Source organism: Polypterus senegalus, chromosome 1 (genome assembly GCF_016835505.1).
Source record: "Polypterus senegalus isolate Bchr_013 chromosome 1, ASM1683550v1, whole genome shotgun sequence".
Classification (NCBI taxonomy): Eukaryota; Metazoa; Chordata; class Cladistia; order Polypteriformes; family Polypteridae; genus Polypterus; species Polypterus senegalus.
In genome coordinates this window covers 40,017,474-40,161,652 of record NC_053154.1, presented here as the reverse complement: position 1 = coordinate 40,161,652, position 144,179 = coordinate 40,017,474, and the positions used below count along the sequence as shown (strand labels likewise).

Below are 144,179 nucleotides of genomic sequence, written 5' to 3'. Positions count from 1 at the left end.
GATAAAGACATACCTGCTCCACGCAATAATATCCACTTGCAGAGCCACAGCACCATACGTCACCGTTTGTTACAGACCCGGAAGTGACGTCACCGCCGTTTCAGGACTCACATCATAAAATTACTGTTGGAAGGTTTCAGTAGGTCTCAGCAAAGCCCAGAAAGTAACGTCGGGTCAAAAACCCGTTCAGAAATTAAGCGATAAAAATGAGATGGAAAAATAGTACATCAAACCAAATAATACGCATCATTGTGAAGTTCGGAGGGTTTCTGCCATCATGTCGTGTTGGCAACAGTGAGCTCATCACAGCCATCCTGCTGCACCTTTACTGCTCCCTGTGTCTTACAGGACTGAATATCAAATTCTGTTCTTGACCTGCCCACTAAGGTCCTCTCATTCTGCACCCCACACTAACCTGCACTCTGTTGGTGGCAGCGGGGCCCTCAGCAGTATATGGCGCCCAGACTGTGGAACGACCTCCCAAAATTACCAACATCAGCTGACTCACTTCATTTGTTTAGGAGGACATTAAACAGACCTGACATTCTGCCCCTTCTTTCAATTTACCCCCTTCACCTGTCCAGGTACTCAGGGTTTGCATTTTTATCGCAATTTATGCTATTTGTTTAAGATTTTTTTATGGTATTATATGTTGTATTTTAGTCTGGATTATTGTCTTTTATTCTATTTGAATGTTTTATATATCCTGTATTTATCTTTATTTAGTGAAGATATTATTTGTAGCCAATGTTATATTGGTCCTGTTGTTCTTTCTGAATTTTGGGCATAGGAAGGGTGCTATATAAATAAATTGTGTTCTTATTAGTATTGGTTCTTTTTTTTTCTTTTGATGGACCATCGTTTATAATAATAACTGACAAAAACTAGAGAAGTTCTATATAAGGCAATTAATATATAGCATAATTCAGTGTAGAATATGTATTACCATTTTCTTCATATACATGTTTAAAAATATTAGATTGGCTTAAATGTTTATTCTAAATTGGTTTAGTACATGCATAGTACATTTTAAAAAACGTAATCACTTTTATTATTAACGTTTTACTAAAATCTAACGTAGTGCTAACATTGTAATTATATTGTACTAGCCAACCCGCGGCGTACCATACGCCGCATAATCAGGCCGGTTTTTTAATGATTTTTAAGCACAGGGAGAAAATTAACATTTGAAAAATCAGTAATAAATCAGCAAGAAAAGCAACATTGTAACAATGCACGGAACGAACCAACACACAATGGTCCGTGACTGAAAACTGGCGCACCGTCCTCGCGCCTTCACCTGCCAGACGGAGGGTTGGGGATGCTCGGCGCGGAGTGTGGAACGGGAGGAGAGGAGAAGGACGTCCATTCAGCTCCGTCCGTCATGCTAGTCTGCTGATTTCTCGTTCAGTATGCACTGCCCGCACATGTGCCCACCTCCAACTCGTCAAGTCGCTGTCTTTACACGGTCCAGATGTACCTGTGAGTGACGTAGACTTTTCATTGCTCTGTGCGGATCTGGCTGCTTTTCTATATATAATCCACCAAGACACCCGACCACGATATTAGCAAGGTGAGAGGGGGGTGTGTACAAAGGGTTGGGACGCAACCAGTAGGAGCGTATGAGTCGCACTTAGTGGGACTTAGTTTGCAGCCTGAATGGGGTTCAACGGCTTACCCACACCGGGTCAACACACGCTCAATGTCATGCATAATTATTTATTGAATGCTAAACACTTCTGGAAAGACACGGATGTCTAAAACGGGTTGGTGTGAGAATACAACAGTAAGTGAATGAAAAGATGGAACTCTGGAGAGAGCAAAATACAACACAATAGTGAACCTGCGGCATAACAAACACCGCGTGGCTCAGACGTGCAAGTGGACTCTTACCGCAGACGAAAGGGACTAACTGGGTGGTCGGTGAGTTTTTGCGTCCGGGCAAATGGGCAGGCAGTGTGAATGCCTAGAGAGCGCGGGTAGACGGTGGCCGGTGAAAAAGGAGCGTTGGTGGGCAGGAAAACGTCTTCCGTGTTCCTGCAGGAGCATCTAAGAAGACGCATGTTTGTCGCGGAAGCGAATAGCTGTATAGCGTGTAAAACAGTTTGCCATGGTGCACGCGGTCATGCATTTTAACCGAAAAGTTGGTTTTTAAAGACTGCTTACTTCATTGTGCTTCAACCTCAGTTGTAAAGGATTGTTTTAAGGATCCCATGGGATACCCCTCGCAAACCGTTTCACACGCTGCATATGGCGATTCACCTCCGCGAGAAACATGCCTCTATGAACAGTCAATGCACATGACATTAACCTGACCTGCACTGCATGTGGCCTCTACGACAGACGAATATAAATGACGCCATTTTTTCTGTGCCGTCGCGTCCGAGTTGGTGGGCGTGGCCCTGCGAGTTGTCGTCGTATCCAATGGTCTTGGAGTTGGTGGGCGTGGCTCTTTTCCTGCGTGCGCCATAGGTGTCTCACTTGTCGGCAGCTTAGTGAATCCACGCCTCTTCCGGCGTGCTTTCCATGGTTGTCTTACCTTAGTGAATTATATATATATAGATAGTTTTTCGTTTAAACGAAAAACTATTTTCAATTAACACAAATCTTGATGATTTTAATTTTGTCGACATGTTAAATGGTACTCACAGACCCGAACACAACGTAAAAGTTAATATTTCACAGAAACGATCCGTATTGTTTAGTTTGATGTATGACATGATGGCAGAAACCCTCTGAACTTCACAATGATGCGTATTATTTAGTTTGATGTACTTTTTTTCCTTCTCATTATTATCACTTAATTTCTGAATGTGTCATTGACCGACGTTACTTTCTGGGCTTTGCCGAGACCTGCCGAAACCTTCCAAAAGTAATTTTATGAAGTCAGTCCTGAAACCACAGAGATGTCACTTCCGGGTCTGTAACTGCGGTGACATATGGTGCTGTGGCTCTGCAAGTAGATGCTACTTGCTCCATGGAACAAAAGCCAAAGAAATACCAGAGACCAAACTCTCGCATTCTTTTCCTGATCATCTTTTCAGAAACTGATGAGGCATGCTATTTCTTTGGAAAACTCGCTTCACTCGCCAACCCTCCAGCCTGCACTACACGCCAGCCACTTTGCTTCTCTGCCGCTCGTGTATGTGGATTTCACTTTCACCAAACAACAAATCTTTTAATTCTCACAGATACGTCTCTTCATTGGGAGGCAACACTACTTTTCCCTGATGGCAACACGAATTAGACGATCTACCAGTTTCTGGCTTAAAGTTTTAATCTGAACAATATATTCAATCTCTTTTCGCTGTTCCGCTGTTTCACTGAGTAATCTTGTTTGTGCTAATGCGATCTTTACTATCATTTTTTTGAGACTTTCTAATTTTAGTACTTTCATTATCTTTAACCTGCTCTGCATGTTTATCATGCCAACGTTTTTGAAATCTTTACGACATTCTACTTTGTCATCTACTCTTTGTCTTTTACTTCCGGCCCCGGGCGTGGATAATCTCTTGGTGCAAAGTCTCATCTCGCAGGACGTGAAAGTATCTCTCTGAAAAAGTCTCATCACGACCAAGAATTTTTTTATATAACAGAGATGTGGAAAATGAAAATTCAACGAGGAGCAGGTGTGGCCATTGCTTATTTATATTTTACTTTTCATTTCTGCAGCTTCATTGCAGTTCAGGTTAAAAATCGCAAATGGGGTTACTTAATTTTATTACTTTAATTTCAATTTTTGCAGCATTCTTGCGTGTAGACTTGGAAAATGAAACTGCAAAAGAGAGATTGCATTTTCATTTTATAATTAAAATTTTCATTTCCTTTTTTTGTAGAAAATACATCCCATTGCTTAGAGGGGGTTGTTGTGTTAAATGGAGAATTACAGTCTATAAACAGTGTTCACTCATAATCCCCTCTCTTGCTATCCAGCTGTGCCAATGCGGTGTGAACGTGATGGCATCCCCTGTGGACCTATTAGAGTGATACACAAACACTAATGGACCCAGTTCTTTTAGCGGAGAACAGCATATGTAATTCTTGATTAGCCTCTCAAAACACATCATTGTTACAGGTTGGATGTGAGTTCTTAGGTACAGGGAACAATGGTGGACCTTTAAAGCATGTTAGTACAACAGACTGGGTTAAGAAAAGGAAAAATGTTAGTATGAACGCAAGCTAATCAGCACAGATCTTAAAAACATATCCTGGCATGGAATACAACTGACTTACTCCATGATTGCACCTACAGTGTGAAGTCACTCCTTCCTCTACTTGCTGAAACTAATTTTACATTGCCAGCTCACACTGTTGCAAATTCTAATTCAACAGCACAAAGCAGGCAGTAAACTTGCATACAACGTAAGTTACATCTGCACGCACAAAGCCACTAGCACACGCACAGGGCCATTTTGGAGTTTTAATCTGCCTAACGCGCATGTCTTTAGGCTGTGGAAGGGAACTGAAATATTTGTAGAACCCTCCTGCAGAAGTGCATTTAAATGGACAACTCCACACTGACACTGACACTGACCCAACTAGGTGGAGATTTAAAAGAAGATGCATCTAATCTGCCTGCATCATTATCAAAATCTTCCCCTTGGCTTACTGGACCAATTTCATATCTGAAATTTGCACTTTAGGCCCATAGAGAATAATCCATGCAAGACCATTTGATTTCGGCCTCCATGGTGATGCCACTGCAGTGGGGCTACAATACTTGTGTAGCTCCCACTTGAGGAACAACCTGCCCACTATAATTAGAACAGATAATTCCACCTCCAGACTGAACACCATCTCCTGAGACTTTTTAACATCTAAATGTCTTCTGTATGCTCATAATCCACTTGTGCACTCACATACATGCTGAGTTTTACTGCTCAGTGGTTATGTCTGTATAGCTTTTACTGGTGTCTACCTGAATACAATTTAACTTTCCTTCCTCACAGTAAGTGGTTATCTCCATCATTACACCCCCCACCCCACCTCAGTACAGTGTCACCTCTAAGTACAATAACAGCTCTAACAGCAAATTAGCAAAATGAATGGGGACAAAAATACCATTTTCACACACATGGTGCTGGGACTTTGGGAAATAGCACAAATACAACTAGAAATTAAAGGTCACTGTACAATTTTTCAAAATAAAACTACTGAGAATTTTCAAGATTCATAAGGCACATTAATGAGTGTGGAAGGTGCCTAACAAAAAGTCAACATGAATTCCAAGTTGTCATAAGTTAAAAAATAATAACTTTGGATATTAATGAACAGCTGAATTCTTAAAAATGCAGTCTGCATCTTTTAGACCATTCCTGCAAAATTCTAAGCTTTAGCATGTACTTTATATGTTTCTAGTGCCACAAGACATTAATCATCTGTTGTGAAGTTTCCTAGCATGGCATTTGTGAACACAGGCATTGTTCCTCTTGTCAGCGGTACTCTTTGTTCTCAGTCCCAGAAATTAAATTCTGTTCCACCTGAGGAGCCCACCAAGCTGCCAACTTGAATGATCCTGGATTTAAATTACATTCCAAAAATAAACAGATTGTGTAAACTGGAGCAGTAAAGTCTCTAAAGTGAAACAAACAGACTGCTTCCAACAGGCTGAACCCCTCCATGGCCATGTTTGTTTTAAAATAAAGTAAATATGCATTTAAACTAACCAACAAACTTCTTCACATATCTCCTTTATTTAAATTGTTACTTGCATGTGTACAATTAATCCTCTGACAATTCTTTTTTGAAAAGCATTACAATAAATACATCAACTATATACTGCATATAAAATATTATATGAATAAATATCACCATTAACTTTTGCAGAAAGTAAAGTAGGTGGGACTGCCCTGTTTCTCAACCCACACTCCATCAGAACACCACTTGAATGGCTGAGGTTCAGTTTCATATATACCTGAGTTACATGCACAATCAAAATGTCTCCCCGTCACAGCAGAATACATTGAAAAGAGTGCAGAAATGAACATCCGCTTCAGTGACTTGCTATACACAAGGACAGTCGCAGGAAATGCCTTCAGCACTTACTTGTGGTATGTTGTTTCTATTGTGGAAAGATGGCCTTTCATTGCACTCCGTTCTGTGAATATATTTTAAGTGACCCTTAATACACACACATATAAATATATACAATGGCTACAGAAATGGTCATACTTTATATTGTTAGAATATCAAATCTTTTGGTGTAGGATTTTGCTTCTCTTACCATCAAATATTGAGTCTTTGGTCTTGATGTCCACAGCTCAAGTGTAACATTTCTGCCATGACGTGTACAGGTGTCAGTGTCCCGCTTCTCTGCACAGACACAAGTCCAGGGGGAAAAGGAGTTGGCAGCAGACCAAATCAAATACAACGTAAGCCACACAAGAGTGGCTTTAAAAATGTAACAGTCCTCAACCCAATCAAGAAAGTGAGACTCAGCCTGGCACCATCTAATCTGAAGGACAGAGAAAGTGGGCAACAACAAATAGGTTGAAAATTTTAAGAGTGCAGTGATACAAAGTTGGAGGAGACCAGTCCTAAAAGGCCGAACACATAAATTAGTGCTAAGAAATCCTGAATCAGAGCAGGGTGGTAGGATATTTAGAGAGTCGGTCATTTCTGCTTGAGAATTAAAATTTAGCATTCACCTTGACTTGTCAGGATTCCATATTGTAATGTGTAACCTAACACCACTGATCCGTAAATGAACAGCAGCAGTGTCATTTGTCACATAGGCCGACTCCCCATTTTTTAAAGCCCCTGATTTACTTCTAAAATCTGAATTCTACAAGTTTACCACAGCAATGTATCAAGAACTTACTAGTTTAGACTATAGGACCTGGATTTTTAGCTTTGAATAAAAAAAAAAAAAATCACGTCATGTATATGACATAAGATTATTATTTTTATGATGGGCATTTTTAACACACAATTTACTCTTGGTTCCCCCTTCATTGATTTAAATTCAATTTTAAACATGTTTATCATGTTTACCGTTTCATGTGGAGCACAAACTGTTAACATCAGAACATGTTAATTTTGACCATCTTTAGTCTATCTGTAGTTTATTTCATTTTTCTGCCATTCTAAAGCTCAGTAGGTAGTAAATGTCTATCGTCTAAGATGAACTACTGACTAAAGAACAGAACTTCAAGCTTAGACTTCATCCCACAGGACTATTTTCAATGGGGTTTTCTTTTAAACAGCGACTTTGATGGATCAAATAACAGGCTTCTATAAAAACACTAATCTGGAACAGAGGCAATTAGGCATTAATTTATACAGCAATAAAAGACACCAAAATCACAAAAACATGGTAGTAAACAAATTTTTTTGTAAGAAACTGTTAAAAGTAATGCACAAAATGTCTATAATATAAATAAGACACACAAACAATGCTCCAGACGAAATAGTGACCGGGCTTACATTTTGACATTGTCCTTAAAAGAATACTCCACCCAAACATGTATATGTTGCTTACCCCATATACTTTGAAGTGGTGGCTGGGAAAATTTTAAATCTCAGTTTTTCCTGGGGAAAGTACATAAGGGATTCTCATAGATGGGATGGATAGGTGACCAATGCTGGACAGTGGCTAACATTTTGAAAAACATTCACGAAGACCACTTGAAGACCGAAAGTCTTTGATTTTCCTTTTTACATAGATGAATTGAAAACCTAACAGGTCCAAGCAGGGGCGGAAATAAAAGACAAACAGTAGAAGACAAAGTAGAACGTCATAAAGTGGTTCAAAAACGTTGGCGCAATACACATGCAGAGCAGGTTAAAGATTATGAAAGTAATAAAATTCAAAAGTCTCAAAAAACTGATAGTAAAGATCATATTACCACTAACAAATGGAAATTATTACTCGATGAAATAACGGAATAGTGAAAAGAAATCGAATTTATGGATATAGGCGATATGACAGAAAGATTTGTTATTTGGTGAAAGTGAAATCCACAAACACTGCAGGAAAAATATCCAAATCTACAATAATCTGTTCACGTTCAGATCAATCAATGCTCAAAGCGTAGATTTACACGATTCAGGACCATGCGCTATGTGAATCTGTCGTCCCGCAGCAATTAAAGCTACTACAAGTTTAATTTCGATGAAACCACAATTCGTCAGGTTTATATTTATGGTCATGGAGAAGTGATGCAACATAGAATCGAAAGAGTTAAACAATCGGACATATCAGAAATTCTATAGCCAATAATGGATACAAATTCATAAATCCAAAAGTGTCTTACTTTACACAAAATTTATCTGAAAAACACGGACAAAGAAGTTTTCTTAAGATGTCTATATGAATCCAAAAGATCACGCTTGCATATATAATAAACCAACATGTGACGAATTGTCAGCGATAATAGTTTCAAAAGATGGAGATATTAAAGACAGAGTTGATATTCATGTTTATCCAAAAGCACAGCACGATTCGTCGCAAGCGGCAGATCTGGGAAATGACTAGCGCGCAGGGCCCGCACAGGGGTTGGCGAGCAAAGCAAGCAGGGGACAGAGTATTAAGTATTAAAAAATGTCATTTGCAGGTGGAGTATTCCTTTAGGGCCTAAACTGATGCTATATTAGAACATGTTAACCTCAAACTGTTCTTCTAGTTTCCTTATTCTAGCTTGCAGGAGAATATGCTGAAGAATACACTTCTGTGTTTTGCTCAATGGCTTCATCTGTACCAGAGCCTTCTGATTTGCAAACAAAGGCACCGTTTTATATATGAAGGCAGTGGTACCTGCCACTTGGGGGAAAAAAAACACCAATTTTATTTTACTATGAAGCTGCAAAAATGGCTATTCTTTATCAGCCTTTTCAAACAGACCCACTCCTGGCCTACCCGGGGAGTACCAGCTTACACCAGTTTTATACCACCAGTGATACGTGAGCCTCCAACATAAGGTTGCAAGAGCGCCCCCTAAAAGCTTGTGAGTGTAGCGCTGAAAATAAACAAGAACGCAGAGCAGTAAGAAGTTCCATAGGATCAACAAGGCAGCACACATAAGAAAGACAATCCTTAAAGCTGAGCTAGCAGGCAGATGACAAGCAAGGTAGGGTTTAAAGACAGCCATCTCTTCTGCCATTACTAGAGAAGCAAAAGTCAGCAGGAAAGTATCTTCAGAAATGTCATACCCACGCCATACAAAACCAGATGTGAGACAGACGGCTTTGTTCTGTGCCTCATGCAGCAGGAGTGCCACTCCTCCTTCTAACCCTTCATAGTTTCGTATTGGCTCAAAGCAGCTCCCCGTGGCGTTCTCCACCAAAGCAAACCCCAACAACGCTGCCTTCCAGAAGATGGTAGCAATCACAAGCCGAAACATATGACGCAGGCAGGTGCCTAAGCTGCGAGAGGAAGAATAGGAAACAAGGAGAAGGTAGCCACCTGTTAACAGGCAGGTCCATCCCCATCCTGAACGGAGAAAATACCTAAATTGGCAGATAAGGGAAAGGAAAGATAACAATAATTAATGAAAACACACGTTAAGCAGCAAACACACTATGATGACAAACAAACAGCAGGCAGTTAAAATACACTTAAGCAATAACACAGTGCTGGGACTTACAAATATAAGAAGTTCCTCTTGTTTGCAAAGACTGTACTGTGGCTAACATAGTAAGTCAGGCCAGGGCCCATCAGAACAAGTAAAGCCATCCACAGGTGATAGTGGCGTCGAAAGTACGTGTTACCAAGACAACATGCTGCCAGTTCGCTCAGCAGGGCCACGGGCTGCTCCACACCCATCCTGGCTAATTTTACAATAGGCAACAGCGGCTTATCTGCAAAGAGTGAAGAACCATGAAAGTTCTGGCTGTGTGTCAAGGTTGGAATGTCCCGTTTCTTTGACATTGGAAATTATTGCTCCATTAACAAATGGACACTAGCACCACTCCTACACAGCAGCTGAAAGAACACTCAATTATTTCATGATCTTGATCCAGAGTTCTTCTAGTAACTCCAAGCACCAGTGGTCAGGAATGCAAGGACTCTCCAAGGGTGATAAATCCACAGGATCTTCTGTCTTAAGAAAAATATTTGGCATGGGAGAGAAAGAATACGTATTTATGAAATGCAGTAATTGGCAACAGCAGTAAAATACTGTCAGACACAGCCTTATGTGAAAATCAGGTTCTCTTTTGCCCTTCACACACTCGGCTCTGCACTGTGAATCCAGGGGAAAAATAGTTACGAAAACACCCCCCACTTTGCAGCTGTCACACAATCCAAGCTGTCCATCCTTTACGAGTCCGGGCAGTCCGCCTCCACAAGGAAATACGATCCTGTCAGTATAATAGCAGCTACTTTCTTGCATGATGTCTAATTTTGTCAGAGTAACAAAAGCTACTATCTGGCAGACTGTTCAATTCTCTGAAAGTAAAAACATGTCACTTTCTTGTTACTCTACACCTCAAACAAGAGCAAACAACCTGTGACAGGTAACCTCCTGCTAGGTTATTTGACCCAATAGAGAGAAGAAAAACACTGCAGTCCTCACAGATCAGCTTTCAGTTTTATGTCTGAAAAACTAGATTTAAAAGAAAAAGACTTCAGCTCTCACCAGCTGCTTCAATGAAACAGCTGCTAGGCCACAGTGGTTGTGTCAGCTGTTGGGGACAGCTGACAGAATGTGACTCTCGCAGCCGACTAAAACAAAAAAGAATGAATATTTTTTTAAAAGACAAAAGGTAGCCACTGTTTACTACAATGATTATATAATAAGAGTCAAAGGATAAAGATTGTAATGTGAATTGAAGCATGGTAGCTGGTTCATCTTTGCGGTTCCATAAATGATATGTTTTCAACAATAAGGAGTACTCAATGCAAGAAACAGAAAATAAATATTTAAACACTGTACCTAGGTACAGCCCTCCCGAGTCTTTATACACAAGAGTCATTCAGTTTTCCTTAGTGACACATTTAATTCTCATTTAGTGATGACATTCTCACACCAGATGATGAATTCAATCATTAAGATACCTCTACCTATCATTATAAACTAAGTTTTCAGGGTGATACACGTAGATCTCTAGACAAAGTAAAGAAAAGAGGTTGTAGAGTAATTAATTTGTTGTCTATTTTGTCTCGACAACAACAGAGCAGTCTATTACATATCTGCATTTCATTAGACCCGTTTATTTTAAATCTGCAATGTCCATATATGCTTGACGCAGACCGGTATAGCAAACTTTCTTGAGATGTACAGGCTGACGAGATCAAAGCATATTCCAATCACCACATTCTTCTGTATGCTGATTTGGCAGAGTTCTGTTCTGCCCAGGCCAGTTGTTAATCCACCGTGGCATTGAAAAACTCTTCAAATTGAAATACAAGTTTAAAAAAATGTCCTAGCAATAAAATATAGCTTACGTGGCAATTAAGTGCCTGAACAGCTTCAAAATTCAGATCTGCAAAAATAAAAAAAAAAAATCTGAATTATGCAGTAAAATTAATCCGGTAACTTCTGATGTTATCTTAAGAGTAACCAAAGTGCTGAGAAGGGGTCCTGTGCTTTAGAAAAGGCAGCAAACTTTCTGTTTTCTTCTGCCTTTTCATCCTGTTTCATCATTTTTAAAGTGTGTCCCCTTCATTTTCAGTTTCAGGAATCTGTGCCTTAACACTGACAAAATCATCATCAAAGAACTGAGTCTGTCTGTATTCCCAGAGACGAATTGCTCCATCCCACTAGAAACAAAACACATAAAAAGTGATGAGATTTCAGGTTAAAGCAGTAAACTCTACCAATTAGACAAAATACACAATAAAACTTGTACAAACCGAGCTGCTGACTAGGTTCTCCTGAAATGGGTGCCAGCTCACATCTCGCACACAGGCATCGTGGTTTGACAGCTTTGTGACTATTTGTCCCGTCAATACGTCATACACTAGAAAGAGAAAAAAAAAATGACTTAAATACCTTGCAGAAATTAGACATTACCTGCGACAACAGGACAAGCACTCACCTACAACCTTTCCAGTAGAGCACCCTGTATAGATATACTTCTGTCCTGTAGTGAATGCTGGAGAGAATCGACACCGAATAAGTGTGTGCAGTACACCATGACCACGATACGTCATTATCGAGGTGTCTCCTTGGAGCTTGTGTTTTTTCAAGGCTGTAGAGAAAAAATACTAAATATTAATCCCATATATATACACACAAATATCTTTTTATATAATACGCTACCATGGCTGTCCGTTTGTCTGTCCAGGATTTTAAATCACCTGTAGCTGGCAAATCATTTGACATATTGGCCTGAAATGTGGTACACTTATACTACGTGACCTCTACTGTCCGCTTTTGGGGTGATAATTTTTATTACTCTTTTTATTTTTATTTTAGTGTAGAATCAACTCTCGGCAGCGGCCGGCAGTGCAGCTCATGAGCATGGGCGCTGTTCTCATCCCTACCACCTTCAACATCACTTCCTCTACCTCTTTATATCTTAACTCATTGTTGAGGCAGATTGAAGACTTAAGTGTCAGCCTAAGTGAAAAATAACGAAAACTTACTAAGTAATTGCAACACAAACGCTGCCTTAATCAGTTTTAACGTGAGAAGAAGCGGGCCGCTAGGGTGGAGAAAACAAGAGCTGCTCAGGAATCAGCAAGTAGATCAACCTCTGAGCAAATGAATGCTAAACGTACAGAGAAATAGTAAGAAAACTAGGAATGCTCAAGTCAAGTGTATTCACTGCACATTATATAATGTATATACTAGTAACAACATAGTGCACTATAAATATATATATTACACATACATACATACATATACATATATACATACACATACACACACACACTCTATATATGGGCTAAACTCAAACTAACTTTAAATGGGAAATAAGTATTCCCATTCAACTCTATCCAACATATTTTCTTTGTTGTTGGATACTGACACTCAGGGGATTCAGATGTAGATGAAATGTATATTACATTAAACATAATTTGCAAGGTTGAGAATAATGAAACTTTTCTAAATTCTTGAGGATTTGATATATCTCTATCTATCTATATCTCTATATCTCTCTCTATATATATATATATATATATATATATATATATATATATATATATATATATATATATACACACACACACAAACATACCCACTGTATATACTCGCGGATAAGTCGGGACTTGCTTTTACAGTATAATTTCATACAAGTCGAAGGCGGAAAACTCACGCTATTGGTACACGAGATTATGATATGCTAACGCCCACCAGAGAGTAACCATTGAGCACACTGCCTTTTTTTTTCTATGTGGGTGCAGCAATGCGCTGTATCAGCGTGTGCTCCTAACCTCTCTCTCTGTTTTGTGCCTACGTGACCACACTGTAATACCCAAACTATTCCGAAGCAATGTTTGCACTGCTTTGTGTTTTTTGTATCTCACACCCTCATACACCTTTATCGTAAGAGCATCCCTTATCTATGATGGAGCATTCGAGCAGAAGAAAATATAAAGCTGGTTTTAAATTAAATGTTGTTGAAGTAGTGAAAGAAATCGGTAACTACGCTGCTGCAACAAATTTTGATGTGTCTGAGAAAAGGATGCAAGATTGGAGGAGGCAAGGAGAATTAAGTGTCGCATTTTTGAACGGGTGTATAAGTCAAGGTCTGATTTTATGATTGATTTTTCGGGTTTCAAGACCTGACTTATATGTAAGTGTATACACTATATATTTTTAGAGATTTTCAGGAATTCTCATAATTTAACTGATTGTAAGGGCCAAAGTTAATCTGAGATTTGGGCCGAAGTTAGGCCTTATATCAGCCCAAGTATTCAAATACTTGAGTCAGTATATCTCTTCAACTGACTTGTGTTCACAGTGGGCCAATAATTTTTATCCCCAGCTAAAGACAGAACACCAAATAAAACAATATTAAGCTTCAGAATCTCTACTATGAGTAGCTCATAATATTACTTAAACTTAAACATGTAATAATCATAAATAGTTTGGAAGGTAATTTTTCAAAATGTTGAGATTGGGAATTCATTAAATGCAAAATGTTCTATGGAAATTAATTTTCTATTTCGGCTGAATGTAAAATAAACTAAAATATCAGTTTTGTTTTTATTATACAGTGCATGAAGTATTTTCTTTTACATAAGAAGACTGTTGTAGTTTATGTTACAGTAACCTGATATCATATCCATCAATCAGTCAGTATTGATCGTATTTATAGCCTACCATTAAAATTAACTTTACAGAACAAGGAAGGTTACACTACAGTATCAAATATAATAAATACACAGTATAATAAAAACACAACACATAATGAAACATCCAACGGTGATAGATACCAGGATGTTCTTGAAAGTATAGCTGATTGTCTATGAGCTACTAAAACTAAAAAAAAAAAAAACTACTGAACAAATCAAACACATCCACAGCATATACAAAAGAAGAGTATTAATTAAGAGCCGTGCTAATGAGAAGAAGAATTGGTACTTAACTTTAGATGGTGCTAAAATTAGTTAGGTTGAAGTAAAAAGCCTGGAAACTACTCCAGTTAAAGTAAAAGCATAGTCTGAGAAACTCCTCAAATACATTATACCTTTTTTGGAATGTACAAGGCAGGAACCCGACATGACAGGACACCTGTTAGTTGCAGGACATGAGTGAATAGTAAATAGGAGTATATATATCCACTATTCTCAAAATGGCTGCTGACACCTGATAGATGGCGTTATATGCATGAACTGCATGCAGATATCTTTGTGCTAACTGTGGCTGACCCAAGTAAGACAGATAGACTGACTCATGGGAAAAAAGTCTTGCACGCCTTACTATGATTATTTTATACTGTACCAATGGCACATGCATACAGTGGATCTGCAACGTTAAAGTTAAAATCCAAATAGCCCTTATTTTACAATAATATGCAATGCCCTTCAATAGCAAATGCAATCTAAATGCACTTTACAAGCACAGAAACCCTTTACAATTGTACATGTACTTTCACTTTTGATTTTAATTTATTCCCCCCATCCCACACACTTTTGACCACATGACTTTCTTGGGATCAAGCTGTAGGTCAGAGTTAGCAACTGACCCAACATCCCTGTAGATTAGAACAGAAAAAGAAAGTTTGGCTGAAAAACGACATGTTTAGTTAATCAGAGTAAGACTGAGATAAAGATCAGATCATATTTTAGGAACATTTTAAGCAGGAATCAAAAACTACCAAAGAGGCCTTTCATCTTTTTCTCAGACCTGCCATACAGTATATAGACCTAATAATAATAATCATAAATAATACTCTTGGAGCAAAGAAATAAATCTAATTGCATCCTTTTACATATACATAATAATGTTTATGTATTCAGGTTTAACCTGGATTTAATCAGCATATTCATAATATTTAATCCTCATAGCAAGCCAGCTGTAGATGGGGGGGTGGGGGGAACCAAATCCTTACAGTTTAAAAATGTACCCCCTTTAGGCACACAGTCGTACTAGACCTTACTTTAACCTGCATACTGCCTTGCTTGCTTTTCTAATCTGGTCAGATGTTAAAAGTTTATTAAGTGGTCCAATGAAAAATGTTCAAGTATCTCCTCTGTGGTGATCAGGAAAAGTGATTATGGTTATGTTGTATACTGGTAGGTTCAACAAATTATTTAATAATAAACTACAAGTTGGGACAATCGTTGGCAGTTTGAATCAAATTAAGGGAAAAAAATAATCAACATATGCAGGAAACACAAAAAATATCCGAAGTGTTACAAGCAAGTCTTCATTATCTGGACCTTTTTTATTTTGACTACTTCATTATACACATTTTTCTTATGCTGATTAAAAAGACCGGCTGGCTACAACTGCTATCTTTAAACCTAGGTCCACGCCATAAAAGGGAAACTTATGTGAAGCACTATACTGCATTTCAGAACCCACATTACTATATCACATGAGGTAATTCATAGCAGGAGTGGACAATAAAAGTTTTACTTATCTAAACAACAGCAGGAGACTTTTCCTTAGCACATTATTTATGGAAAAAAGTTAATAGACAAGCAGATTGAAAAAAAGTTCACCAACCTCTTTTAGGCACCTGCTGCCATCGGTAGTCCCAGTTTTGCTGAGTAACTGCCTTCCGTGATGCTGCTAATCCTTCTTTTGGTGAAAACTTTCGGATATCCCATAATTTAATTGTCTGGTCTTTGGAATTTGAAATTAAAAACCGAGCATCACCCTAAATGCAGAAAGCAAAGTCAACATTTTTTGATAAGATAAAAATTTATGTCAATACAGAACCTGGATAATTAAGAACAACTGAAACCATAAAATATCTTACTAAAACATCATTGGGATATGGAGTAAAATTCTGGAAATAAGTTGTACTAATTACCTTACTATCAATAAATGTGATTCCATCTCTGTGGCCTGCCAAATGACCTACAGGCTGTGGATTATCTTCACGTAAAGTCCGTCTGTCCCAGACTTTGCAGAGGGCATCGTCACCACCTGAGAAGAGGATCTGTGAGGAAACGTCTGCAAAGGCCACAGCATTCACATCATCCTCGTGTGAATCAATCTACAAGAAAATAAACTTGCATCTTTAGGAATATTGAAAATATAACAACTGTAGAAAAAGGAATAAAGTACAGTGAAAGTTTATATTTCTAGTAAAATATTAGCCTTTGACTAAAAAGAATTTCTAATAAACATTGGTGAATATTGAACAGGGCAGCTTTCATTAAACATTTTGAGAGGCATGCTCATCACTTAAGAATGGCAACCAACACATTACAGGCAAGATATTATATGGCAATTTCTGTGTTGAAAATATAATGAAAAATTAAGTTTCAATGGGTGGAAAGGAAGTGGTGGTAGACTGTGTTTACACAGACAGATTTTTATAAAGAAAAAGGTGACATTTAGTTTACAGAACAACCTGCAAGGCGATATAATAAAGTCATGGTCTTATGCTAGCAGAGTCACTTTTTTGTTTTGCTCACTGTGGACTTTAACTAATCTGTGCTAAGCTTGAATCACCTGAATAAATGTTGAAAGATAAAATAAACAGATGGGTAATCTGTTATAAATTCTGACATCTATTCTATAAATCTATTATATTATCTCATGATACCTAAAGATCATCTTATGTCTAAAATAACCAGAGATTATTAGTACTAGGGTGTTGTACCATGTTAGTCATTATGAATGTAGAGAAAAGCCAGGCAAAATGACTCCTTTTGATTTTAGGAGGCTCAGGCCCCTAATGGACCCCGTGATCATCAGAGGTGACTGTGTGCAGAGGGTGCAGACCTATAAATACCTGGGAGTGCAGCTGGATGACAAATTGGACTGGACTGCCAATACTGATGCTCTGTGTAAGAAAGGTCAGAGCCGACTATACTTCCTTAGAAGGTTGGCGTCCTTCAACCTTTGCAATAAGATGCTGCAGATGTTCTACCAGACGGTTGTGGCGAGTGACCTCTTCTACGCGGTGGTGTGCTGGGGAGGCAGCATAAAGAAGAGGGGGGCCTCACACCTGGACAAACTTGTTAGGAAGGCAGGCTCTATTGTAGGAGTAAAGTTGGACAGTTTAACATCTGTGGCAGAGCGACGGGCATTAAGCAAACTCCTGTCAATCATGGAGAACCCACTGCATCCACTGAACTGTGTCATCTCCAGGCAGAGGAGGAGCTTCAGTGACAGACTTTGGTCACTGTCCTGCTCCACTGACAGACTGAGGAGATCGTTCCTTCCCCACACTATGCGACTCTTCAATTCCACCCGGGGGGTAAAGGCTAACATTACTCAAAGTTATTGTCTGCTTTTACATGCATTTTTATTACTCTTTAATTTAATATTGTTTTTTGTATCAGTATGCTGCTGCTGGTTTATGTGAATTTCCCCTTGGGAATAATAAAGTATCTATCTATCTTTTATTGGCTAACTAAAAAGATTACAATATGCAAGCTTTCGTGGCAACTCAGGCCCATTTTTTAGGCAAGATGTAAAATGTAATGTGTGCCTGAAGAAGGGACCTAAGTTGCCTCGAAAGCTTGCATATTGTAATCTTTTTAGTTTGCCAATAAAAGGTGTCATTTTGCTTGGCTTTTCTCTACAGAGATTATTAGAAAGAGAAGTACAATTGAAAAACAACTGAATACTTTCAAAAATATATTACTCAGTATCATAAAAACTGAACCCCGCTAAATGTAAAATCCTTAATGTTTTCCAGATTTTACTTAAACGTTGTGAGCAAATGATGTAATGTATTGTGGCTTCCATGTCAACCGCTGACAGTAATATACCACAAAGGGTCTGGAATGAATTAGGCTCCAGGATTGAAGTGCTCTGTGTGACATGAGGGGCACAAATTGAGCATCTGTAATACAGACTTTAAAAATTCCTTTACAAATTGGTTTAAACTACATGTTTAATTGATACTTAGATGCTAAAATACATGTCTGAAAGTGTTCCAATTCTTTTTGAATCTGTATTAATTACTTAAAGTTAATGCACGGTGTTCATGAAAGAATTATAGACCCACTGGGGATTGTTTATCTGTAGGATTTAGAAAGGACTTTTTTCAGCATTACTGCTGTGTTTGGATCTTTATAAGTTTCAGTTTTCATAATAATAATGAACTGATTTGCATTTGGTCATATGACCAACACAAAGTCATGTAATAAAAGAAAATAAAAATTGTCACAGAGGTTGATAGCCTATAGATTTTGCTCCTTCAGCAATACTGTAACAAAACTGCTTTAATTCTAAAACACACTTAAGTTTCTTTTGGATGACCAAACACAACATACATGTGCCAAAATTGCCAAAAATGAAGAATGAAAGATCAAATATTCATAGTGTAAAAAAGCAATAAAATGTGCTTTTTGTAAAGTGTACAAAGAATGACACTAATCATACACCACTTTTAGAATAAGCAGGTAGGTAATTTATTACAAATGCTTAAAGAAAACTGCATGATTGTCTAGATAATTGCCATGGTGATCCTTTTGAACTTTTCAAAATTTTGTTTTTAATGAACTTGCAGATATTAAACTAAGCAAAAACAGATTTTACCATATTTAGCCATAGAAAGTAAGAACAAGACATTTGACAAATGACAGGCCACCATTCAGTTCATTAAACTTAAAGCTAGCTAATATTTATGTTGTCCCAATATCTCATTTAGATACTTTTAAAAAGATGTAGACGTTTCTGCTAAAACTATATCACTTAGTAATTTGTTCCATACTCAATTCAAAAGAATTATGTAACACAAAATAAAATTAGAATCATGCATAACAAATATCATTTAATAAGTCTTAAGTATTCTAACCTTAAGTGTCCTCTTGTTTTGTTCTCTATCAAAAACATACAAGCAGCCATCATTGGCCCTAAACAGGGGAGAAAGGTGAATGTAGATAGGAAAAATAGAATACATTTTTGTAAACAACATATCTTAATTTTGAAAACTTACCCTCCAAGTATTTCACGACCATCTGAAGATGCAGTTAGAGAGAAAACACAGAATCTGCGTTCTTCTGGACTGTAAAGAGGAGTAAAAATAAATAAAAAAATAATTGGACTGTTGATATACTGCACAGTATGGGCATCGCCAAGAAACATGTTAAGCATGTTTGAAAAATCCCACACTTGTTATAATTAAGGTGAGGGGGTAAAATTCACAGAATTGAGCCTTTCTGAACATGAACACTTGAGTGATACTCTTTTATTTTATTTATTTGTGAATTCAAGACATCAAAAGTTATACAATTATGTTCTTTATGTTTCATTCAGAACAGTATTATGGTGCCTTATGTTCTTTTTCCCAGTGTTTTTAATGTTTACTTGGACACTTGGTAAACATAACTGAGTATAGCTTTTTACAGAGTGTGTTTTTATATATTTATATATATTATGATATAAGCTGCCCCACTAGCAGGAGTGGGAAATGACGGGGACCCATAATAAGGCAACATCTAAACACAGTACCTGGTTCACAATATATTTCTTTTTATGATGTGTTATGATTCAATTTTTAATATACTTTCAATGGCTCCCTTTATAATTTTACTCAAGTTTTTTTTTTTTAATTGGTGAAATGAATTTAAATATCTCAGCAGTCTATACAGTAAGACTGGGGACACTCAGTACATAACACTCACATTGTAACACTGTCTAAATTTAGTTCTGGTAGAGTCACAGAGACAGATGACCTTATATTTGCAGTGGGACTGTCAAACAGTAACTTCTGAACACTGTAGCCAAATGCAATTAACAACTTTCTTTGAAATAGATTGCTTTCTGATTCTTTTGGTCAAATCAGTTTGCAGATTCTATATTGAGCATAAACCAGTCTCCATATGCTACTGTACGTTGTACAGGACAGACAATCTTAGTTTGTAGTATGCCAGGACTCTTGACAGCACAGTGATTTATACCTATGTATTACATATGACCAAAAATGTTGATATCGGTCCTCATTTATCTGATTTCTAGTGACTACTACCAGTGACAAGCCAGAAACCAGATCAACTCTAATTTTAATCAAGACCAACAAGTACAGAATGAAAAGAGAGAATACCAAGTGTCTGTAAAAAAGCTGCAGCTTCCACCAAAAGTGCTGAGAAAATGTCTGTATCTGAAATTTGTCATTTTAAACATTCTGGGAGTGGCTCTGAGGGCTAAGATCACTGGTAAAGAATCAGATATCAACAATATTACCATATTTGTGATTAGCAGCCCTAAAATAACATAACATTCTATACGCCTCTATTACTAATCCCCATTTTTTGAAAGCTTTGTGAAAAAGGTGTAAATTTGTCCCCTTGCATCTCATTAGGGGGTGAACCCCTGGAGTCAGATAATGTGTCATGCACAACTTCGAGGGCATTTCCTGCACAAAACAGATCCAAAAATGTCCTAAAAATGAATATTTGGATCTATAGCACTAAAAATTGGTGGGAAAACTCCTAAAAGCTCAATGATCTGCATAACTAGACACCAAGATGAGCTCAATGGTATGTCGAGGTTTTCTCAGATGAGTTGAGTTTGGAGGCCAAAAAAAAAAAAAGTGATTTCAAAGCATTCATAAATAATTCATATGAGCACAATAATTCACCCTGGAAACACTGGGGTGTTATGTGGTGGTAAACCCTATATGTGTGCTAGGTGACAAAGGACAACAGGCAGGAGCACCAAGTAGCGGCAACCTGGGAGGAAATGTGACATTTTTTTCAGGACACGAGAAAGCAGGCTACACACAAGACATCATGAGCAGCTGATGCTTTCCCTTGGGAACACGATGCTATGGGAAGTTGACAGGAGGTAGGGTATGGCACATGGTTGATGGGAAATAGCAAAAGTTCTGAAGCAGTAAGAAACTGGGGCATGTTTATTTTCTAAAGACAAAAACCTAAAGATATCCACTTGGGAATTTCTTGCTCTATAAGTAACAGCACACAGTCCAAGAGTAGATACGCTCAGACAGCGTTGTCTCTTTAAAGCAAGGTACTAAGGAGGCTGCCTAACTGCCCTTTAAAGGTAGCAAAAGACTCAGGGGTAGAAGGACACCTGGAAGATCTAGGGGGAGTTCAAAACTGACATGTCAGTTTAACTAAAGCAGGTTGCCGCTAACCATTAATGTTATTCCATTTTCACAATCAATAAAAAAGTGTTTTTCCTTAGTATGTGTGTAATAGATTGACACATTTCTACTCATAGTTATGTTGAAATAAAAAAAATGCAATATACTGCGCCATCATACTACAAATCTTAATATATTACAAATTGAAAAGATAAAAACACTTAAAAAACGAATTATCACATGATGTCCCAAATATTTTAATATTACTTTGCAGTGTCCCTGTGAATTCCCATAATCAGTGTAGGAGATGTCCATCAAGTGTCATGTTACTTTGTACATTGTTATGCAACATCTTGCATTTGCACGTTAAATCATGGAATAGTCTACTTTTATTTTTGATTGGATAACGTCCACTGCCACCAGCAAGAATTTTCTTCAGTGAAAGTCATGTTTTCTTGTTCAAAAAGCAGAACATATTAGAGTGAAGGTTCATTGAGGTATGGTGTTACCATCTCTGTCAACAGGAGAACCAGCCACCAGAAAGGGTCACATAATCACTCTTCTGTATCCAACACACTACAGAAGAACTTATGCTTCAGGCATAGGCAAACATTTTCCTCAAGCACGCACATGAACACTACAAGTCCAGACAAAGAATCACACATGGTCCCACTAGTGCATACAAACCACTTATAATTACAATATGATGACTGAGGACATTCCACACCCAAACACAGCTCAAAAATATGAAATACAGCGGTACCTTGGTTAACAAACCATCTATGAATGAACCTTCTTATAATGATGTCAACGTAAAACACACTATAGCGCAAGTACAAATTCTAGTACCAGTCTGCTTGAGTGCTGTGGTACACATTATGCAAATTCCTTACACAAAAAAGTCATTTTTGGTCACAGATATTGAGTGTGCTGCAGAGTACAAAGTTATTATATGTGACTGCTTAGTTATTTCATAGGTGTTGTAGCTATAGTAATATTTTATTGAAGTAATAAAAATACAATTTGCCCAGTATATCATGAAAACATATAGCAACTAAAATGTAGATTATAGCGTGGGTAGAAACTGAAAAAAAGAAATGCCATGTTAGCGGTGCACTGAATGAGTCATAAAATATTAGAACCTCAGCAGCGGCATTTGAAGGGTGGCCAAGGAAGTAAAAGGCAAGAGCCCCACAACACCCACCCAAAACTCACCACCCTACTCCCATCCAAAAGGGTATTACAACATACAGTATATCCATATGATAGTTCTTTTGACAAATTAAAATGCTTAAAAACATTGTTAAGTGAGGTATCGCTGTATAATGTAGCTGTATTCACAATGTTTGGTGAAGAAAAAAAAATAGAATGAGGAGCACCCAAGTTTTTTTTTTTGGATGTTTAAGTAAAAATATTGAGAAATAATATTTTGTAGATATTTTGCTTGCTCACTATAAGTATCACAACCTAGTGAAAGTATAAAAAAACATTAAAAAAAAAAACAGCATCACTATGGTCTCTTTTTTCATCAAATATATCAGATTGAAATGTATGTATAGCCACTGCAGTTTTAATCCATATATTCTTGCACACTTCTGTTATTCACCTTTTATAAAAAAAACTCCACACGCACTTCAATGTGTAGCCTTATAAAGCTAAAAGTAAAAAAAAAAACAAACAGAACACAAATAATTATATGTCAGAAGTGAAACACTATTGAACATGGAAACGGATTCTATTAACATTCTATGAAAAAGAATATTTACTTTAAATCCAGAGCAGTGTGACTCTCACTGTCTCCATCTATGCTGCAGATGTGGACTGTTGGGAAGAAAAGCACAACATTACTATTCTCTCCTTCTTCTTAAATTCAAAAACTGAAAGCCTCTTTATACAAAACTAATCCTTACTATAGTCAGACCAGCTGGAATAGAGCAGGTGTGCCCCATCAGGTGTGAAGGCCACATCAAGCACACTCCATCCAACATCTCTTGCCTTTATTGTCTTCAGCAAACGAAAACGACCATGGCGTGTATCATAAAGCCTCACATTCTGATCTAAGGAAAAAAGTAAACTATAAACTCGAGATCAGCTCATACTCCAAATAGAAGAATAAATCTTTCTTTACAATACTTACCCTGACAAGCAGACATGAACATGGACCCATTCTCTGAATACACACCACAGAATGCCTTCTGTTGTAAATTCTCACGGTGTGCCATGTAATTGGGGAGAAAACTAACAAAAAATTACAAAATTAATTAAATATTCTACACCTGTCTACTTATGTGAAGTTTTAGAAACAAGTAACTGTACCATCTTGAAATGTGCTTCATTGTTAACAAGAACTTATTTTTCAGACGCCTAAATACAAACCATTTTGGAGTTGTCCAGCATTGTTGGTATGGCAAATTGCTATACTGTAACCTGATTCTAACCGCAATCGCAGTAGGAACAGCTTAAAGGATGAACTGATTAAACAGAAAACTCACTGTGATCGGATGTGACAACGCTCCCCATGAGAGAAACTGGTGCTGTGACATCGACCCTGCTCCCTCTGCACAGACAGATATACAGGGGGTTAGAAAGTCACACTATGCAGATAAAAACTTAGGTAAAGGAATAATAAATTTCGATGTGGTCTAACAGGATGCAGACACTTATTGAGTCATTAAAAAAATCTGAAATCATTTCAGCTTCTTTGGCCCGTTTATAGATTTGTTATACCCAACTCTGGGACCCACCATTCACATGAAAGTTCACAAGAGGAAATCATACCTGCAACTTGTTCATTGAGACTGCTTTTTTGATATTGTACCATTAGTAACCATGTTGTGGATTCTAAAAAGTGTATTCTTGCACTTATAAGTAAATGAACTGTATTCTCTTGATTTCTTCTTTACCACATGTGCCCCAGAGGTACATTTGTAATATATTTCTCAAAAACCTTAAAAGAAAATTATTTAGCACAACTTTAAAATTAAACTGAATTACTTCAACCCAAAATATTTAACTGTTTCTGATTTCCTTTGTTAAATTATATTGAATATACCTATTATGAAATAAAATACAAGTGCAATCAAAATTATTTTATTAAACACTAATAAACCAGCATTTGCACGTAGCTTTGTTTATTACTTAACCGCTTCTTTGTTAGTTAAATTTAGTGAACCTCAGAAGTGCCCCTAAATGCTGATCTTTGGGTGCTTGTTGTAAACACGACTTAGCATATGACTGCTTTGACAGTCTACGATTTCTAACCATATGCTCTTGCTATGGTCTTTAATTGTTTACTCCCCTGCCATCTACTCCTTGTTCTACGTGGAGTACTACACTTTTTACCCCAAAAAAATGATTGTGAGTGGACCAAAAGGTTTCTCTGAAGAAAAGTAATACAAGTAATATAACTAACAAATAATGAAATCAATAATCCTTACACATAAGTCATTCATGTTAATTGCTTTGAAACTTGTAACAGCCAACTCTAAATCATGCACATAGTTTTGTTGTTCATGAATATGTCACTGTGAGGGTTAATCATAAGACTACAGTAGATTATAAAGAATACTTGCAAACAATCTGAACAATACAAAAGGCACATTGCACATTCTCAACGTTTAAGGAAAAGGGGACCGCTGGTTAGAATTAAAATATAAGAATCTACTTTTAGAGTTAACCTTAATTAGCTAGTTATTCAAATTTAGTATCATGCAAACAAAATTGCGATGATACTTTCCACTTCATAATGAATAAACCTACATATGCTATCATTATACGAATAAGCCGACACTTACTGTTTGGAGCAGCCTGGTAAAACTTTTCTCTTTCAAACCCTGAGCACCAGTTGCTAGTAGAATCTGTGTCTTAATTTCACTGCAGTCTACTTCTCGTGTATCAGGGTTCAAGTCCACTAAATGAATGAAACAGATTTAGTGTTAGCAACTGCAAAGAAAATCTGGGAAAAAAGAAAAAAAAAACTTTCACTTAAAAGTGCTGAATACACTTCAATTCTGACACATTTATGGTTTTGCAAGGGAAACAAATAAAATATACAGCATTCTGCACTTGCCCAAAATGCGCACAATACAATGGAGGTTTTAACGGTTACAATGTTTCAGCCAAGAATCATTTTCAAACTGTTAAAAATGGATGAATTGCATTTCTCATTATAGAGCTGTAAGGTCCAAAATACACATGAGTAATAAGGATTAAAACGGTACACCCAAAACACACATGAGGGTTGTTTAATCCTGCATGGGCGATATGTGAATGGTGTGAGGACTCCAAATAGCTTGGTTTGGGGGTTTAGGGTTTGGATAGGTAGCAGGAGTTAAATGGTTAGATTTATAAATACAGGCCTGTCAAATGATATTTGAACATTTAGCTTCTTCAAACTTTTTTCACAACTAAACTAGTTAAAATAATTCTCCTGAATATGTAAACTGAAGGTAACTGAGGTTACAAGGTGATAAGACCCATGAGCCAATTGACATAAAAACCTTGCACTTCATAAAAAACTTGAGACATTGTTAGGAAGGCACCATGAAGTCAGGAATAAATAAGAAAGGTTCAGAAAGATAAATACTGAGCCAAAACAGTCAGAGAAGGAAACACAAGTGAGAATTAAAAGTAAAATGACCAAATCTTTACAACACATTAAGTAAAATCTGAGATAGACAATCTGCTTATGGAAAATGTACTGACACCTTAGTTTAAATATGCAAGGAGGAACCAAAATGGAACTGTTATAGTGATGGATGAGGTTCAGTAAAATACTCCCCCAGACAAGCTGAAAATTGCAAAAAATATAAAGAATTAGGTTTTATCATTAACAAATATCTCTAAATAATTACCACAAAAAGTTTGTCGTTTTTTTTTTTTTAAATACAGGACCCTGAACAATGTTTGGGACAAAGACACATTTTTCCTTGACTTACTCCTCTGCTCCTCAGATTAAAACTGCAAATCAAACAATTCAGATTCAGATCAAAAACACCAGGTGGAAATGACAACACTTTTACCACGTGGTCCCCCCATTTTAGGGCATCATAATGTTTGTAACATAGCAATGGCAGGTCTATTAAAGCTGTCATATTTAGTACTTTGTTGTATATCCCTTGCATGTAATGACTGCCTGAAGTCTGCGAATCACAGACATCACCAGATGCAGAGTATCCTCTCTGGTGATGCTCTGCCAAGCCCCCAATGCAGCCGTCTTCAGCTCCTGCTTCTTTTGAGGGATTGCCCATTTAAGTTTTTTCTTCAGCATACAGATTACAATATGCCATCTCCGGGCCTGAGTTGCCTCGAAAGCTTGCATATTGTAATCTTTTTAGTTAGCCAATAAAAGGTGTCATTTTGCTTGGCTTTTCTCTACATTCATAATGGCTAACACGGTACAACACCCTAGTTCTTTGGCATATGAATTCGTAATTGGTTTCTGTGTCTAACTAGTGGTCTACCTCTGTATCTCTACTCAAGAGGTCTTCTGCAGATAGCAGACTTACAGAGCAGAACACAACACCAGACTCTGCCCTCATGACTAGCACAGCTCCCAAGCACTGCTTTGTTCTATACGCACAGCAATATTATAAAAAATAAATGAAAATGGTAAAACATTAACATTAAATCAGTTAATATAGATAACTTACATACAAACAAATATCTCCTGTATCTTAAATGGCAGCCGTGGCCATGGAGACAGTGCTGGTAAAAAAGTCATTTTTTGGCACTCAGTGACCTGGCCAAACTATTTACAAGTTTGCTATTGTAGTTTTCTGTACTATTGTTTAATTGCAGCAAATCTGTATTGAAATACAAAGATATAGCTACAAGTTAACTGAAGAAAGATGTAGGCAAAACCTTCTGCTGACACCACCACACCAGATAAAATGGCTTGGGAGACTCAGGGTCCACCTAATGTCAGTTCCCTAAAATGTCTTACTTGCATTTAGATTGCTGAAAAAGTCAGTGACCTAAAATTAAAGGCCTTTGACTGGCTGATGGCGACATCAACATACAAAGACTTCCTCAAGCATGAGTGCCATGTGCCATTGTTGTAGAGGGGCTGGGCTGCTGAGTGCTGTATACAGTAGACGCATAAAATTCGCAATCCTTCACTTTCTGCACACTTTATTGTGTAGTAGATATTATATTAAATGAATATATTTGCCATTTTTGCCCATCAATGCTAGTGCACTGATTCAAATCCTGTATTATTTGCATACCACTGGTAGTGGCAAGAACACTATTATATGATTGTTTGCAATGTATCCAAAACAAAAACTCAAGTTCTTGCTTTATTTTTTTAGAGCTTGTCACTAATTTAATTAAATTGGTGTAAAAGGCTTTGAATATTTTAAAAATGGCCATAACACATAAATACAATATTTTGCCGTAAATCTTCAAGTCCTACGGGTGTGTCGGCACTGCCACACTTGGTCTGATACGGTTAACTGTCATACAAAGAATTACACTTTTGTGAAAAAGTCATTTAGGATCAGAATCACTTTTATTTGTTATTTCTTTATTTACAGGAATTTAACTTGGCAACTTTGTAGCTGCTTACAACATAACACAGCATCACATACAAAAATAAAAAAACATACATAAATCACATACGCACACCTTCATACAGTATATGAGAGAACACGTTAGTAGTGGGAAGAAACTGTTTAGTTGTCTATTATTGTTAATTTTAACTGACCTAAAGCATTTACCAGAGGGAAGTTTATGCAACAGTTCATGCTGATCCTATTGACATGGTTTGTGACACGATGCATACAGGTCTGCACCAGGTGGAAAAGCACACCTGATTATTTTATCAGCAAACCTCTCAACAAGCTGCAATTTATTTTTAGAAAGACGACAAAATAGGCTACAATGAATAGTTAGGTCTGCTAAAAAGATCATTGGCACCAGTCTCCCCCTTACAGGACCTAAACTATTCCAGAGTCACGAAGCCAGCTAGGAAAATCAACCCCTCATTTCCAGGCCACAACATTTTTGAACTTCTCGCTTCTGCCAGGCATTATAGACTAAACTATGCCAAAACAAGCAGAATGGTTTCTTTCCACAGACCATAAAGCTCACAAATAGATAATCTGGCTGTCCCTGCTCTGTATGGGCACGAACCCAATATCTTGCAATATTCTTACATGTAGTTAATGTGCATATATTTCAGTATTTCCTGCATTGTATGAATTTCCTATGCATATGCTTACATTGTGTGTCTTGTTTTTATCTCAGGTGTGCACTTATCAATTGTGTGTATATCTGTCATGTAACTATACTTGGCGAGACATCCAGAAACCGGAGTCAAATTCCTTGTATTTGTGAACACTTAGCCAATAAACGTGATTCTGATTATTTAGCCAGTTCCTGACTTGTTTGTATGCTTCCTTTTCACCAGCTTTATAGACAGCTTCTTTTTCCTAATGAAGAATCCTTAGTTCTGAATTGAGCCTCAGCTTTCTATTGTTATAAATCACAATAGTTTTGCTGAGAATGCAAGCATCTTCTCAGAAGTTAATATAAGATGTCACAGTATCAGTCAGCTCATGAATGTTTTTACATCCATCATCCAACCCACTATATCCTAACTACAGGGTCACGGGGGTCTGCTGGAGCCAATCCCAGCCAACACAGGGTGCAAGGCAACAAAACAAACCCCGGCAGGGACAATTACACTAGGGACAATTTAGAATTGCCAATGCATTTAACCTGCATGTCTTTGCATTGTGGGAGGAAATCCATGCAGACACGGGGACAACATGCATACTCCACGCAGGTAAGTATTTTTAAAAAAATCCTAATCAGACCAATCCAAGCAATCCTGTAATATTTCAACGGACTCAGCAGTCCATGAACATATAGTTTTTCTTGCTGGTTTAGCTGATTTTAGCCTTTGTTTATAAGTAGTGTGGTCCGGCCGGGACGCCCAGGAGGACCAGATCGCGAGGGGGCGTCTATCCTGGTAATGTTGGGGGCCTCGGTACAGGGCTTGGAAGCCCAGCCCTGTAGGGACCCGTGGCCACTGCCAGGCGGCTCCCCGATGCTGGAATATCCCGTGTGGTCCCGAGGACCAGAGGAGGGCTTGTGCCTCCTCCAGACCGCGAGGGGGCATCTGTCCTGGTTATGTTGGGGGTAGAGGGCTTGGAAGCCCAACCCTGTAGGGGCCCGTGGCCACCGCCAGGCGGCGCCCAGGTGCCTGAGGAACCCTGGAGCCCAGCACTTCCACCACACCAGGAAGTGCTGGGGGGAAGACGACAGGGGACACCCGGACGGCTTCGGGCGCAGCGGCACTTCCGCCACACTGGGGTGTGGCTAGGACTGATTGCCGGAAGCAGCTGGAGCCCATCCGGTTCCTATAAAGGGCCTCCCTCCAGTCATTGGCAGAAGTCGGGTGGAAGAGGACGGAGCTGGAGTGAGGACTGGAGGCGGCCAGGAGAAAGAGAGGCACAGGACTGTGTGGCCTGGACATTGGGGAATCAGTGCTGGAGGCACTGGGGTTGTGAGTGCACGAACATAATTTGTATATAGTTGTAAATAAACAGTGTGTTGGGTGGAACTATGTTGTCTGTCTGTCTGTGTCCGGGCCAGCGTCCACAGTAGGTAGCAACTGTAGGATAACATGGTCAGAATTACCATGAGGAGTGTGAGGTATAGCTTGGTATGCATCACATATAGCACAGGAGCGGTGATTCAAAGTCTTCCCTTACCTGGTTGGGCATTTAACAAGCTGTTTACATCTAGGAAGCACAATCATTAGGGTTGCATGACTGAAGTCGACCATCACTATAACCTGGGGAGTATGCATGACTATTCTCCAAACTAGTGACAATTGCCTCTGCACTTCATTCATATTTGCCTCAGGCAGGATGTAAACTGTGATGTGAATTGTTGAAGAAAATTCTCTCGGTGAACAGAATGATTTACAGTTAATAGCGAATAATTCCAGATTGTGATTGCAGTGCCTGGACAACATGGAAACGTTGTTGCACCAATTTTTTTTTCAATTTAGAAAGAGACCCCCTTTCCTTTTCCTTTGTGATGAAGATCTGCATCTCTGTCTGTTTAGTAAAGTAAAGACAGTTAAAAAATCCTCTAGTACTGTTATTCCATGGAAGACCCAAAGAGTGTCTGATTTAAAAAGAACATGTCGTGGAGCTGAGCGTAAATGGAGGAAAACTAAACTAACTATCCACTATGAAATATTAAAAGTTAAAATAACAGAATACAATAACACAGTCCGTCTTGAGAGGCGCTGCTATTTCTCTAATATTATAAATAACAATGCTAGTAATCCCAGAGTCTTATTTTCAACAATTGACCGTCTGTTAAACCCAGGTAACACAAAGGAATGCCCCCAGAATACTTCCAGTGAAACCTGTGAGAACATTGCTGTATTTTTCACTCAAAAAATTAATGATATTAGAGATAACATAGTATATCTCCCCAACACTGCAGAACCTCCAAAGCCCCGGTACTCCGTTATAAACAAATTAAATGCTTTCACCAGGATAGATTTACCTGAATTACATAGTATAATCTCTCAACTGAAACCCTCCACCTGCGTCCTTGATCCAATACCAACCAGGTTTTTCAAAGAAATATCAGGCGTTCTAATTGACAATATTCTGGACATAGTAAATTCATCATTAGATACGGGGGTCTTTCCAGACTGTCTTAAGACTGCTGTAGTTAAACCCCTTCTTAAGAAACATAATCTTGACCCCTCTGCCTTTGAAAATTTTAGACCCATTTCTAACCTACCCTTCTTAAGTAAAATTCTAGAGAAGGCAGTCATTATGCAGTTAAATGACCACCTCAATAAACATGCTATTCTTGATACTTTTCAGTCAGGCTTCAGAACAAATCACAGTACAGAAACTGCACTTGTTAAAGTAGTAAATGACTTGGGTAAATGCAGACAGAGGCCATTTATCTGTTCTCATCCTCTTAGATCTGAGTGCTGCATTTGACACCATTGATCATAATATTCTTAGAAATCGCCTTAGTCAATGGGTGGGCCTCTCTGGCAGTGTCTTAAATTGGTTTGAATCCTACCTGGCAGGGAGAAAATTCTTTGTGAGTTGTGGTAATCAAATCTCAAAGACACATGATATCCATATGGTGTTCCACAAGGCTCTATCCTGGGTCCACTGCTCTTCTCAATCTACATGCTTCCGTTAGGTCAGATTATCTCAGGTTACAACGTGAGCTACCACAGCTATGCTGATGACACACAGCTGTACTTATCTATAGCACCTGATGACTCCGACTCTTTCGATACACTAACACAATGTCTTACTGGTATTTCTGAATGGATGAATAGTAATTTTCTCAAACTAAATAAAAGAAAACTGAAATTTTGGTAATTGGCAATAATGGATTCAGCGAGGTTATCAGAAATAAACTTAATGCACTAGGATTAAAAGTTAAGACGGAAGTAAAAAATTTAGGGGTAACCGTTGACTGTAATCTGAATTTTAAATCGCATATTCATCAGACCACTAGGACAGCATTTTTCACTTAAGAAACATAGCTAAAGTTAGACCTCTTATATCATTGAAAGATGCTGAGAAATTAATTCACGCTTTTGTTTTCAGTAGACTAGATTACTGTAACGCACTCCTCTCAGGACTACCCAAAAAAGACATAAATCATTTGCAACAAGTGCAGAATGCAGCTGCTAGAATCCTAACTGGGAAAAGAAAATCCGAACACATTTCTCCAGTTTTGATGTCACTACACTGGTTGCCTGTGTCATTCAGGATTGACTTTAAAATACTGCTTATGGTTTATAAAGCCTTAAATAATCTCGCTCCATCTTATATATCGGAATGCCTGACACGTTATATTCCAAATCGTAACCTTAGATCTTCAAATGAGTGTCTCCTTAGAATTCCAAAAGCTAAACTTAAAAGAAGTGGTGAGGCGGCCTTCTGCTGTTATGCACCTAAAATCTGGAATAGCCTGCCAATAGGAATTCGCCAGGCAAATACAGTGGAGCACTTTAAAACACTGCTGAAAACACATTACTTTAACATGGCCTTTTTATAACTTCACTTTAACTTAATACTGATACTCTGTATGTTCAATTCTTCATAATAACTATTCATGGTGGCTCTAAAATCCATACTGACCCCTACTCTCTCTTCTGTTTCTTTTTCCGGTTTCTTTGTGGTGGCGGCCTGCGCCACCACCACCTACTCAAAGCATCATGATGCACCAACATTGATGGACTGAAAGCCAGAAGTCTACGTGACCATCATCATCAGGTCCTTCCATGAAAACCCTAAATACAAAGAGGACTGTTTGACTTATGTTAGGTAGAATGCCCAGAGGGACTGGGCGGTCTCTGGTCTGGAACCCCTACAGATTTTATTTTTTCTCCAGCCTTTGGAGTTTTTTTGTTTTTCTGTCCACCCTGGCCATCGGACCTTACTCTTATTCTATGTTAATTAATGTTGACTTATGTTTATCTTTTATTGTGTCTTCTATTTCTCTATTCATTTTGTAAAGCACTTTGAGCTACATTTTTTTTGTATGAATATGTGCTATATAAATAAATGTTGACTGATTGATTGATTGATAAAGCAGCAACCCCAGCAACCTGGGAGCAATGCATTAAGCAATATTTCAACAAAGCCGTTTTCTAGAAAATGAAGTTTGATTTTGTTCCTCCATGATCTGACTTTAAATAACACCAGACCTGGAACAGGCAAGTCCCTTACTGTCTACCACACTACTTGGTAGCTTATTCCAAGTGTCTATCCTTCTTTGTGTAAAGAAAAACTTCCTAATGTGTGTGTGAAATTTACCCTTAACAAGTTTCCAACTGTGTCCCCGTGTTCTTGATGAACTCATTTTAAAATAACAGTCTCAATCCACTATACTAATTCCCTTCATAATTTTAAACACTTCAATCATGTCACCTCTTAATCTTCTTTTGCTTAAACTGTTGTGGTATATGGCCGGCTTGTCATCCCGGCCAATACCCCCAGGCTGCCAGATGGAGCCCTCTCTGCAGTATGGAGGTGCCCCGAAGACCAGCAGGGAATCATGGACTATGTAGTTTTTATACACGACCCTGCTGGATACCACAGGGGCCGCAAGAGGGAGCTGCACGGAGGACCGAAGAATCATTTGTGCCCTATAACCCGGAAGTGCGTCATAGGAAGAGCGACAACAGAAGTGACGTGCTTCTGGGGTGAAGAAAAGGACTTGTACCTTACCCGGAAGTGATAAAGAATCACATGGACTGGGGATTGGGAACACTTCCGGGTCAGGGAATATAAAAGGACTGTGGCAGCTCCCAAACGGCGAGCTGAGCTGGGTGGAAGGGTGGCAACACGTCTGGGAGTGGTGGAGAGTATTATTGTTATTGTATTGATTTGTTATATGAGTATAGTGGAGGAAAGGGTGCTTTGTGCACTGTTGCATAAAAATAAAGTCAACCTTTGGACTTTTCTTGGTGTCTGGAGTCTTGGACAGGGGTTCAAGGGAGCGATAGCGCCCCTTATCTGTCACACTGTATAGGCTCAACTCTTTTAATTTTTCCTCATAATTCAACCCCTGTATCGCTGGAATTAGCCTAGTCGCTCTTCTCTGGACCTTTTCTAGCGCTGCTATGTCCTTTTTGTAGCCTGGAGACGAAAAATGCACACAGTACTCAAGATGAGGCCTCACCAGTGCATTATAAAGGTTGAGCAGAACCTCCTTGGACTCGTACTCCACACATCAAGGCGCTATATAACCTAACATTCTGTTAGCCTTCTTAATGGCTTCTGAACACTGTCTGGAAGTCGATAGCTTAGAGTCCACTATGACTCCTATATCCTTCTCATAAGGTATACTCTCGATTTTCTGACCGCCCATTTTGTATTCGAACCTAACATTTTTACTTCCTATGTGTAATACTTTACATTTATTGACATTAAATTTCATCTGCCACAAATCTGCCCAAGCCTGTAGGATTCCAAATTATCTGCCAATCCATCTATCTTGGTATCATCTGCAAATTTAACCAGCTTGTTACTTATATTCCTATCTAAATCATTTATATGTATATATATACATACACTGTGTGCACAATTATTAGGCAAGTTGTATTTTTGAGGATTAATTTTAATATGGAACAAACACAGTGCTATCAGTCAATCCAAAATGTTAATAAACCTGAAACCTGAATGTTTCACAACGGAAATGTGAGTGTGAACATCATCAGGGGAATACATATGTGCGCACAATTATTAGGCAACTATTAGTGTGCAGATTTATTATGCAACTAAAGGAAAAATGAAAATTTTCCCATCTCACTTGTTTATTTTCATCTGTTATAGTGATAATAATAAACAAACACCTCAAATTTTACAAATAAACATCTCTGACATTTCAAAAAAAATAAATCAATCAATCAATGACCAATATAGCCACCCTTCTTTCCAATAACAGTCATAAGCCTTTCCATTCATGTAGTCTGTCAGTTTCTTGATCTGTTGACGATCAGCTTTTTGTGGAGCAGTGACTACAGCCTCCCAGACACTCTCCAGAGAGGTGTATTGTTTTTCTCCCCCGTAAATCTAGCGTTTAAGAAGTGCCCACAAGTTCTCGATAGGGTTTAGGTCAGATGAGGAAGGGGGGCCATGTCATTATTCCTTCATCTTTAAGGCCTTTACTGGCTGGCCACGCAGTGGAGAACTTCGATGCAAGTGATGGAGCATTGGCCTGCATAAAAATTATGGTCTTTTTCCTGTATCACTGTTTGAAGAAAGTGTCTTTGAAAAACTGGCAGTAGGTTTGGGAGTTGATTTTGAGTTCATCTTCAATGCAAAAAGGTCCAACTAGCTCATCTTTAAAAATACCAGCTCATACCAGTACCCCACCTCCTACCCTAGTCTCCTTAAGAACACGAGGATAAATATTATCTGGTCCTGGTGATTTGTTTGATTTCATCTTATTTAATCTGAGCAGTACTTCTCCCTCTACAATTTCCAAATCCCTCAGTACCTCCTTAGTAGTCACGTTTACCTCTGGGAGGTTATCCACTTGCTCACTTGTAAACACCTCAGAAAAATGTAAGTTTAGGGCATCCTGTATTTCTCTGTCTGTATCTTTTAATTCCCCTGTACTATTCCTTATGCACTTGACCTTTTCCTTCCTTGACTGTTCTTTTACTACTAAAATACTGAAAGAATTTCTTAGGGTCTTCTTTCGCCTTATCTGCTACTAGCAAAATATCCGCACTTCGTAGCGGCGAAGTACTGCCTTATAATTTTTATTAAGAAGAAAACTAAACCTTTTTAAACAGAGGGAAAATATACCAATAATTATTTGTTAAGGATCTCTTTGTATACCACATTGTCAGTACGGCCCCTCCGGTTGTAATATGACCAAGCTGTGCGCTGAGCTTACTCTTAAGAATGCAACGTACAGTTGGCCATGTGAACAGTAATCTTGTTTCAGATCTCACTGCTTGGATTGCTGCTGTCATAATCGGTTTGAGTTTCATGGTTTGTTTCAATTACGACAGTATTTGCAGGACTTGTTGTGTTGAAGTGACATTCGGCATCTGTCAAGCATTTTAAGCATACAACCGGTTTCATTGATATCTTCACATCCAGCTTTTGAGAGTTTAAACATTCATAAACATCAAAGTGTCCACTACTCAAATCGTCACCTGTGAATCTAAGATGTTTAAGAGGCATTGACGGTTGTCCAAAGGTGTAAAATATTTGGCCATTTCGGTACACTTGAAAACGACAACCGAACAATTCAGCGGCAGCCATCAACTCACATGCAGAACCATAGGTGAAGGGCTTAAGCATTTCATTCTTATAGTGCTCCTGTGTAGTATAATTATCTCCTGTACCGTAATCAGTCCACACCTTGAACCTGTCCCAGTCATTCAATACATAAGACACAATGTTCCTCCGGATATCAAGAGTGAGCCTGATATGGCCGTGCAATATGTAACAAAGAGAATGGAAAAGGCAGGTGCCATCTCCAGGCATGGAAACAACTTGGTAAGTGACAGTTCTTTGATCGATGGTGATCACCTCGATAGACATGGTAATGGGGGTTGGAATGATAAAGGAAATGGGTACCTGAACAATGTAAAGTAAGCCTAAAATACCTACACAATAACTATAATCGTAATAAATGAACAATAAAACAGCAGAGAAGCCGTGGATTAAATAAGGCTGCAGTTATCAGCAGGGAGATGTGAATCCTTTGGCGAAGCAAGGAAGGGAATGGAGAGACAGGAGCGACGGACTGCCTTATATAGGCAGGCAGCCAACAATGTGGGAGGCGTGAGGATGGGGGACCCAACGCCGCCTCACACGGTGACCGAGCTGCAGGCTATAGACGTATATATGTATGTAAGTAGGATTTAGTTAGCGTTGGGAACCTGCGTACCAAATTTCTTTAAGATGGGCCCATAAGTAACAAAGACCGTTGAAAAGTTCAATATGGCGGCCAACAGTGGCCTCATACCACCGAAATAAGTACGTACATTGGTTTCGGTTAGCGCAGGGAAGCCGCCTACCAAATTTCGTGAAGATGGGGCCATAAATAAGAAAGTTCACCATGGCGGACGTTGTCGACCATTACGCGTTGAATTTCGAAATGAAACCTGCTTAACTTTTGTAAGTAAGCTGTAAGGAATGAGCCTGCCAAATTTCAGCCTTCAACCTACACGGGAAGTTGGAAAATTAGTGACATTGGAAAGTTCAATATGGCGGCCGACAGTGGCATCATACCACTAAAATAAGTACGTACATCGGTTTTGGTTAGGGCAGGGAAACCACCTACAAAATTTCGTGAAGATGGGGCCATAAATAAGAAAGTTCAACATGGCGAACTTTGTCAACTGTTATGACCGTTAAGCGTAGAATTTCAAAATGAAACCTGCTTAACATTTGTAAGTAAGCTGTAACGAATGAGCCTGCCAAATTTCAGCCTTCTACCTTGTACACAGGAAGTTGGAGAATTAGTGTCGTTGGAAAGGTCAATATGGCGGCTGACAGTGGCATCATACCACCAAAATAAGTACGTACATTGGTTTTGGTTAGCGCAGGGAAGCGGGTGTGTGTGTGTGTGTGCGCACGTGCGTGCTGTGAAGTGCGAGTCCCCATCTTGCGCCCCAAAACATGAAGCTGTCTGATCTTTTTGGATGTGCTTATACGGCGAACTGCTACAGCGCTGGAAGACTGCGATTGCTCTGGGACACTCTTCCGCGTGTCGTCCCGTTGGGTGGAATCCCACATGAGTTTAGAAACTCACTCACACCAGCCATGATTCTTTTTAAAGGTAAAGTGCAGGTTAATTTGTTTTATGTATTTTTACTTTATATTTTGTATTAATCATTTTTATATGAATAGTTTTGGGTTGTTGAACGAATCATCTGAGTTTCCATTATTTCTTATGGGGAAATTTGCTTTGATATACGAGTGCTTTGGATTGCGAGCACATTTCCGGAACGAATTATGCTCGCAAACTGAGGTTCCACTGTATTCCTCTCCGACTGTCTTTTAGCCTCCCTGATATCCTTCTTAATGGTTGCCCTCATGTTCTCATATGCTCTACGATTCACTTTGCAGTCATTAGTCTTATATGCCTTATACAGCAGTTCTTTCCTTTGCAACTTCTTTTTTAAATCTTTATTAATCCACCATGGAGTTTTTTTAGTTTCCTACTAATTCCAAATTTAGGTATGTATCTGTCCTGCATTACATGTAAAACATTTTTAAACCTGTTCCACTGCTCCTCGACTGTCTCCACACTTAGAAGCTTATCCCAGTGTATCCTACTTAGACATTGTCGCATCTGCTCAAAATTAGCTCTACCAAAGTTCAACTTAACAATTTTAGTCTTTGCATCTGCACTCTTACAAAATACTGAGAATTGTATCACATTATAGTCACTTGACCCTAGTGGTTCAATCACCTCTACACCCTCAATTCTATCCTGATTATTACAAAATACTAAATCCAGACAGGCTTCATCCCGTGTTGGTGCTTTAACATGCTGTGTTAAAAAACAGTCACTGACTACTTCTAAAAACTCATGCTCCTCCATTTGCAAGGTTATCCCAGTTAATATTTGGATAATTAAAGTCCCCCATGACTATAATATCTCCCTGTAAACTTGCATTTTGATATTTGAGTCCCCAACTAATCGCTGCCTCTCTCTTTTTGGGAACTGGTTTTGAGGTGGCCCGTTGGGGCTCCTCATCCCTGCCTATCCGGCAACCAAAACCCAAGTTTTTATGAGCAAAATGTATTTTTTTTAATTTAAATGTTACACCACAGAACAGACCAAAAACTCTCAACAGTCTTTAACATTTGCAAAGCACACGTCAGATAGGGAGTATCAAATGGAGTTGTGGTGGGTTGGGGGAGAGAAGAAAGTTAATGTTTATTTCCAGTACTAAAAATTATGAAATGCTGGCACTGTACTGTTTTAAAATTTGGGTTTTTCAAGACTTTTCCAGTATATCGCAGAACCCTATTACAGGTTGCCTGTTAAGTCTAAGCACTACTGTACACTTACCTTTCAAACTAAAGGGAGAGAGCTGTATCTTTTGCAAAAGAAAATGTTCAAGAGAAAGACTGAATTGTTGTTTGCAAAGAGTTATAAAGGAAGATGTTGACCCTTTCAGTTTGATTCTAGTTCTTATACTGGGCTTGCATATATTAACTCCATAGTTACTCCACTCCAATGTGTGCAAACATTCTTTAAATCCAAGTTTGGAAAAGCAAGTTTTCAGCTAAAAAATATTTTGTTGTAATGAAAATTTCATAGTAATGATATTCTGTATTTGTCACTATAATACTTTCTTTAACTTGCGTCCAGGTGTTTGCAATCGTTTCAATAGCTTCTTTCACGTTAATTTTAATCTCCTCCTGATGCTTATGCTGATGAGAATTTTTCTCAGCATTTCCCAGCGATAATACACTTTCGGGGTGCGAATGATGCCCAAATCCAATGGCTGAAGCAGTGCCGTGCAATTGGGTGGGAGGAATTCAACGTAATCATTATCTAAATGCGGAAGAATGTTGTGGGCAGCACAGTTATCAATCAGAAGAATCAAATGTTGATGAGCAATAAGCAAAAGGTATCACTGAAAACCACAGAAAACAAAAACAGTAAAAAAAAAAAAAAATACAGTACGAGGAAAGTTCGAAGAAGGAGAAAAAATACAATGTTTTTGTTTAGGGGATTTGTTGTGCACAACTGAGCTGTGACCACAGAACTAACTGCTCTGTGGATGATTCATTCAGGCATTTCAAGGTCTTTTGGGCACTTTGATGTAATGAAAGTATCTGCTGAATGTACTTCGTAGTAACAAGATTTCTATAGAATCATGTCACATGGGGAAACTGTTGTTGTAATGAAAATTTTGTTGTAAAGATATTCGTTGTAACGGAATTTTACCTGTATTCATTTTGGTAAATAGTTTAATTACTAATTCCTGAGATTCAGGAAATCAGTACAGACAGAATATTCTGCAAGACATTTTAAAACTGAAATCGGTGAAGGGTATTGTCATGATACAAGCACCAATACACTGAACAGTGGTGGAGTGCTCATTTTAAAAATAAAATAAAAAAGCAGCTCTGGACACTATCTGTTTAAAATAATGCTAATTTAGATCATCTTGAAGTATGTAAATGATATGGACTTGCTAGATACACTTTGACCCTTCAAACACTACCTGGAAACTACACATTATTGCAGATTTTGTCTTAATAATTCAAGGACAAGTAACATACATAAAAGTATTCCTGTTTTATATATTTGGGTGACATATATGTCTTGCAAGTTACATTTTAAGGTGGGTTACAAGCTTAGGATACAATATAACTGTTTACACACACTTTATATATATTTTTTATAGGTGGAGTGAAAAGACAGAGATGGGAAGTAACCCAGAAATCTTAGGTTTCAAAGTTCAAAGCCTAAGCCTCTAAATTATACTTCCTGCCAACTACTTTGCAATCTTGGCTCTCCATTTTAACTTTATCTCATGTTTGAGAGTGCATTTCTTCCTCCACATTTTTTTTAAATCAGCAAGTACAATGACTGGCCCCTTTATTTTGTTTTAAAAACACACTTAGCAACATTTCCACTTCAACTGTACTCAGTAGGATTTCAAGAGAACATAAAATAATGTTACTGTATAAAGTAGCTGATCACTATGGCATTCTATTTATACCCATTAAACATTTCACATTTCCAAGAAGTCCTTTGTATAAAATATAGGACAGATCTATACACAAAAATGGAGACCGGGCTACTAATCTGAAGGTAGACATTAACATAAACTGCAAGAATAAAACTTGGGCCTCAGACAAGGAAACTGCCCTTCTTCCTGTTGTACCAGAGATTCTTGTTTGTTGACGCTGATGTTATACCTTAGCAGCTCTGTAGCAGCTCTGTCTGTTTCAAGAAGTTAAAACAGCTTTAAAAGTCTAAGCTAAGTGCTATTTACCTCTTATAGTATGCTGTTTTGTCCTGATGTTGCCTGTTTTGAGGTGTGTACAGGTGGGTGACTTCTGGGCTAACATTAGGCTTGAGTTAAAATAACCAATTTCAAAGGGACCATTTGTCCCTTGCAAGATATACTATTTTTTCTTCAACTGGACCTAGCACCATAGTTTTGTCTTTTTCAACCAAGTCTACAATCTTCCAAAACACAGAACAATACATAAATATCTAATCATCATCTTTTCCCAATATTTTAGTCTAGTCACTATTGCATTGCAATATCACAATACCACAACCCATTATTGTCACTATTTGATTAAGAGTCTCTTAATCTTTTCATCTAATCACTTTTCTATTTATTTATTTTCAAATGTATTTATTTTCCACTAGAGAGCTTTGCCCCTGCTCGCTTCGCTCGTCAACCCTCAGGCTACGCGCTAGCCACTTTGCGGTTCTGCTAATCTCGTATGGGGATGCAGATGTACAATTTAAACAGATTGTTATTTTCATGGGAATTGTTACATATGCATAATAGAACTAATTATTTTACATTACAGCAAGTAATTTACCATATTAAAAAATAGTAAAACGTAATCATTTGAAAGTAAATTATGTTTCACGTTGTGTTAGAGGTATTCGCTGCATTATATGATTTCATTCCGTTTGGATTTCAAATTAACACGCAAATACTTTCTGAACTTACACTTTTACTGTTAAACTTCAGTAAAAACAATTTTGTGAATTACATTTTCATGAATATCGCATTGAATTTTGATTCTGTGTTTGCACTTACATCGTGACAACGCAACGTATAAGTGCCCCTGAGTGAATTTAGTTTCTTTCTCTCTAATAAATAAACCATCCATCCATCTATCTATCCATCCTCTTCCGCTTATCCGACAGCGGGTCGCGGGGGCAGCAGCTTGAGCAGAGATGCCCAGACTTCCTTCTCCCTGGCCACTTCTTCTAGCCCTTCCGGGGGAATCCTGAGGCGTTCCCAGGCCAGCTGGGAGACATAGTCCCTTCAGCGTGTCCCCGAGGATCGGACCACCAAGGTCCCCGCCTTTGGCCACCACCCAACTAGCACTGCACCCGACCTCCTTGGCCCCTCCCATAGGTGTGATTTGTGAATTTGTCTTTGCAAAAGCTATTCTAATGGGAAACTGTTAAAAGTTTTAATACAAATGACATATCCAGATCTCCTTTGGTGTCTAATGTTATCCGCGGGAGATGTACTACATTACCTTTCTTGAATACATCCTTCTTTCTACAGTAATTCAGGCGGTGGAAGACTGTACGGTGTTAACGGTTGTAGATATTCTTCAGGATATTGTAAGTTGATGTTTTCATCTGCATGATCACCGCCAACTGTTTTAGCATAGTCTATTGATACGCATTTAACCAATTTGTCGTGTAACCAATCATCATTTTTGGCGTTAATTCGTTTGACTTCATTGTTTCTCTGTGCTAGGATTGCCCGTGTACAGATTTTTGGTGTTGATAACCCTTCATGATGAAGTTCTTCAATAAGATTTGGACATAATACGTCTTCTTTAACTGGGAGCTTAAAGTGAGGAAAATTTTAAAATTTATAAGAGCTAAGAGTGCAGGAACTGTGTCTGTCAAAAGTATTCACACAAATGAGGTGAGAGTACCGTGTGCGTGCTTGAATATGGCTGAGAGGAGGGCGTGACTTGAAAAAATCTCATCGCCAAAGTCCTGTCTCGTGTGACTTGAAAAAATCTCTTGAAAAAAGTCTTGTCTCGTCCCAGGATTTTTTTTAGTTTCAAATGATTATTTCTAGTTATTCCTGCCCTTCATCTGTCAGAAATGACAAGTACAAGACTATTACTAAGTGATATAAGAAATGCTGTGCCTATATTATTGAAAACACAAAATATATAAATACTTGTAAACTTTCATGCATTTCATTCTTATTAAAATGACAGATTATAAAACACTGCACAAAAATAATGCTAAATCAAAGTCCAATTTTAATTAAGTTTAGTAATATACCCATAAAAATAGTAAAATTCCAATGCTTAATTTTTATAGCAATGTGAATTTCTTAGCACGTATGTCTTTTGCACAGTTACCTGGTGGGTTGTAACGGTCACCCAGTCTACCATCCCAGGCACTATCACTGTCATCCTCAGAGTCAGAATATGACTGAACAAGCTGGAGTCCTGTTTCTCCACCTCCATGTACCAGCCTGACTTGGCCCCTCCAATAAAAAGAAAGAGAAACATTAAATGTATATGCATGTATTCATAATACAATCTGCCTAGACTAGGACTGTTGGGTTAAGGTCAAATTATATTTAAATAGAATCTTCTTTCTGTGAAGTATTTTACAGATCACTTTTTGGACATTTCCCCCATGCCCTATTCTGCCCATACCTATTCTTATCTTTGAATCATTTTTGTATATTATCATTAGTAAACCAGGTATTTTTTTCTTCTTAGAAACATCTTGTCATAAGGCATTTTTGCACACATTCATTGCTCTTGGAACAAAAGTGCGAAGAACAAAAATAGTTCACTGGTGCCCTAAAAGTATTGTTCACGTCTATTTCAATTTCCATTCCACTTCACTCTTAAATCTGAGATTCCTAACTTGGTGCTGCTTTATGCTACAGATATTAAGCTTCCATCAAAGTAAGCAAAAGTTGGAGTTTTTTCTCATTAAAGACAGTGTAAAGTAACTACCATATTTTTATTGTCCTTTCGTTATTATAAAAGCTTTAAAATTAAAAATATAAGAAACAGATTCAGTGTCAGATATGCTCAGTTTAGTTCTCAGCAAAAGCATAGTTTTACACATAGTCATCTGTTGTTGATTGCTGACACACAATGCCTATAATAATAATGCATAATGAAAAATATTTCATTTTTGCTGTAATTATAAAAGGGGATTTTTTTTAAGTAATACCCATTTTATGCTTTGCACATACACTGCAAAAATGTATGATATTATGTAGAGCAGCACCAACTATTTAAACAAAATAAAACACCCTTACGTAAGCAATGGGAAACTCCCCGAGTATTCTTCGTTAGTCAAGTCACTGAAATGGCTACTCATATACCCAGGAAACAGACATTCAGATTTATAGAACTTTATTTGTTCCCAGGGGGAAATTTGGCTTTTTACAGATGATCTTTAAATTTGGAGCTTCTGTAAAAAGGCTGCTGATTGCACAACACTCAGAAGTGTAGTAGGATCCCCCGTTGTTAATATGAAAAACTCCTACATTAAAATGCTTGGTAAATGTAAGCTATAAGCTTATTACAATATGAAAAGCTGAAAAAGGAAATGGACAGTAAAAGTCTGAACATCCTCTGAACTAATGAAGTTAGAAAGAAAGGAAATGAAGATAATTACAAAATTATCTACTCATAATGACAAGAATTACAGGGAGGAGTGGCTTTGATACTAGACAATACTACTGGAGAGTGTGTCATGAAGATGTAATATAGTATGTCTGTGTTAATTATTTCACTATATGCAAACCCTGTAGACATTATGGTAACATCAGTCTATATACTGTCAGCAGACACAAGGACTTAGGCTGTTTATGAAAAGTTAAGATGTAATGAAGAAGAAAAAAAAAAATGACTGCAATGGGTGACTTCAACATACTACTTGGAAAATGGAAGAGGCTCTGATGAAGATGAGAAGTATAGCCTATAGGAAAGATAGGGCAGAACAGAGATATTGGCAGATTTTTCAATGAGAAAATTCTTCCTGAACCATGTTTTTTTTTTTTAACAAGAAAACAGGAGGCTGTACACGTGGAGGGCTGGGTGTGGTTTAAAAAGATTTCAAATAATTAGGTCATTGTGTGATAAAGGTAGTGAAACACTGGGAAGTTTAGATGTCAAAACAAACCATGAAGAAAATACAAAGAAGAAACCAATTACTAATGTGCAATTCTCTAAGTTGAAAGGTAAAGAGTGCAGAATGTGTACAGAAGGAATATGAGAAAAGCTATTAACAAAGCTGTAGGAGTATAGATCATTTAAACAAGATGTGGTTGAAGGACATATGAAGGACAAAAAGAGTGAAAGGCAAGGTCCACAGGACAATAGTGAGACCAGCTATGTTATATGGGTTGGAGACGGTGGCACTGATCGGAAAGCAGGAGACAGAGCTGGAGGTAGCAGAGTTAAAGATGCTAAGATTTGCACTGGGTGTGACGAGGATGGACAGGATTAGAAATGAGTACATTAGAGGGTTGGCTCCAGTTTGGAGACAAAGTCAGAGAGGCAAGACTGCCTTGGTTTGGACATGTGCAGAGGAGAGATACTGAGTATATTGGGAGTAGGATGTTAAGGATAGAGCTGCCAGGCAAGAGGAAAAGAGGAAGGCCTAAGAGGATGTTCATGGATGTGGTGAGAGAGGACATGCAGGTTTATAATAATAATTATAATAAAATTATTTATACAGCACCTTTCTCATGTTTGTACCAACAAATTCACAGATGGCAAAAGACAAAGGGAACAAAGAAAAATCGCAAAGGGGTATTAATATGGCGACAGAATATATTAAAATGCAATAGAGGAAATAAATTGAAGAACCGTAAGGAAAGAATTAAAGATGCTCCACTCGATCAGCTGCAGATCTGAATCAGCCGATTTTTACTAAAAAAGACTCAAACAGTGATCAGTACATTGGCCGATCACAAAAAACGATCTGTTCAGCCTTTGCATTTCAAGGCTTTACTGTAATTTAGTTACACTGCTCCTTTATGAGAGGTATTACAGTAATTGAGCCAGTGGTGTCTTTTTGTTTTTTGGCAGTGAACTTGCTGTTGTGTAAACAAAGCAAGTCAAGGCTCGTTTTACAAGAGAGCAGCGACATGACTGGAGTATTAGCCTTAACGCTAAAGAAAGTGGAGTAAAAGATTGAGAAAAAGGAGTTAGCGAAGTCTTCCTGTGCAATTTAACAAACAGCAACAAAAGCTACTTTAATGAATTCAGATATTTTTACTTTGTCACATAAATGAAAACGGACATTGCCTGAGTTTGGACAATGAGCTTGTTTTAAGTGCAGCAACTTTTTAATTGGGGGAAAAAAATACAAATTTGAAAATGCTGCTTAGTAAAAATAAACTTGTTAGCTTAATAGAAAAATGTGTCTTTTACTTATAAAATTGTTAAACATGTAAATTTCGTGTCTTCTTGATAAATATAAAGAAGCCTGGAAAGACATAACCAATGAAGAAACAAGAAATATGGTGGAGTGTAAGGGTCATTGTCTTGATGCAGTTATTGCTCGCAAGGGATATGCAACTAAATACAGTATTAACTATTTGACTTTAGTTAATTGAAAACATTCTGTTCCAATACTTTTGTTCACTTGAAAAACTGAGGGCTTGACATTACATGTGCTATATTCTATCTTCTTCTTCTTCTTTCAGCAGCTCCTGTTAAGGGTTACCACAACAGATCATCTTTTTCCATCCAACACATCAGGTAATTGAAAAGAACTACACTGGGTATCTCTCTCTCAGGAGGATTTGTTTTGCTGACGTGCTCGCATCGCTTGTGCATTAGTGGCATGAGGTAAAAGTAAAAGGGATAGTTTTACTGATGCTAGCGGCTAAGCGACTTTGTCTTTCTTCGGAGGGTTAGTTTTGCTGACGTGCTTGCCTCGCTTGTGTATTAACGACAGGAGGAAAAGTAAAAGGGAAACCGTTTTGCCAATGTTAGCGGCTAAGCAACTTTGTCTTTCTTCTGAGGTTTCATTTTGCTGGCTGGCCCTGCTTGTGTTATTAGTGGCTAAGTGAATTTTCTGTTTCCTCAGAGGTGGAGCCCTGACTCTTACTTCCGGGCCAGACAGACACACACACTTCCACGATGTAGACATTATACATAAGATATACACACACACACACACGCAGTATTATGTAATTATGAGAAGTGTTTTATTTTCTTTTAAGTCATATGTATTATGGATAAATATTTACATATTTTATTAGTATTTTAAGGAAATTTTACTTATTTTAGTATTTTTGATTACTGTACAAGAATCCTATAGGATTTAATTTTGTTATTACAAATTGATAAGTTAAATCCTGTGGTTTATAATTTAATTATAAAAACATACTTTAATATAGGACATGAGGCTCCTATACATCGGGTTACACAGAAGCTTAGTGTAAAAAGTTTTTTAAAGGGATAAAGGGAAAAAAATGTAATTGGCTGATCAAGTAAAATTGAAATCAGTGATCAGTATCACCCTTAAAAAAAACTGATCAGAGCATCCCCAGAAAGAATGGAAAAATTCAAGAAAAGTTTGAAAAATTAAATGGAGCTTGACAGAGACCAACTAGAACCAGAGTTGTTGCAAGAAGGCTGTATTATCTCACCATGACTATTCAATGTTATGATGAAGCAACTAGGAGAGGCACTACACAATATGAATATAAGAATAAAGGTTGAGGAAAAACAATGATAAAAACTACTTCATTTGCAGTAAATACAAGAAATGGGCTAGAAATTGTGGGACAACTTGTATGTAAATAAAATTACTGGGCTGACAACAAATACTAAAAGACAAAACCATTTACCGTGGCTCTACATTAAATGTTAACTCTGAAGAGAGAAAGCACTGGCTAAGGTTAATTTACGAAAGTAGATTTCAAGACTATCAGTTCGCTATACACAGAGTATAGACAGAAGGAAAATGTTTCAAATGAGATGAGGTTATCAATGGAATCTCTCAAGGTTTTGTGTTTGACCTTTACTTTGATAACAATGACTCAGAAAAAGTTAACAAGCACATGAAATGTGTGGATAACAACAAAATGGGAGGAACAACAGAAAGTGAGAGGGTTGGGAGCATGTGCGGATGGTAGCCAAAATGCAGAAAAGGGTCCATGAATGAGATGTCTAATGTAGAATTACAAATGTAAAACCTGGCTCTATGACTATACTTTACATAGCGAAATATCATACACAGTATATATTTGTCCATCCCTCTTGCTAAAACTCCAGATCCTTTGGTCAAATACCAGATGAAATGTAATTATGGGTAAATATTGCTAATTAACAGTGGTCAGCTGCCTATTAGGTATCTGACATTTTACAGATATACATTATAGGAGGAAGTCCACTGCAATTATTTTTCTGATGATTCCTGCAAAATATCTTTCAAATGTAAGGCTGGGCCAATGTCATATGGAATACCTTTAATCTGCCACAGTGAAAGCTCAAGCAGGTAACTTCACTGAAACTGACACAGCATTTACATAGATGAAGGAGACTCAATGGCTGGTCAATGACCTCTCTCCAGAAGGTCAATATTTGCTCTGACTTCCCTGTTCCAATTCACATGCACACAGCCCACTGAAAATGCTTAATTAATCTGGAATGTGGGAGCTTTTTATGGATTTTAACCATGGTTACATTTCAACAGGAATGCAATCTCTTTCTCTCTCTCTCTCTCCCCTGTATTTACCAAGGTTGTTGGTAAAATGTTTATTAGTTCTGAAGGAAAAATATATCTGTTCTTGTAGTGCTAAAGAAAAACAACTATGAACATTAATGGGGCAAGGAAATGCATTACAGGGGATTCATAAACTCCAGAAATCAGTCAACAGCAGAGGAGCTGGGTGCAGTAATCAAATATCCTGCAATCAGTGTGATAATCAGAGTGCCAACTGGGATCAGGTTCAGTTCTTCAAGCGTGTATTTCTGGCTTTTGTTCAATTGTGCAGGTGACTTTTGCGTCTTTTTCCTGTAATCCACCAGGGCAGATTTTTAAGAGACAAAAACGATCTTGCTTTTCTACACTGATGTGACTTGTTGATGAAGAGTTTGTTTCCTGTGGACAGACTTTTAGTCAACAACATTGCACTGAATTCCCTAGGTAATAAAGGGTCCAGAGAAATAGCACTCATAAAACTGCATTTTGCAAGATTACATCACACCTGCACACACAGTGTTATCATTCAAAGTGTTTTTGATCAAAAGCAATGTTTGCTGTTTGACTCACCCCATATTTGCCAGATCCCACTCCCTGTAACTTATTTCTGTTCCCAAAATTAAAACTGAGACTTGAAGAAAAAGAATTTGCTACAGTGGAAGACATGCAGAATAAAATGTCAGATGCACTAGCAGTAACAAAAATTGAGTACAGAAAATATTAACAGCATTGGGAGAAGTGCATGGAAAAATGGATTGCATGTCAAATAAATTACTATGAAGGTAACTAACAAAGAATTGCTGATTTATAATATTTTTAACAGTTACAGGAATTTTTGGGTTCTCTCTCATACTTTGGTTACACTAAACACAAATCACTCTTAATTTTGGGGTCATGGCATGCTCCTCTTCTGGCTCCTAGTTTCATCAACTGGGCTGGATGCAGTGTTGTGTTCATTTTTCAACACACTCATATTTCTCTTTCAATTGATAATGATAAATGATTTGCTATCTCTTGGTCTTCTTTGGGATGTGTTGCATAAAATTATTTAACAGTAGGAGAAGCAGAGGTCCAAAAGATTGCAGTGGGATTTTCTTTCACACTGGACAAATAATTATATGTCTTCACAAATCACAAAATGTTAATGTTTAACCCTCAAGATTACCTAGAACCATTCTTTCCCTTACATAAACCTGTCAAAAAACTGCAGTACCATCCTCTTTATTTTAGAGTTTGCAACTCATGCAGGATGTTACTCTTTGTGGCTTCATGTTCTCTACAACTTTCCTGCAAGGTGTTTTTAAGGATGTTCTGACAGTATCTGCATAACCTACTGATTCCAATACTATAGTGTAGCTACTCACACTGCCATTCAATTCCCATGATGCATTAGCTCAATTTTACTAAACAGGCAACTGCATAAATGGGTGTTGAGCTATGTATGTTTTAAAAATTAACCATAACAGACAGCTTGTCGTTCATTTTTCTCTGGATGCAAAATCGTATCATGTAAATGTATATGCTAAAATAGCTACCTCCGGAGAAGGTAGGCTAACACTTGAGCCAAATCCACGTCCTCTTCACTTCTGCCCTGGCTGTTGCTCCCAGAGCTTCCCGATGTACTTGAAGAGGCAGATCGACTGGCCGTGGTCCGACTTCTGCTTGAATCCTCTCCAGCGGGGGTAGGGCGAGCGCTGCGGGCGGTCCGCCCATTTGGCTGGTCTGCCTCGCCGTGGCTCTGCTCGTCCTCCTGTTCGTTGTGACGCTGCCTTGACATGTCAGCACTGGAGCTGCTGCGAGAGCCCATCAACCGCACAAGCACCGCCTGCCCAGAAAAAGAATCAACAAGACAGGTTGATCACAGCAGTAACGGAGAGCAGGAAAGAAAAAAATGGAGCAGAAAAAGTGTCACCGCGATGACACCTGGGACTTCACGGCGACTGGCATGAAAACTTGCAAAGGAATATTTATGACTATCATATATCCGATTATGTAGTATTATTCTGAAAATAAATATATACAATAGCATTGCAAAGACACTATTCCTCTGCTCCAATAACTGAAAAGAATATGATGCAAGGAGCGAACATCAACCGTTAAGGGCTTCAAAACAACGAATCCAACAAATAAATTTGTTTTTTTCTACTCTTTTCAATCCGAGCATTCAAATTACAATCAGGTATACCTGGTGTCACAACGCTGAAAATGAATCGAATACTGTCTTCTGCTGCCGTCTTTGTTTTCGGTCCACGAAATTACGTAAATATAAAGTAATTTCTTCGTTCTGCCTCGCCTCTACAAGCTCTCTAGGGCGCCATGTTGTTTACATTGCCGCTGCGTTTCCCCAGAGTCACATGACCTCTAGTATCCAATAACCATTGGAAAGGAGAGATCACCATTGCGGCTCTGATCTGTGATAACTGCGCCGTAATGGCGCCGAACGTCAGATTTCCGCGCAGCTCTGAACACGTGGCTTGGTAATACAAGCAACACTGTTGACGTCACAAAACGCTACCCTCGTATGAACGCGCATGTTCGCATTTGGCATTTGCACACGTGTACCTATTATAACGCTTTACCGTTTCGTGCACCTGCTTATTTTCGTAACCCGTCAAACGTTTTTGACGCACGCGCCTTTCTTTATTCATGAAAAAGTAATGCTTTCTAGAAACGGTTAGTATGACTTTAATTTTAAATGATGTTATTTACAGGACATGCCACTGTTAATGCATTTAAGGTTTTCCTGGGCTAGAGGTTTAGCTGTAAGAATTTTTTTACCATTACACAAATACAAATTTGTCTGGTGAGGTTGAGTGCATCACCCTTCTGTGGCTGCAGCACATTGCTGTTACTCCTATTTTTAAAAATGGACACAACCCCAGTTTACCAACAATGAAGAACTGTTCCTGTCCACTTTGCCTGTTGTTAGTTGTCATAGAGTACTTTCCGACTCATAGTGATCCTGTGTACAGCAGAGCAAAACACTGTCTGATCGTGGACAATCCACGTTTGAACCCTTTGTTCCAGCCACTGTGCCTATCCACCTTGTGCAGGGCCTTCCTCTCTTCCACTTTCCTTCTACTTTGCAGAACATGATGTCCATTTCCAGAGATTGCTCCCTTCTGACAACGTATCCAAAGAATGTGAGTTGTAGTTTCGCCATCCTTGCCTCTAACGCGCATTCTGGTTGAACTTCCTTCAACACAGATCTGTTTGTTCTTTCTGCAGTCCATGGTATGTTCAATATTCTTTGCAGACACCATAACTTTAAAATGTCAGTTCTTCATTAATCTTCCTTATCATCCAGCTTTCACATCCATATGAGACGACTGAAAATACCATTGCTTGGATCAGACACACTTTAGTCCTTAAAGACACATCTTTGCTTTTTAACACTTTGGAGAGGTCATGCATAGCAAATGCAGTGCAATACGTCGTCTGATTACCTGACTGCTGCTTCCATGGACATTGATTATGGATGCAAGTAGAATGAAATTGTTCACAACTTCAATCTGTTCTCCTTCTGTCATGATGTTGCATGCTAATTCAGTTGTGAGGATTTTTGTCTTATTTATATTCAGATGTAATCCATATTGCAGACTGTGATCTTTGATCTTCATCAGTAGAGCTTCAAGTCCTCTTCATTTTTAACAAGCAAGGTTGTATCATCTGCATATCTCAGATTGTTGATCAGTCTTCCTTCAATCCTGACACTATGCTCTTCTTTGTATAGTCCAACTTCTCAGATGATTTGCTCAGCATTCAAATTGAATAGGTATGGCAAAATTTTACTTAGGCGTTCCTAAAAGTGCACCTTTTACCTCATGGTGGCATCCCCAGTTGAGCTCAGTGTCAGTGCCATGTCGGCTCACCACCCTCAAAGTGGAAGCTGATGGCCAGGTGAACTGCCAGCCAGGCAAGAATGGGACAGTGCCAGGCATACTTGGCCGTGACAGTTTTGGGGGCTGTGGCTGTGAATTGTTTGAACATTGTCAAAGACTGCGCAAAAGCAATTTAAATCGATGTTGATTCTGATAAGCCTAGTTTTTGACTTGGAATTTGGAATTCAGACCTTAGCTTTTGTTTCACTTTATTTTTTGTATTAAGTAATCCATTCACAGTTGATCATTCGTCTCTGAGACTATTTTTATTCTGGAATTGAACCCTTTGTCTCTGCCACTTGAAAATAACAAAAGATACTTTTGGAGATAATAAGCAATAGTTGATCCATGGAGCATCACACCAGAGCAGGAGAGTATGGATGCAGATATTACAGATGAGTTACACAATAGCTAATCACAGACAGTGGCCGAGGCACCACCCATGCAGTGAAAGCAATCTTTTGGGAGGACACTGTTCCCTGTTGTACAACACTTTATAATCAATAGAAAGGCAATATTGTTTGGCTGAGAGCTTTTTTAAAGCTGGTAATACCACCTGGAAATCTGCAGTTCAGCAGAAAGGCAACATCATGTATGTGGGCTGCAAAGTTGGCAGATTTAGGGCTAAAACAGTAACAATAATCCAGGTTCTGTCCTGGAATTGTTACTTTTTTATTTATATTAATGACATAGGTTCCGGTATAGTTAGTAAACTTGTGAAATTAGAAGATGATGCTCAGACTGGAGAAATGGTAGATGAAGAGGAGGCAGCAAAAATAATTCAAAACATGCATCAGAACTAGGCGAACACTTGGAAAATGTAGTTCAACATAGAAAAGTGCAAAGTGCTACACTTGAGCAATAGGATGTCAATTATAAATACAAGATGGAAAAAGGATTTAGGGATTTATGTGACACAAAATTGTAATTATTTATTTATTTATTTGTCTAAACAATGTGCAGAAGTGGCTTAAAAGGCAAATAAAATGTTCAGAAATTTTGTAAAAATTTTTGAATATAAATCCGGAGACTTTATGCTCAGACTAGTGTATATAATGCATGGGTGAGACCGCATCTGAAGTAATGTGTGCAGTTCTGATCGACACCCTACAAAAACAACATAGCAGCACTTGAATCTGTGCAGAGGAGAGCATCCAGGTGCAGCCCATGACTTAAGGACATGTCATACTCCAATAGACTCAAGAGAATTAAGCCTGCAGAGTATCAAGTAGAGCAGACTGCGTGGAGATCTAATCCAGGTATTTAAAATCCTCAAAGGCATTGGTAAAGTAGACCCAGCAGAATTCTTTTGGTTTAAGGTTGAATCATATACTCGAGGACATCAGTGGAAATTAGGGAGAAGTGTTTTTAAAACTGATGTCAGGAAGCACTTCTTTACGCAAAGAGTTGTGGGACTCTGAAACAAACTACAGAGACATGGAATTGAAGCAGAAACCCTGACAACCTTTAAGAAGAATCTGGATGAGATATTGGGACAGTTTAGCTATTAGCTAAACAAAGGGGCTTGGTGGACTGAATCGTCTCCTCTTGTTTGTCAGGTGTCTTATGTTCTTATGTAAGCTGTGCAGAGGTGAACAACTAGGTGAATCCCAGGACTTCAGGACATCTCCTACTCTGACAGACTCAAGAATTAAACCTGTTTAGTCTTGAGCAGAGCAGACTGCGTGGGGAACTAATCCTGATATTTAAAATCCTCAAAGGAATTGATAAAGTAGATCCAGCAGTGGAAATTAAGGAGGAGTGGATTTAAGACTGAAGCCAAGAAGCAATTCTTTACACAAGGAGTTGTGGGAATCTGGAATAAACTATAGAGACATGGATTTGAAGCAGAAACCTTAACAACCTTTAGAATTATACAGCTTAGCTATTAGGCTAAACAAATAAGCTTGATGGACTGATTCATCCCCTCTCATTTGTCAAATGTTTTATGTTCTTATGACAATAAGATGATGAGCCCAACTACCCTTTGTCTTGATGCCAGTCACCAGGCTTATGACATGGTTTCATAGTAATTATTTTGTCCTCCTTAGTGAGCACACTTTCTTGACTGAGCTTGCCTTCCTTTTAATCTGAATCCACTTTTTACAGGGCCTCAAATGCATTATCAAAGGCATTCCTATTGTGACCATTAGTGGATGTTTAAAAAACCAAGATATGACTACATCAAGATATTCTTCATACCAGGCAAGTTGGGTATTTTAGTGTTGACTGCTATGACGAATGGACAGGACCATTACCTGGCCAGAACGCCAGCTGGGTGGAAGGACCAAGGGAGAGAAGCTGTTTATGTCAGTATTTTTCCTGAGACACTAGAGGGCAGCCTCCCTGGGCTGCTACTACACTACAGGCCCCCACAGGGAATGCCGGGTGTTGTTGTTTGGAACAGCCCTGTTTGGCTTCATGTGTGCCGCCAGGGGGTGCTGCAGCTACAGCTGGACCCTTTGGGGCACCTTTTCTTCCACATCCAGCAGTGCAGCCGGAAGAAGGTCAATAAAAACCTGGGACACTTCCGGGTGCACTATAAAAGGAGCCGCTTTAACATCAGTCAGCGAGGTGGAGGACAAAGCTTGCGAGGAGGAATGAAGGTAACAGAGGTAGAGAGAGAGAAAGAAGAAAGGATTGTGTGTTATCTGATGCTTTGTGTGAAAAACACTTTGCCACTTAAATAAAAGTGTGCTATCTGGAAATCCTTTTGTCTCAGCCTGTCTGTGTCGTGGTTTGGGGAGCGGTATGCCCCCTGGTGGTCCACACCAGTTCTTGTTTCACAGTTCAAATATACTTAACCTCAGTTAGCAGATTGAGGTCACTTATTGAGCCTTCCTGATAACACAAATATAGGAATGTCTTGAAATTAGCCTCTGAAGTTGAGTTCCTTTTTTAGCGGAAACTACAGGCAAACTGTCCTTCCATCACTCGTAATTAAATTTGTATTTTTTGAGGCCACAAGACATGAACTGGTAATTCTAATTTGGAAATTAGTACATTAGGCCGGAATCCTGGTATATTCAGGGTCCCTTTCTCAAACACCTGAGGTTCTTTCCTGAACATAAAAACACAATAGGATATGAGATATCTGAATTTCTCAATCTCACTTCCAGTAGTTTTCCCAGTACCCCAAGTTAGAACTGCACAAGCATGCAGGGAAAAGCTGTATCACTACATACCAGGATGTCACCCAAGAACACAAGACAACGTGTCTGGAATTCTTGGAAGGCAAACACCCTGCTGAATGTTCAACAGTGACTGTCGGAGGAGTCAGTAGTACCTGCAGATCTCTGAGTATCTAAATTCCTATCCAATGATGGTCAGTAAGGGTCTAGTAAGGGGGGTTTACTGAACGTGTTTCTTCTCACAATGTTTTGTAGGGCTATAAGAACCTGCCAAACACTTGCTGAAGAATGCCAAAACAATGACATAGGAAACAAGCAGGAATTAAATAAATGTGATGCTTAACAGGTGAAAAAAAGAAAAATGTATAGAAATCCAGATTTGCAGATGGCAGAAAAATGGCACCCAAATCCTTGTGGTTTTTACAGAGGTGAGTCTCTTTGCTTTGTTTTTGTTTCAGAAGAATGTTTTTCTTGGCAACTCTTCCATGAAGACCACTTCTAACAAGACTGTTCCAGACTGTAGAGGGGTGTCCTGGTGTTCCAGTGGTTTCTGTGATTTCAGGGCTGATTGCAAAGATAGATGTTTTCCAGTATCTAATTCATGTCTGTTTTAGATATCTCCTGCCTGCTGTACTCAGTTTACATGGCCATCCACTGTGTTTCTGGTCATCAGTGATGCTTGTTTGCTTGTGTCTCTTTAGAATAGTTTGGACTACAGCACAGGGCTTGAAACTTGTGTCTGCCATGAATTTTCTGCTTGGGAGGGACATTGCTGCTGCAGGTTGACCGACATTTGTCTTGCTGCTATGCTCACTCTTGCCATTATGTGAGAAATGATGATTTGAAGGTTAAATTGTCTCATCTGCTACACCTTTGCCTCTTAGTTTGGTTGTCCTTGGCCCAGTTTGATTCCTTCTACACCCGTTTCAGTTCATCACTTTGTTCAATCAAATCATGGTATCACTGATCATTAGGACCCATGTTCTATTTGTTGAATCATGAACTGGGCTAAAATTTGTTCTTTTCTACTGCCAGACTAATACAGTGTCCAAGACATTTTCACAGTGATGTATATATATTGTGAAGGATGGTAAACAGGAGCTGGCAAACAGGTCAGGGTGATTCAATGTTCCTTACCTGGCCCAGGAAGCCAGACTAATACTGGGACAGGAATGAAGTCAGGACGTTTCTTGCTTCAACCAAGAGTTGGACAGAAGGTGCCAACGAAATAAGATGCTTACATCCCAGAAGGGCTCATTCAAGGACTCTTGCCTGCCTGGGAGGCCATTATGCCAGAAGGACAGTGAAAGATAAAATATATGAACTGTTTACTCCCCTGAGACATGAGACGGCAGCATCCTTGGTTTATGGCAACCCATATGGACACCCACAGTGCATGCTGGTATTTGTAGTCTGGCAGGGCAGCCCTGTTCGGTTTTGTTGGTGCTGCCAGGTGGTGCTGGTGAGATCTGTGAATCTTACTTTGTGTGACTTCTGCATGACCCAGAAGTGCTTCCAGTGAACCGTGACATAACACTGGAAATACTCCTGAGTCCTAGATAAAAGGAACCACTCCACCTCTCCTCAGAGAGTCATCTTCTGGACGGTTCACGTGTGTAAAAGTGAAGCTCTTGAGCTATTGGTTATCTTTGTGTATGCACACTTCATGGACATGCACTGATATGGTCTGTCAAAATAAAATTGGAAAGTGATGGGCTAGGGGTGTTTACCTTGGCCCTGACAAACTTTAAAAAGCCATCAGCTTAAACTGATAGAATCTGTTGAAGAGAAAAAACAATAAAGAGGAGACACAGAAAGAACCAAGAAGTCACAGTGGTGTAACCTTAACAAAGGCACAAAGCCACAGTGTCTGCTAGCATCCTCTGCGACAGCTCCTGACCTAGCCTTGTTTGCTTTATTTTTTAAAGACTATAAAAGATAGAATAAAAGTTTATTACCTGCTTCCCATGTTTGAATTCAGGATTTGCTCTAACCTGCTTCCTGGGGTATAAAAAGAGAGAAGAAATCCTCTAAAATGAGAAGTGAAGCACAGTAGCATTCAGTTCTGGGTGAAGAGGGGATCCATTTAGTCCCAGGTGCAACTGTACTGCGATTGTGGTCTGTATCTCCTTCCAGTTCAAGGGTTAGACTTATAAAACTTGCAAACGTGAGAAAACAAGCTTGAAATGCAGTTTTTAATTCAAATTTTCTTTTTTAAGATGGTCAGTTCTGCACATTTGCCCTTAAAATCTTTTTAGTTTTTTTTGTCAGTTTTTATAACCCATTTCTTGTCACTGCTCAGGCAAATGGTTGACTGATCAACAATATGTCAGCCAGGCTTCACTTCATCATGCCCACTGTACTGGACAGGCGAGACATTACATCCTGTTTTCGTGTGGAGTAGGTTGTGACCACAAGGGGGCACCAGAGATGCAGAAAAACACCAGTCGATTTTAGAATAAAATAAGATTAATACTTAGAATAAAATAAAGGCTTTGTTTTCCTCCAAAGCAGTTTCAGATGTTCACCTCTTCAATAGTGTGACATAATAACAATACGCAGTCACAGTAAGCCACCAAATATTCCTCCTTCTGTCCTCCAGCTTTTTCAGGAGGCTCGCTGCCTCCCAACTCTGACTCATCCATGTGTGTCAGCAGGCTCCTTTTTAAGTCGGACCCAAGAATGCTTCCGGTGCCTTGCATGAAGAAAGTAGGGAGGTCCTCCCGCAACAGCGCTCTCTGTCAGCACATAGGGCTGCATTTCTGGACTCCATCTCCAAAGAACCCTTGCAATTGTACCGAATAGGTTGCTGTATGAAGACCACTGCTGCCTGGTGTATGGGGGATGAAACACCTCCCTATTCTCGGCTTCTGCCTGTCCATTTATTAAATCATACCTGCTGGGTACAAAAGTATTTTCCTGTCCAGCTGCCCACTAAGCATCCCAGCTGTGTAATAAAACATCTTCTAATTCGTCCAGAATGTACATTCATCTCACAAGGTGCACATACATAAAACATAACATATTTTTGCTAACATAAAAAGGCAATTTGCAGCTATATCAGGTTCTCCTAATGTAATGAATACAGTTTATAGCACTCATATTGCAATAAGGACATTTAGTGAGTACAGTAATTCAGACACCCAGGTTATAGGTACAAACTAATAACGGCTCTTTGATTAGTGATTAGTTAGGGAGAGGCTTCTCATTTTGCTCCTTTCGACTTTGACTTTTGCTGAAAGTTTTTGGCTTCTGATAATCATGGTTTGTTTTGGTCTCCCAGTATTTTGGCTTAAACCTGTTTCTTGACAGCACATCTGCCTGCTTCTTCGGTGCTTTCTTCTTAATATTTCAACTTTGCCTTTGGCTACAATGAGACTATTACAGCTGACAACAGAAAAGAGCAACAGGAAAGTCTTAATGGAGAAAGAAACCTCTCTGGGTTGCATTGGTCAATTATAACAGACAAGTCAGAGCCCAACAAGGTCACAGTCCTGATGAGTGCCCTCCCTCTCTTGGGTCTTTTATAGAAGTATATGCTTGACAATGCAATTAGAAGAAGACCAATCCCTTAAATTGCTGAATTACAAAGCTGCCAATATCTCTGGTGTCAATTCCCATGGGCACAATACAAAGAAGACAAACAGAATGGAGGAGGGTCAGTAATGGCTTACTATAATTTCCAATATTTTACTTTTAGAAAATGACTATCAGTAACAACATACTCTGTTAGTGTAGTCTGTGGGATGTATGCATTGATATGTTCTCTTAGGTAAATGGATTAAAGCCATTGAAAGCTTGATTGTTAGAAGTATTCCCAAACTGCTCCTCATTAGTAGCATGATAGCTGAATGGAATCCTTAGAAACATGAAAGAGTTTACAAATGAAAGGAAACATTCTCTTTGCCATTTTGATGAGGCTGCAGCTGAATTGTTGCAGATCATTGGAGTGAAATCCAGAGTTAGTAGGAGGAAATTCACAAAGCAATGGAAGAGCATGCGTGCTGTCTTCAGCTGAGTCAGTCCCTGAGTATTGACATACAGCACCTCTCTGTCATGTGCAACCCCAACATGGAAAAAGTTATGACAGTATGGAAAATGCAAATAAAAACAAAAAGCAGTGATTAGTAAATGATAGTCAATGATCTTTAACCAGAAAATAATTGTCACGTGTGTGCTTGGGGAACAGCTTACAGGCTTAGCTGATGACAATATTACCCCTGGGACACCTGAGGGTGGTGTGCAATAATGGAATCTCTTCTTCTGTCCCCTCTGTTGAAAGAAAGATTGATGGGCCACCATCCATGATGTCACTTCCAGGTACCAACCAACTGTACCTGGAAATGACATCATGGATGGTGGTCCACCAATCTTCCTCCCAGAAACCATCATAGCCGGAGATACCACCATCTTGGGGCAGACTCGATTTCCACATGGAACTAGTAAACAAATAAGTGCTTTACCATGCATTTTCTTTTGTGCTTTTTGCACACCTTCGGGTGCCCCCAGACCCTTTATGAGAATCTTTTGTGTTTTTCTCTTACACAATATAACAGCCCATTATTTGATATTACAACTAATGAATTTTATTATTTATTCAAAAATAAATAACTTATCTTGATTTTAACAACATATTCTAAACAATATCTGGACACTGAAGAATTTACCACTTTGTAATGTTGCCTTTTCTTTTCACAACACTTAATAAATGTTTAGGTGCTGAAGACTCATTTTCAGATGTGTTTTTCTCCCATTCATCTTGTAAACAAGTCTTAAAGTGTGCAACAGTATGGGGTCTTCATTGATGCAATTTGTGTTTCACAATGTGCCAGACATTTTTAATTGTGGATGGGTCAGGCCTACATGCAGGCCAGGCCCTCTTCCTTTACAGCCATGCCTTTGTAATGTGTGCTGAATGCGGTTTTACATTGCTAAAATATGCATAGGCATCCATCGAAGAGATATCATCATGAGGCCACCATATGTTGCTCAAACGTCTATACTGTATGTACTTTTTCCATTAATGGTACCTTCCAGAAGTGCAAGTTATCTTTGCCCAGGGCACTGATACAACCCCATGCCATCACAGACACTGGCTTCTGGACTTGCTGTTGGTAACAGTCTGGATGGTCCTTTCCCACTTTATTATACACATTTATTTCTTCCAAAATAGACCTGAAATATTCCACTGTGTGTTGGTTCATTCCAGATGCCTCCCAGCTTAGAGACGTCACTGTTAACATATGGCTTCTTTTTTGCACAGTAATTTGTAACTGGCATTTGTGAACGTAGCTACATGTAGTGCTACTTGATAAAGGTTTACAGAAGTGTACCTGAGCCCGTGTGGTTATATCACTTATTGATGAATGGCTTTTCTTGATGCAGTGCTGTCTGAGGGAATCAGAGATCACAGGCAGTCAGCTTAGGCTTGTGTCCTTGCCCTTCATGGGCCACAATTTCTCCAGATCTCTTGAATCTTTTAATTATATTATGCACAGTTGAGGGTGAAGTGCCCAATCCCTTCCATTTTGACCTTTGACAATACTTTGAATAATAATACTGCTTCTACTCGTAACTGGTTGATTTCCAGTTTGCAATGCACCAATCTGGGTACTACTAGAGACGGGGCAGTAGGACAGGCAAGGTAGGCAATTTCCAAACTGGAAGGAGGCCCCTGTGGGTGTCCATTTGCATAGGTACATATTATGATGACAAATCTGTTGGAATACCCCCTCGAAGCATAGCATCAACACACTACAGCAACACAGTCAGAAACCCCCCAAGCGGGGCCTCAATCCCTGCTGCCAAGAGTGTCTGTGATAATCGTTAAAGTAGCATTAAGTTTCATAAATCATGAAGAGGATTTACATGTCTGGAAGCAAAAAAACAAGAACAGGAGGAAAAGACAGTGGTAAGTAGTAGATAATCTGTAATGTTGATTCACTTATGTATGTTCATGTTAACCTGGGTGTATTTAGTTAGAGGGGGTTAGAACTGAACTGTGGAATCGGAAGGCGAGTCTTACATACTTGGAACAAACAGAGCGTTTTACACCAGGGGCCTCATGCATAACGCAGTGCGTAGAATTCACACTATAACATGACGTAAGTACAAAAAAATCCAGATGCATAAATATGTGCGTTCGTCAACTTCCATGTTCTTCCACTACATAAATCCCAGTCAGTGTGAAAAGTAACGCACGTGCGCATGTCTGCTGTCCCGCCCTGTCTCCTCCTAGAATTATGCCTCTTTGAATATGCAAATCAATATAAATAGCCCTTAAGCTCAGCGTTCTGTGAAAAGGCAATGGCAAAAGCACGGGGGAAAATAGAAGTTCAGCGAATACCAAGTGGAAGCAAGGAAAAATGTACTATTTGTTGGTTTAAACAGTAGTATAAACAAGAAAAGGAAGTTGATAGAGTGACATAGAGTGTCGGAGAAACTCGAAAACTCAAGTTCACAAAGTCGCACAGTGGCCTAAATAAAAAAGAAGTTGCCAAATATTAAAGTTGCAGTGAAAATGCGAGTTGTATCCCACCGTCTAAATGTCATATGAAAGCTTATTAGGGTACAGAGAAAAAAAAATAGGCACGCAGTGGGAAAAAAGCACGCAATGTCAACTTTAATCTCGAAATTTCCACTTTAATCACGTAGTTTATTTTGTCATTAAAGTCGAACATCATAAACTTTATCTTAAAATCGTTTAATTTACTAGTTTCTCAAATCCCATCGTAACTAAAGTAACACGTTAAATGCTTTGTTTTGTATTTGATCTTCTATGTGCTCAATGTGTGTGAATCACTATGTGCTTCCGGGCTTTCTCTTCCTCCGACAGGACACAGAATCCATTACATTCGTAACATTACTGCTCTTTGAATAATTAAAATACTGAGATGTATACGTGATATCATTTTCATGATAGGAGTTAAAGCATGTTATTAAATATGGGAACACGGTGGCACAGTGATTGTTCCTGCCTCGCAACCTTCGATGAAATCATTTATTGCAGCAGTGCTGTCTCTTTCAAACATACTAACCTCCAATTCCTGTCCTTACTTTTCTTTCTCCAAATCACCACACAATCAGCTCCGTAATAGACGATAAGCCATCTGTAAGCTTAGACCGCCGATTCTTCAAAACTTTTAAGGAACATTGAAATATCTTCGTAGTACATGTTTAATTATTCTCTTCTTCCAGTGTTGCACCAGCACCAGCAAGAATACAGCGCGAGGCTGGAACAATCCATGAACGGAGCGCCAGCTGCTCTCTAGCGCTGCCACACCGTGTCCTCACATGGTTATTTATTAACAATATAGATTATGTAAATTAAGTTTTATCTATATAAAACAATAAATATATTTTCCTGCATTTCATCTTAAAAATTATATCGTTATCATATGTAAATATGTGCTTTATAAAGTGGCTCAGGTTGTGTAATATTATAACTGTATTGCAAGTTTATAGTGAGGTGTTTGTACTTATATGTACAAACAGTTCTACAAGGAGCACTTGATGGACTGATTGAATGTGTTTAGAGTTCTTGGGATGAAACTGTTTCTGAACAGCGAGGTCAGTACAGGAAAGGCTCAGAAGCGTTTGTCATATGAGAGCAGTTCAATAGACAGTGCTCATGGCTGAGGCAGCGTGTGTTTGATGCTGTATACCAATAATTATCTTTCCAATCAGCTGCTGAGCTGTGATTCCCCACTCAGATACAGTGATATAAATACTCAGAGTGGTGCAGTGAGAGTATCCGCTGTGGCAACTCCTAACAGGAGCAGCTGAAAGAAGAAAAAGAAGGTGCAGTCAGAGAAACAACGCTAAAGCAGCTATGGTATTTAGAATACTTTGGCTATGCCCTAGACCAATATATTGATACAGGTTAATTACAATCAGATGCCTTAAACTAATGAACGATATGCAGTTAGTTTCAGTGTATATGATAAAGCCGTGTCAGGGATGTGAATCTAAAAAAGAAAGGGTATCCACACTGGAACAGTAGCACTGCTTTGACACTGGGGGCTGCCAGTTTGCAAAACCAAGTGCAGAACTTGCATACGCCAGGGTATGAGCTACCATGGAAATGTGTGTGGCTTTACAGCAAGTTTAGGTTTTATACATCGCGATTTGAGCGTGGAAATGTACGCACGTAACATTTTTGTGTGTACACACCATTTATACATGAAGTCCCTGGAGAGGAGAATAGCTTATATCTTATCAGGAGTGAAAAAGGAATCAAATTTTTCAGCAACATAAAAATTACAGTTGGACTAAAAGCTGACATCTGACTAGCAAAAGGAACCAACAACCTGAAGTCGATTGTCCAGCTAGTGGTAAGATCTTGAACACGAGTGTATTACAGAACAAGGGTACAAAATTGATTTCCACCAAAAAAGCTCCTAACAAAGTATAAGCTAGGTATGATGTCCAGATTTTGAAAACCTAACAGCTATCAGTTAGACAAAAATTCACTGTAACTTCTGCAATTTAAGCACCAGAATTTTAGGCATGTTGGCCTGTGTACCATGTGTTTTGTGTGTGGCTTCCATAAGAGGCAGGCCACATGCCCATCACCACAAAGGACTGCCCTTAGCTGTATAATGGTGAGGGCGGCCCACAGTTCTTTGCAGTTCATTCAGATGTGCTGGTGGGTTAGTGAGTTTTCTATTGTGATTTTCTATGATCTTTTATTATTTGTAAATTATTGAAAGTTTTAACATTTTGCTGTTTTTTCAACTTTGTCTGTTGGATTTTGGATTAGCACATTGCTTTTGAGATTGCCTACTTTGGAAACATTGCTTTCTGTGCCTTTTGCTATTCTGTATGTCCCTCTGCGATTATTTTTGCACTTCACAGCATTTTCTAAAGATAAGTATGTTTATTTATAAAGATCCTGTGTTCTTGCCCTGGTTACTAGCTGTGTTTTGATGGCTTCCCCCTCTAGTGGGCATTTTGAGTATTTTCAGGTTTTTGTGTGCTTGAGAACACTGGAATGCATAACAATTTTATGTTAATAAATCCTTTATTATAGAGATTTTTTGTTTGCCCTTCTTTAATAAGAGCCAAAGGTTTATGGTCATTTATCCTCTTGTGGGGTTTTTGATATATGGTTGGGACAGTCAGTCAGTCATTGTCCAACCTGCTGTATCCTAACACAGGGACACGAGGGTCTGCTGGAGCCAATCCCAGCCTACACAGGGCGGAAGGCAGGAACAAATCCCGGACAGGGCGCCACCTCACCACAGGGCACACACACACACCCACACACCAAGCACACACTAGGGACAATTTAGGATTGCCAATGCACCAAACCTGTATGTCTTTGGACTGTGGGAGGAAACTGGAGCACCCAGAGGAAACTCATGCAGACATGGGGAGAACATGCAAACTCCACGCAGGGAGGACCCGGGAAGTGAACCCAGGTCTCCTTACTGTGTGATGGTTGGGACATTTAAAGTTCTAAGCTGGAACTTAAGTCTAAATCTGCCTCAAGAATGATTTAAGACACGGGTGGGCAAAGTCAGTCCTGGAGGGCTGCAATGGTTGCAGGTTTTTGTTCCAACCCATTTGCTTAATTAAAAACCAATGGTTGTCAATTATTTAATCTCATGGCTTGCTAGTGCTTTAGTTCTGCTATGTCAGGTCATTCTCATATCCTATATTTTTTTTTCCTTTCTAAGGATATCATCCAAATGATTTGAAGTCTAAAACAGACGAGTTATTCTCAGTGCTTCACTTTTTTCTCTATACTTTTCTTCCAAGTATTTAAGTAAACCCAAACATGCATGATAAATGCGCACAGGTATAAATGGAAACAAGCTAAATGGAGAAATGCTGGTTTCTTTTGTCATTTGCATCTTATTGCTTATAAGGAGCAATTGAAAACCAAGAATACAGCTGCCTAAGGCTAAAATAAGCAATAAGTGTTCAAAATCTTAACGAGCAAGACAACTAAAGTGAAGCAGAAGTGTTACTTGAATAATATGTGCTTCTTATTAAGCAATTGGGTTGGAACAAAAACCTGCAGCCACTGAGGCCCTCCAAGACTGAATCTGCCCACCCCGATTTAAGATATGAAGAGGTAGGGGAAGTGACGGTGAAGGTGGTAGGGATGAGAACGGTGCCTGCTGCTGAGAGTTTATTCTACAATAAAATAAAATAAAAAGAGGAAAAATTCCAAAACTCTTCTCTTTTAATATAAAGCTTAAGTGCAGAGTTTCAGTGTAGTATACGTGTACTGAATTTTAGGCTACAGGTTATTTGATTTTTGAATTTTGAATAGAAGGTCAATCATCACCCTGAAAGTGGATATTAGACATCATGTAGTATATGTGTACCACATCTCAGGTCAATTGGTCAAATGGTTTGCAAGCTACAGGTGATATATATATATATAGTCAGTCATTTTCCAACCCGATATATCCTAACACAGGGTCACAGGGGTCTGCTGGAGCCAACCCCAGCCAGCATAGGGTGCAAGGCAGGAACAAATCCTGGGCAGGGTGCCAGCCCACTGTAGGATACACACACATACACGCACCCCCACACACACCAAGCACACACTAGGGACAATTTAGGATCGCCAATGCACCTAACCTGCATGTCTCTGGACTGTGGGAGGAAACCGGAGCACCTGGAGGAAACCACACAGACATGGGGAGAACATGCAAACTCCACGCAGGGAGGACCTGGGAAGTGAACCCAGGTCTCCTTACTGTGTGATGGTTGGGACATTTAAAGTTTATTTTGAGGATTAATTCCCTTTTTGGGCAATTGAAGCCTGAGGAAAGCCGGTAGATTTCCAATTAAGCCCACTGGAGTGAGGCCTGGGCTGACCAGTGAAGTCTTTTGGAGGCCTCACTCCCCTTTCTCCATGTGGAAGACTCCACTTCATGACACTCTCACCATGCGGCTGTACTCTCCTTGACAAATTTGTGGCCTTCACGCTATCAGAGTCAGTAAAATGTTTTTTCTTGTTATTTTTTAAATGGTGAGAGTTGTGAAAAGGTTCTGTCTCCAACATAGACTAATCAAGGCATGTACAAGTAAACACTTAAAGCAACGCCAACATCAAAAAAAAACAAACAAACACAGTCTGGTAAAATCCCTACCTGATATCCTAGACCTTCAGACAATTTGGTTCACCAGTCTCATCATCAAACAAAACTTGCACCTTTTACACATTACTAGCTAGTTTTTACAAGTGGGTAGCACATCGGCACAATGGTTGGCAGTGCACATGCAGCATTCTGGGTTTGAACCCCAGACTTGCCAGGTTGTTGCCACTTTCTCCATATGTCTGTGTGACTTTCCTCCAGGTATTCTCACTTACACTCCATACCCCCAGACAGACAATTCCAGACTGGCTTTGTGCCAAATGTTGCTGAGCTCCCAATGCGCCTCAATTTGATTAAGCAGGGTGGTTTTTATTTCACATCTTACCCTCTTTGCTTGACCCCCCACCCCCAAATGTTCAGTAAACAGTGAACTGTACATGGAAAGCAATAAAGACCAATACATGTATAAGCCCTGAGACCCCTTTAATATTTAAACATATTCATTGTTTTCTGCACTTGAATATCCATCTAGCCTCAGTTTGATGTTCTTAAATTTATTTTCCAGTTCCCCCAAGATGCCGTGAGAACTGTTGTGTAGTGTTAAGTCTACTAGTCAAATTTCCTTTGAAGCAGGCTGAGCCAAGCTGCAGAAGGTCATGAAGACTGCACCCTAGCACAGAGCTGGAAGTGAAGAGTAAGACAATTATTTTGCCCAATATATCTGTTCTAAGTTGTATTTTACACACTGTAGATTTTTTTGTAAATTGTAGATGTTTTTTATATCTTGTTGGGTTTAACATGCATCAGTAGTGGCTGGCGTGTTCTGAGATTTTTTGCTCACTAATCGTGGCACTGGAAAGTGGGGACCTGTTGTGTGTTGATTAGGACACGCATGTAAGAATTTCAGTAAGCTCTGCACTCGTGACAGTGATGACCCTAAGAAAGCCTATCATTAAATGTTATTTTATTTGAGTTATAAGGAACTCAAAAGAGACTTGTTTTTTTGTAAGTGCACAGATTTTGGCCCACTCTGTTCAAGAGTACACATGGCTGATGGAGAATGTCAGCATGTGTTAACTCCTCTGTCCCCTCCAAGGATCACATAGGGACTTATTTAAGTACCACCATGTGGTTTTAATAACCAGACTAAGAGCAGTTAACACTCAAGAGCTAACTGACAGGAAAATCAACAAAACAAAACTACTGAGGGAGTTAATATTTAGAGAAGAAAAGAAAGAAACAGAGAGTTGGTCAACTCACCTAACCTTTGTCAGGGCCAGTGAAATGGTGGTCAATGGAAAGGTCAATGGTGGTTAACAATTAGGGTCTTAGGAGCAAAGATCAGCAGACTTAATACATGAATTAATGTTCCTTTCCCCAGCATAGTTATAAGATTTGAAGTGTGAAGTGTCTGAATGTGGCCTGCGCTGTGCGTCTGTAGTCACTCTCTCTTTTCCATTTCAATGCTTCCTCACATAGAAGTGTCACTTCCCATGAAGAGAAAGAATGTGGGATGCAGATGTGTAGGCAAATAGCCAATGGTGGTCTCTCCACTCCTGTGGTTGCGTACGGAGGACATCTTAGATTGGTTGCCTTATAAATCATACATTTACTGTTACAGGAGGTTAAAGGCAAATAAAAATGCATCTGGGAAGTTTCTTGTTAACAAGCAAAAACTATGATGTGTTTTTGTATGACATGATTTTACAACAAGCTTGCATGCTGATGTTTCATCAATTGTTGTTTTTTACATCCCTAACACATTCAGTACATATGAGGATAAGTCAATAATTATCTGCACTTTTGGGGTAATCGTAATTGGGATGGCCATACAGCTTTCCCCATGCATGTTTGGAAACATGGTGTGTCTCTGGTCACAGTGGTAAAGTTTTGACTGTGATCGTCAGTTTGTGTTGTTTCAGCAGCCATACTACATGCACTTCACAACAGGTACTCCATCTGAAGCTAAATACAGTATGTTCAGGCCTGGCCAGTACTTGGATGGGAGACTATCTAGGAGAAGTTTGGGTTGCTGCTGGAAGAGGTGTTGATGAGGCCATCAGAGGTGATACCCTGTGGTCTGTGTGCTAATCCCAATACCCCAGTGCCGTGATGCGGTCATAGTGCTGAAAAAATGGTGCTGTCCTTCAGGTAAGGTGTAAATCTGAGGTCCTGACTGGTCACAAAGATCCCTGGGTGTCTTTCAAAAAGGGTAGGGTGTTTCTTGATGTCCTTGCCATATTACCCATTATAGCCTGGCCCCTGATGTCCACTGACTCCCTGGTCTCTCTCACCCCTTAACCACCTAATAGCTAATGTGTGGTGAGTGTACTGGTGCAAGAATGGCTTCAGTCACTTAATCCAGGTGGATTCCACGCATTGGTGGTGGTTAAAGTGGCTGTCCATTGTCTATTCAAAGTGCATAGAGCAGCTAGAGAAGCACTTTATAAATGTAATTATTAACTGTATTAACTATTGCCATTTTCTAGGAGTAAACATGGTCACTCCTCTGTCTTTTTACACGAAAGAACAACAAGCAGTCATCTGCTTTTTATGTGCTGATGGTGCACCAGGGAATGAAACCCTCATCAGTTCATCAAACATCATGGTACAGACTTGCTCAGTGTTCTTCATTGGTAATGGACGTGGACATGAACAGGCTCCTTCTTTATGCTTAACACTTGCCTGACCATTTCTGGACTTCCCAATCCTTTTGAAAACACTCTGCCATGGTAAAATGCTGTCTCCATATTGTGCAGAAAGCATTCTGTGGATTTCATTCCCAGGAACACCTTCAGCTCATAGATAGCAGACCACTGCTCGCTGTCCTTCTTTGGTGCAAACAGAGAGCAGAGAGATAAAGTTTACTACCAGAAAACAACAAGAGAAACTGATTGATCAAGGTTGAAAGTGTACCACTGTGACCACACACATGTGCGCAGAGAAAGGTGTTCAAATAACCCAAACAGCATTATCACTAAAGTGCAGGTAGTTAGACTTACCTTCATATAGATCTGTTCATTCATACCTACATTTGCAAACCAGACCACTCATATATTTGGAAGGTTTACGGTCAACAATTAGCCTAAAGTACATGCCCTTGGAATGTAAGAAGAAGGTAAAGAACTTCATAAAACTGATATGGACATGGAAAAAATGTAAGAACCCCACACAGGCAGTAACAGATCAAGATGCAGTGCTGATGGTCTGGCAACGTGAGGCAGAAGTGCAGCAAGCGTGAATTCAGTATGTCATTTATTAGCTCAAAAGTCCAACTTCACCCACTGCTGACTTTGAATTTATTATAATTGTCCTTCTCCATCAACTAAGGAAGGACTGCTGGGGGATAAGGAGTTGATGACACTGCAAAGATGTAACCAAGTTAATAAGTAACAGTTCTCTGCCAATAATGAAGCTGTTGTTCAGAAAGAGACTCCATAGCCTTGGCTGTGCAAAGCCTCATATTTTATTGAGGACTGACCCCTCGACTTAAACTTTAGTCATTCATTGGTGGGGAACATGCTGATTAACAGTATGCATTTATAAATAACCTCATTTTGCAGTTCAGGCCCAGCTGTCATCTATATGGAGTTTGCTCCTTCTCCCAGTGTTGTTGTTCATGTTTGTCTGGTTTTCCTTCTTCATCCAAAAAATGCACTCTGTCATCAATTGAGGGAAGGACAGGACTTGACATAAATCCTAAGGTGCCATCTGGGCCTCCCCATTTACCAGCAAAGCAAAAAAGAACTGAGTTGGAGCTGTATTTAGCGGAGAATAGTTATAATATTAGGGGTGAAAAGCCTGTCTAGATTATGTATTTTAGGATAGAATTGAGGGTGTAGTGGGGATTGAACTACTAGGGTCATGTGACCATAATATAATACAATTCTCAATATTGTGAGAGTGTGGATGCAAAGATAAAAACTTGTTTCATTTTATCTTTGGTAGGGTATATTTTGAGCAGATACACCAATGTCTGAGGAGTACAAATTGGGATAAGCATTTAAGTGCAGAAACAGAACTGAGGAGCACTGGAACAGGATTAAAAACATTTTACGTATAGTGCAGGATAGGTACAAAAATTGGAATTAATAGGAAATTAAAAAAAAAACTCTACAGTGGGTTAATAAAAAGATAAAACAAAAGTTGCAAAGGCAAAAATATGAATAAGGTGTATAAGACTAATAACTCCAAAGTAAATCGTAGGGCATATGAGAATATGAGGACAACCATTAAGAAGGATATTAGAGAGGCTTAAAGACAGTTAGAGTGGAATATAACAGATAAAGTGAAAGATGATCCAAAGAGATTCTTTCAGTATTTTAGTAGTAAAAGAACAGTCAAGGAGGAGATGAAGTGCATCAGAAATAGTAAAGGGGAATTAAAAATTACTAACAGTGAAATAGCGGATGCTCTAAATTCGCATTTTTCTAAGGTCTGCACATGTTAGGAAGTAGATAACCTCCCAGCTGTAAAAGGGACTACAAAGGAGGTTCTGAGTGATTTAGAAATTGTAGAGGGAGAAGTGCTACTCAGATTAAATTGGCTGAAATCAAACAAATCAATAGGATCAGATAATATTTATTCTCGAGAGTGAATAAGAAAGTTCGTGAGTACATATTTAAAGCCTTGACACATATTTTTAGGAAGTCAATATGCACTGAGGAAAATGTGACAGATTTTACAGAGTTGAAGAAGGTTCAAGAAGGCAGATGGAGACACCGGGGGCATTAGATAAATAAGAGCCTCTTAGAAGATAAGGGGCTTCATGGATCAGGAGCACTGGGAGAGCGAATATGAAATCCAAAACAGCATACCAATAGCCATGGCTTGTTTCCGTAACTGTTACTTTACAAAGCCTTTAGGGGTTTTGCAGTTTTCCTCCCCCTAGTGTATGGGTGTCAAACTCCAGGCCTGGAGGGCCACAGTGGCTGCAGGTTTTCATTCTAGCCATTTCCCTAATCAGTGGCCAGTTTTTACTGCTAATTAACTTGTTTTTCCCTTCATTTTAATACCCCTGTTTTTAAGCATTCAGTGCTCTGAATTGATTCTTTTCTTCATTAAATGGCAACAAAACAGAAATGAGATGTGAAACGAGCCAACAGACGACCAGCTAAACTCAGGCTTCAAACTCCCGCCAATTTCACTCCAACCCGTTCTTTAATGAAAAGCCAATTCTTGCTGTTAATGAAACCAATGACTTAATTCCAGGGCTTGTTGCTGCTTTCATTCTGCCACAGCAGATATTTCCAAAACTGTTGATTTTCTTTTTTTTCTTCTTCTAAGAACACCATCAAGATGTTTTGCTGACCTGAGAGATCATCCTTACTGAGGCCCTCACCTTTCTTTATGTTCAGATAACGTGGTTAGCTGGTGATGTGGCAGCTTGTTTTGTGTCTCATTATTGTTTGGCTCCTCCATTAAGGAAAAAGAAAGAACTTAGGGGTCTGAGTCAAGTTAATTAAAGCAAAGGCAAAAAGTTAATTAGTAGCAAAAACTGGCCACTAATGAAGAAGATGGTTAGAAGAAAAACCTGCAGCCACTGCGGCCCTCCAGGACTGGAGTTCGACACCCCTGCCCTAGTGAGATTCTTATATTTCTTGGAATACTTTGAAGACATAGGCAATGAAGCATCCTTGAACAATTAAACCTTTTTTTGAAGTCTGAAGGTTAGTATTGTACCATTGCAATTGTATTATGTTATGAATTATGTTTTTCTTTCATTTCTTTTTTGGTCTTAATAAAATTTTTCTTTGGCCTTGTTTATACATGTCCTAGACTTTTGGAATATGTAGATCCTAAATATTTTTTAATTCCACAGTTTAAAATGTTTTATTATTATGTCTGATTTTTTGTTTACTCCAGTGCCATTGTGAACACCACTATTTTGAATTCTTACTGGAAAATGTCATTGCATTTAGTGACGTTATTATACCTTCTGGCTTAACATGTTCAGTGATTGGCACATTCAGTATTTGTTGGTGGATATTCTGACAAATTTCTTAGGGATTGCCAAAAATAAGGAGAAAGCTGCAGGATTTCTTTTCATTTTGTTTCCCTTCACCTACATACTGTACTTATTTTGCCCCTTACTTTGAAGCTTTGGTTTTGATTTCTGGTTTTGACCCTGCCATGTTCCAACAATGATATTTTACACCTCTTAAAGTGATTGTCTAATTATATGTTTTTCTTGTGTTCACAATAATCTCAGGGCTCCAGCATCCTGTTATAAACAAATTAAACTCTTTCACTAGGATAGATTTACCTGATTTAAAGAAAATAATCTCTCAATTAAAACCCTCCACCTGCGTCCTTGACCCGATACCAACAAGGTTTTTCAAAGAAGTATCAGGCGTGCTAATTGATAATGTTCTGGACATAGTAAATTCATCACTAGATACTGGGATCTTCCCAGACTGTCTTAAGACTGCTGTAGTTAAACCCCTACTTAAGAAACATAATCTCGACCCCTCAGCTCTTGAAAATTTTAGACCCATCTCTAACCTGCCTTTCTTAAGTAAAGTTCTGGAGAAGGCAGCCATTATGCAGTTAAATGACCACCTAAATAAACATGCTATTCTTGATAAATTTCAGTCGGGTTTTAGAACAAATCACAGCACAGAAACTGCACTCGTTAAAGTAGTAAATGACTTGCGGGTAAATGCAGACAGAGGCCATTTATCTGTTCTCATCCTCTTAGATCTGAGTGCCGCATTTGACACCATTGATCACAACATTCTTAGAAATCGCCTTAGTCAATGGGTGGGCCTCTCTGGCACAGTCTTAAATTGGTTTGAATTCTACCTGACAGGGAGAAAATTTTTTGTTAGTTGTGGGAATTACAACTCGAAGACATATGATATCCAATATGGTGTTCCACAAGGCTCTATCCTGGGTCCGCTGTTATTCTCAATCTACATGCTTCCGTTAGGTCAGATTATCTCAGAGCACAACGTGAGCTACCACAGCTATGCTGATGACACACAGCTGTACTTATCAATAGCACCTGATGACCCCGACTCTCTTGATTCACTAATACAATGTCTGACTTGTATCTCAGAATGGATGAATAGTAACTTTCTCAAGTTAAATAAAGAGAAAACTGAAATCTTAGTGATTGGCAATAATGGATACAATGAGGCTATTAGAAATAAACTGGGTACATTAGGATTAAAAGTCAAGACGGAGGTAAAAAGCTTAGGGGTGATTGTTGACTGTAATCTGAATTTTAAATCACATATTAATCAGATCATTAGGACAGCATTTTTCACTTAAGAAACATAAGTAAAGTTAGACCGCTTATATCACTGAAAGATGCTGAGAAATTAGTTCATGCGTTTGTTTTCAGTCGACTAGATTACTGTAACGCACTCCTCTCAGGACTACCCAAAAAAGATATAAATTGTTTGCAACGAGTGCGGAATGCAGCTGCTAGAATCCTAACTAGGAAAAGAAAATCCGAACACATTTCTCCAGTTTTGATGTCACTACACTGGTTGCCTGTGTCATTCAGGATTGACTTTAAAATTCTGCTTATGGTTTATAAAGCCTTAAATAATCTGCCCCATCTTATATATCGGAATGTCTGACACCTTATATTCCAAATCGTAACCTCAGATCCTCAAATGAGTGTCTCCTTAGAATTCCAAGAACAAAACTTAAAAGAAGTGGTGAGGCGGCCTTCTGCTGCTATGCACCTAAAATCTGGAATAGCTTGCCAATAGGAATTCGCCAGGCAAATACAGTAGAGCAGTTTAAAACACTGCTGAAAACACATTACTTTAACATGGCCTTTTTATAACTTCATTTTAATCGTAATTTAACTTAATCCTGATACTCTATATGTTCAATCTTCTCAAAATAACTATTCATGGTGGCTCTAAAATCCGTACTGACCCCTACTCTCTTTTCTGTTTCTTTTTCCGGTTTCTTTGTGGTGGTGGCCTGCGCCACCTCCACCTACTCAAAGCTTCATGATGCTCCAACAATGATGGACGGATTAAAAGGCAGAAGTCTACGTGACCATTATCATCATCATCAACCCCTTCCATGAGAACCCTAAATCCAAAGAGGACTGTTTCATTTATGTTAGGTAGAATGCCCAGAGGGGACTGGGCGGTCTCATGGTCTGGAATCCCTACAGATTTTATTTTTCTCCAGCCGTCTTGAGTTTTTGTTTTTTCTGTCCCCCCTGGCCATTGAACCTTACTCTTATTCGATGTTAATGTTGATTTATTTTGTTTTATAATTGTATCTTTCATTTTTCTATTCTTTAATATGTAAAGCACTTTGAGCTACTGTTTGTATGAAAATGTGCTATATAAATAAATGTTGTTGTTGTTGTTGTATTTTAATCATAAGATATTTTATTTTAACAGGGCAACTAAAATCACACAACTTCTTTTTTGCCTGATGCCAACTAATCGGCCTGCCTCTACCAGCCATCACTGACTGGGTCATTTCCACCCTTCTCTTTGAATCTCTTTCATATCGCTTCTATAACTTTAGTACCCCTGGAGTTCCTCTCTTCAGTCATATTACAGATGTTGAACATTCTCTGAACAGTTGCTTCCTTCTCCCACATCAGAATTTATTTACTTTTTCAGCAATTTCATCACTTCACAGTTTACATTTTTTTTCTTTATTGGTGTCAGATTTACTTTTATTTCACTAGGGGGCTTTGCCCCCTGCTCGCTTTGCTTGCCAACCCCCCTGCCTGTGCTACGTGCCAGCAACTTCATGTCTCTGCCACTCGTGTATGTGGATTTCACTTTCACCAAACAACAAAACTTTTATTTCTTGTGGATAGGCCTCTTCATTGGGAAGAAACACTACTTTTCCCTGATGGCAACATGAATTAGACGATCTACAAGTCTACGATTTAAAGTTTAAAGTCAAACAATATCTACATACTTCTCTTGTATCACCTATGTCCATATATTCAATCTCTTTTTGCTTTTACTTTTTTGTCAATATTACATGGAATTTTGATTCTGTGTTTGGAATTACATCAATGCAACGTATAACTGCCCAGAGTGAATATCATTTCTTTCTCTCTACATGATCTGTGTCTGACAATAGCATTCACACAAATGAGAAATGATTGAATCGCGTGCATGGTTGTAAATGTTTTAGATGTGGGCAGGACTTTTCCAAATTTCTTTGCATAAAGTCTTGTCTTGCGGGGCTTGAAATTTTCTCTCGCCAGATTTCACTTTCACCAAACAACAAATCTTTTAGCTCTCTTGGATATGCCTCTTCATTGGGAAGAAACACTATTTTTCCCTGATGGCAACACGAATTAAATGATCTACAAGTCTCCGACTAAAAGTTTAAATCCGAACAATATATTTGATCTCTTTTCACTGTTACGTTATTTCACCGAGTAATCATTTCCGTTTGTTTGCGCTAATGAGATCTTTACTATCATTTTTTTGCGACTTTCAAATTTTCGTACTTCCATTATCTATAACCTGCTCTATATGTGTATCGCGCCAACGTTTTTGAATTCTTTACGATGATCTACTTTGTCATCTACTCTTTGACTTTTATTTCCGGCCCCAGGTGTGGTTAAATCTCTTGGCACAAAGTCTCGTCTTGCGGGGTGTGAAAGCGTCTCTCTGAGAAAGTCATGTCTCATCTCTCTTCCTAAGATTTTTTTATTATAATAGAAAGATATGTACTTAATTTATTACAGTATTACCTATATTGATATTCCAAATACCCTCATTATTTAATTTCATTTGTATTGCTTGACATCAGGACCCTGTTTTTAACTAGTACCGTCATTAAAGATGTAGGTGACCACATACATACGGGTGAAAACTAATACTTTTTGCAGTTGATAGACTGGTAAACTTTAATTTGTATGATTTGTTAAACATGTTTACTTGGGTTTGTGTCTTCTTATGTTATGGAGAAGGATTTGGATGTAGCAAAGCCACTATCTCGATTTCCATTTGCCCTAGAATGGAGGAACACAATCTAGAGGAATCGTGATGTCACTTCCACCCGAGCTGATGAATGTTCCATCTCTTCGACTTTCGTCTCTTTGTATGAAGTTACCTGACTACCAGACCTCCGTCAAACTTGAGCACAGGCTTATGAAGAAAAGAATCGCTCTACTTTACTGAGACCAAACTTAAGTCATTCTGACGTTATTTCAAGAATCTTGCTTTGTGACATATTTTTTTTTTACAAACAACCCTAGACATTAAATCGGGAACTTCCTCTGTTTATCTTGTCTTATTGAGGGTGCACCCCACCTGGTCATATATGGTGGCCCAACTGCTCCTTGATAGCCTGCTTTGCTCGCTGTTGATCTATGGGTATATTTCAACATGGTCAAAACTCTGGATCTGAGATATATTTCTTGTTATAGTAAATGCTAAAACTATTTAAAATTGTTGTCTATGCAAGATGAATGGTAAGCAACTTGTTTAAGTATCACCAGTATCTTAACTTAATACGCAGAAGGAACACAACTTCTCCTGCATGATCACCGGTCATGATTTTGCCAGCAATTGAAGGTTTACGCAGTTTTACAGTTTGCAAGCGTGTGTTGTTGTATACGCTTTATTTTTCGTCTGCTGACACACAACTGAACTACTATTGTTCTTAGCGGAGTGGATGTACACAAGGTATTTTGTTTCACATATGCTTGTTAAATTGGTTGTTTTGACATGAGAGTATCACTGTTGTATTCTTCTAATGAAGATGAAAAAAAACAAAGTATAGATTTAACTGTATAACATGCAGTTTTGAAGAAAAATATGCATTGCATTAAAATGTCACACAAAAGTGTTGCAGGATTTTGCTAATTGTTTTATAAATATAGAATAGATTTAAATAAGATGTAGCTTTCAAGTGAATTGAAATGAAGATCTCATAAGAAAAAGCTAAAGAGTGTGACATGGCTGGGATGAGTAAGTGTTTTCAAGGAAAAGAGCAGTTTGGGGGTCTGATTGAAGGCAGGCAAATACCAAAAGCATCCTCAAGCATCCATCTATAAAGTACCATGGTTAACAGATTGTTCAAACTTTAAGCTTAAGATAAAATAGTGTGTATAGACTTGTAAAAGATGTAAGATAAGGAAGTGAGACCTTTTCAGTTAGTATATCATTGTATCATCAATGTTGTAATAGTTGATATGACTAAACATTGATGTCCATTGGCAAGTTATTAGTGGCTCAGTTTTAGTATGATGCAACTATTGCTTTAATTCTGTTAATCTTTTGAGACCAACCACCAAGGCACTGTATTAAATAGACGGTGGGGAAGCATTTCAGGTTCTTTAGGTTCTCTCTCTTGGCTCTTTTTGGTTTTCATGACACAAAGTTTGCCCTGTGATCATTCCAAGGACTCTGCAGGTTCTCTCTCCTTTTGAAACTTGCCACCTGCAAAGGCTCATCTACCGTTTGCCATTTACTACCTGCAACACTCACTAAGCTTGTCATGTGCGTCTGGGAGACAACCTCAGGGCACATTTAATAATTGTTACACTCCGAGCCAGAGGGTGGTGCTGTTGTCTAATGCCTTTTCTCACCCCTCCTCTACAGAAAGGATTATTGACAGCTCTTCCATGTCTAACATCACTTCTGCCTTGCAGAAGTCATAACTGGCTCTGTCACCATCTTGGGCAGTCTAAAGAAGGCTCTTGTCTGAGCAAGACAACTTTTGGATGTTACAAATCTTTTCTTTTGGCTGGTGCAATATATGGAGATGAGTACAGTGCCCCAACTCTGATATCACTGGTGTCTTATTACGCCATTCAAGGTGAATAAGCTGTCACGAAGCTTGCAGTGTAACTTTGATTGAAACATTCAGCTTGTATATTTTTATCCAGTTTTTATCCTAGTGTCTGATATGTCTGGTTTCTCTGCAAATAAATATACAGTAGGTTTAGATAAATTTTTTATTATCTCACTGAAACTACCTAATTTTTACTGACACTGGCAATCATCAATGAACTTGGGGACGTCACCATCTAACCCAAGTACTGTAGGATAACAGGGAGACATCCTTGTTAGTCCTCTCAGTGGTGGATAACTGGGAGCAAACTGTGGTCCCAGCGGTATGCAGCCTGCCATAGCTAAAGCTTCCAGGGATGAGTATTGAGCGATGTGGAGTAAAAGAAGGTTAATAAGTTACGTCACGGTACAAGGCTGTGCTAAAGTGTAAATATGAAATGGGAAAAAGGTGAAGGTGACTGATAGTTTATGAAGGAACTTTACATATGTTACACCGTTTTATCTTGGCTTTTAAGATTTTCATCATTATCATCATTATGATTTATATTCCACTTTTCCAGGTGTATTTAAGCTGGCATTTTCTAAATATCACACTAGTAGGTCTGACAGTGAAGTGGCAGCAGCCTTTCTGTCTACTCTGCTTGTCATTAGTTGTTATTATTGTGATACAATAAAGAAAGAATCGTCCACTTAAAAAGGTCAGTTGATAGGAAAACAACAAAACATCCATCCATCGTCTAACCCGCTGAATCCGAACACAGGGTCACGGGGGTCTGCCGGAGCCAATCCCAGCCAACACAGGGCATAAGGCAGGAACCAATCCTGGGCAGGGTGCCAACCCATCGCAGGACACACACATACCAAGCACACACTAGGGCCAATTAAGAATCGCCAATCCACCTAACCTGCATGTCTTTGGATTGTGGGAGGAAACCGGAGCACCTGGAGGAAACCCATGCAGACACGGGGAGAACATGCAAACTCCACGCAGGGAGGACCTGGGAAGCGAACCCGGGTCACCTAACTGCGAGGCAACAGCGCTACCAATGCGCCACCCACAACAAAACAGAGTTAAGAAATTCTTATTGCAAACATATCAATATTTCCAAGCTTCTTAAAAATGTAAATCTCACACTACTACTCCTTTCTAAATGCAGAATAAAAGAAGAAAAATAGATCAGTTAATTAAACAATGAGGTGAGTAAAGAGGTAAAGTGACTTACTGATTGTAAAACTGGTAGAGTCTGGACTGAACATGAAATCCCTGATTTAGATATTTTGGTCATCCACAATTCATGTTCTGATTTTTCCTCTTGCTCCTTTCCATAGAACCACTAAACTGTGTGACAGTTTGTGAAATGTGTAGCTTGGTGGAGTTGAGTGGAAAATGCTCAACAAGTGAGATCAAGTGGAATCAATTGTTTAAAAGTGAGCTCTTGGAAAGGTTGCACACGATTGTTATCTGTTGAGTAACAAAGAAACATTTTGGATCTTTTGGCTGATATCATTAATGTCTTCACTACATCCCCATCTGCTCCCTTGTCTTCCTTTTTAGTACTTATTGCTTCTGACATTTTCTTGCCCTTCTTTTTCATATCCACTCCTTGTAACATTGACAGATCTGACTTAGCAGTTGTGCACTGGGGAATTGCCACAAGGCCTTTGCGCCCACTGAGCCCAGTAAACTATAAAGTATGAGTTCAAGAGTGAAAGTGCAGAATGAATGAACCTGAATGAACTTGGATCAAGTTAAACTCCTTTCTCCACACTTATATACAGCATATTTGCCATTCTTATGTAAGCAGGCCTAAAAGATAAGGATAATGTATACGTTTTCTAGCTTGGCGTATTGGATAAAAGAGCCTCTCCAGGTCACAAAGGATGTAAACGACATTAGCCAGCACACTACTCTGACTGGATTTCATCAGATATTGACCTTCAGGTACTCTTCAGGCAAGGTTCAGATAAGTGAGAGTGCAAATAGAAAAATGTACCTGTTGACAGAATGAAAAAGAAAAAGAGGCTGAACTCACTGTAAAGTGTAAAGACTTCACATGGACATCAGCTCCGTCTGGCAGCATATTATTCGCTGACAGAAAAAGTGGCGAGCTCACAGTACTTTGGAAGTATGGAACTGTGATGTTAACTATTTTGGCATATCCTGTGATTTTTGGGTGTGTAATCTAATTATCCGATGAGATCAGTGACTACTATTATCATATTTGATATCTCCTCCGACTAGAAGTTGTGTGATGTAACATTTGCCAAAGGGTCACCAGCTGCTGCTGTATCTGAATCTCAGTGCTATTCTGTTACTCTGTCGCCCCCTCATCTCAGGTTGTTACAGTACTTTAGGTTCTTATATTTATAATAACACAGCACAGCACATTTTTCTCTGTGACAACCCAATGTCCTCTGGTGCCCACCTTGACTCTACACTCTTAAAAATAAAGGTGCCAGAGTCTTCCCAAAAGACCCGTCCGCATGAAGGTTGCAGAAAGAACCTTTATTTATTTTTAACGGACTGAATAATTCTTGTTCGAAGGCTTATGGTAAATAAGAGCAATAAAAGTTTGGGTTCAGCCAGAAACTGAGCTAGACAGCGCAGGGACAAAAAATGAGGCCGGGACAAGACCAAGGAAAAGCTCTGCGTGTTTCGCCTTGGCCGTTTGCTTCCCTGAGGTCAAATCATCAGTGGAGACATTGAAGACAGAACGGCAACCACAGAGGCCGCTGCGTCTTCGAAGCTGCTGACCAGGCACCTACAGTTCAAGCGATCGTAGAGCACAATTTTACACTAGACGCGTCTTTAATACAGAAATAAATTTTAAAAAATACATCGCAGGTCCTCTTGTCAAAATTTTGAATATGACTAATTAAAGACCCAGCGTGAGGAATTCTGAAGTCCCAGAAACTCATTTGAAAGAACACGCCCACATCTCAGTAACTGACATGCTGTTCCACCAATCAGAGGGCTTGTGGTGTCTGACTGCCGTTCTCACCTTTTCTGCTTTACAGTCTCAGGCCAACAGAGTCACGCTGCAGACTGCAATACCTCACGGAACGCCCTCCATATCACGGAATGCCCATAGGTTCAGTCACGGAACACCCTTCAGAGCACAACATGGTACACACGCATGTAATGACGCAATTTATCATAACGCCCTTTCCCAGCGTCACTCGTATCACGCCCTCTGCGAGACAGTGTTGACGCGCTCGTTGTACAGAATGCTGTAGATGCTGTATTGTACAAATTACAACAGTTTTCTATCTGGTCAAACATAAATGACTTCCAGTTTCATACTTATGCTATCAAATCATTCTAAGCTCTTTCATGATTCTAACACTTCGTCGATATAAAGTACAGTTTTATGTTGTTTTTTTTTACTATTTTGAATGGTTGTTCATTACGTTTTCCCTGAAGTGTTACATTATAGTAAAAGTAACAAATCTTATTACTATCCAGTGTTTCAAACGGAATGTGCCTCATGAAACTCATACCTATAGATTTTCAATCTATAAATGTATTTTATATTCCCAATAGCAAATCATACACATGTGAAACAATAATAAAGCTTCATTATTTTTAGAAGGTTTTCAAAAACAGCGCTACATATAAAATTAGTTTTAAAACTGACAAGGAAACATTTTAGGAAACAGTCATTTATTTATTGATTTGATCCATCAACGTTTTCATTACTAAAAGCTGCATGTGTGAAATACTGGATGTCATGTCCATATCAATTGAACGGCATGTGACAGCCAGTAGATTTTACATCATTTTACATTTTTTAACTTTTCAGTTTGAGACAATCGTGATTGTTCTTAAACCTTTTTTGTGCAACATTTAATTTGATTGCAAAGACCCAACTTATACCAACATAAACTCAAACTGTCTTTGAGTCGTCGTCTTTGTAAAATTTTTATAAATATCAAAAACTGTTACAACTACTAATAATAATAAATAGTGGATTAGTTACAGTGTGCTTTCAGCAGGGAATTATCCCAAGGTGATCTCATCATTAAACATTCAGTATTTATTGTCTTGTGCATACAGTACAATAATATTGTTATTTACTGTACATGCCTCTCCAGAACAGTAATAATATAATAAAACACAACAAAGATATAGAATACAATTTACAGTAGATATATATATTCAGGTATATTACAAATATTTATACCTAGTCTTTTCTTACATTTCTTATTATGATTGGCTGTTCAGTAACTCTTTAACTAAACACTTTCTTTCAAGCCATACTTAGCGCCATTGGTCCTTTACTATTTGCCAGAAGGGAGGATTAAGAAAAACACTTGTGCAGGATGGCCAAGTGTGTAATAATCTTAGCAGAATGTCTTCTAGATATCCTGGACAGAAGGCAGCTGGGTGCCAGTAATAGTTTGTGGCATTTACCACCCTCGCGTGTGTGCCCTACCAGGATGTGATGCCGCCAGTGAAGATGGACTCCAGACAGCACATGTGAGACATCTCAGGAAGGCATTGGTGAACTTGGCAATAGGTAAACCATGCTGTTCCCTCCTCAATTCATCAGTGATTGTTACTGTACAAAATGTGGTGAACAGGCCTATGATGGTGATGTCAGCAGCATTTTTAATGATGGAGCTGGTGTGGTGTCCGTACACACACATTATCATTATATATATATATAATCCTGATTTGTAACATGGCATTGTTTCATACAGTAGTTCCCATATTCAGTCCCAGGGGCTGTACATTTTTCCACCAAATTAATTTTTGCTTTTAATTAGACTCCTTCTTGAACTTGCAAGCCAACAGTCTAGATCTTGAAAATTACAGTGATGTATCAAAATACACTGTTATAATAACCACATAGGGGAGTGTAACCTGTGGGGGGCATTTTAGCACCCAAACCCTTCACACAACCACACACACACACATAAGATCCAGGTTCAAATATGAATTTATTTTAAAGAAATAAAGCACACAATCCCAGTTGGGACATCCATCTGTGTCCTCCATCCATTACGTTGGCCATTTCAGTAGACAATGAACTATTGAAGCAGATCAGGAAGCCAGTCCATCCCCACTTTTCTTTACAGTGAATCACTGATCAAGTCCACTGAACAAAATGACATCACGGTAGGTTTTTCCACATGAAAAAAAATAAAACACAAAAATCTAATTGTAACAGCAGCAACTGATGGGAATATTTTTTAACCCGTATCTCATCAAGGAAAAGTTCATGTCCTTCGGCATTCAAAAGTAAATAAGAAGGTGGACATGACTTCTTCAGTCTCTTCATCGTCTCCCCTTTGTTCTTATTTTTCAATTGTGTATGTAACTTCATCCTCGTCCATTTCCAGAATTCTTGGCCGGAGGACTGTCCCAACAAGTTGGTCTTTGTTGGCATCCAGCCAGTCACAAGCAGTAAGGATGTTTTGGATCAATGAAGACTTTTTTTATGAAAAAGAAAAAAAAAATACTGCCAAGTACTTTATTAGGAATATCAATAAATTAACTCCACTTTTACCCAAAGAACAATCAAATTGGCTTATGAAATGAACACACCAATATGACCACAGCATGTCATAGGAATGCTTAGCTCGATTGATTTCTCTCGCTTTTTGTCTCTACTGCCTGTAGGCATGAGGTGGAGTGAAAAGAAAAAATAAACTCCAGTGTACAACCAGCAGTTCATCTTCAAGGGAATGTCATGTCCAGTTAGAAACCATTCAGAAAGTGCACAAATAACTCAAAATGACTAAGTGCTCTGTAGTGAAAAAAGCATTCATTTTATTTACTAATACATTGCTGTAAGACCCATTTCAGTTCAATCTGAACGTCTACTGGAATTGTACTGAAGTGAGTCCCTGAAAGACAGAGTCCAATTACCACAGCATTGTCACTTGTGAAGGCCAAATTCATCATTTCATATATCATAATTTCAAATAATATGTAATTTAATTGTTCCCAGTTTAGTAAGCATGCTTTAAAAACTGCTGAAACATTCACCCAAACATATTACAATAGAAAGGCTACATCTAAAAAGTTATACATAATGGAAAGTGTTTACCTAAAGCAAGCGATCACTCCATTCTAGACTGGTTGATTTCTGAATGATATTGAAAAGGAAAAAGAAAGCCATCACCTTTAAGGCATTTGCTGTGCCATAAGAGTCATTTCACTACATACCTGACAGGACTGGCTGTGCCTTTGTGAGGTACAATTTGCTAACAACTAAATGTAACCATAAATATGCTGAATATGATTGCACTGGCATAAATAATTCAGTCAACATTTTCATATTCTTTAGTAATGGAAAAGAAGGGTGGGGGAGAAAAGTCCTCGCTCTTTCCTATCTTGTCTGGAATTGCTGGAAGCAGAAATAATTGCCATTTAATAAATCAGTTAGAGCACAAGCACACAAAACACTCATTTTTAAGACCACCATTCTCTGCCCCCATAACGGCACTGACACACCACAGGGCTGACGAGAGTCACAAGTTACTGACAGCCTCACTGGAGACCTGCTGTGTGACCAGTTGGTCAAAGTCTTTTTGTGAAGTTCTAATATTTAAAATTAGTGTCAGAAAGCTTTTCAACTGATAATTACGGCACTGCCCGTGGGGCATAAGATACCTAGCTTGCTTTGTCCTTCTTCTCGTGTGGAAAGTGAAGACCGAAGTCTTGGCTGGAAGATAAAAAAAATTTAGAAATACTGTAAGCTGATAAATTCTTATAACTGATCTTCCCTTAAAAAAAGCTTGAAAAGTTACACACCTTTAATGCTGGCTTTGCGAAGTAAGAGATGACACCACCATCTTCTAATTTTTGGCATGTCTTCCTAAAAAATGTAAATTGGGAAATTACAATAAATTCTATGAATAAAAAAAATCACAATATTCAAACAAATATTACACTTAAACCACTGACCTGACTGAAATCAAATGCTCTTCCAGTGGCAATGTAGAAAGCATACAAAATAAAAAAGCAAGTTATTATTTGAAATCAACATTTACATCTGACTCCTGGCAAAGTGTCCTCCACTTACCCTGAGCAGTCCAGGCTGTCAGTCTGTGTGTGTAGATTCGATCATATGAAGAGGTGATTAGTTAGTACAGGAGATATCTGTGTGTGTTTTTTGTCTTATACTAGCAACACACATTTATATTTACATTACCTTCTTCTGTGGTTCTTTCCAGCTACCTGGCAATTTTCCTACAGATAAAATTTGTTTTGTCAAAATTGATTTATATTATATTAATATATATTAAAAACAAAGTTGATATGAACTTTGCAGATGGAATATCATTGTATAACTGGATTAATAATATTTAATTCTGAAAATGTGGCAATTAATAATTTTATCACACAGAAGAAAGAATTACTTAACCAAAATGTAGCTGGAGCCTTTCATCACTTTTTATGACAATGATATTCATTTCAGATTACAAGAGTAGAATTATTAGTAATAGAACAGGTAGAGAAATAGTGAAAATCAGATAATATAATCTCTAGCAACTTTTAAATGAACAAATAATTTATAAAGGGAGTGACTTTGGCTTCACACATGAGACCACAGCACACCATTACAAATATTTTAGAACCTTGAGGATGTTTTACTGCTGTGCCATTACAAATTATTTACACAGCTCTTCCAAAATAGCTTAGTGAAAACTATCCATTCATCCATTTTCCAACCCGCTGAATCCGAACACACGGTTACGGGGGTCTGCTGGAGCCAATCCCAGCCAACACAGGGCACAAGGCAGGAACCAATCCCGGGCAGGGTGCCAACCCACCGCAGGACACACACAAACACACACCAAGCACACACTGGGGCCAATTTAGAATCGCCAATCCACCTAACCTGCATGTCTTTGGATTGTGGGAGGAAACCCACGCAGACACGGGGAGAACATGCAAACTCCACGCAGGGGCAGCGCTACCACTGTGCCACCGTGCCACCTAGTGAAAACTATTAGGATCAAATTATTTAAAGAAGAATAGTTCAAATGGGCAGCAGTCATCACTAGGTAACAGAAATAACAGAGTAAATAAGGAACAGTCCTGCTAAAATGCTAATTTTGGGAGATTTGGGCTGAGGTTCAAACTGAGTGAACTGAACATATGAACAAAGATTTAAAAAAGAACATTAAAACTTTTGAACACTGGGACTGAACAGTTGAACAAAGATCAAGAACAACGAACTTGAACTCAGATGGCAGAGGCTGGGCAGTGACTGGTGCAGTGGGCACGGAGGGCAGAGACTGGGTGGCGACCGGTGCCATGGGCATGGAGGGCAGAGGGAGCACTTTAGGACCTTTGCCACAATCTGACAAGTGCCTGAGGAACTGATCTTTATGAACTACTGTTTTCTGACAATAACAGCAATGGTAATGGCCTGATCCCTGGCAGTTCAGTGAACACTTGTATATTTTAAAACATGAAACAGTACAAAGAAAAAAAGGTTAATATTTAGAATTATTTTGCTAAACATTTAAAACTTAATGAAAGAAATTCAGATAATCCTTAAATTTAATAGAGGTAAAACAAGCAAATCCTGTCCTATTATTCTTTTAAACAGAACAAACTAATTAAAGATTCTGTCAATGATGCTTTTGAAAATGTATGAAAATATACTATATGTTGCCTGTCAATTGTAGGCAATGTAATTCCACACTTACATTCTGAAAAATTAAAGTATTTGTAGTATGATCTTTGTCATATTCTACTAAATATTTTAAAAGAGAAAATTGTTAATACACAGTCATGAATTAATGAATCTAAAATTATTCAAAGCTAGCTTTTCAAAAGGTTAAAAAGTACACAGTATACTATTTTGTCAAATAAAATCATGTTGTTAAGGTGAATATCTAGCTGCATTATAGTGTATTAAAAGTGTCAATTAATCCAATTTTACAAGTTACAAGATATCTTCTAGAGCACTTCACATCCCTCCATGAACAACTACTGTCCTGCTGTGGCTCTGTAAGTGGCTGATGATGCCTGCAGAATCTGATCTTTTATAGCAAAACAGACAAGCAAACTCCTGAGCACCAAACACAACTGTAGGTTCCTCTGTGGTCTTCAATAAGTGTCTCTGGTGAATATAAAATAGATATAAAGTTCTTAAAACTGACAAACATGTCCGAGGACAATCACTTTACTTTATTTCAATTGAAAAAAAACTTCAAAAGCAGTATTTTTGAAGAATGCAGGAGAGGTGGGCATGAAACATTTAATATTGTTTGAGAGTTCAAACAAACTGTACTATCATTGAAAGAACTTTATAAAATAATAATAATAATAATAATAATAATAACAACATGATTCTATCCTGGCTGTTCTTTTCCTCATTATTGTCTACAATCTAATTTGAACTTTCTTCAACTGAAGGAAATTGAATATTGCATTCACACTTGCCCTTTGTTTGTAGCTACTTATTAAAATGTTCAGTTATGTACTGTAAATATATATATACAGAACTATGAAAAAGATCATCTAAAGTGACCAAAGTATATTCAAACTTCAGACTACCAACATTACTATAATTGAAAACCAGTATATCCATTATTAACTGTGTTTGTCTTAGAAAATTTTGCAAACAATAAGCTTTCTGTGGAACATTACCTTATAATGGCTCAATCTCTCTGTATTGTCTTTCTGAAATATATTTTGATATCTAAAATACCAGGTTACTGGTTACTGGTTTTGCTTCTGATTAACTTGCATATACGTGATATACAGGACAAATGGTGAATGATATTCTGGCAATTATAAGTACTTAATCACGGTCACTTATATTTGATTACAGTCCGTTACACTGCGCTATGGTTAATTATACTCAGAATTTTACTCAGAATCGAGTATTCCGATTAGCCCTGTAACAACTAGCTACACAAACCATTCTGTTTGTTGTTTAACTGTTAATACTATCTTAGAGCGCTTAGTACTGCACGGAACCTGAAAGTTGATTCAACAGCTTTATTACACTGTGGTATAATTCGTACCCTAGCAGTAAAGTATAATATTACCTAATACTAGTACAACTTGCAACAAACTCACTGCCATCTTAATTTCCAACACAAACTCTTCTTCTTTCCTCGAAACTCTTTTAGAAAGATATATTCTAAGTCCACCATTCCTCCGGACTCCGACAAAAACAATGATGACGTCTCGAAACTGACATCAGAGGGCGTTCCGTGACTAGTGCTGGGGGGCGTTCCGTGATATGAAGGGCGTTCCGTGTCTAAATTCCTAGGTATTGCAGGCTGCAGCCAGACCCTTCTCGTCTCAGGCCATGGCTGATAACCGCGCGCACTGCAAAGCCACGACGTCTGCCGGGCGCTCAGACTCTGTGCACAGCTAACGCTTTCGGTATGTAAATCTATGTACTTTATACCACCACCTCTTTTTATACTCAAAAACTTATCGCTGACTTTAAATAAAAATGCGATATTAATTTTTGGAAAAGTGGAGTCTTGGAGTCTGATATGCACATTTTGAATCTTAATATAACCCGTTTGAAATGTGATAATGTTTCATGTCCTCAGGAAAGACCCTTAGGCTTCGAAATGATCACAGCGTTTTCAATTTTGATAACGAGTTGAATTCGGAGCTATAATGGACTGAAGAATTATGCCTTTGTTAGTTTTCAGAATCAGAATGGTTTTAAGGTGAAAGTCAAGTTCAAGCTGACTTGTAGCTTATGTTAACTGAAATTCGTATTCCTTAAGTCTCACTCCTAAGGACCGTCAGTGACTGCATGTTTTTTTGTTCCTATTCCCCAATCAGTGAGTCTTTTTTACCTCGGACTGATCTCTTTTGATTCGCTGGTATTTTTATATTCCGTTTTCTACGTTTACAAAATCCCAGCAGTGTTATATTTATATTTATAAGAAATTCAGAAATATTTGTATTTTTATTTCAGCTTTACAAGCACATCTCCCTTTTGTTGTTTAAGTTGCCCTTTTTCAGTGTAGTTTGCTCCCCAAATGATGTGCTAATAATAACAAGAAGAAGCAGAACAGCGCTTGTAAGTTAGACACTTTACTTGAATAAATCTTGCGTGCCAGGCTCAGTCGGTTCCACGAACGCCAAGTGTTCGCCAAATTCGTGGACTCAAGGCGGGCTTCAGCACTCCACGGCATTCGTGAGAATTAAGCAGAACCGAGAAGCGATCGTCGATACATCAGCCATCGTTCAAAAAGCACAGTGGAAAGTGCAGATTGACTACCCATGAATTTAAGTGTGAAACTTTATCGGATTTATACGGCGCATGATGGGAAAGCTTCGAAAAATTCAGAGTTGTATTTAATTGTAAGGAACTAGAAGATATTTAACAGAGACAGTGGCTGTTTCTTCAGCAGCTGATCGAGAAATAATACGTGATCAATAATAACACAAAAAAGGAAACGCGTCTGCTGCGCGGAAATCTATAGCAGAGCGATGCCTAAGTAGAATACAATTTTGAATGTGGGTATTTTGTAATTAAATTAATGCCATTCATTTAAAAATGTAAACAAACGTATTAGTTTTTTACGTCATACTTGGAAACACTTAACATTACGTTTATTTTGCAGTAACTGAAAATAGAATACTAGAACATACAGTACTTTATAGAATATACATTACATTTATATCCAAACTAAGGGGGCAAGCCTTCAGCTAACTAAATCACCTAAATACAAACATTGGTGTTATGAATAGACGTTGTTTTAAAATAGTTTGTTCCTGTGAAAGAAAGTTTACTCGATCAAAAATAAAAACATTCTTGATATTTTAGTTTAGGTTTTCAAAACGGAATAAGAATTTGAAAATCTAATAACCTCACATTAAAGTTAGATAAATTCTGAAAGAATACCGAACATATACAGTATATGTAGGTTTTAAAATAAGCCCGATTTAAAGCGTGACAAAAACGTGTGACATAAAAACGTCACATAAAATCCTTGCACTTAGGCTTAGAATTTTATATAGAGAGAGTAGACATTGCACATTTAGCGACCGAAAGGAAAACTGCAGCTTCTGTCACTTCTTAATAAGTTTTGGCCTCGTCGAAATGTCTGATTGCACAATACGTCTGGCGCGAGACGGCAATGTCCCTTGAAATGACTGACCTGCACACTTAGTTTGCACACTCAGCCTGAGACTTCAGTCAGTTGTGTCTGTAAGGTTTTAGAAAGCGTCAATACCTTTATCTACTGTAATGTGTCGGATACAGATTTGGTTAAATGTATTCTACGTAGATTCACTTACCAAAACAAAAAAAAAAAGACAAATGGTGCAGACGGTTTGCTTGATGGACTTCACATTGTAGCCTGTGACTTAAAACTAATTGCATACAAAGATATTTATTTATTTATTTATTTGCACTTCGTAGTTGTCGGCAAATGCCAGGGTGTCAGTGCTGGTCTTTAACAACGTTTGTTATGAACAAAAGAAGCTCCTTTATTCATGGAGTTTTCAAAAGAGTACACACACGCCTTCAGGATTGCCGAGGGCAATAGTACAGTACATTCTGTGCATTGAATGTCAGAGGAGGATTTAATGATTTGGGGACTTAATCCCATTGATTTTCTGTACTTATTAGTGTAAAGCAGGGGTGTAAAGACTTTTTTGGAAACGTGAGAAATTGTTAATAATGACTCATGCAGTCGCCTTATAAAATCTAGGTGTGTCTGTGAACCTTGACCAAGTGTTAAACTCAAACTTTAAAAGTAGTTGTCCCAATCAAAAAGGTTTGAATTGTAACACTCAGTAAAAGCTGTTAAAAGCAATGCTCAAACAGTAATCCATCTATCCATCCATCCATTATCCAACCCACAATATCATAACTGCAGGGTCACGGGGTCTACTGGAGCCAATCCCAGCCAACACAGGGTGCAAGGCAGGAAACAAACCCCGGTGCAAGACGCCAGCCCACCGCAGTCAAACAGTAATCAGTAACAGTAATTTTATGCTATTTTTCTGGTCATGAAGCCGCTTGCTTTTGCACAAATGGTGACTATCAAATGAAATGGTGGATGCTGGAACGATTTATTGAAAAAAATGGGTAATTGTTAGTACACTTCTATGCATGGTTTTAAGTAATGTCATTTGTTAAAAGACCTGCATACAATTGTAAATGATGCCAATGCCAGTATGTTTGCAAAGCCTTAGTAAAAAAAAAAATATATATATATATATCTAGCAATGTGCACAGTGTTTCGAAATCCTGAAAAGAAACTTTAGTAAGCTTATTTTGAATGTGCCCTGCTGCTGGGGAGTTCAGTTACTTTAAGCTGAAAAACGTTTTGTCCACATTAACAGCAAAAAGAGATGCAAAAAATTAAAATAATTGTCTCACAGCTCTTAAAGTCCTGGATGAAGTCAAAATTTAGACTCTCGGTGAAGGGTGACAATCTGAGCTGCATGTCTGGCAAGTACAGGAATAATCCATTTCTATAGATCTGCTTTTTACCTGCCCACATTTAATATTATAAAACAGCGCTCTTTATGCTTTATCCCTCATACTACAGTATGTGCAAATCTAAGGGGGACAGGGCTTTTGCAATTGCATCTGTGGAATTCTTTATCTTCCTACATTAAGGAGTGAACTTCAATTAAACTGTTTCAAGGTAGACGACTGAAGACACAATTCTGTTCTCTAACTTTCTGGGACCTTCAGTGATTCCCTCCATTTGGCCATTTGTTTGTTTCAGTTTACTGCTGTTTATATATTATTTTGTTGTAGTTTATTCTATTTATTTTATTTATGTTTTAATGTAAAGCACTTTGGCTACAACATTACTCATGTTCTTTTAAATGTACTCTATAAATAAATTAACATTGAGATTATTTTATGCACAGAGGCACAGACTGACACCTGAGGTTCCTCTTTCAGGGTGCTGCTACCAACAAAATCCGTCATTGATAAAAATCACCCAGTGCAAACTAATATCCTTTAAAAATGAGCATGCAAGACAACAAAAAGCAAGCAGCTAAAAACATTGACCTTTATCCCTCAGTAGACTTTCCCAGTCCCTACGGCGAAAGCTTGGTTTCTTTGGATGGCACTGCTTGGCAACTTACTACACCTACCTCAGCGAGGTGCTGTATCATTTTGTTAAGGGCACCTCGTCAGGTTATATTAAAATACACAGGCTGTCTGCACCTGCACCACAGATCATATGATAGAAATAATACAGAAGTCAAATGCATTTAATTATTGAAGTGTGTAATTGAATCTTAATATATGTTACGGTACAGTTTTATATCAAGCTCTATTTCATGATGCATTTGGAAGAATATTCCAGACAAAATTCAATAAATAATTAAGCAACAAAAAATATATTTCATGGCCATTTATTTATACTTTGTAACAAAGGCGCCATATTCACCCCCAACCCGACACAGATTGACACGGAGGCTCGTGTAAAATCCACAAATAAACTTTTAATTTTCTTCAGCTGAGGTTCACGTCTTCACCGTGTCCCTCAGCCCTAACACAGTCCCAAAGCACACAAAATAAACTAAAGTAAAGCACACACTATAACACACTCTTCTCCACCACTCCTCCGGGCAAGCGTTGTCCTCCTCCTCCCGACTCAGGCACCCGGAATGGCGGCTGCAGGCTCCTTTTATAGTTCACCTGGAAGTGCTCCAGGTAGTTGATTACCGAGTTCCGGCTGCACTTTTGGGTGTTGCGAAATCACTGCCCATAAGGGCTCAGGAGTCCCAGCTGCAGCACCCGCTGGCGGTGCCGGTGGGACCCAACAGGGCTGTACCAAACTCCAATTCCCATGGGGGCCTGCGGGAAACCGAGGCACCGCTCCAATCTAGGGGTTTGCCATCTAACGTCCAGGGGGAGGTATTGAAAAGTCTATGGTTGCTCTCCCTGAACATATACCTGGCCGGGCATAGACCCTGGCTGTCTGCCACAACTTACATTTCATGACACATTTATTTATTTATACTCACATTTCAAGGCACTTTTATTTATTTGCTCATTTTTTTATGTAATTGTGTCAGAAATATTCCTCCATATTTGAGCTCCTTTTAAATTAGCACTGTAGAGCTAATTAGCTAAATATTCAGTTTGTGTATTGGTAGAGTACTGACTTGTAAAGTGCATTGAGATCCAGCATGCTATTAATGGTACTATTAAATAAAAATTGAGTGTTATAAAGTTCTTGTAGTGGATATTTTGAAAGAAATCAGAGTAAATTATCTTCCTATGAATAAAATGGTAAAAAAACACAAAAATGTTCTCTTGAAGAGCAGACACAAGTAGGAACTGCTTCACGATTTATAATATACCATAACAGAGTCAATCCAAGCACCACTGGGTGGAAGCAAGGATGTAGCCCTGGACAGGTCACCAGTCAATTCCTGGGCTCACACACAACCAATCTCATACATAACTGGTCTGGATGAGCCAATCATCCTAACCTGTATGTGTTTGGGGATTTGGGGGGAAAATCTGGGTACGTGGAAGATGGGCCACAGGGACAATCATCAAATTACTACAAACTAGCTGTGGTATGTGGCTTCACCCAGTAAATTTTCCTTAACAATGGGACCTCTGTTACAATGCTGAGGGTTAGCTGGATGTATCAGAAGTGATATGTAAGTAACTGAGTTCTTTTCTGTATATGATATATATATTAATATAATATACACATTCCTGCTGTAGACCAATTCTTGCTTTTCCCACTAAATGACTTTGGCTTTTGTTGATGGTCATTGGTAGAACACAGTTCTCAGTATTCTTTTGAATTCAAAAAGGTAATTATTAGGAATGATATGAATTGTGTGTGCAAATATCATTTGTCCTGTAGCACATCCTGTGAAAATGGTAGTTTTGTTCTGTAACCTTGTATTATTATAAGGTTTCAGAGAGTTTAGATCAGAAGCAGTAAACATGGAATCATGGTTTCCTTTAATTTATTGCATACATACAACATTGATGTTTACATGTTGCACATTTAATGAACATAACCTTTTACACATTGTTCAGTACTTTTCGGGTATTACTTAAGAGGAGCTGCTTCCCACTGCTTGAGGAGCCAGAGTTGGGAAGACTGACCGAGAGAGAGTGAGAGAGAAGACAAAGTCTTGATTTGTGCTTGCTAATTTCTGGCTGTATTGTGCTTAGGGCTGTGAGAAACACTTATTGGAAGAGTTTCCCATGAATAAACCTTTTTTCTACTTTTAAACTTGTGTCTGAGACTTTGTGCACAGGGAACTGGAGCACACGCTGGTGGCCACAACACACACACATATATGTATATATAAAAATACCAGTAACTGCATACTGCACAATAATGTACAGTTAATACACTTGACTTGACCATACTTCCTGAGCAACTCTTGTTTTCTCCACCCTAGCAGCCCGCTTCTTCTCTTTCATCGTCATCTTTTCGCGTTAAAACTGATTAAGTCAGTTTTTGCGTTGCAATTACTTAGTATGTTTTCTTTCATTTTTCACTTAAGCTGGCACTTAAGTCTAAATCTGCCTCAAAAATGATTTAAGACACGGGTGGGCAAAGTCAGTCCTGGAGGGCTGCAGTGGTTGCAGGTTTTTGTTCCAACCCATTTACTTAATTAAAAACCAATGGTTGTCAATTATTTAATCTCATGGCTTGCTAGTGCTTTAGTTCTGCTATGTCAGGTCATTCTCATATCCTATATTTTTTTTTCCTTTCTAAGGATATCATCCAAATGATTTGAAGTCTAAAACAGACGAGTTATTCTCAGTGCTTCACTTTTTTCTCTATACTTTCCTTCTAAGTATTTAAGTAAACCCAAACATGCATGATAAATGCGCACAGGTATAAATGGAAACAAGCTAAATGGAGAAATGCTGGTTTCTTTTGTCATTTGCATCTTATTGCTTATAAGGAGCAATTGAAAACCAAGAATACAGCTGTCTAAGGCTAAAATAAGCAATAAGTGTTCAAAATCTTAACGAGCAAGACAACTAAAGTGAAGCAGAAGTGTTACTTGAATAATATGTGCTTCTTATTAAGCAATTGGGTTGGAACAAAAACCTGCAGCCACTGCGGCCCTCCAAGACTGAATCTGCCCACCCCGATTTAAGATATGAAGAGGTAGGGGAAGGGACGGTGAAGGTGGTAGGGATGAGAACGGTGCCTGCTGCTGAGAGTTTATTCTACAATAAAATAAAATAAAAAGAGGAAAAATTCCAAAACTCTTCTCTTTTAATATAAAGCTTAAGTGCAGAGTTTCAGTGTAGTATACGTGTACTGAATTTTAGGCTGCAGGTTATTTGATTTTTAAATTTTGAATAGAAGGTCAATCATCACCCTGAAAGTGGATAGTAGACATCATGTAGTATATGTGTACCACATCTCAGGTCAATTGGTCAAATGGTTTGCAAGCTACAGGTGATATATATACAGTATATATATAGTCAGTCATTTTCCAACCCGATATATCCTAACACAGGGTCACAGGGGTCTGCTGGAGCCAACCCCAGCCAGCATAGGGTGCAAGGCAGGAACAAATCCTGGGCAGGGTGCCAGCCCACTGCAGGATACACACACACACACACACACACCCCCACACACACCAAGCACACACTGGGGACAATTTAGGATCGCCAATGCACCTAACCTGCATGTCTCTGGACTGTGGGAGGAAACCGGAGCACCTGGAGGAAACCCACACAGACATGGGGAGAACATGCAAACTCCACGCAGGGAGGACCCGGGAAGCGAACCCAGATGTCCTTACTACGAGGCAAAATATATATACCAGAGGCAGTCAAAAAGTTCCTGGAATTGTGATATAACGGGAGCATGAGAGATCAGATTATGCACGCATTGTTGCTTCAGATAAGCTAGTGGCACTGCAGTGCTGAAGCTGATTTCACCAATTTGCACATGAACTTGATGACAGCACGTCATTCAGACTGCAACTTTGCACTGAATGACTATGCACATGTCTAACTTAAATGGTAATTAAAACAATACTACACGCCGAAACCAATCCAGACCTGTTGTAGCTGGTCTACAGACGTGCTGCAGTTCCCTCCACAACAATGTGTCCATAATCTGATCTCTCGCTCTCCCGCTATATCACAATTCCAGGAACTTTTTGTCCCTCGTATATATACACACAGACACACACACATACACTGATCAGCCACAACATTAAAACCACCTGCCTAGTATTGTGTAGGTACTCCTTGTGCCACCAAAACATGTCTGACCTGTTGAGGCATTGACTCCACAAGTCCTCGAAGATGTACTCTCCAATCTGCCAGCAAGACGACAGGAGCAGATCCCTTAAGTCCTGTATGGTGGGACCTCTGTGGATTGGACTTGTTTTTCCAGCACATCCCACTGATGCTTGATCAGATTGCGATATGAGGAATTTGGTGGCAAAATCAACACCTTGAACTCTTTCATGTTCATCAAATCATTCCTGAAAACTTTTTGCAGGGTGTGTTATCCTGCAACAAGAGGCCTCTTCCATCACGGAATACTGTTGCCAAGGGGTGTACGTGGTCTGAAGCAATTTTTAGGTAGATGGTACATGTCAAAGTAACATCCACTTGAATGCCAGAGCCCAAGGTTTCCCAGAAGAATATTGCCCAGAGCATAACACTATATTTGCTGGATTGCCTTCTTCCCATAGTGCATCCTGCTGCCATCTCTTCCCATGGTAAACCACACAGATGCATCCAGCCACCCACGTGATCTAAAAGAGAACGTCATCTGTCAGCCCGGATCTCCTTTTTCCATTACTCTGTGGTTCAGTTCTGATGCTCACATGCCCATTGTAGGCAATTTTGTTGGTGGATAGGCCGGTCTGCAGCTAACCTGAGATACATTCTTATTCTGACACCTTTCTCTCATGGTCAGAATTAAGTTTTTCAGCAGTTTGTGCCACAGTAGCTGCTCTATAGGATTAGACTAGCCTTCTCTCCCCCTATGCATCAAAGGACATTGGCTGCCCATGACTCTGCTGCTGGTTCACTGGTTGTCCTTCCTTGGACCATTTTTAGTAGGTACTAAACACTGCATACTTGAAACGCCCCACAAGATCTGCCATTTTGGAGAAGCTCCATCCCAATTGGTCTAGCCATCACAATTTATCACTTGTCAAAGTTGCTCAGTTCCTTACTATTGCCCATTTTCCCTAATTTCAACAACTTTCATGAACTGACTGTTCACTGGCTGCCTGATATATCCCACCCCTTGACAAGTGCCACTGTGACAAGATAATCAGTATTATTCACTTCACCTGTCAGTCGTTTTAATGTTGTGGCTTATTGATGTATGTAAATATACATGACAATGAAATGGTGTGCAACTTGGAAATGCATGGCCTCAACTCAGAGTTTCACTTAAAATCCCAAGGACACTCTTTTAGACTCCAGTTTGAACAACTCAGGTATTATAGGCTGCTAGTTGTGCTAACAATTGCAAACAGTTGTAATGCTGCCTTACATCATGTTTATGTCATAGGGGCAATATTATCAAAATGTACAGTATGAAATCTGTACTTTCATTTGCTCATCGACATGAAACACACTGCCACTCTCCAGCACCATTATTGGTGAGTATTAATAGCTCACTTCAAAATTTTCTCTTCCTAATCTAAAATAACTGTCCCTTAAAGTTATGTGATAACTATAGGGGTGTTCCAGCCACTCTACCTGACACAGACAGACAGACACAAGAGGCATACTGATAAAAACACACTTTTTTTTTTTTTCCCTCACCTTGTGGGAAATGCCTTACTCGTTTCCCACAGGCACAACACAGTCCAAAGCACAAAACACTTCACAGTACTTTCCTTCTCTTTTCTTTCCTTCTTCACTCCTCCTCTGCAAGCTTTGTCTACCTTCCACTTGACTGTGGCTCACCGAGTACTGTATGCCAGCTCCTTTTATATGTTACCCGGAAGCCCTGCGTGGGTCCAGGGCACCGCTGCAACCCACCAGTGCTCTAATCTAGTATCCTGGGGGAGGTGCTGTTCTGACCATGCTTGCTTCCCCGGTCCTTTCGATGAAGAGGCGTCCCGTTTGGGTAAGGATGCCAGCCATTTATGACACTGCTTCTCCCTCAGTTGAGCCATGTGGGGTGAAGCGGCTTGTCTCGCAAAGACTGATTCTCTCCAGGATGGGGAAGTGCCGCCTTCTGGTCCACAATTCTGCCCTGCAAAGACACAACCACCAACTCGTACCCTTCAGAACCGGAAACAGGATGGAAATTCCTGCCCCGAAGTATTCCCAGCTGAGGTGGGCTTATCTCTCCGCCCCTTTTTAGCGAAGCCCTCCACTGCCTCCAAGCAGACGGGCTCAGTTTGCACACTGTTAGGAGACCTGGCCTTCTTTTTCTGGGTACTTGTCTTGCTCTGGGGTGCAATGATGGTCTGGGTCCCCTTATGGGGAAAAAAAAGTCCCCACACCATCTGCGCCCCTGTGGAAGTCTGCAAAAGCACCACTGGCATTTGGGGTGGGGCGCTTTGGCAGCAGGCAGTTACCAGCTGGCTCCTCATACACACCTTTGCTGTTCCCGCCCCCATCACCCGATTGGTAAACACAGCTGCGCCCCATGTAGGGGTTGTGGCTACTTGGCAACTGGAACTGACAAATACTGGCACCGTTTTGCTGTGTTGCCACATCTCTCTGAGAATCCAGTGCCGCGCCACCTCCGCCACTCCTACACTGCCTACTCCTGCCTTCTGGAACTTTTTCTCTACCCTTTCAGTGGTCTGCTGCAGCAGACCCAGAACCTGTAAGAGAGACTGCAAGGGCTGGAGTACACTCTCCAGCTCCCGCACAGCCGAAAACAGGTTTATTTCTTTGATTTGCAGTGGACTCGGGCTTACCTTGTCCAACCGTGCCGATGAGAGCCTTTGAGGCCCTGTGCCTTCTGCGCAGTCCACTTCGGGTGTTCTCTTGGATCAGGCTGGGGGTTTGACGTCCCCGCCTGTATTCTTTCACCGGCGAGATGCTGGCACACACCCTCCACCCCCTTACCTGACACGTGGAGGTTTTTCTGCTCTCCATCACCCCCTTCTCCATGTGGTACATCATTTCCCACAGGCACAACACAGTCCAAACCAAAAAACATTTCACAATACTTGCCTTCCCTTCTCTTTTCTTTCCTCCTCCACTCCCCCTTGGCAAGCTTCGTCCACCTTCCACCTGACTCTAGCTCCCCGGGTACTGCTTGCTGGCTCCTTTAATATGTTACCCGGAAGTGCTCCAGGTGCTTGATAACCTACTTCCAACAGCACTTCCAGTTGTGAAACGATTGGCCATACAGGCTCAGGAGCAGCAGCAAAACCCCCTGGTGGCACCCCCGATCCCAACAGGGCCACAGACCACTCCATCTCCTATGAAGCCATGTGGGAGTCTGAGGCACCGCTGCACCCCAGAGGGGCTGCTATCTAGTGTCCTGGTGGAGGTACTGTTCTAACTACGCTTGCTCCCCTGGTCCTTTCAGCAAAGAGGCGTCCTAGCCAGGCAAAGATCCTGGCCATATATGACATTAGGAATTAAAATAGAAAGTGAAAATATTCAGCCCTGTTAGATTTTTTTGCATTTTGTCATTTAAGAAATGTATGTATCCTTCAGAACTTGAGAACATAATGGACAACCTGAAACTACCATTGTAGTCTTGTCTATTGTTTTCTATACACACCTTGTTCAGTTCAGGGCTGGGCTGGGACCTTTCCTGCTAACATTACCTGAACAGCACGTCAGTCCACCCCAGAAGACACTCACTCAGGCAGGGCCAGTTTAAATTCTTCAGTTGGTCTGCAAACAAAAAATTAGGCATCCTACTGATAGAAACTGAGCCAACTCTAAATCCTCCTCATATGTCAGAGGCAATACTTCTGTCAGATTAAATATAAAAACATAAGTTTAACAAGCAGAAAGAGACCATTCAGCCCATCACCGCTCACCGAGTGGAAAATCTTGTGGTTTGCTCTGAAGTCTGCCATAATTTTTGTTTGCTGTTTGCAGATTTGAACATGCCAGTTGAAGATGAATGTGATGCCTCTGATTTCCAGATCCGGGTGTTTGAACCTAAAGACTATCCAGCTGTCAAAAGGCTGTTCATTGATGGCATCATGGAAAATGTCACTCCAGCTTTCAAGGAAGCTCTCCCTCTTCCGGTCAACCTTACTGTTCTGGCAGGCATCGCCGCAGTTACATATGTCCTGCCAGGCCATCTCAGATGGCTAGGAGTTGTGGTAGCCACCGCCTGGATCGCAACTGTCTACTGGTGCTGCCACATGTTTTATGCCATTTATGTTAAAGACAAACTGGCATCGGAGATGAAAGACATTGAGAAGCACTTTTTGTCATCACCTGGTAATTGTTATTGGGTGGCAGAACACAAGAAATTAAAAGTCATAGGTGGAATGGTGGCAGTGAAGAGTTGTGTTGGTGCATCAAAGAAAGACATAATCACACCTGACCGAAAAAATACACTAAACAAGAGCACACCTGCGAACATTATACCTGCTCAGGAGGAGATGGGTGATGAATGTCCACGGCAAAATAATGCCCAATCTGATACCAGTCATCACAAAGCAGAATGTCAAAACACTGCTGAGAGCTGTGAGATATTCCGGATGATAGTAGACAGGCAGTACCGTCGCCATGGACTTGGTGTTCGACTGATTCAGACGGTGCTGGACTTTGCTCAGAAACGTGGATATAAGAAGTGTGTTTTGGGGACGTCGAAAGCCCAGAAGGCTGCACAGAAGTTGTATCTCAAAGTCGGATTTCAGCTTATTAAAACATTTGCCCTCAACATTAACAGATTTATCAATGTCCTAACTGGGACAAAGGAGTTTTACTTTGAAAAGCAGCTTTAGTGGCAGCCCCCCAGCTCATTCCACCTTCCTAGAGCTTCTGCTTTATGATCGGTCTATAAAATTGATGAGTCCAGTGTTGGTGTGTTCTTACACCCAAAGAGCTCCTCTAGCACTACACCATTTTCTTCAAACACTGATTCAGGAGGATCACTGGGACCACAATTTTATTTTATTCCACCCAGTTTGACAGTCAGCAAGGGTGTGGAAATCTAATGCCCGACTCGTCGGACACGGGTAAATTGACCGTCGGACAAGCGTGTTTTCTGGTTTCAGTTGTCCGCGGACAAGGGCAATTTTTTTCTGGAGAAAAAAAGAATTAAATGTGCAGTGCAGGGCACATTTTTACCACTACTTTCGAATTTTAAACATTTGGGTACGTACTTCGTGCGGAAACAGTTTACTTAGGCATGTTCTTCATGTCTCAAATTGGTATTCAATATTGTTTACAAAATGATGGCTGATTTTTCAAAGAGGAAGCACTCTTGTGGTCTTACATAAGTATTTTACCCTACTATTTACACGATTGGTCATTTTTTGGTCATTTTTTTCATGCCGGCATTACGATGTAATTTTATGATTTTTCATTATAATCGATAACTTTTATATATTATTAATAAAATTAATTATTCCTACATAAAAATGCGGTCATTTCACCTACAATGCAATTGTTTTCGACACATAAAGCTTGTTAGGCAATTGATCTTTTCTGAAATTTGCAATTTCGCGTAGGCTGTGATATATTGAGGAGTTAAGAAATTTATTGCGTGACTTTAATTTTGATGAGCTCGTTTTTGATTAGAGAATTTTTCATATAAAACAAGTTGGTTTTGCGCTGTCAGTTTTTTAAAAATAAAAAAATTCTAACGGTTTCCAAATGTTATGAAATATCAATAAAAATCTTCACTTAGACGCGATTATTTTTTTTCCCGACAAAATCGGTAATATTTACTTCTTTGGAAATTTAACCTCTTGCTGAATTTCGAATACGTCATTAGGAATTACCTGCATAACCCATAATGCACTGCGGTAAGAACGTTGTTCTCGCTATATGAGTGTTGTTGAAACTGAAGCATAGCGGATGAGAAATGGATCATTTCTTGATTAAAACTGGCACAATAGGCCTTGAAAAACCTAAGGAAGCGTAGTAAGGCCACTGTGAAAAAAATATGGACACATTGAAGACGAAAAAATGTAAATGTCGAGATTAAAGTCAACATGTTGACTTTATTCTCGTAGTTTATTTTGTCAGTGGAATGTCGCAAACTAAATTTCATCTTAAAATAAATGTTTCATTTACTAGATTTTTTTCAAACCCCGTTATAAATTGATGTAGCACATTAAATGCTTTATATTAAGTGTTCCCCGACCCAGTTGTTAATCTCTGCGCGCTTCTTAAACTGACTGTCTCTTGCAGTGAGAGGCGCCGGCAGCAATCGCCGCACATTGACTTCATGATATTCCTGCTCAATGAACATTCGGAATACTAAGATAAATACTTGATATCTTTTTCACGATGAAATGCATTAACTCTTTGAGGGCTGAATATTTTTTCCAAAGAAATGAGTTTTGTGAAAAGCACACAAAGCAATGGTTTCACACATAGGTCAACATAAAACGTCAGTTGCTATGTGCTGTGGCTGTTGTTGGTGCATGTTCAGCATCTCTGGCAGCAGTGGCTGCGTTGGGGGCACCTCAATGGTCAGCAAGAAGGCATGGTGGGCAGCTGCCTGCCTGTCTTCGCACAGCAGGTGGGTGGTGGTGGCGGTCGCAGTGTAACGCAATCTGGTTTGTACCTCTTGTCATAATAAGTGGTGGTCCTACTAGGCAAACACTGCTGTAGGCTCATCAGCTACACGAAAGTGTTCAGCAACACGATCACCTGGGGACTGATCAGATGATGCTGGTACCTCACTTTGGTTTTTGATCTCCATCTCCAGATTACTTGCATCAAACTCGGAGTCTGACAAGTCAGAGTCCTATTAAACAAAATTACGTAAAATGCCCATGGAGCATTTTGCCTTGTACATTTGCTTTGGTTTCTCACCAGATGTCGGTGCCATTTTAGAGGTTGTTTGCTGTTTGCTACTCTCGCACGCATAGGGAATCGAGGTTAAATCAAAAAAGCTATGTAACTTTCCTTCTAGCAAAGAGAGTCGAACTAAAATGTAAGGGCGAGTTTTGTTGCAGTTTACAGTTGATTACCGTCTTCTACTCCTGAATTTTGACAAAAGTTGACATCAGCCCTGAAAGAGTTAAAGCATGTATTAGACATGGGTGGCGGGGGGGGGGCACGGTGACGTGACTGTAGTGCTGCTCCCTTGCATTATGGGGTTCTCAGGTCTACGTTCAGTGTAGAGAAGTTTATGGCAGGTGTGACGAGGCTCCAAAAACCTGGCTACTGTATTTGAATGGGTATCGCACAGGTGTAACTGAAATATTGTGTAAATGTTGGGTTCGTGATCTGGAGGTCGGAGATACGAACGAAGAATTCAATGGATGTTTTTCTGAGCAGGCTTTCTTTATTGCATGTTTGCTGTGTCTATCGTACGTACTAAACGCCCAGTTCCTAGCCTTTGTCTTTCTCCATATAACCAATCACCACACGATAAACGTCTTTGTGAAATTAAAACTAGCTATAAACCTAGACCCCAGTTTTCAGAACTTTAAAAACAGTTTTCGTTATACATGTTTAATTATGCCATCCATTCAGAGGTCTAAGCTTATAACTAGTTTTAATTTTACAAATACGTTTATCGTGTGGCGATTGGTTATGTGCAGAAAGAAAAGGGATAGGAACTGGGGGCTTAGTACGTCAGATACAGACATGAGTCTAAAAGTAAGAAAAAAGTTGGTTCAATTGAAAAAGCGTTTTCTAAAGCTGAACGCTCGGAGGTTGAGTGTTATGCTAGGCTGTTCAATACTGCTTCTTTAGAAGAGTTTGACCCATGACCAGCTGTGGAATTCTTTTTTTTTTTTTTTTTTTTTTTATTAATTTTATTACAATCCATACATAGCAATCAAGTTTTTACAAAAAGAAGAATTATGTTAAGAACAGATCGATCCCCACCTTAACCCCCCACCTTCCCTTTTTCCTCCCCAAGTGAGGCTAAAACCCACTTCACGCAGTCCCAGTCCTCTGACATACCCAGAGACAGAGCACGTCCAAAGCAAAACAAGCCCCAATGCAGCGGCGTTTCAGGGTTAAAAGATAGAGATATCTATTACCAATATAGTCTTTAAAAAGAAAAAAGAATTTTGCACTTAAAATATATATATATAGTCTTCAGCAATTTTAGTGCATTAAGATGATACCCCCAGATAATAAACCCGGGTGATGGTGTTAAAGATGTGTCCAAAATAAGCATAACAAGTCTTAATGCAGTAATAGCAATAACAGTAAACCAAGGGTATGATATTGAACAGTCTCATTTAGGGTACACATGAAATAATTAGAAAAGAAAAAGAGAAAAAAAAAAAAAAAAAAAAGGAGGAAAAAGTAATTAAGCACAATAAAACATAAACAGATAGCGCCCTAGTAATACTAAGTAATAATAAGAATATATGAGAATATATGCTGATAATAAAACCCGTATTTTAAAACGAACTGATCAGACAGTAGATTATTAATCCTAGCTTTATCATTTACCGCCATGACTCACTATTATGTATCAGAATAGTCCCGGGATCAGCTTTCTTAATTCATTTTCTGCTTCTTCCTTGCTAGCGAAGACATAGAAATGACCTTGCCATTCCACTTTCAGTTTTGCCGGATACAGGAGGCTGTATTTGACACTGGCTTGCCGTAGCCGCTGTTTAATATTAAAGAAGGCTGCGTGCAGCTGTGGAATTCTGGCTGTCACCTGGCAACAGGCACATCACTCATAAAAAACCTGAAAAGTCATCACTTGTGCAGGACCATCATTCCAGGAACCATGCAGTTCAGCTCAAGCAGAAATGAACAGCTTTCAGCCCATGCTGTCTGAGATGGTAAAGATTCTTGGGGGAGAAGATGTTGCGAGACAAAAGCTGAAGAACATGGCAGAAAATGAATCAGGACAGTGTTCTGTTATGTAACTGTAATATATGCAAAAAAGAACTAGTGTAGCTATAATGAAGGCATTGTTTATTAGCCAGTTAAAATAAGGGAATCTTTTATATAATGTTCTAGAGCAAGGTGGCAAAATACTACTCCCTGAAAGAACTTTTTTCAGTTTTAAAATGGAAGGCAGTTTTGGTATCAATAAAAGAGATCAGAAAAAATAAACTATTTTTCACTTTTGTTATTTGTTTATGGGCAAGTGAATTTAACTGGTGGACAGTTGGATTTTCTAAGTTTACTTGTCCATGGACAAGTAGAAACAAATTTGATTTCCACGCCCCTGGTCAGAAACCCACTTGTGAATTCAACTGATCTCCTGGCTTAATGAGCAGATGTTCTGCTCCAATTCTCTAATCAGAAATGTATACTAATCAGTATGTGTGATTTACCATTAAAAGAATTTTCAAAAATGTGAATTTTCTGTTTGGTGTTTGTTAGCAAAAATAAAGTTCACTTTTCTTTCTTAACATTTTGCGCACACAATTGCCTCATCATGCTTGTTGTATAGTTTTTTTGGAGGATTTGCTCCTTTGCTTTTCATTCTAATTTGCAGTGTCAGAATAATGTTGAAGAGAAGCAACTCCATCAGTGACATTTTGACAACTGTCTGCTCTCTCGTAAGCAACGTTTTACTACAGAGTTACTCTTTTACATTCCAGACTCAGATTGTGGATGGCTATACTGGCTGCAGGTTTTTGTTCTGTACCCTTTTTAAGTTACCAAGTATTACTGCTGCCAGCGTAAATGTATATTTTCCTTTCATTTTAATTCACTTCCTTTTTGCGGCTTTTTTTTTTTTTTTTGAATGACAAAATGAAGGTCTGAGACTTTTAGAAAATCAGTAGGATTAGAAATGCCAGTCATAGCAGAGCGAGAGCTCTAATAAAACACTTTGTTAGCAGCAGGAACTGGCTTCTAACTAAGATATTACTGTAAAAACTGTGGACCTCCAGGAGCTGAGTTTGAGACCCTTGTTATAGCTGGTTATCTGTTGCCATGCTTTGGTGGTTAAGGAAAAAATAATTAAGGTGGTCTGAGAAAATTGAAATGAAGACAAAAGACATTTGCTTTCATTGCAGCAGTAACTGGGTAAAAATGAACAAAGCGGTTAGAACAAAAACCCCAGGGCTACTCCTGCCCTCCATGATCAAAGTTTGACACCCTGTTGTACCGCCACTGAGCAAGCAGGGGCAGAATGGCAACTTTTCTATTGCAAGAAACACACTAGGGGAATTTCTGAAGTTACTACTTACGATATCTCACTTTCCCACTTTGCTCTGTAAATTGTACTTGTAATGTGATATTGGTTTGAGGACCACCAACTGCTGAATGCTAGTCCTTTATTCCATCACCGCCAATTGTCTTGGGGGCATTACTAGCGGTGTAACAGTACAATAAGGTCACGGTTTGGTTCACACTGCGGTTTGGACATCACGGTTTGGTATGAATTCAGTACAATGAGATTTAAACAGCAAAAATTCAAAAGCACAAAGCTAGGTTTCTGTTAATTTATTTTAAACAGACCGCAATAAAAGTTACCATCCGCCAACCCCTGACATAGTCTAGTTGATAGCATACAGCCTATGGTGTCTTAAGCAGTAAATGCCAAACAAATACTCTTGCGTATAGAGTGTGATTCAAAAAGATTCAATTGATTTCAAAATGATTTATTTCACTTGTAAATCATTACAGAACAATGCAGTAAATTGTAAATGGTTTAGGTGAGCATAAAGTTTTTTATGTAATTTTACAAGTGCTCAATATGACCTTCTCCAGCTGTACAGACAACATCAACACACTAGTCAAATTCATCCCATACTCGATTGGGCATGTTGGGTGTCACTGTACGCATGGCTCTCTCAATGTGATTTCAGAGATCATCCAGTGTTGTTGGGTGTGGTGACAGTCAGACACTCTATGACCCCCTCTTTCACTTGGTATGTGATTGGCTCCTAGGCACCTCACGGTTGTAAAAATATCGCACTTGGAAATCGGATGAATCTTTTTCAATCACCCTTTATTTTTATATATGGCTGATGAAAAAACAAACTACAAGTTACAAACGGAAACATCTCTTGTGTTATTAAAGGGGAACACCTTTACTAGTACAGAGTGTCTGAAATAGCAGGCTAGTTGGAATCATTTTGCCAGCTAGCAACTTTGGTTATTTCTCTATAAAAATAAGGAACACACTCACACTAAACATACGCTGAAAAATATTTGTTATGCTATGAAAATATTACAAAATAAATAGCAATACAGAGCTGAAAAACAAATTAAATCTGTACGTTTAAGAGCAGTGGACCATGTTTGTGATTGATTACTGTGTCAATTCAAATACAGTCCATTTATACACTTTGTGTACGCCGCCACTGATTGGGTTATGTGCCCACGGGATGGAATGCTGTAATCAGGGTTGCCAGATTTTCAAAATCACAGATCGGGACAGCTACCATTTCCAGAGACCAAAAAAAAAAAAAGGTGGTAAGGAACTAAGGAAGACAAATAATATATCTAAAAAATACTTTTAAAAACCATGCTTATATTAAGTTAAAAAGTGTACTAAAAAGTAAAAAAAAAAGTCTCTCTTACATCACTTGTAAAATAAAAGCGTGGGGGTTTCTGCTAAGATTTTATTGATTAATGAAAAGTGCCCACGCTTTTATTTTATGAGTGATGTAAGAGAGACTTATTTTTTACTTTTTAGTACACTTTTTAACTTAATATAAGCATGGTTTTTAAAAAGTATTTTTTATATATATATCACAGGTAAAATTCCGTTACAACGAACTTCCTGGGATCTAAAAAATATTTTGTTGTAATGAGATTCTGTATTTGTTGCTATAGTGCTTTCTTTAACTTGCGTCCAGACGTTTGCAGTCATTTCAATGGCTTCTTTTGTGTTCATTTTAATCTTCTGTCTACAAGTTATGCTGAGGATAATTGTTCTCAGCATTTCATTGCGATAATACACTTTCAGGGTGTGAATGATGCCCAAGTCCAATGGCTGAAGCACTGCTGTGCAATTGGGTGGGAGGAATTCAGCGCAAACATTATCTAAATGCAGAAGAATGTTGTGGACAGCATAGTTATCAATCAGAATCCGAATCATCCTTTTCTTCTTTTTCATATTGTGAGGTTTCTGAACTCTTTTGGGATCCCCCCAACCCAACAGGAACGTCATGCTGAAGTGCATCCTGAAGCGTGATTGCCGCATCTGTGTAAGATTGTTTGTCCGTTACCAGGGCAGGGCAACAGCAGGCTCACAGCGGTGCAGTGAGGCACCACAGAAGCAAATCCTAAAAGATGGTGGACACGCTATAAGTTTGTGTCTTACACCCCAAAACACGAGGCTGAGTCTCAGTACTTTAGCAAAACCAGCTTTATTCAGCTTGAAACATGAACAGCAAGGTTATTTATTGTAGCGGGATCTGCCATTCTCCTATACACAGACACAGCAGTCAGGCAGGGTCGTGGCAAGGTTAGTGGCCAAGCAATACTGTGTCCTGCATTTACAATGTACCTTGCATCACCCATCGAGTTTGCTTTGGCGGAGAGATGCAGCAGAGCTGTGAGCCTGGTGTTGCCCCAGCAACAGATAAACAGTCTTCCACAGACGCGGTGATCGCACTTCGGGACACTCTTTGGCATGTTGTCCAGTTGGGGGAGGTCCCAAGAGAGTTTAGAAACCTCACATTTTCTTGAATGAGTGCCACATTAATAGGAATGTTTCTTGAACGAGCATCACTGAACCACATAAAAACTGCTTTTTCGACGTCTTCAAATGCAACAGTTTGCATATGCTTGCAACCCGAGATTTTTCTTCTTTTTTTGATCAGTCTTTCAAGAAAGCTGACAGTGTCGATGGTGAAATTCCAAATTCACTATCAACATCTTTTTTCTTTTTTGCCGCAAAAATTTTAAGTTTCTTTTCTAAAATGAACTGTTATTGTTTTTCCGTGTCTGGCGTTTCTATAGGAGGGTGACAATGAGTTCAATTCCAATGGATGTTTTTCAGATGTTGACAAGCAATAAGCAAAAGGCATCACTGAAAACCACAGAAAACAAAAACAGCAAAAAAATAAAAACAGTACGAGCAAAGTTCAAAGAAAGATTTTTTTTTTACAATGTTTTTGTTTAGGGGATTATTGTGCACAACTGAGCTGTGACCACAGAACTAACTGCTCTGTGGACGATTCATTCGGGCATTTCAAGGTCTTTTGGGCACTTCATTGTAATGAAAGTATCTGCTGAATGTACTTCATAGAAACAAGATTTCTATAGACTCGTGTCATATGGGAAAACTGTCGGGACCATAAAAGTACTTTGTTGTAATGAAAATTTTGTTGTAAAGATATTCGTTGTAACAGAATTTTACCTGTATTTTCAACTTTTTAGTCTTGGGTTTGTTTTAGTATAATTTTGTAATCAATATTTTAACACTTCCTTTAATATTTCTATCTGTTACTAGCGCCATCTATTGATGAAATCTTTAACTATACTTAATATGAAAATTTAATTTATTAATTAACATGGATTGATCAATTAGTGAAACATATTAATTCATGTATTGTCATCAGAAGTGTGTAAGTGTGCAAAATTTCAAGTCATTTGGACAATAGGAAGTGGGTTAAATATCGATTACAAGATTTGTAACAGACAACAATCAGGTGAAGTTAAAAGAAGCGTGGTAATAAAAAAAAAGATAATTTTAATAAAATAATAATTAAAGATATATAAACATATAAAGTATATGTAAATAAGTACATATATGGAAGAGAACGTATGAAATAATCACAGAATAATCATCACTTCATTTTCAAAAGTAATCACACACAAGCAGCAATGACGAGAGCGAGAAAAGGGCGACGACATAAACACACGTTTCAAACACTTGGACTCAGCTGACAGTTAGAAGTTTTATTCATAAAAGGTGGCAGGCCAGGTTTTCTACAAAAATGTAGCGAGCCTCTTTAACTAGATATCTATAATAATAAAAGGCAAAGCCCTCACTGACTGACTCACTGACTCATCACTAATTCTCCAACTTCCCATGTAGGTAGAAAGCTGAAATTTGGCAGGCTTATTCTTATAGCATACTTACAAAAGTTAAGCAGGTTTCATTTTGAAATTCTACACATAACGGTCATAACGGTCAATAATGGTCGACAACATCCGCCATGTTGAACTTTCTTATTTATGGCCCCATCTTCACGAAATTTGGTAGGCGGCTTCCCTGCGCTAACCGAAACCACTGTACTTACTTATTTCGAAGGTATGACGCCACTGTCGGCCGCCATATTGAACTTTCCAACGTCACTAATTCTCCAACTTCCCGTGTAGGTAGAAGGCTGAAATTTGGCAGGCTCATTCCTTACAGCTTGCTTACAAAAGTTTAGCAAGTTTCATTTCGAAATTCTACGCATAATGGTCATAACGGTCAACAATGTACGACATGTTGAACTTTCTTATTTATGGCCCCATCTTCTCGAAATTTGGTAGGCGGCTTCCCTGAGCTAACTGAAACCAATGTACTGTACGTACTTATTTCGGTGGTATGATGCCACTGTCGGCTGCCATATTGAACTTTTCAACAGTCTTTGTTACTTACTCATCTTCAAGACATTTGGTACACGGGTTCCCAGCGCTAACTGAATCCTACTTACGTACATATATATGTCCATAGCCTGCAGCTTGGTCGCCGTGTGAGGCAGTGTTGGGTCCCCCGTCCCAACTCCTCCCACGTTGTTGGCTGCCTGCCTATATAAGACCGTCCGTCGCTCCAGTCTCTACATTCCCTTCCTTGCTTCGCCACGGGATTCACGTCTCCCTACTGATAACTACAGCCTTTTTGTTTAATCCACGGGTTCTCCACTGTTTTATTGTTTGTTTATTACAATTATAGTTATTGTGTAGGTATTTTAGACTTACTTTACATTGTTCAGGTACCCATTTCCTTTATCGTTCCAACCGTACCCCCATTAACATGTCTATCGAGGTGATCACCATTGATCAAAGAACTGTCACTTACCGAGTGGTTTCCATGCCCGGAGATAGCACCTGCCTTTTCCATTCTCTGTGTTACATATTGCACGGCCATATCAGGCTCACTCTTGATATCCGGAGGAACATTGTGTCTTATGTATTGTATGACTGGGACAGGTTCAAGGTGTGGACTGATGACGGTACAGGAGATAATTATACTACACAGGAGCACTATAAGAGTGAAATGCTTAAGCCCTTCACCTATGGTTCTGCATGTGAGTTGATGGCTGCCGCTGAATTGTTCGGTTGTCACTTTCAAGTGTACCGAAATGGCCAAATATTTTACACATTTGGACAACCGCCAATGCCTCTTAAACATCTTAGATTCACAGGTGACGATTTCAGTAGTGGACACTTTGATGTTTATGAATGTTTGAACTCTCAAAAGCTGGATGTAAAGTTATCGATGAAACCGGTTGTATACTTAAAACGCTTAACAGATGCCGAATGTCTCTTCAACACAAGTCCTACAAATACTGTTGTAATTGAAACAAACCATGAAACTCAAACGATTATGACAGCAGCAATCCAAACTGTGAGATCTGAAACAACATTACTGTTCACATGGCCAATTGTACGTTACATGCTCAAGAGTAAGCTCAGCGCACAGCTTGGTCATATTACAACCGGAGGGCCAAACTCACAATGTGGTATACAAAGAGATCCTTAACAAATAATTATTGGTATATTTTCCCTCAGTTTAAAAAGGTTTAATTTTCTTCTTAATAAAAATTGTAAGGCAGTACTTTGCCGCTGCGAAGCGCAGGTATTTTGCTAGTTCAATATAAAAATTGAATTAAGATTTTTTTTTTCTACATACAAATTTTGTTCAGAGGTAATGCGGGACTCAGGATTTATCAGTTGAACTCGGGAGAGTCCCACCCCAATCAGGACAACTGGCTACCCAGGTTGTAATGAGGCTCGAGCACTTTTAAAAAAATACTTGAAGCTGAGATCTTCTATCACTGAATCTGGCCGCACAGCTGATGAAATGTAAATGCTAATTGCTTCTGTAATTTTTTTTAGCTCTGTCTGCAGTTGCATCTAGAGGCTGCTTAAAAACATCAGTAGCTGGACTCATAGACATAGAATTACTAGACACCGCATGACCAGCGGTATCGTACGTCAGCATCGCCGCCATATTGTGAGTGGCACTGCTGTGGAGTGAAGTAATGGATAAGATGCCTCACATATGTGCTGCTTGGGATTGTACAAACCACTGTACGCGCCAAACCAGATCCCAGGGATTACATTCCATAGGTAAAGCTGAACAATTGTTTTGGTTATATTTGGTCATTAGAAAATCTCGTTTTATAATCTTAGCACTCAAGGTCACCTTACAATAAAATAAACAATATTAGTAAAATTAAAACAAGACAATGATAAATCAAAAAGCAGTAATTAGCAAACAAACAAAGATAACTGACAGTAACAGTGCAAAATTCACCTTTGGTATGCCAGTTTGAAAAGATAAGTTTTGAGAGCAGTTTTAAAATGTGTTATTGAATCAAGCTGACGTATATGAGAGGGAAGAGAGTTTCCGAGTTGAGGAGCACTAGGAGAGACACTCAAGCTCCCATAGCACAGAGTCTGATGTGTGGTACAGAAAGTAGAGCTGCAGATGAGGATCTGAGTGAGCGAGAGGAGTGTCAGTCTGTAGGAGATCAGTGAGGTTGTGGAGAGATTAATATGTTAAGAGCAGTGTTTAGTATTGTATTCTGTAGTTAACAGGGAGCCACTGAAGTTGAGAGAGAATAGGTGTAATATGTTCGGTGGATTTAGAACAGCAGGTTATTATCCTGGCAGCAGAATTTTGAATAAATTGTAAGCGATGGATACGTTTTTGTGGGATGCCAGATAGAATAGCATTACAGTAATCTATATGTGAGGTGACTCGGGCATTAACCAATACTTTAGTACTGTGTTGCGTAAGAACAGGACGGAGTCTAGAAATGTTTCGGAGATGGAAGAAGGCAGTCCGAGAAATATTACTTATATGGGAGGAATTATTTAATAACAATAATAATTATTATTATTTAATAATTGCCATTATTAGTGTATAAATGGATATAAATAATTGCATGTAAACGATTCGCCAAAATCTTTTATTGTTTTTTCATCAGAAAACCTGGTTTCCTATCTACCCTTTATACCACTTTTGCCACTCGCAATGTGGCGGATGCGCTGACGTGTCGACTGGGCAACACAGTGAATGCGGCGTCTATCTACTCAAATCATGTTCCAACACAGCTGATTTAAAAGTAGCAAGCGGAGCATCCTGCTCATCGTCACAGTGTGATTGATTTCGTGAGACGCCAATGCTAAAGGCTTACAGTTTAAGGTTTCCGTGTGCAACTCACGCTTCTAATTTTGGTTCCGCATGACGTTAATCTTCGCACATTCACCGCAAATTCCCCGTACAACTGCCTGTACCAAACAGTAACGCCCATACTGTGACGGTTCGGTACGAATACACATACGTTTACAGCCCTAGTCATTACAATACTGTGGGTTTTATTGGATCTGTAATCACACATCACACCCACCTTCTCTGGTTAAAAAATGCCTCCCTGCTAAATGTGTTCTGGTGGCCACAGTACAAAAAATGAGTGTTATACTTAATAAAAGATTTTGCATGTGGCATCGTCTAAATGTAGAAGAAATGAAAAGTACAAATAAGAGAAACTGCTTTCAAATAACTCTGCTACAGCAGGGGAGTTACTCTCAAAGGTATTTAAAACAATTTAAATGCATCAGGTCTATGCACCCAGATATTTGGTTACCCGTAGTAGATGGATAGATTAAGCAGAAGATTGATTGACTAAAGTGAGACATTTAGTTGCCATCTGTTCTTCCTGATGTGTGAATCCGATTTATTTGGATTGCTGTGGTTATTGGAAATTATGAAGTATAGAAGAACAGAAACTTAATAAATTGAACATGTGCACAGTGGTGGAGAGTATTATACCAGAGATGAGCCGCCCAACAGTGTGGTAAAAATGAGAGCTGGTCTCAGTACAACAGGCTGGTGTAAGAAAAGCGGGTAAGATAAAGTCGAAATGACTGTAGACACGATCAGATGTCTGGTCACGGGAGGTGCCGCTATTAACTCCACGGTGGTACAACTTTGTTTGTAAACTTCCCTTTCCAATATCTAGGTAAAGATTAATTTCAAGCACAATCTGAACTCTCAAAGTACTTTAATTCCTGTTGCTGTGGTTTTTCCACAAGGACGCACAGCATTAATGGCTCGAGTGACAAGAGAAAAGGACAAACTATTCTCACAATGTAGAGCAAGGAAACAAAGGAACGAAAGACGTGCGAAGCCTGAACTTTCACCTGGAAATATGTAGGAAAAGTTCTACAAGTGATTTCTAATATTCTGCCATTAGAGGTCGCAATTCAACCTGACAAAGGACTTTCTGACGTAGCCACCCCCAAATTTGTTAGCACAAATCTGTACTTCAAGAAGAAAGTCCTCATCACCCATCTGGTCTATATCCATCACAGTCTTCAACAGCTGGAAGCCTGACTAATTTGACTGTGGGTCGGACATACACTCGATCCTTCACCTGAATCTTCACCGTACGTATGCGACCATCAGGTCCTGGGTAGGTTTCAATGATTTTACCACTTGGCCATGATGCTCTTGGGAGTTGCGCATCAATAATCATGACTACCTCTCCAACCTTCAACTCATCACAGTCAGTCTGCCATTTCTGACGGAGCTGGAGACCAGGTAAGTAATTCTTGACAAAATTACTCCAGAAGTGATCAGCTAAAATCTGACTGTGACGCCATCGCCGTCGTCCCAGCAAATCATCTGGAGGGTAAACTACCTGTGGTAGTGAAGCATCTCGCCGCCCCATGAGCAACAGATTCGGAGTTATCGGGTCAGGATCTGCCACATCTGAGGATACATAACCCAGGGGTTTGGAGTTCAAAATACCTTCAACTTCTATAAGAACGATAGCTAATACGGCCTCAGTCACAACATTGGTTCCAAGAACTACTCGTAAGGCACTCTTCACTGACCTGATTTCCCGTTCCCAGGTCCCTCCAAAATGTGGACTACTTGGTGGGTTGAACTGAAATTTCACTTGTTGCTTAGCGAGTTGCTCCTGGAAGGAAGGTGTCATGGCAGTAATAGCTTCCTTTAACTCAGCTTCTCTTCCTCGAAAATTTGTACCTCTGTCAGACAGAAGTTCAGCCAGAAGTTCAGTTCAGAGGTTGGCCTCTTCTTGACACAAACCGACGGAAAGCCATGAAAAATGCATCAGTATCTAAATTTTCAATTAAATCTAAATGAACACAATGAGTAGTCATACATCTCTATCTCTATATATAATCTTCAGTTGGATCTTGATCTTTGTTTGTCCGCGAATTAATTAGAAGAAGAAGCACTAGATGGCAATAGAGAGACAGCTAAAACATAGGCATTGCATTAAGAATCTCCTCCAGGCTTATACTACTGAAGACTGTAGTACTCCAGTCACACCTTAAAACACAGACATTCAAACTAAACAAATTGTTGTGCTTTAAATTAACTAAAGAGATCTTCATTTAGATCTTGATCTTTGTACGCGAATTCCACGCATGCGTAGACCACCTTCCAGTTTAGTACGTTGTTGTTACTCACGGATGTCAACAATGTGCCAGAATAACGAAAGGGGTGGTGGACAGTGTTACGCTGGTTAGCTCCTGAGGCCTGGTTAGAGAATGAGATTGCCGAAGATAAAAGGTACGTGCCTACGTAACATATGAATGAAAGAAAGACAGTGGGTAAAATGAATGACAACGTAACAGCACGTTCCGGAAATTATTATTGTTACGTTGTAGCCGGCGAGTGCTGCGCGTCTCACAGTTGTACCGTGGCTTACATGTCAGTGAAGTGATCCCTATTTATGCTTTAAAGAGCCTGGATACCTATGTGTCCCCCTTTTATAACCATTGCTCCGTGTATATTGCCTTACTCTTTGGATTGCCACAAAGCAACCTGCGAGATTGGAGAAAGGTTGAGAAGACATCGTGAGAGGAAACGATAGCGTCGTGAAAACGAGACGGACTGTGAAAGGACAAAAGCAGAAATGCTCCTACATCACCACATAATTACTATTCAGACAGTGATTCCGAGTAGGCCGTTCCTGTCGAATCAATGTCCAAGGGTTTTCTTTTGTAATTTTGTTTCCCTTATAAAAAATCATAATGCTGTGAAGATCCTGGATGGTAGCCTTAACTAAATCATTCCAAGACTGGAAAAGACTGGGATCTGGAAGTCTAGTGTGCTGCTCCATTACAAGACTTCCACAAAGGTAGCATTCTTCATTTCGGTGGAGTCCTCAGGTGGGCCAGTAATCAAGGAACATGGTCATTCGTTGATAGGCTGTTTGAGAAAGGAAGGTCCATTCCTCCATCTGTTTAACTCACTAAGCTCCCTTAGGGTCTTTCCCCGGGTAATGTCATCAGCTGGATTATCTTTGGTTGTAATTCCAGTTGTCTAAATTGGTTAAGTTCTGTATTTCCGCTACCGTGGTGCCCACAAACACTTTATACCGACAGGATTCGGATTTCAGCCAGGTCAATACCATAGTAGAATCACTCCACAAGAGTACCTGCCCTATAGGCAAGTTCAGCTCTGTGGTAAGTAGATGCGCTAACTGAGCACCAGTTAAAGCAGCACAAAGCTCTAGGTGAGGCATTGAGATTTGCCGTTTGGGGGCTACCTTGGACCTAGCCATCACAAAGCTAACATGTATTCCCCCCTTTTCATCTTCAGTACGTAGATAAGCAACAGACCCATATAATCGCTCGGAGGCATCACAGAATACATGTAAGTCTCTCTTAGCCCCGGGAGTATCAGCACATGGTGGGATGTAGCAGCGAGGCAAGATTACATGCTTTATACTGCCTAGCTCCTCTACCCAGGTAAGCCATCGTTGCACAAGGGTATCAGGGGTAATGTGATCATCCCAACCACTTTCAGTCTTCCAAAGGTCTTGTACCAGAACCTTGGCTCGTGATGTAAAGGGAGTGAGAAACCCCAGTGGGTCATACTGGCTGGCAAGTACCTTATAAATGTTCCGCTTAGTTGGCTCAATGTATTCAATTGGGCAACATCTGTAACCAAGACTGTCCATGGCACAGTTCCAGCGGAGACCTAGTGTTGGCTCTAGTGGCTCTTCGCCATGCTGCAGTACAGAATTCTCTGATCTGGCCTCATCTGGGAGATGTTGAATGACTGATGTGAAATTGCTGGCCCACTGCCTAATTTCAAAGCCACCTTCAGAAAGATGTTGACACAATTTATCTACTAGCTGCTTGGTACTTTCTATGCACGGTAAGCTGTACAGACAGTTATCCACATAAAAAGCTTCACTGACACAATTCCACACCTCTTCATAGCCTTCCTGATTGTCCTGAGCATGCTTTCTCAATGCATATCTTGCACAACAAGGGCTACAGGTTATGCCGAAAGGTAAGACTTGCCATTCATAAACACTTGGTAACTTATCACGGTCCATATTCCTCCATATAAACCTCAGTAATGACCTGTCAGAAGGTAGCAAACGTATCTGATGAAACATAGCCTTGATGTCACCAGATATGGCAACTATATGCTGGTGAAATCGAGGAAGAACACCCAGTAATGAGGGTCCCAAAGTTGGACCTGCAAACAGATGATCATTTAAGGCAAGTCCGTCCCTCTGATAGGAGCAGTTGAATACAAGCCTGTATTTACCATTATGCTGCACCATACGATGTGGTATATACCAAGCCTCTTCATGTGACTTTATTTCTTTTTCAGTCAGAATTCTGACATGGCCTGCATCCACAAGCTTCTGGATGTGCAGTGTATGTAAGTCAGCCAAATATTGATCTTTCAGAAGATACCTTTCTACACGTCTAAGGTGGTGAAGCATAGTTTCTGGGGAAGCAAGGAAGCATGGACTTCTGGAACGTCTCAATAATGGGGTGGCATATCTTTTGACCCCATGGACCTCAACTCTCACAGTCCTTGTTTCAAGCAAGTCCAGGGCTTGTTGGTCTTGCTTGGACTGGGTCACCTGCTGCAGGTTCAGATAGGGTAAAGTGTTGGTCTGCCAAAGCCGCTCTACATTTTTTATTAGTTCAGTTGTGGGGGATGAGACATTCATCGGTATACATCTTTCATCTTGTCCCTGTCCTTGGATTAGACCTGCAGGCCCTTGTAGTGTCCATCCCAAAGCAGTGCAGACTGCAACAGGTGCATTCGGTGGACCAAAATTTACTGGTTGAATTGGCATCACCAGTTGGGGAAAATCTGAGCCTATCAGAAGCAAAGGACAGGCCCGGTCTATCTGGGGTAATGGTACATTGCGGAGATGCAGGTAACGCTTCTTTAACTCATTAATAGGGTATGAGTATTCTGACAAGCACAGACTGTTTGCAGAGAAGGCCCGTTGAATGGTATATTCTAGGGGGCAACTTGCTCAAAAGCCGATCCACATGTGATCCACATCTCAATTCGTAACCACCTTCTCCTTCCAAAGCCTGAAGCATACCAACCAATGAATGTACTGAAAGGGCAAAGTCCTCAAATGCTTCCGCTTCCCCAAATTTTATAGGTGAAGCATTAAGTAATGTTCCTATTTCACTCTGTACTAGTTGCCTTGGTTGACCATATTTCTCGCTTGCAAGGAAATCGAATATGAATTTGGGCAATGCATATACGCTTTGGCCAGTTTGTGTGCACCAGGAAATTTCAAACATCCAAGCAGCACTTGGTATTTGTATTGTTCAGTTAGATGGGGATGGCCATTTAATAGACTGTCTAGTCCCATTTTGAAGTGAGCAAAATCACTCTCTTTGCCCCTCTCAAAGCATGGCAGTTTTGGCTTAGGAATCCCACATGATGAAGCAATAAGCAAGTCCATCATATTGGGTGCGACTTGTACTGAAGGTGCTTAGGCAGATGGCTTTGACAGGAAGGGTGATTCTGTAGGCATGTCAGAAATCGTAGGAGGGACATCCACCAGCTGGAAAGGCTGATGTACAAGTCGTGGACCCCCAGGCAGTTGGTGCCTGGCCTTTCCACTCTGCATAGTTTGTTATATGTTGGATTGGTGTATTAATTATAGGAAAACTAAAATCATGGTGGTCTTGGGACATTATTGTTGCAGTAGGGACCCTGGCACTGTCATCCTTATTTCTGCCACTCAGGTCTAATGGATAGGACATGGTGAAGGGCTCTGCATTCACATTAAGCAAATCTTTAGTTGGTGCTGACAGATTTGAGAAGTGCTTTGGGATCTGGGGAACAGTAGGGGTCACAATCCCTTTGCGTTCATTTTCCATAACAAATGAAGAAATCATTTGTGCTTCTTCTAAGTCCTGTTCAGCCCTTGGGAGACATCGCTGCTGGGCTATAGCCTCTCTTTCCTTCAATGCTTCTCTAGCCGGAGTGTCTAGTAGTCTACATCGCTCATCTATTTTAAGGTCTTCCTCTGTTTGTTTTCTGAGTTCTTGCAGTTCCACATAATTCCTTTTTTTCTCTAAGAAAGGCAGACTGTGAATCGCTCAATGACAAATGAGTAACATTACTATGCTGTGAATTTACAGTGCGATGTGACCGCTCGCTGTGACCTACATGGGAACCCAAAGCCGTCTGAGGAATATTCTGTTGGGATATTGAGCAGCTTGTAACAGAGCGTGCCTTTTGTCTTGCTGGGTAATATCCCACCTCATAGGCTCCTAGCTGGGGTGGAACGCGAGGCTCCCGGTGGATGCGGAGGAGGCGAACTGACTGCTGACTGCGTGTATCTGCGGCAGAACTTGTTTGGCAAGTTGTGCTCACTGTGCATTCAGGAGGGTAACTCGTCTCAGTACATAAAACAGAAGGACTGACCTGACCAGCTACTGAAGGGTTAACATTTCCTGCCGTATTGATTAGGTCCTACTTATCTGATGTGTTACTTTGAAGAGCTGAGGGCTGTTCCACGAAGCGAGCTAACCTCAAAATCCAGGTTTATTTCGATAATCCCGGCTTAATTTCTCGAAATTCGGTTCCACGAACGAGGCTAACCTGAAGCTCCGCTTAATTACTATGCCAACATATGCTCTTGGACAAGCCTGCTCCGTGGCAGGTTAGTTGTGAAGCTTAGTTTAGCTTGATGAATATGATTGGACAAGCCATGTGATGTCACAGCACGACATTCTGCGGGGCTGGGATTATTCTGCTGCTGTTCTCTCCCTCTTTCGCACACATCGACCCTCCAATAAAAAATTATTACAGATTACATGCAGGCGATTCTAATTACTTAGAAAGTATAAAATGACAAGGAGTGCATTGAAGGCTTTTACATGAATAACCATGGCGTGCCCATTTATTCATAATCCAGTTGATGAGGGAGCGAGGCTCATTCGTAGAGCTTTAAGGCAACAGGTTCCACAATTACTTCGCCCAGGATAGATCTGTTGCATTTTGGATGATTATTTATATGAGCGCTATAGATTTAGTAGACACAGTATTGCATATTTGTGTCAGTTATTGGAACCTTACATTTCTAAAAACACACGTCGCTCTAAAGCCCTTACGGTTGCACAGTCTTTGTGTATCTCTTTGCGTTATTTTGCCAGTGGTTCATTTCTGTACAGTGTGGGGGATGCTGAACATTTAAGCAAAGCTACAGTGTGCCGTGAAATCAGGAAGGTTTGCGTTGCATTAAAGTCCTTTTTAAATATATTCATTACCTTTCCTGGCCACCGAGGAATTCTTGCCATTAAGGAAACTTTCTTTGGAATTAATGGTGCTTAATCTTTAAACATCTACTCATTTACAGCACATAAATCATTACCTGATAAGTAACTGAATTTAATTTGTCAGGCTTTCCTAACGTCATTGGAGCCATTGACTGTACACACGTGAGGATAAAGGCTCCAGCAGGTCCAACAGAGCCTGATTACATAAACCGCAAATCATATCACAGTATTAATGTACAGGTAAGTACTGATAATATCTCACATTTATATACAAGAGGTGAAAGTGTAGTCGTCCAACATTAGCAATGTATGTCATTACCATTTCCTAAAATGTTTCAGATGGTATGCACTGCTGAACATCTAATTTCAAACATTGTGGCAAAATGGCCAGGATCAGTACATGATGCCAGAATTTTTCATGAGTCTTCACTGGCTCAAAGCCTCAGACAAGGCAAGTCAACTAAAATTCACAAATATACTATAGTTTATTATACTACAGTCTAATGTGTCTACTTTCCATTATAGGAATTTTTCCTGGTGTGCTGCTTGGTGACAGAGGATACCCATGTCTACCGTTTCTTCTCACACCATATACAGATCCTGCAACACAAGCAGAAAGACATTTCAACCGTGCCCATTGTAAGACAAGGGCAGGCATTGAAATGACATTTGGACAGTTAAAATCCAGGTTTAACTGCCTGCGGCATCTCAGAGTTACACCAGACAGAGCGTGTGACATTGTAGTAGCCTGTGCAGTTTTGCATAATGTGGCAATACTGCAGCAGGAGCGTATGCCAATAATGATGCATTCTTCACTTGCTGCCAGGACCTTTTCGTTCCACTCATGTTGCTCCTGAAACCAAGCATTATTAATAATTATATTAATAATTACAATTATATATCACTTTTATCCAAGATGAACCCATATAATTAACATGCTGTCCTGTTTATCAATGTGTTAAAATAACCTTAAAGTACCTTACAACTGGTAACAAAATGCATATGTAAAAGGAAATTTTAATGACTATACATTTTGAAGGCTTGAAACTGTTCTCATTTAGTTGTTAAATAGTTTGACATCCTTAACACAAAAGTTACTAAAATCATGTTCTTACGCATTTAACTTGTCAGCTATTTTCTGCCATGCAGCCTCACGAGCTTTGATAATACAGCTCGTGTTCCCCTTTCTAGTTATTATAGCTTTGTAGTCCTCATAGGCTTGTAATAATAATTCTTGCTCCGCCTGCGAAAAAAACGCAGCTCTTTCCTTAGTTTCCATTCTTACTTATCCAGCATCGATTAACAAGGCTGCCTTTTATATCGCGTGGACGCGCACGAGCCTCGCTTATCAAGCTTGGCTTGAATTAGCGGAGCTTAAATACACCTGAATCTTGTTTGTGGAACTCAATGAGCCTGAAGTGAACTGTTAGGCTAACTCAAGCGAGGCTATTACAAATAATCCTCGATTTTATAAGCTCGCTTCGTGGAACAGCCCCCTGGGCTCAGCTCATAAGCGCTTTGCTCCTTATACATTTGCCTTTGAACTTTATCCTTGTAAAAGAAAATCCGGGCTCGAAGGACCATAAAAATGAGAGCTGGTCTGGGTACGAAAGGCTGGTGTAAGAAATGCGGGTAAGATAAAGTCCAAACGACTGTAGGTGCCGCTATTAACTCCACGGCGGTACAACTTGTAAACTCCCCTTTCCAATATCGAGGTAAGGATTAATTTCAAGCACAATCTGAACTCTGAAAGTACTTTAATTCCTGTTGCTGTGGTTTTTCCGCAAGGACGCACAGCATTAATGGCTCAAGTGATAAGAGAAAAGGACAAACTATTCTCACAACGTGCAGCAAGTAAACAAAGGAACGAAAGACGTGCGAAGCCTGAACTTTCACCCGGAAATATGTAGGAAAAGTTCTACAAGTGATTTCTAATATTCTGCCATTAGAGGTCGCAATTCAACCTGACAAAGGACTTTCCGAAAGTGTGGTGTTGAGACTGCACCCCAAGTCCTTCAGATGACATCACCAGAAGTTTAAGTTGACGTTTGACTGAGTAGTCCTTGAGCGAATGAGGGCAAAAACCGTTTGGATTCAGACAGAAACAGTGCAGGAACAAGAAATGAGAGTCGAGCAAGGCAAGGGAAAGACCTCATATATAAAACTAGCTTACCCTTAGAAACATGCATGAACCATTTCTTAAATGTGGGGAGTTAACGTTATGAAAGGTTTCGACCATTCACAAATGTTACTCTGACTCTTTTGGTGTTGGCATTTTAACGATTCCAGACAACAGGACAGGAAAGTGAACATAAAATGTTGTTTTTATTACGCATTTCAATGATACATCAGTCACATTCTGATGTCCGTCCATCCATTCATTTTGCAAAACCAGCTTTATCCTGAGCAGGATCATTTTGGAAAATGAATGGATGAATGGATCATTTTACAGTTAACTAGCATGTTCTACTAATAAAGTTGTCTTCAATGTTTAAAATGACCCCTAATTCGTACACTTAATGTTAAATGCCTTAGTGTGTATACAGTACAATATGTGTATAAATAGGTGTGGCAATGGCAATGGCAGCATTACCACCACACACAACATGAACCTAAAGTCTGCTTCTCTGACTGCTGTTTGATTAATTAAATGAATTGTGGGTTCAGCTGGACCATCTCTCAACAATGTTCGCCTGACACATTTAAGCATCACATATTAGTTGTATATTAACTGAATAAAAGTGCTTTTTGCTTACATTCTTTATTGTGTGCAGTCAATAACATGGATTATATTAAGAAAATCAGCAATTACTGTAAACTGCTTTTAGATCTTGGCCTGCTCACCCTAACTGTTAGGAAATTATATGAAAGTGGACAGCATCTAAATTATACCATCCTATAGAGATGACACGACACAGCTCAGGGAGGACTACGAGGTTCATTACCAGTCAGCCAGTTCACTCTGAAAAGTGTCTGTGACCAGATCCCCTACTTTTGTTAAAACCTGTAACAGTACTGGGATCATGTGATTTCTGCACGGTGGTCTCTATAATGCAGGCTCCAATTCAGTGCACAACTTCAAAAGCACAGCTTTAGGAAGGCTGAATCAGTTTGTAAGCCAGTCATCATCAAGAAAAAGTACACAAATGTTGTTAAGAATATTTAAATGCCAGAAAATGTGTTTTTAAAATGTATTTGTCTTTGTGGTTTAATTGTGGAAAATAAGCACTTTCTTATTTTAACAAGGTAGAAAATGTAGTCATAGCTTTACATTTGGCTGCAACTTAGTTAACTGATTTTAATGTTGGAGCATTTCCTGTTATTTATTTGCTCAAAGAGAGGCATCACAATTTTGTTTTTTAAATATTTTGCAACAGGGGTATGCGTGACGTCTGATAATGGCCACCACAGGAAATCTTAAATGTGTGTTTTCTTTATTGAATAGAGTAATGGTGTTAAAGTCTAGAAAGCAGCCATGAATAAGTAAGTGTACAGTACGTTACAGCTTGAACTACTGACCATGTCTAACAAAGAGTATATGAACTTTGTAACGAGCTGTACGGTGTTTAAATCAATTTCAAAACCACGTCATCTTTGCAAGGAATCATGTATGTCCCATATGTTCCACTTTAAAAAGCTTGTAACAACTTGTGCTGTCTACATACAGTATAGTAAGTTATTTGCAATCATCATAAATACTGGGCGACAGGGCATTTGGAAAGAGCAAGGAGGAGGACAAAAGAATATCGAATAAGGCTGACAGAAGCAGAGCACATTTTATGTTTGATCGATCTTAACCATTGTAATTCTATTACTTTCTATGTAAAAGAAACACAATTAAAACCCATGTTTTAAAACCCGAGCCGAATCATCCTTGCGGAATCGTGCCATATTGTCATTGTCACAATGCAGGTAATGTGCCTCAATCGAGACTCTGTGAGCAACTGCTTATTCAACACAAAGTCAAACCAGCGTTACCCAAGGATTCTCTGAAGAGACACAGTACCAAAGGAGTCCAGTCTTCGCCTCTCTTCAGCCGATAGTCTCCATGTCTTACATAGCAAAACAGGAACCAGCAGGACTCTAAAGACTTGGACCTTCCCCCTTTTGCATAGATATCAGGAGCGCCACACACCCCTTTTCAGCAACCTCGTTACCCCACCATGCTCTCCCAATCCATCTACTGACATCATAGGAAGAGTCACCAGAGACATGAATGTCGCTGCTGAGGTAAGTAAACCTCTCAATGCGGTTGACACTCTCTCCACAAACAGACACACTGCTGATGGCTGTGCTCAAGAGGTCATTAAAAGCCTGGACCTTGGTTTTTATCAGGACTATCGCAAGCCCAGACACTCAGATTCCTCGCTCAGTCTGTCGGGAGCCCCGATCAGAGCCTCCATTGACTTTGTGAAGATCACAGCATCGTCAGCAAAGTCAAGATCAGTGAATCTTTTTTCATCATCAGATGCCCCATAGCCACTGGACTCCACAACCCTACCCTACCCAACACCCACTCCATGCAAGCATTGAACAGCGTAGGAGCAACAACACACCCCTGACAAACCCCAGAATAAATTGGGAAAAACACAGAGGTTTTGCCTCCATTCCCCACAGCATTCACAGTTCTGTACAGTGTATAAGCCGGCAAAGTCTCAGGATATCCCACGGCTCGATCAGTGCTTTATAAAAATCGACAAAGGCTCCAAAGACACCTTGCAGATATTCACGTTTGTGCTTAAAGAGAACCCTCAGTGCCAGGATACATTGGTAAACTTCTTGGGCATTAAACCAGACTGCTCGGGTCGCTTGTGGGTGAGCAAGTGATTATGGATCCTATTGAGGACGAACCTAGCAAAGACCTTACCCAGCACCAAGAGCAGTGTTATCCCCTTGTAGCTGTCACAATCCAGGTGATCACCCTTCCATTTCCAGATAGGGATGACAAGTCCCATTTTCCAGTCAGTTGAGATGATGCCTATCTCCCAATGGAAGCAAAAGATTGCTCTGAATACCAGGAGGATAGCCTTATCACCAGACTGGAGAAGTTCACCATGGATCCACAGATCCCTGCAGCCTTCCCTACTCTCAGCTGGTTCACCACCTGTGCAGTCTCGGTGAGATTGGGTGGCTCACAGCTAATGGAGGATTAGCCTGAAGGACTGTAGACCCCAAGATATCCAAAGTCCTAGCCAGAGGATCGGCTTTAAATATGGGCTCAAAGTAGCCAGCCCAGCGGGTCACAACTGCAGCGTCATCTGTAAGGACTGTTCCATCAGCCGCCCTGACTGTGACTCTCCAAACAACAGATTTGGATGTGCAAAATCCTTCGATTCTGCTGTAAGCAGGACGTGGGTCACTAGATCATAGATCATGTGTCACTTGCTCACAGATTCCTCTAACAAACACCTCCTTGTCTGCCCTCAGAACCCTTGCAGCCGTCGTTTTCAGTTCCAGGTACAGACCAGAGCTGCCATCAAGTTGTTCACTGTGACTTCTCTTGATGATATCTAGGGTGCTGGTAGCCCACTGGACTTAAACTGGATCTTTTGGCTCAAGTGATGTTTTTTTTGACTGTTCAAATGCATTTTTCAAGTGATTCAAATCCAATATGACTGTGCAGCAACATCAATACAAAAATTAATAACAGTTAATTCGTCAGACAGATGGGACCTAATAAAGAAACATGAATCCCAGTTACATGCTGACTTCGTTCTAAGATGCTTTCTGTAGAATCATCACTAACAAATTTGCCTGCAAGACTCTCTCAGAAAAATATGAGGTTGAGGTGTCACATTGCAGAAAACAAGTAGCAACTGATATGTTTTGGCAAGCTTTTGTGAATAATGGTCAAATTTGTCTCACATAAATGAAAAAAGTGCATTATTTTTGAATAACATTATATACAAACTAGGGGGCTCTGCCCTGCTTGATTTGCTCGCCAACCCCCCAGCCTGGGCTACGTGCCAGCCACTTCGCGTCTCTGCTGCTCGCATTGTGAAGAGGGGGGCTGAACGCACCCCAAGGAGATGTGGTCACTCCTCCAAAACCCCCTTTTAAACGGGTGATACAATAGGAAACAAACATAATAATCGGATTTTATATATAGAGTAGATGTTATTGAGGGTATCTCTGCATTTTAAGCTGCCAGCCTACCAGCTAACTTACAGTGATGGTGATAGCAAGTTTATAATTTTATCATGCCGTGTAGATCACCTGTGCCACAATATAATTCTGCGTAATTCATTAAGACTGCTACTGGGAGTGACAGCTTCACAGAACTGGGTGGAGGCCTTACAGATCCACTCGGATTATACAGGACAGGTGACACTTTCTGTATGATGTACCAACAAAACCAAATGGATTCCATATCAGTAACTGTAAAGCTTAACTTTTTAAATAAAAACTAGTCAGCTGAGTTAGTGACAGAATAACTGACTTCTGCACAGTACCCATGCTTAATATCTTTGCCTCACTGCCGCGTTCTATTCCAAGTCACCTTTTACCACGTGCAATAGTGTTAAACATCGGCAGGTACAATCACACATTATTTGATTTGTCTATTTTGATCAGAACTAATGTGGTTGGCAATTAAAGAAAACTTGTGCATGTACACCATATGTAAAAATCTGCGAGGTGTAACGTCTTCAAAACTTACCAGGGCTAGGCTGCAGCTCCAGCTGTGACCCTCAATTATATTAAGAAAGTTTGATAATGTGATGTTAAGATATGATATTAACGTCTAATAAAATCAAAGATGTTAGAAAAATAATAGCTAAATTGGAGACAATATATGGGGCTGCCCAAGAACATACAGCTCTGGTCACCCTAAATATAGAATGGGGTCCACTTAAAACATACCATTCAAAATACATTTTTCTTACTAGTCTGCCTTCTGCTTCCTGCTGTACTCTCGATGGTCATTGCCATTGTCTGTATCACATGCTGGTTTATAATGCTGCCAAAGATACCTGTCCTTAGTTTACCTTCTGGCTAAAGTGCCTGCCATCTTCAGTTTACACAACTTTCCTTTGTTTGCTGGAGTTTAATTTGAAGACTGCACTTCAGTGCCATACTTGAAAACAGTTTTAGGTTGATAGTGCGTCAGAATTGAGCACTCCGACCAAATGTTGATGCCCCTTGCATTCTGTTTTGGCATGATGAACAAGTGGTCTGCAATCAAAATGTAATACACTCACAGAAGCTGCTAAGTGAAATGCAATATGTTTGCTTTGCTTTTAGTTACAACATGCAATGTATGGACATGCATCAAAATGCAGTATGCTTTTGCATTGTGTGCCATAGTGAAAAGCAGTCGATCATTTGGTTGATAAGTTTTTAATTCCGACACAATAACATCATGCCAAAAAGAACTGTACCACGTGAACATGCATTGAATTGCAATGTAATCTAACGTGTTAACTACATTTAATTTGGGCACAAATAGTTTTTCATAGATTACAGCATTTCTGACAGTACAAATCAAAGAGTACGAGACACTGATTGGTTGTCAGTGGCCATGACATACTGTTTGATGCTTATCTTATGAAGAAGAAAGGCAACAAGTTTTACTTTTGAATTAACAAATGGAGCAGTTCATTTCATCGCTGGTACAGACATGGCAGATAGTCACTTTGTTTGCAGCTTAGCCTTGATTTACTGTTGTTAATACTGCCACTATGCAGTTTCCTCCCACATCCCCCAGTTTATGTGTGGTCCCGGATGTGTGTGAGGTTTTCCCCCACAACCCTAAACTGTATGTGTCAGTTAGGAGATGAATGGATGCCCAGACTGATATCTGTAGATGTGGAATCAGAGAATGAATGCAAAACTTCAGCTTCTTCATTGGGACAGTGCAGCTCAGAGTATTAAGAAGCAAGTTATCTCACCATCTACAAGTAAAGCAATTATGACTTGCATCTAATCGGTCACTTCAGTGCGCTCTCTAAGTGCACAAAAATCTATTTCTGAACTAAGTCCATAATGAAATAAAAGTGGAAATATCAAAAGCCAGTGTGCTTTACCTTTTTTTAATTAAATGGTAGCCATGATTCTGACAGTCACATGCTGACATTCTTCTGCCTCAAAGACAAATCATTTCCAGACTTGACTTCTGCTGCTTTCCTTGGTGTTAATGCGGTGCTTTAGCACAGTGAGCCATTTTCATGTGTGGTTTTTATTTGTGCTTTTCTCACGTTTTATTACGCATTGTGAAGTAAGGCCTATTTGAAGTCGCTCATCAGTGTGGGACTGACATTTAATCAGTACTACCAATACTGTAAAACAGTTAGTACCATTATGTTTTTGGCATTTGGGTATCAACTTGGTGCCAGAGTATCAGTTCTTGTGACAGTCCTACTAGATTAAAAAAGATGGACTGTTAATGAAGTTGTGGTAAGCCAGTCAGCATAACCTGCACATCTTTGGGTATTTAGTGGGTAAACTGGAGTACATGGTGGAAGTCCCACAAAAATATCTCAAATTATTACAAATGAAAATGAAGAGATTTACTGGGTAAACCGGAGTACATGGTGGAGTACATGGCGGAAGTCCCACACAGACAACTCAAATTATTACAAATGAAAATGAAGAGGCACAGTTGTCTTCCAGGACCCAGCTTGGAACTGCATGGCCTAGTGAATAAGGAGTTTAACTTCAAACCACAAGGGCACACTTTTAGGCACCATCTTGAACAACATGAGTATCATTAACTGTCTATTATAAAAAAAAATCTTGGAAGGTTGGAAGGAGACGAGATGTGATTTTCCAGGAGAGTCACTTTCACGTCCCATGAGACGAGACTTTGTGCCAAGAGATTTAACCACACCCGGGGCTGGAAATAAAACAAAGTAGAACGTCGTAAAGAATTCAAAAATGTTGGCATGGTACACATGCAGAGCAGCTTAGAGATAATGGAAGTACGAAAATTCGAAAATCTCAAAAAAAGGATAGTAAAGAGCGCATTAGCGCAAACAAATGGAAATTATTACTCAGTGAAATAAAGGCAATGCGAAAAGAGATGGAATGTATTGTTCAGATTTAAACTTTAAGTTGGAGACTTGTAGATAGTCTAATTCGTGTTGCCATCAGGGAAAAAAAAGTAGTGTTTCTTCCCAATGAAAAGGTGTATCAGCGAGAATTGAAAGAGTTGTTGTTTGGTGAAAGTGAAATCCCGTGACAGAAATCACTTCTCATTTGTGTGAATGTTATTGTCAGACCCATTTCTTGTTGAGAGAAGGAAGCGATATTCACTCACGGGTAGTTATACATTGCGTTGTCACAATGTAATTCCAAATACGGAATCAAAATTCAATGCGATATTGATGAAAAGGTAAAAGCGAAAAGAGATCGAATATATGGACATTGGTGATATGATAGAAGTGTGCCATGCGAGATGCAGATCACACGGTATGGCAGCAGCAGCAGCAAACCAGCAGCTGATCGAGCAAAGAGGAGGTAAAAAAAGAAAAAACTGTATTTGTTTGCCATTGTATCACCGTTTATGAGGGGGGCAAAGCCCCCTAGTTTGTTAAACTAACAAGTCTTATTGTAAAGAGTTGTGCTGTCTCCTTAGAAGGGTGCACTGTTGTCACCTGTACAACATACAGTGAACTTCTTACTTGAATGTGCTAATCAACATGTAACACAATGCCCTTCTCTGGCACCATGATCAGTGTGCATTAGTACCGCACCTCGACATTTCTCTCTTCTTGTTTTGAAATCACTGCCTTACCTTAAAGTTGGACTTAACATAGAAAGTTTAAGTATTCAGGCCTGTTAGATTTTTCCACATTTCATTGTGTGAGACATGTATGGCTATGACTTACCATCGCTTTGACCAGGGAAGGTCTTTGTATCCTTCAGAACAGGAGAACTCCTTACATACTGGACACCCATAACTCTCTCAGGGCAGATGTCGACTTTTGTCAAAAGGACGGGTTGATGGTGGTAATCAACTGTAAACGGTGACAAAATCTTCTGTTGTGTTTTAGTTGGAATCTTTTTGCTAGAAGAAAATTTAGCTTCACTAGTCTGACCAACATTCCCTGCGCTCATGTGAGTAGTGAGGAGCGAACAATGGTAAAAATAGCATCTGGCGAGAGAGCGAAGCGAATGCATAAAGAAAATAATCCGTTGATGATGTTTTGTATATTAGCGCTGAATTGGATTCTGACTTGGACTCCGATTTTGATACAAGTGATCGAAAAAGAATGTGAGGTACCAGCATCAGCTGATCATTCCCCAGATGATCGTACTGCTGAACAGGTTTGTGTAGCTGACGCGTCTACAGCAACATTCACCTGGGAAGACCTCCACTTTCAATGACAAGAGTTATAAACCAGACGGCTGCTGCCACCCCCACCACGTGAAGACAACATGGCAGCCAGGCCCCTGTGCATTCTTGGTGAACAGGTAGCCACAGCACGCAGCAACTGACGTTTTATGTTGATTTCTGTGTGAAATCATTGCTTTGTGTGCTTTTCAGAAAAGTGTGTTTTTTTGGAAAATATATTCAGCCCTCAAAGATTTAAACCGCCATTGTAGTCTCATCTATCAATCCATTTACTGTACCTTCTTTGTTCAGTTCAGGGCCTTTCCTGCTAACATTACCTGAATAGTACATCAGTCCACACTAGAGGACACTCACTCAGGCAGGGCCATTTTAAACTCTTCAGTCTGCAAACTGATAGAAATTGAGCCAAGCCTGACTCCTTGTATATTAAAAACAGGCCTACTATCAGAAAAAAACAAAAACTTAAAACATAAGACATTTAACAAGCAAGAAGAGGCCATTCAGCCAGTCAGCACTTACCGAGTGGAAGATCTTGTGGTTTGCTCTGAAGTCTGCCATTATTTTTGTTTGCTGTTTGCAGATTTGAACATGCCAGTGGAAGAAGAATGTGATGCCTCTGATTTCCAGGTCCGGGTGTTTGAACCTAAAGACTATCCAGCTGTCAAAAGGCTGTTCATTGATGGCATCATGGAAGGTGTCACTCCAGCTTTCAAGGAAGCTCTACCTCGTTCGATCAACCTTACTGTTCTGGCAGGCATCGCCGCAGTTACATATGTCCTGCCAGGCCATCTCAGATGGCTAGGAGTTGTGGTAGCCACCGCCTGGATCGCAACTGTCTACTGGTGCTGCCACATGTTTTATGCCATTTATGTTAACGACAAACTGGCATCGGAGATGAAAGACATTGAGAAGCACTTTTTGTCATCACCTGGTAATTGTTATTGGGTGGCAGAACACAAGAAATTAAAAGTCATAGGTGGAATGGTGGCAGTGAAGAGTTGTGCTGGTGCATCAAAGAAAGACATAATCACACCTGACCGAAAAAATACACTAAGCAAGAGCACACCTGCGAACATTATACCTGCTCAGGAGGAGATGGGTGATGAATGTCCACTACAAAATAATGCCCAATCTGATACCAGTCATCACAAAGCAGAATGTCAAGACACTGCTGAGAGCTGTGAGATGTTCCGGATGATAGTAGACAGGCAGTACCGTCGCCATGGACTTGGTGTTCGACTGACTCAGACGGTGCTGGACTTCGCCCAGAAACGTGGATATAAGAAGTGTGTTTTGGGGACGTCAAAAGCCCAGAAGGCTGCACAGAAGTTGTATCTCAAAGTCGGATTTCAGCTTATTAAAATAATTACTCTTGAGATTGGGAGATTTATCAATGTCCTAAGTGGGGCGAAGGTATTTTACTTTGAAAAGCAGCTTTAGTGGCAGCCCCTCAGCTCATTCAGCCTCTTTATAACAGTTGCATTCAAACTGGGGTCTATCAGGCTGCACTTTGCTGGCTACCGCACTCCTGGCGAGGTTGAAATTGCAAAAAATAAACAAAAACAAAATTCAATCCAACTTTAAAGAGAGTCTTTGTTTTGACTGTTTTTTTTTTTTTAATAAATATAACTGAACATGTTCTGCAGATGTTGCATGAAAGTTGTCCTGAATCAATGTGTTTATAGACAAGTGCTGCAGTGCACCTAAAAGGGTGGGTTAGTTGGCATAAAAAGAGCTGTTAGTTATACAACAGCCTGACCCGGGTCCCCATATCGTGCTAGGCTGCATTTTACATTCCCTGCTCCGTCTCACACGCTCCTGAAGCGGGTCTCCACTCCTGTCTCTCTCACTCGTCCTTGTTCTTCTATTCTGAGTCCACCACCCACAAGGTCTGAGTCTGCAAGGCCATTTTGCTGCCCACCACTTTCAGCCAATCCATGCCAGGATGGAGACTGCCTGAGAATGACCCACCATGACTGGTGGATTTTTGCAAAAAAGTGCGTTGTACCAGGTGAGTGGATCTCGATTCAAATGTAACTGTATAGTTTTTTGTAAACTCAATGCTGTAAAATCAGTTATAACCCTACTGTTTTTACATCACAAATTATGTATTAAAAAATTATTTTGCATATGCATGGAAAATCAAAAACATAGACCCACTAAAAATGTCAGTAATCCCTCATTAACACTCTTGGGGATGAGGTTTGGTTAAAGAAATGTCCCCTTTAATGGTGCCTAGCAAGAGTTCAGGTGCAATTTAAGGTAAAAAAGTACTTTTTAAAAGATTTTTAATTGACGGCGGTGGTACACCAAGAAAAACAGCCAAGTATTCTGGCCTAGAGCTGTGATACTGTATTTGGTCACATATTTGTTAGTAGTCTGCTACAGTTAAGCATTTGCTGTTAGCAGAAACCAAGACCCAGGAACGTGGCCTGGTTTTGCAGGATTGGGTTTATATTAGTGGGGTGCCCTGGCCAAGTGATTCGACATTTTTCTTGGCTTTGGAGAACCCCTGCTACAGTATAGAGTTTCTCTTTTATGATCTTCCTATACAATTGACCTAACCAGTGTTGTTCTTAACATGCTGCACACCTGCAGGTCTTCTTGCTCTACATCACCAGTTTCTCCAAACAGGAATCCAGTTGAACCCCCCTGGGGCCACATTTTTTTTTTTTTATTCCAGCCAGGTTCATAACAAAAATTCAACTGATGTCTTGGATTGTTTAGCAGACTAGCTGTGCTGCTCTAAGATGGGTTGAGTTAAGTTTCAGTAACAAATATAGTCCTCGACGTTAACAATATGTCTCTTTTATATGCCAATGGTATCGGATTAATAAAAGTAGTGTTAATGTTTGAGATGTGCCATATGTTGAAATGACAAATGCTTTGCATTTTATTTTAACAATTGTTTGTGACGTACCATCTGTTGGAATGACAGAGACATAACAACTGGACAAACACAGACACTTGTCCTAGGATATGTACAGTATTTCAAACATTAACACTGTTGTTACAAATCCCATACCCAATGGCATATAAAAGAGGCACTGCAAACATTAATGCTGAGGTATACTGTACGTTGATAACTTAGATTTCAACCTGTCTTAGACAGATAGCACAGCTAACCCTTTTATTAAGATGGATGTTCTGCTCTAATTCCCCAATCAAAAATGTACCATTACATGTGATTTACTATTAAAAGTTGTTTTTTTATTTTAATTTTCTGGTGTGTGTTTACCAGATGAAATCAAGTAGTTCCTTTTTCTCAACTTTTAGCACTCTATATGCCTGTACTTCATAGCTTTTCTTCTGAGCCATTTGCTCCTTTGTTTTAATTGTAACACCGTAAATGAGAATGAACACTGAAGAGGAGCAGCTTGGCGGTGATATGTTTTTAATTGTGTGCTGACTACCATGCAACTTTTGCCCACAAAGTCAGTCCCTTCTATTCCTTCAGCTGTCCCTTACATTAATTCATGACAGATTCTGGAGGGCCACACTGGCTGTTGGTTTTTGTTCGTTTTTAAATTAGTAACAAGTAGAATTGCTTCATTAACAGCAAGCACTTGCTTCTAATTAGAGTGAGAATAGTGGCCCTCCAGGAGTCGAGTCTGAGACCCCTGATTTAGGTGCCAATCTGATGGCAAGCTTTGCTGGTTAAGGAAAGAAGCCACAATTAAGGGGTCTGAGTCATAAAATGCAAGACAATTAAAATTTAAAGCAAAAGACAAATGTTGAATTTGCAGCAGTAATTGGCTAGAAATTAACAAAGTGGTTTGAATGCAAACCTGTAGCCACTGCTGCCCTCCATGATCAGTGCTTGCCACCCCTGCTCTATCACCAGTGAAGGAGGTGGGCAGACTGGCGACTTGAAATCATTACGGGAATGTCAGGAGTTATCTTTTGCACATCCTCTCTCTGACACACTAACACTGAGGACTTCCAGCTAATGAATTATTCAGCAGCAGTGTGCCTAGGAATGCTATGAAGGGAGCTCCTTTATATCAGCAGCAATACATCTGCATAATGCCTCACTGGGATAGGGACTGACAAGTCAGAACTTTTCTTTCTTTGGAATTTTCTTGCTTTATAGTCTTTCTGGTGTGTGTTCGGACCATAGTGTACGAGTATACAGTTGTGCTTGAAAGTTGCTGAGCCCTTTAGAATTTTCTATATTTCTGCATAAATATAACCTAAAACATCATCAGATTTTCACTCAAGTCCTAAAAGTAGATAAAGAGAAACCAGTTAAACAAATGAGACAAAAATATTATAATTGGTCATTTATTTATTGAGGAAAATGATCGAATATTACATATTTGTGAGTGGCAAAAGTATGAGAACCTTTGCTTTCAGTATCTGGTGTGACCTCCCTTTGCAGCAATAACTGCAACTACACGTTTCTGGTAAGTTTTGATCATTCCTGCATACCGGCTTGGAGAAATTTTAGCCCATTCCTCCGTACAGAACAGCTTCAACTCTGGAATGTTGGTGGGTTTCCTCACATTAACTGCTCGCTTCAGGACCTTTCACACCATTTCGATTGGATTAAGGTCAAGACTTTGATTTGGCCATTCCAAAATATTAACTTTATTCTTCTTTAACCATTCTTTGGTAGAACAACTTGTGTGCTTAGGGTCGTCTTGATGCTAATTCTCTGATATAATTCAGAATTCATTTTTCCATCAATGAAGGCAAGCCATCCTGGCCCAGATGCAGCAAAACAGACCCAAACCATGATACTACCACCACCATGTTTCACAGATGGGATAAGGTTCTTATGCTGGAATGCAGTGTTTTCCTTTCTCCAAACATAACGCTTCTCATTTAAACCAAAAAGTTCTATTTTGGTCTCATCCATCCACAAAACATTCTTCCAATAGCCTTCAGGTTTGTCCACGTGATCTTTAGCAAACTGCAGACGAGCAGCAATATTTTTTTTGGAGAGCAGTGGCTTTCTCCTTGCAACCCTGCCATGCACACCATTGTTGTTCAGTGTTCTCCTGATGGTGGACGCATGAACATGAACATTAGCCAATGTGAGAGAGGCCTTCAGTTGCTTAGAAGTTACCCTGGGGTCCTTTGTGACCTCGCCGACTATTACACGCCTTGCTCTTGGAGTGATCTTTGTTGGTCGACCACTCCTGTGGAGGGTAACAATGGTCTTGAATTTCCTCCATTTGTACACAATCTGTCTGACTGTGGATTGGTGGAGTCCAAACTCTTTAAAGATGGTTTTGTAACCTTTTCCAGCCTGATGAGCATCAACAACTCTTTTTCAGAAATCTCCTTTGTTCGTGCCACAATAACTGAGCAGACTTTGATAGATCCCTGATCTTTAAATAACACAGGGTGCCCACTCACACCTGATTGTCATCCCATTGATTGAAAACACCCAACTCTAATTTCACCTTCAAACTAACTGCTAATCCTAGAGGTTCACATGCTTTTGCCATTCACAAATATGTAATACTAGCAAAATACCAACGCTTCGCAGCAGGGAAGAAATGTGTTAAAGAAGTTATGAAAAAGAAAAGGAAACATTTTAAAAATAATGTAACATTTGCTTTCTATTTGTTTGTATAAGCACAGTCCTTCACCAGCAATTTTAACTCAGTTACAAAGTGATCAAAAGTGTCGTTTATACCCCGTGTCCTCTCATTAAACTTGTATCTCGCGAATATTGTATTCATCTTAGGCATGACAAACGCCAGCGGTAGCGTGTCTATGAACTTAATTTAAAGTTAAGCTTTATACCTTGTAGCTGCACTTACGAATATGCTTGTATGCATCACACGCTTCATATTCTTTTGCTGCCTTCTCAATTGTGTAATGCGTTTTTTGTTCAGTGCTCTTTGGAGCTCTTCCTTGTTCTCTACGTACTGCGTTCACAGTCAGTTCACGTGAGCAGCTCTCTTGTATAATCTTGCAATGTCCATGGCTTTATTTAATGTTAGCTAAGAACCAGCACTTAAAAGTTTCCCGCTACAGCAATTTTAACTCCGTTACAAAGTGATCCAAAGTCTCGTTTATACCTTGTATCTTCTCATTAAACTTGTATTTCGCGAGTATCGTATTCGTCGTAGGCATGTGAAAAGCCAGCAGCAGCGTGTCTATAAACTTAATTTAAACTTACGGTTTACACCATGCTTTGTTTCCACAGTAGCTGCACTTATGAATATGCTTGTATGCGTCACTCGCTTCATATTCTTTTGCTGCCTTCTCAATTGCGTAATGCGTTTTTTGTTCAGCGCTCTTTGGAGCTCTTCCTTGTTCTTTACGTACTGAGTTCACAGTCAGTTCATGTGAGCCACTCTCTTGTGTGATCTTGCGATGTCCACGGCTTTATTTAATGTTAGCTAAGACCCGGCCCTTAAACGCTTCTCTCGCACTTTTGCTGACCATCTCATCTTCGTTTGTATAAGCACAGTCCTTCACCCGCGAATATTTACCTTATATGGGCAGGCACTCAATTACGTGGGAGGCGTGATGATGCAGGACGCAACTCTGCCTCACATGGCTGTATATGTGGTCGAAAGTAGGTTCCAGTTATGACCGTTACGCGTAGAATTTTGAAATGAAACCTGCCCAACTTTTGTAAGTAAGCTGTAAGGAATGAGCCTGCCAAATTTCAGCCTTCTACCTACACGGGAAGTTGGAGAATTAGTGATGAGTGAGTGAGTGAGTGAGTGAGTGAGTGAGTGAGTGAGTGAGTGAGAGAGGGCTTTGCCTTTTATTAGTATAGATTCGATCATTTTCCTCAATAAATAAATGACCAAGTATAATATTTTTGTCTCATTTGTTTAACTGGTTTCTCTTTATCTACTTTTACTACTTGAGTGAAAATCTGATGATGTTTAGGTGATATTTATGCAGAAATATAGAAAATTCTAAAGGGTTCACAAACTTACAAGCACAACTGTATATACTGATTTAGCTATGTATTTATGTGTGCATTTATTTAAAGAGCTTCTGTAAAAAGCCAAATTTCACCCCAGGGGCAAATAAAGTTCCATCTAAAGGGCAAAAATCTGGAGCAAGAATTAAAGTAAGGTGGAAAGGATTCAGACCTGGCCTGACTCCACATAACGGGAAATGCTCCATTATTTTATATAAGTTGTATGAACTGCTACATCTCATGACGAGGCACAACAAATACAAACACTGTGACATTTTGGGTACCGTGGAGAACTGGCTTAATCCCCTTCTTTCAGATGCTGTTTTAATGTTCAATGGGTTTCATCACACTGAGTGGAAAAAGCAGGATATACTGTATGTGAATGTACAATGATGAAAAAAGGGAAGCACAACACAATTAAAACTAAATGTGTGATCCAGACATTGAAATGACGACTGAGTTTGTCGATGTTACTGCCCAGGGAGAGAAGTTTCATCATCCAGAAGACTCGGCCACAGAAATGATTCATTATGTCTAGGTAGCAATATCTTAATGGTGTCTCGCTCTCAGTGTTTTTGACAAGAGATGAGACTTCTGTCAGCATTTTCCACTAATGGACTTTACAAGCTGGACCTTCTGTATTCAATGTTATCGATTTTAAATACAAACCTGAGGTACAATCTGAACAGGTCTGACCTTATCTTACTGCCTTCTACAACCCAGCAGCTCTCTATTATCTATATTACAGGTTCTTATGTGTTTTTTGGTGGGGGTTATTTTATACATGTGTTGAGCTTCTGCAAAATCCTAAATTCTCCTTGGGGACAAATAAAATCTAATCTAATCTTTTTAAGTAGAGTTACTGCTGGAGAGTGAGATGAGCTAGTTATATGTTGTGGCGAGAGCCCGGAAGGACCGGAAGAGGGATTACGCCTCCTCCGGACCACAAGGTGGCAACTGCCAGGGGCCCGTGGTCACCGCCAGGGGGTGCCCGAATGCCTGGAGAGCCCTGGTTCCAGCACTTCCGGGAACGAAGACCAGGGACACCCGGAGTGCTTCCGGGTGCGCAGCCAGCACTTCCGCCACACCAGGGAGTGCCAGCAGAAGTTCATTGGGAGGCACCTGGAGCACGTCTGAGTGGATATAAAAGGGGCTGCCTCCCTCCATTCAAGGGCTGGAGTCGGGTGGAAAAGGACAGAGCTTGGAGGAGAGGCATTGAGAAGGGCCTGGACTGTGGGTAATTAGTACAGGACTACTGGATTGTGTGTGCGCACTGTAAATAGAAATGTACAATAAATGTGTCCGCCTGTCTGTGTCTGGGCTGCTTGCCACAATGTGTATGTTTAAAGAGAAGGCCCCCCAAATGGCTCCCTCAAGAGGTAATCAGCACAGACCACTGAGAGGAGATCCAGGACATGCTTGAGGGATTACATGACCTGCACCACGTGGGGGATTCACCAGCAACTGGAGATGGTTGACCCATTCATGTATCATGTGAAATATGAAATTACCATTGGGTAATGTCACATGAACATACGTTCAAGTGGTTGCTCTCAGTGGGACATTTTTCTTACCCTAATTCAATAATGTTGATCTCATTTCATTATATCTCTAGTAAATAAAAAAAATCCTTCAACACAATGAGACTTTTTCGAAGAGAGATTTTTTCAAGTCCTGCAGGACAAGACTTTTGCCTTCACGCCCTCCTCTCAAACATTTCCAAACAAGAACACGGTCCTCTCAACTCTCATTCGCGTGAATGCTTTTGTCAGACACACTTCCTGTGCTCTCAGCTCTTATATATTTAAACGTTTTCCTCACTTTAAAGAAGACGTATTATGTCCAAATCTTAGTGAAGAATTTTGTCACGTAGGGTTATCAACATAAAAAATGAGTACACGTGCAATCCTAGCACCAAGATAGGAGAAAGTCAAATGAATTAACGCCAAAAATGTTGATTGGTTACACGGCAAATTGGTTAAATGCATATCAATAGACTATGCTGAAACAGTTGGTGGTGATCATGCGGAAGATGAAAACATCAACTTTAAATATCCCAAAGAATATCTACAACCGTTAACACCATACGGTGTTCCACCGCCCGAATTACTGTAGAAAGAAGGATGTAGCCAAGAAAGGTAATGTAGTACATCTACGTGGATAACATTAGACAACAAAGGAGAACTTGACATGCTACTTGTATTGAAACATTAACAGTTTCCCATTAGAATAGCTTTTGCAAAGTCAATTAACAAATCTCAGAGACAAACATTCAAAAAAGTAATTTTACTTTATAGATGGAAAGAATGAAATTCAATCACGGGTAGTTATACGTTGCGTTGATGCATGTGTAACAATTCCTATGAAAATAAAAATCTATTTAAATTGTACATCCGCATCCCCATACACGAGTGGCAGAACTGCAAAGAGGCTAGTGTGTAGTGCAGGCCAGGGGGTTGGCGAGCGAAGCCCCCTAATACAATTAAAAACGAATTCCAAATCCAAAAAGCGACATAGCATAGTTGTAGTTATGCTTTTTTTGTTGTGATAACATACACACGTATTTCATTTAGTCAGCCTTTTATTTTCATGATTATTTTTTTTTTTACTTTTGAAGTGGATTGAGCAGCAAATCGACCGTGGCCTTACTCTGCTCCCAAAACACCAAGAGGAAATTTAAATGAAGAGAGCAAAATGGGAAAGTGACAGATTGCAGCTTCTCCGCTAGGGCATAACAAAGCTCTTTAGGTGGTGGTCGTGATAGCAGTGCTACCAGGTTAAAATGAGAATATTTAGTATAGCCCTCAGAGTCTCTTACATACTCAAATGTTGCACACGTAGACAGCTATCAGATCACTTTTGCTCACCCTGTGACATTTCTGAACTTTGCAGCTTCTCTGAAAGACAGTTGAGATGAGTCAATGCTAAGCCAGCATTGACAGCAGCATCTCTGAAATTTAATTTAAAAATGTATTAAAAAATGTATAGTAGCAAGCCAGAGGCCAAAATGTAACATTAATTATTAATAACATTAAAAACATTAATAATTGTAAAAAAGAGAGTTTCCGTAAACGGTGCCACGTGACGTGGTGCCCAGAAGACCACCAAGATAGCAAACCTCCTCATCTCATTAGTGAGTGATGCAACACCATACATGCTCCTCATTTCATCCATTTTATCCACAGTGTCATTACCACAGCCACTACCCAAGGCGTATGACCATTTGTGAGGGACTGCACTCCTAAATGTTTTTTTTTTTAAATGGCACTACATGGTTCTTTACTGGGTTATGTGAGTCTTCTTAGTGCAGGGGTCCCCAACGCCGGTCCTGGAAGGCTGTGGTGGCTGCAGGTTTTCATTCTAACCCTTTTCTTAATTAGTGACCTGTTTCTGCTGCTAATTGACTTTTTTTGAATTAATTTTAATTGACTTGTTCTTGAAGACTCAAGTCCCTTAATTGTTTTTTTTTCTTTAATTAGCAGCCAAACAATAATGAAATACTAAATGAGCCAAAACATGACCAGCAAACTGTGTCCGTCATACAATATCTGAAACTAAAGAAAGATGAAGTTCTTAGGAATGTCGATCTGCTCTTAGAAAAGAGAAAATCAACAATGAGAGCAGCAACAAGCCATAGAATTGAAGAACGGGTTTAATTAACAACAAGATTTAGTGCCTAATTAAGCAACTCGTTGGAGTTTGAGGCCCTGGTCTTCTGTTGGCATACTCACCTCAGATTTCATTTCTGTTTGGGTGCCATTTAAGGAAAGAAATAAAGCAATTCGATGAAGAAATCTGGGGGAACAAATCTTAAAAAACAAGTCAATTAAAATGAAAGGAAAAGGAGTTAATTAACAGCAAAAACTGGTCACCAATTAAGAAAAGGGTTTGAATGAAAACCTGCAGTCACTGCGGCCCTCCAGGACCAGAGCTGGAGACCACTGTCTTACAGCCGATGATTGACAAGGAATCATTTCATTCTGGTAAGAGTTCTTTGCATATGAAGCTGGATCTTTGTGCTTTGAAAATTTTCCTAATATGTAGAAAAAAAAATTTAAATGTTTTTATGGTAGGCTACCTAGCAGGACACTAACACGTTAAGAAAACCCATACTACTGTAGGCAAGAAGAGGCCTTTTACAATCATGAGCCACTGGTATTTCACAAATCTGTTACCATCTATTCATGATTATTTATGAAGCCTGTTACAGATGTACATACATAATGGTTCATTCTGGAACCTTCACGTGGATGAGTCTTTTCAGAACCAAAAATGGATTGCCTATGGCAAGGGAAGACAAACTACTGCCCCTGGGCCACATGCGGCCTGCGACGTCAAATTGTGTGGCTCCCACACAAGTTTAATACTTTTCTGATTTTATTAACAAAAATGACAAATTAACTACATAGTCAGTGGATGTTTTGGAATATGTGACCAAATGAGCAAGCTCGTTTATAATGTTGCAAATGGATAGCATACAGGCTTGGGCAGATTTGCGGCAGATGAAATTTAATGCCAGTAAATGTAAAGTATTACATAAGGAAGTAAAAATATTAGGTTTGAATACACAATAGGCGGTCGGAAAATCGAGAATACACCTTATGAGAAGGATTTAGGAGTCATAGTGGACTCTAAGCTATCAACTTCCCAACAGTGTTCAGAAGCCATTAAGAAGGCTAACAGAATGTGAGGTTAAAAAGCACGATGTGTGGCATACAAGTCCAAGGAGGTTCTGCTCAACCTTTATAATGCACTGGTGAGGCCTCATCTGGAGTACTGTGTACAGTTTTGGTCTCCAGGCTACAAAAAGGACATAGCAGCACTAGAAAAGGTCCAGAGAAGAGCAACTTGGCTGATTCCAGGGCTACAGGGGATGAATTATGAGGAAAGATTAAAAGAGTTGAGCCTTTACAGTTTAAGATAAAGAAGATTAAGAGGTGACATGATTGAAGTGTTTAAAATTATGAAGGGAATTAGTACAGTGGATCGAGACTTGTATTTTAAAATGAGTTCATCAAGAACACGGGGACACAGTTGGAAACTTGTTAAGGGGAAATTTCACACAAACATTAGGAAGTTTTTCTTTACACAAAGAACGATAGACACTTGGAATAAGCTACCAAGTAGTGTGGTAGACAGTAAGACGTTAGGGACTTTCAAAACTCGACTTGATGTTTTCTTGGAGGAAACAAGTGATAGGACTGGCGAGCTTTGTTGGGCTGAATGGCCTGTTCTCGTCTCGAGTGTTCTAATGTGTGTAACCATAAGCTGGTGTTTATGGTAGTGAAGTGAAGTTTGTCCTGCATGTAACCGTACGCGCACACTGATGTTTCGATCATACGTAGTCAGAAGTCCGGGTGCAATGTGAGCACACACACTCTAATGCATGGGTTTGAATCACTCCGATAAATTCAGCCATCGTCATCCAAGCACGCTATATTATATTTCAAATGAGTGCCACTATGAAAAAAATGTAAAATTGAAGAATGCCCTGCTTTTAACAAGGAATGGACATACAGGTTATTTTTTTTTTACAAATGTTGAAAGTAAAGCAGTGTGCCTAATATGCCATGACAGTGTTGATGTGTTTCAGGAGTTCAATTTGAAGAGACATTTTCAAACTAAGCACAGCACGTATCAGAAAGTGAATTACAGCAAGAAGCTAATTTTATTTGATTTTTTCTTTGTGTACCAAAGTTATAGTTGTTTGGTTAATAAATGTATTTGTGTGAAAATAACAGTCATTATTTAGTAAATTTAGATTTTTGTCACATGTGGCCTGCTAGAGATCTTACCGATGTCCATGTGGACCTCGGGGAGGAAAGTTTGCCCACCTCTGCCCTATGGCATTGCTCTGAAGAGCCACCCTGGCACCTTCATTTGTAAGAGTGTAGTGCTCAATTGCAAGTCACCTCTCATCTCTGAGGATTTTAAATTTTACTAAATATCTGAAC

At 39.4% G+C, this 144,179-nt stretch overlaps 4 protein-coding genes and 3 long non-coding RNA genes across 9 annotated transcripts in view; 2 read left to right on the top strand and 5 right to left on the bottom strand.

The window, feature by feature from the left end:
- LOC120525320 (fat storage-inducing transmembrane protein 1) overlaps nucleotides 1–10,411 on the bottom strand; it is an 11,763-nt gene extending 1,352 nt beyond the window's left edge. The window contains exons 1-2 of the mRNA XM_039747510.1: nucleotides 9,585–10,411; nucleotides 9,404–9,447 (exon numbers count right to left, since the gene is read on the bottom strand). Of these exons, the coding sequence (XP_039603444.1) occupies nucleotides 9,404–9,447; nucleotides 9,585–9,868 (328 nt within the window). The 5' untranslated portion in view covers nucleotides 9,869–10,411. The remainder of the gene's footprint in view (nucleotides 1–9,403; nucleotides 9,448–9,584) is intronic.
- On the bottom strand, nucleotides 5,674–7,719 carry LOC120525325. The gene is made up of 2 exons (XR_005632936.1): nucleotides 6,224–7,719; nucleotides 5,674–6,097 (listed from the first exon to the last, which is right to left on the bottom strand). It is a non-coding gene; the product is annotated as an uncharacterized LOC120525325 (long non-coding RNA).
- A 330-nt stretch (nucleotides 10,412–10,741) lies between the features above and the next one.
- dcaf11 (ddb1 and cul4 associated factor 11) lies at nucleotides 10,742–50,921 on the bottom strand. Of its 2 annotated transcripts, none has more exons than XM_039747494.1 (15): nucleotides 50,681–50,921; nucleotides 50,031–50,320; nucleotides 43,164–43,294; nucleotides 25,365–25,480; nucleotides 24,063–24,127; nucleotides 23,708–23,808; nucleotides 23,481–23,627; nucleotides 23,337–23,391; nucleotides 19,462–19,530; nucleotides 19,321–19,378; nucleotides 16,375–16,560; nucleotides 16,065–16,218; nucleotides 11,980–12,132; nucleotides 11,795–11,901; nucleotides 10,742–11,701 (listed from the first exon to the last, which is right to left on the bottom strand). In XM_039747494.1, exons 2-15 carry the CDS (start codon nucleotides 50,300–50,302, stop codon nucleotides 11,588–11,590), a joined length of 1,728 nt encoding a protein of 575 aa, XP_039603428.1. In that variant the 5' UTR covers nucleotides 50,303–50,320; nucleotides 50,681–50,921; the 3' UTR covers nucleotides 10,742–11,587. The 2 variants fall into 2 exon arrangements, with proteins under 2 accessions (XP_039603428.1, XP_039603433.1); XM_039747499.1 differs by having other exon boundaries at nucleotides 43,164–43,291; nucleotides 50,681–50,920.
- Nucleotides 50,922–83,624: 32,703 nt separating this feature from the next.
- Nucleotides 83,625–84,905, bottom strand: LOC120525303. Its single transcript, XR_005632926.1, has 2 exons — nucleotides 84,371–84,905; nucleotides 83,625–83,750 (listed from the first exon to the last, which is right to left on the bottom strand). It is a non-coding gene; the product is annotated as an uncharacterized LOC120525303 (long non-coding RNA).
- A 27-nt stretch (nucleotides 84,906–84,932) lies between these two features.
- LOC120525298 lies at nucleotides 84,933–88,564 on the bottom strand. 2 transcript variants are annotated; one of them, XR_005632924.1, is made up of 4 exons: nucleotides 88,335–88,564; nucleotides 85,231–85,515; nucleotides 85,078–85,141; nucleotides 84,933–84,988 (listed from the first exon to the last, which is right to left on the bottom strand). It is a non-coding gene; the product is annotated as an uncharacterized LOC120525298 (long non-coding RNA). The 2 variants fall into 2 exon arrangements; XR_005632925.1 differs by having other exon boundaries at nucleotides 88,366–88,564.
- A 20-nt stretch (nucleotides 88,565–88,584) lies between these two features.
- LOC120525268 (N-acetyltransferase family 8 member 3-like) lies at nucleotides 88,585–132,812 on the top strand. Its single transcript, XM_039747415.1, has 2 exons — nucleotides 88,585–88,677; nucleotides 131,908–132,812. Exon 2 carries the CDS (start codon nucleotides 131,916–131,918, stop codon nucleotides 132,765–132,767), a length of 852 nt encoding a protein of 283 aa, XP_039603349.1. The 5' UTR covers nucleotides 88,585–88,677; nucleotides 131,908–131,915; the 3' UTR covers nucleotides 132,768–132,812.
- LOC120525278 (N-acetyltransferase family 8 member 3-like) lies at nucleotides 93,869–101,437 on the top strand. Its single transcript, XM_039747426.1, has 2 exons — nucleotides 93,869–93,909; nucleotides 100,292–101,437. The coding sequence occupies exon 2, from the start codon at nucleotides 100,300–100,302 to the stop codon at nucleotides 101,149–101,151; it is 852 nt and encodes a 283-aa protein (XP_039603360.1). The 5' UTR covers nucleotides 93,869–93,909; nucleotides 100,292–100,299; the 3' UTR covers nucleotides 101,152–101,437.
- Nucleotides 132,813–144,179: the final 11,367 nt, after the last annotated feature.

Excerpts from the sequence above, each read along its gene's own strand:
- LOC120525268 (XM_039747415.1), top strand. The coding sequence starts at position 131,916 with ATGCCAGTGGAAGAAGAATGTGATGCCTCTGATTTCCAGGTCCGGGTG.
- dcaf11 (XM_039747494.1), bottom strand. The coding sequence starts at position 50,302 with ATGGGCTCTCGCAGCAGCTCCAGTGCTGACATGTCAAGGCAGCGTCAC. Across the intron at positions 16,561-19,320 it reads AAAACAAGAGGACACTTAAG|ATTGATTCACACGAGGATGA; the intron begins GTTAGAATACTT and ends ATTTTCTTGTAG. Across the intron at positions 12,133-16,064 it reads GCAGCAGGTGCCTAAAAGAG|CCTTGAAAAAACACAAGCTC; the intron begins GTTGGTGAACTT and ends TTTTCTCTACAG.
- LOC120525278 (XM_039747426.1), top strand. The coding sequence starts at position 100,300 with ATGCCAGTTGAAGATGAATGTGATGCCTCTGATTTCCAGATCCGGGTG.